General features: G+C 38.1%; 4 protein-coding genes across 11 annotated transcripts; 2 read left to right on the forward strand and 2 right to left on the reverse strand.

Annotated features, from left to right (window-relative positions):
• Positions 1-9,733: 9,733 nt before the first annotated feature.
• Positions 9,734-15,153, reverse strand: MED21 (mediator complex subunit 21). 3 transcript variants are annotated; one of them, XM_045829939.1, is made up of 4 exons: positions 15,093-15,153; positions 11,352-11,466; positions 10,748-10,848; positions 9,734-10,205 (listed from the first exon to the last, which is right to left on the reverse strand). In XM_045829939.1, the coding sequence occupies exons 1-4, from the start codon at positions 15,132-15,134 to the stop codon at positions 10,029-10,031; spliced, it is 435 nt and encodes a 144-aa protein (XP_045685895.1). In that variant the 5' UTR covers positions 15,135-15,153; the 3' UTR covers positions 9,734-10,028. The 3 variants fall into 3 exon arrangements, with proteins under 3 accessions (XP_045685895.1, XP_045685897.1, XP_045685898.1); XM_045829941.1 differs by lacking the exon at positions 15,093-15,153 and adding an exon at positions 14,501-14,986; XM_045829942.1 differs by lacking the exon at positions 9,734-10,205 and having other exon boundaries at positions 10,753-10,861.
• A 6,189-nt stretch (positions 15,154-21,342) lies between these two features.
• TM7SF3 (transmembrane 7 superfamily member 3) lies at positions 21,343-50,439 on the forward strand. 2 transcript variants are annotated; one of them, XM_045829894.1, is made up of 12 exons: positions 21,343-21,653; positions 27,419-27,573; positions 30,075-30,225; positions 32,263-32,383; positions 35,159-35,330; positions 39,040-39,217; positions 41,775-41,861; positions 43,135-43,215; positions 43,850-44,002; positions 46,621-46,718; positions 47,290-47,452; positions 49,181-50,439. In XM_045829894.1, the coding sequence occupies exons 1-12, from the start codon at positions 21,563-21,565 to the stop codon at positions 49,441-49,443; spliced, it is 1,713 nt and encodes a 570-aa protein (XP_045685850.1). In that variant the 5' UTR covers positions 21,343-21,562; the 3' UTR covers positions 49,444-50,439. The 2 variants fall into 2 exon arrangements, with proteins under 2 accessions (XP_045685850.1, XP_045685851.1); XM_045829895.1 differs by having other exon boundaries at positions 43,150-43,215.
• Positions 50,440-54,606: 4,167 nt separating this feature from the next.
• FGFR1OP2 (FGFR1 oncogene partner 2) lies at positions 54,607-81,010 on the reverse strand. 2 transcript variants are annotated; one of them, XM_045829813.1, is made up of 7 exons: positions 80,771-81,010; positions 68,719-68,867; positions 65,363-65,480; positions 63,230-63,372; positions 60,719-60,832; positions 57,888-58,001; positions 54,607-56,630 (listed from the first exon to the last, which is right to left on the reverse strand). In XM_045829813.1, exons 2-7 carry the CDS (start codon positions 68,851-68,853, stop codon positions 56,493-56,495), a joined length of 762 nt encoding a protein of 253 aa, XP_045685769.1. In that variant the 5' UTR covers positions 68,854-68,867; positions 80,771-81,010; the 3' UTR covers positions 54,607-56,492. The 2 variants fall into 2 exon arrangements, with proteins under 2 accessions (XP_045685769.1, XP_045685770.1); XM_045829814.1 differs by lacking the exon at positions 60,719-60,832.
• A 166-nt stretch (positions 81,011-81,176) lies between these two features.
• On the forward strand, positions 81,177-110,625 carry INTS13 (integrator complex subunit 13). Of its 4 annotated transcripts, none has more exons than XM_045830102.1 (17): positions 81,177-81,713; positions 82,694-82,929; positions 84,881-84,955; positions 92,375-92,577; positions 92,934-93,014; positions 94,352-94,442; positions 95,866-95,994; positions 97,535-97,619; positions 100,894-100,983; positions 101,128-101,235; positions 102,711-102,889; positions 104,197-104,367; positions 104,613-104,767; positions 105,061-105,291; positions 106,785-106,924; positions 108,757-108,892; positions 109,641-110,624. In XM_045830102.1, exons 2-17 carry the CDS (start codon positions 82,705-82,707, stop codon positions 109,675-109,677), a joined length of 2,136 nt encoding a protein of 711 aa, XP_045686058.1. In that variant the 5' UTR covers positions 81,177-81,713; positions 82,694-82,704; the 3' UTR covers positions 109,678-110,624. The 4 variants fall into 4 exon arrangements, with proteins under 4 accessions (XP_045686058.1, XP_045686060.1, XP_045686061.1 ...); XM_045830104.1 differs by having other exon boundaries at positions 101,146-101,235; positions 109,641-110,622; XM_045830103.1 differs by lacking the exon at positions 81,177-81,713 and adding an exon at positions 81,774-81,870 and having other exon boundaries at positions 109,641-110,625.
• Positions 110,626-144,179: the final 33,554 nt, after the last annotated feature.

Consider the following 144,179-nt stretch of genomic DNA (forward strand, 5'->3'; position numbering starts at 1 on the left):
TGGTTAATTTTTTTTATATGGGTACTCAATGAACTTGACACCATTTATTGAAATGACCATCTTTCCCCTGCTGAATTGCCGTGGCCTCTTGATTGTACATTGTGTGACTATAAATACATAGATCTGCTCTAAGCTCAGCGTTCTATTTGTCTATTCTTGCACTAATATTATTTACACTGTTTTATTATTATAGCTTTCAAGTTAGTCCTGATATAGGATAATTTAAATGTCTCCAGTTTTTTTCTCTTCATGATTGCCTTCTTTATTCTTGACCCTTTGCATTTCTACTTCCATATTTTTTTTCAAAGACAGGCTTCAGCCCAATGCATTGTAATTATTAAAATGCATGGGTTTAAGTGTACCATTTTCTAATTTTTTTATTTGCTCATCTGTTTTAGTTCTTTTATTTCTCCTTTTTTGTATCACAAAAAAAGAATTATTTTGCCTTGTTTTGTATCAATATTATTCCATTTTTCTTCTCTATTAGCTTTTTAAACAGCTTCATTGAGATATAATTCACAGATATGCAACTCACCCATATAAAGTATATAGTTCAATTGTTAGTATATTCACAGAGATGTGCATCTATCACCACTATTGAATTTGCAACATTTTCATTACCTCAGAAAGAAACAAACTCCACACCTCTTAGCCATCACCCACCAATCCCTCATATTTTCAGCCCTGGGCAACCACTAATCTACTTTCTATTTCTATATTTTTGCCTCCTCTGGACACTCACATCAATGTTTGGAAAAAACGTACTCAGTGAGTATGAGAGTGGTATTATCTGAGTGTGAGCGTGTGTGCATGTGTGTGTGTGTAAGCAGGAAAGGAAAGGGCCACTTGTGAATAACACAGCATGTGAGAAGAAAATGGGAAGAAACCAAAAGTGGAGATAGAGTGAGATTTCATATTTTCTTGAGCATGCACAATAGTGTGTGTTTAAAGACTGGATTTGTAAACAGGGACACTAAATTCTATTGAATAGGTGTTTGGTTTACTAAGAGAAACTAACATTTCACAGATAAACTAATGCTCTTAAGTATGAAAGTTTTAGTCCTCAAATATCTGCTACAGAAAGATTATGCATATTTTAGCACTATATGAGTCAACAAGCTGAAACCACTTTTTCCCTTCAAAGTACTTCAAAGGAGAGGTGTGCTTCAGCCACTTCTATCCTTATTTCTAGAAGGTAGTAAGTAAAGGTGACAAATGCAACTGGTGATCCAAAGCTTGTATTTTTCTTAAATGGACAAAAAACCTCATGTGGATTTTGAGTTTCATCATTCATAATGAGTGTCTTTTATTCCTATAACATGTCAACTCTGTTCCCACCTCAGAAGTTTTTTTAATCCTCACCTGAGGACATGCTTATTGATTTTAGAGAGAGGAGAAGGGATGGGGAGAGCGAGAGAAAGGGAGAGAAACATCGATATGAGAGAGAAACATTGATTGGTTGCCTCCTTCATGCCCCCACCCCTGCCCAATTGGGATTGAACCTGCAACCTAGTCATGTGCCCTGACCAAGAATCGAACCTGTGACATTTTGGTTTACAGAACAATACTCCAACTGAGCCACGCCAGGCAGAGCCACCTGGGAGTTTTTGAACTTGCTGTTTCAACTGCCTGAGCCCTGGCTCTTGGCTCAGCTGGTTCTAATGACCCAAGTCTCAGCTCAAATGCCACAGATAGGTCATCCCAGACAACTTACCTAAGATTTCTCAGCTGCCTTCCCTGTCTCTCCCCATCAGTCTGTATCCCACCACCCTGTTTTATTGTCTTCTTAGCTCTTACTTATGCTATTTAAAATTATGCTTTTTAATATATTTGTTTATTTGTCAGTTGCTCATCCCTTCCTCCAAGATGTAATCTCTATACAAGCAAAGACCTTGTCTGGCTTTTTCATTGCTGCATTCCAGGGTAATTACTGCCTACAGTGGGGGTGTAATAAGTAGTTGCTGGGCAAATAAATCAGTAAGTGAACTCCTGTAGTACACTCAGTTGTTCAGGCCACTGGGCTAGACTCTCTGCAGTGGAAAGCTGGCCTCTGCCCTCTGGAACTTTGAGAAACTACCATGTCAGGTGTGAGCCAGTGTTCCCAAGTGTAAAACTTTTGGCTCATAAATATCATATCTACTGAAGAAAAATGGATTTTAATATCCTGTCAAGGAAATAAAGCAAAATACAGTCCACAGAAAACTGGATAAACCCAATAATTAAATAACATATGCTTTGTTCACAAACGTTCAAAGTTCCAGTCTATATAGTTATCTAAACTCTATAAACCCTTAAAATTTATTAAATGAGGCCAAAGACTATGTAAGAGATCAAGCCTTTATGATTCAGATTCCTATAATTACTAAAAAAATGAGTGAAATTTATAGATTCAGAGTGGAATACTGGGAAAAGCTCTGAGATTAGAAACAGAGGGCCTCCTACAGGCAGGCTCCGGGTGGATAAACCACTAACCTCTGAGTCTCAGTTTACCCTCAGGGTCAGTGATGTCTACCCCACAGCAACCATGGGGATGCTATGAGACTCCAGACATAAAAGGAAACCAATTATAAGTAACATTTATTGGTCACTTCATGTCAGACTGAATATTTTACATTTATTATTCATATCAGTCACATTATCCTACAAGGTAGGTCATTGTTTTCATTTTATAGATCTGGCATCTGAGATTCGGAGTAGTGATGTGACTTAACCAAGGTTTTACAGGGCTTCTAAGAGGTAGAGCCGGGGTTCAAACCCAGAGCCTACGCTCTGAACTATCACATACGTCTTCCAAATAGTAAAGAGTTGTTCAAGGGTGCTGCGTCAATAACCTTTCATCCAAGAACTCCTCACAGCAATATTCAGGAGACTGCATAGTTAGTTCTGTGGCAATAATAATGAAATTGCACATATGATTCTACCTTTCCTAAGCTCAGTTTATGCCTGCTGAACCTAAAGCCAATGCATCTGGTGTTCTCAGTGGCTGCATCTCATTTCCAGCAACATCATGGGACTTAAATTCAATGCTGAGTCACCATGTAAATCCTGGATTCTGCATAGTGTGCTTTAGTTGGCAACTATTCCTTTGTTTTCATTTAGCCAAACTGAAAAAAAGGCTGACATTGAGTTTGCATCTCAGATCTGGAAAAGCCTTTCTGAATTCCTATGTAGCAACCGTTGTTAGAAAGAATAGGTACAAATTGAGGGAATTAGGTTTAATCCCTCTAATAAATAAAGAGAGCCTCAGCCAGGGCTAGGGACGAGTCTCTTCCAGCACCTCTGTGCTCGTAGGAAGGGTAGGAATGTACTGTACTGTTTTGCATTATTTGCTGAAGCCTTTAGAATAAGCTAGCATCTGACAGAACACAGCATGTCAGGATGGAACTTAACTCTTCTAAAATTAAAGTGTGTATTCAATCTTTATTGGATTTTTTCCTTTGGAAAAGACTCGTTTTTAATAAGTTCTTTCTTTACTGTGGGTTGAGAACAATAATTTCAAGATCATAGATATGACCATAGTGTCTAAGGATTTTCTTAAATGTTTAGCTCTGGCAGGAAAATATTTGTAATTTAAGAAAAATCTTACAATTTTAGGCAATCCTGGGTCAGAAAAATAAATATGATCATTGTAAACAGTCTAGATAACTGATAAGGAAATGCTTTACTTTAACTGTAGCAGGGTTACGGGACTTGTGAGGGGCATCTTTATTGTCAGAATTCTTATTGCCATAACAAAATAATTAAGATAAAATACAAAACCATAACAGACCTCAACCACAAGAGCAAAGAGTAAAGAGAAAAAAATGGAACCATTAATTGTTATATCTGCCCTGTCACTGTATGGTATCAGCATCTCCTCCTATTATTACCTAAACCCTTAAACAATCTCAGTAGGGAAAGGGATCATGCTGTCTTATCTTTCTTTTGAAATAGCAGTTCTCAAATATTTTGTCTCAAGACCCTTTATACTCTTAAAAGGTATCAAGGACACCAAAGAGCTTTTGCTCATGTGGATTATATCAATTAAAATTAAGAAATTGGCCCTAGCTCAGTGGATTGAGCACTGGCCTGCGAACTGCAAGGTCACAAGTTTGATTCCCAGTCAGGACACATGCCTGGGTCCCAGGCGGAGTTCCCTGATTGGGAGCAAGATCAATGTATCTCTCTCTCACACACTGATGTTTCTTTCCCTCCCTTCCCCTCTCTCTAAAAGTAAATAAAATCTTCTTAAAAATTAGGAAATTAAGTATTAATTTATTTAAAAATGGAAATAATAAAATCATTACATGAGTATAAATAATAGGTTTTGTAAATATTATATTTTTTCAAAACAGAAATCAGTGAGGACAGAAAGATTTTTACAAATGCTGATTGTTGTATCTGCTTCTGCATGTAATCTTTATATATTGTTTTGGTTGAAGTATGTGAAGAAAATTTGGGTGTGCAGTTTAAGCAGGGAGGAGAAAAGACCATTTAAATTTACTTGTATATGTCCACACAGTTAATAAGTGGTAGTTCTTAGGCAGGGTAATAATCACTTATGTTGCTTTTCCACACAGGGCTGCCCATCAGCTACAAAGTACCAGATTTCTGATGTGTGACCTATCCAGCGCACACACATGCATGACTGTGCACATGAAGGATAATTTACCACCCAGAGAAAGTGCTCACTTCCTCTGTGGCACATTAGTACTTAACCTCTCTATGAGGAACCCAAGCCTTACACCATGAAGTTGTGTCACTGTGTTTTTGTTTTCAGATGCAAATTAAATGTTTGGTCGTCACTTTCAAGTTACTGTCTCCAGGATGACATTAGTTCAAATCAGAATCATAATACTAACTTTAAGTGGATTCCAGGGGCATCTCAACTTGTGGCTACTGCTTTCAAGCTAGCTAATCCCCAGGACCTCTCAGAGTACGAAACTCCCTAAATAGAAACAAAATTCAGGGTCAAACTGCCCTCTAGTGGTGAAATATTGATATCTGTTTGGTGTCACAAGCTACAAGCTGCAGCATCGGTGCCTTCTTGATGAAGCTTTCCACCACTATCTGAGGACTTTCTGGGGCAACCAGAAAAAAATAAATAAAAATGACAGCCCTAAATAGGCAGGGTTGAGGATGAGGAGCAGGAACACAGTAGTAAGCAATTTATCTTTCAAAGTTGTACTTACTAACTTTTCAGAAGGAGTGCAAGGGACAGAGTGTGGGTGAGTTATGTGGAGGAATTTGAATAGCCTCTTGCAGTACTATCTACAATGGGTGGTAGCAAGCCTGTTCTGCCAAATTCAAACACAGATAAAACTATATTGTGCTACTTAAAAATGTGCCACTTTGCCACTTATCATTGAAACCACTTTAATGTAGTTTGCCTTATATATTTTTATTAAATGTATGCCTACCAGTTCAAGAAAAAGAATGTTATAATACCTTAAGGGCCCTTGGTCCCCCTCCCTAATGGCATCAGAGGTCACCGCTACCCTGACTTGTGTCTTTGGAATCTCCCTGCTTTCCTTTAAATTATATAAACATACATGTATAGGCCTGCCCTGAACATATGCAGCCCTGGTCAAGAACACATGGAAGCCGTGGACCATGTAGCCAAATGTATAAAATTTGTAAATCAAGCTAGTAATGTTTTTGAAAAAAAGTATGCTTTGTCCCCCTGCCTTGAAAAGTGAACCCTCCTAAAGATGTGGAAAGCCAGAATCAAATAGCTCTGGTTACCAACGAGTTTGAGCATTTTTGTACCTTTATTGGCAATTTCTTTACTGTGGAATGATTAAATGTTTTGTGATTTTCCTAATGGATTCTTTTTTCTTATTCTTATTGATTCATAGGAAGGTTTTACATATTCCAGATGCTAACCTCTGTCTAGTTACAAGTATTGCAAACACCTGTTCCCAGGCCGAGCTTGCATTCTCAGAGTTTTGGAGCACTTGGATGAACAGAAGGTCTAAATTGTAATGCAGTGGAGTCTGAGTCTATTAACTTTTTCTAGTTTAGTATATGTACAAGTCTGAAACTGTGTCTGACACAGTTTATTGTAACCTTTATTTTTCTTTATATGAAATTTTTTTATCCTAAAAATATCCTTTTCTACCCTCAAGTTTTATTTTCCCAATGTCTTCAAAAGTATCTTAGATATTTGTCCTTCACATATATTTTTAATTTACCTGGCATGAATTTTTTTACAATGGCATTATTGAGATACAATTCACATACTATAAAATTCACCCTTTTAGAGTACACAATTCAGTGTTTAGTATGTTCACAGTTGTTCACCCCCAAATTCCAGAATGTTTTCATCAACCCCCAAAAGAAACCCCACAGACTTTGACCTTCTTTTTAAAAAGATTTATTTATTTATTTATTTATTTATTTATTTATTTATTTATTTATTTAGAGAGGGGAAGGGAGGGAAACATCAATGTGACAGAGAATCATTGGTTGGTTGTCTCTCATACATGCCTCAACCAGGACCAAACCCGCCACCCAGGCACGTGCCCCAGTGGGGACAGAACCGGCCACCTTCTGCTTTGCAGGACGACGCCCAAACAGATGAGCCACACTGGTCAGGGCGCCCCTTCACATTTTAAAAATCCTTTTCTGCTTCTTCCTTGCTAAGAGTTTCTTCATGAACAGATGTTGAATTTTATCAAATGCTTTTCCTGCATCAACTTAGATGATTATGATTCTGATTTTAATCTATTAATGTGACAAACTACATTACTTTAAAAAATCAAATGAATAATCCAACAATTGTAATATAAACCATTCTCTTATGCTCTAAGAAGGAAGGAAAAAACAGCTGCCCACTGAATATTCTAATTTAAAATATTGTAAAGAATGCTTTGACCATAAGATCTACAAGCACCTCAAGGATGAGGTGGAAAGGAACATTTTTTTTTAAATAGTAAGAAGTAAATAAGGCTGGAAAAACCTGGGTGTGAAGGAGGTGAATGGATGACATATGAATGGATGACATAATGGAACAACTAATCAGGGAATGTCTTTTTTCTTTTTTTGTGGTCAATTTTTGGGGAGGTGTCACTGAGAAGGAAGTATTCCATATACCACTACAAGTACTCATGGAAGAGAAGCCTAAAGTTTGATCACATTAGAGGACATTTTTCCAGATGGTCTGTGGGGACATTAGTTAAATTATTTATGAAACAAAGAGTGGGAATTTGGAGAGTCTGGGTCTGTAAACAAAGGAGTAATGCACAGATCTTATTTTAGTTATATAGGGCAAGGTGGTTCTTTGCCATAAGTCATTTTCTGGAACACAGGAGGTTGGAGCGGTTTCCTAACTGAATGCTGTGTTTTCCCAGAACACGGCATTCAAGTAAATTGTCAGTGGCTAGGCACCCAACAGGCAATGGACAGGGAATGGGTTGGGGATTGTTTTACAAGTCACACTACCACCTCTCTAGATTTAGCATGTCCTGAGTGGGAATACCCTCTCTGGCATTTGTGAGGGGGGTGAATCACAAGCGTACAGGATGTCTATCCCAGTGATATATGCAAGGTAGAAGCCATGACCACAGTGCATCAGGTTGGTCTCAAGGGCCCTAGCCATATTATATCTATCTCCCTCCCTCCCAAGTTACATTGTATCTATCTTCCTCTCTCCCAGGTTACTTTGCTCAGAACTCAAGTTTAATTCAGGTGTCCCTTCTCCCCACTGGACCAAGTATGATAGTCACTTAGCTATGTATATCCAATAAAGCCATTAAGGTTTGCATCCCTGGTTTCCATGAGGTTTCCAAAATTCGAACAGGGAATAGGGTCTGAGGTCCTGTGGGAAGAGACAGGAGATGGTCCCACCTCTAAGGATTTTCCTCCTTAAAATCCTTGTGGGACATTAGGACCTGTCCAAAAGGTCACAGAGACATCTGGTCCACACCAGAAGGTCTTTGCTCGTGGATGTTTGAACAGGACAAAATATCAAGGCCCTTTTGGTGTGAACCAAATGTCTTTGTGGGCATTTTGGACAGAACCAAATGTATGCTAATTCTGAAAACAATTTAGATCTGGGTAAACGGGAAGGGAGGGATAGATCAGGGCATGAAGGCAAGAGCCTTCCATTTTCGGGGGGGTCCTCCCACATCTGTGTACTAGGCACAGGATCGTCATTGCCAGTGTATCTGTTGCAGCTTTGAGACTCCCTGACCCACCAGACATGTCCATAAAATGATGTCCAAGAGAAGCTGTTATAGATAACCTTTACAAATTTTGTTGTATAATCTTCATGAATACTTCAGAGTGCATACTGTCTTTTTCCTACAATACCTTAAACTTAAGGGGTGGGGAAGGAGAAGGCAGTATCAAATATAAAAAATCTTTCAGGTAGGAATAGTATTTTAACAGTAGTTGACCCACCAGCTTAAGGCTACAACTTTTCCAATCGGTCTCTTGGGGCTAATTGTATTGAATAGGGATCAGTACTTTGAAAGTTACTTTCTTTCGTAGGTCCTTTTATCTTTTAGAAACCTCATGCCAATGTTTAAAAATAAAATGCATTTTAAGTGATATCAGAGAGAACAAGCCAAACATTTTAAATATCCATTAGTATAATATTTAACATAACTTTAAAAGTTAATGATTCTATAAATTATAGGAGTTAAAAAGTGCCTCTAAGCCAAGAGTGTCCAACCTTTTGGCATCTGAGCCACACTGGAAGAAGAGTTGTCTTGGGCCACACATTAAATACATTGTGACACGTAATCACAAATAAATCTCATAATATTTTAAGTAAATTTACAATTTTGTGTTGGGCTGTATTCATGGCCACATGTGGCCCAAGGGCAGCAGGTTAGACATCCCTGCTTCTAAGCAGTATTTTTTAAGAATTGTGGAAAAGCTTTATTATGATGAGAATAATAGGCAATAGATCTCTGATTGCTGTTCTTGCTCCTTCTTAAACTCTGGTAAGTAACAGATTGCAGAAAATGTAGCTCAGGATATCCTGAAACACGTAGCCTTTGAAGATAGAACCAGTTACAATGTGGAACACATTTTAACTCCAGCGTTCTAGTGGAGAAAATAAGTGGAGTCAAGGAGATCCAAGAGCAGGATGAGTAATCATACTTGATAATGCTGACACAAATGCTCACAATATCAAACTAAGTGCAACAGGGAAAATCATACTGAAGTAAGTGGCGTAGTGGAAATGTGTTCTGGTTATATTACAGTGCAGCAACAAAGGCTGAAAAGTTAACAAGATTAGAAGACAGAACCTCAGATAAATAAAAAGAATGAGAAAGAGTAAGTGACTCTGGAAATGTACTTCACTACTGAAACTAAAGGGAAGAATGAAAAGCAGGTGAAAAACTGGGGAAAAAATAGTTTGGAATGAAGAAAAAAAATTCTCACAGTAGCATGGAAGTTCCACAGACAGGATTTCTTAGTAGAAAAAACTATGGAGATGAACTAAAATGGATATGAAGTCCTGGAAAAAAAGAGGGAAGTTTCCATAAAAGTAACCTAATCTTCTGTCCAACCACGTTAATTCTCTTTGTATCTTAAAAGCAACAGGGTTTCAGAAACTTTCCTTGCTCAAGCTCCAATTTCTACAGTGTGACCCTAAGGAGGCAGAAGGACACCAGCCTAAGTTGAAGTGTCCCGTATCTCTGCACTCACCACCTCTCCTCTGGCTCGAGAGATGTTTTTATTTGTAAAACAACTGTAGAAGTATGACAAAAATAAAGACCAAAGTTATGTAACAACAGAATTTTATAGTATATTTGTTTAATTATATTATAACCATTAATGCGATAGCTGCCTCAATTTCATTCAGGTAATAAAAAATGATGTTATAATGATGATTTAAAACTGGTTCAATCACAATTTTACAAGCTAATTTATCAAGAGTGAAAATAGAAGACTATTAAAAATAGCTAAAAAGATAACGTGTTATAGTACTTAATGTTTCTGTTCACTGTTGATAAGGCTTACATCTAAATTTGATGCAAAATTCTTAATGGCACTGAAATAGTTCTTTTCTCAGCCACGTGGTACGTGCAGTACTAGGAGTTTGGGAGAGACTGGCTGTGGGTACCACTTCTTGTCTTCAGCTGTGACTGTGCAATATCAGCAAGTGCACTCTGTATCTTTTCCAAAAGCATGTCCCCTCGATAAACAACATCTTCCAGACATGTAGCAGCTTCGTGGTTTTCTTCTTCTAGCTTATATAAGCTGGCAGCCTTTATAAGACACAAATTTAAAGATCTTTTGAGAAATGAAAAACCTGGAGATTAATAAGAGCTGAGAACAAACTGCAGAAGTCTTTACTTTAAATCTGGATGACTGTGCAACCATTGTGATAGATCTTTCAGTGGCAAATATTCTAAAATCAGGAAACTATGAAAAGCTTTCCCTGTCTGAAAATTTAAAACAATGAATTTTCAATTAGAGATATCTGGATGTCTATATGTGACTCCCTTTCACACTGCTTCTGGACACTACTATTCTACTCTACATCCAGAATGCCACCCTCCTCTCATTCTTTGCTAGGTAAAGAGCCAAAGTGATAAAAATAGGAAGTGTCCATTTAACTCAAAATCAGGCAGCTACATATACATGTTCAGCGCAGTCTTTAACAGACTACACTAATGCACAATGAATGAGATGCCCATTTTAAAATTTAATCTTGAACTTTAAATATTATAATGAATGGTATTAAATCTATCTCCTTTACTTCAAAATTTCCTGTTAGCAAAGTACTCAAAGGAACAGAGATATTTACCTGTAAAGCAGCTGTAGATTCCTCACTTGGCAAGGAGTCTATCAAAACATCAATGTCTTTTGCTGTTCGTGCAATGAGCGCTGCAAAAAGCTGGGCATATTCTAGAGGAAGAGACTACTATTTTAGGGCATGAGGGCTCAAGTTTTCAGAAAGAGGAATGAAGCATTAAGTTACGGAAACCAGAAAACTTTATATAACTTTTTCTATACTATACTTCTAACGATTAAAGTATAATTTTGACACGTCAATCCTATCACATGTTTGAGAATTACTCAATATTACTTGATATTAACTCAAATTGGGAATTAACTGTAATATATCACTTATTAGGTCGATATGGTGGTCACTTGAATAAAGAAATCTGTAAATGGAATGCCTTCCTTTTTAAGGTCCAAGAAGTAAAATTCAGTTAAATTCATAATTTTCCTCTAAAGGAGTAGCAATCTATTATTTGACAAAACAGAATTATGACATGTTATGTAGTAATATTCTCAAACAGCATTTTTAGAAAGCCAAAAGAAGCTGAATTTCTCATTAAATCTAATTTTAAAAATTACAAGTAACACGAGAGTCAGACTAAGAGAAGCCAAGAAAATTTCTTCACCTTCTGTAGGATTGGCTGGCTGGTCCTTGTTAATTGTCGTCTGAATGTTACTAAAGGAGGCGGGAGGACCACACTGCTGCAACACTCCAATGGCATTGCAAAACTGATCTGCAAGCTGGAGGCCAAAGAAAACATGTCAAAGTTAGAAAGGATTTATCAAATTTAAGGATTTTATTGGTAATGACAACATGTTTCTATAATAGTATTAGATCTTCTCTGAGCAAGGGAATAAATCAAAAACGTAATTTTTGTATAAAATTAGCCAGTTACTAACAGTAATCAAAGTTTTAATCATGTAAAGAAATTAGGTTTGGTAGCAATCTACTTGAAACAGTTAAAAAGAAATATAAAATAATCTTTCTTCCAAAGGTAAGAGAATGACAACAGAAATACAGGCCAATATTGCTTGCAGACACAAGTAAGGACTTTTTTGAGGTAGCAGTGGGAAAAAACAAATTTGACTGGCAAATGTCTAAGTAAGGTCCCACGATAAATAAAACCTGTGCGACTCATATACAAAGTATTGATCCCTTTTTTGAGACCAGGGTAGTAGTTACAAATCTAAAGAAATAGTGGTAAAAAGATAGCACCTTAAGTATTTAGAAATGTTTTTCTTCGTGACCCAAATTTGCAAACTCCTGGTGCTCTAAAAGTATTCCTTAAGCAATTTTGAACATTTAGAATACTAATTAAGATGGCAACAAATTCACAACTATCACCAACTGAATCTAAAAAACAAACTAAGGAAACAACAAAAGCAGGAACAGAATCATAGATATGGAGATCATTTGGAGGGTTATCAGCAGGAAGGGGAAAAGGCCAGGTTGGGGGGAAAGGTACAGGGAATAATAAGCATAATTGGTAAGTACAAAATAGACAGGGGAATGTTGAGAACAGTATAAGAAATTGAGAAGGCAAAGAACTTATACGCACAAACCATGGACATGAACTAAGGGGCGGGGAGGTATTGCTAGAGGGGACAGGGGTACCAAATGGAGGGGGGCAGGCAAAAGGGGAAAAACTGGGACAACTGTAATAGCATAATTGATAGAATGTATTTAAAAAAAAATTCTAATTCCTGCCCTGGCTGTTGTGGCTCAATGGATTGAGTGCCACTGGTTCAATTCCCAGTCAGGGCATATGCCTGGGTTACACGCTGGTCCCCAGTACTGGGTATGTGAGAGGCAGCCACACACCGATGTTTCTCTCCTTCTCTTTCTCCCTCTTTTCCTCTCTCTCTAAAAATAAATAAATAAATAAAGTCTTTATTTTTAAAAAAAGTACTAATTTCTTACCATCTCCAAATTTATACTCTCAGTCTTCCCATGAACAGAATTCTATCAATAGTCCTGTCCTTTCAAATCTCAATTCCTTATTTCCAATTAATGAATAAGCACTGCCATTAAACTTCTCTGCCACTATTTACATGACAGAACTCAAAGTCAACTGATTCCTTTAACATCTAATTTGTATTAAGATTTTCCTAATCAACCACTACAGTTTCAACTTTTTTCCTTTCATCTTCAAACCCTGCAAAACCTTTCCCTTTTTATCATCAGCGCTGCTATGCTAGTTCTACCAATTATCTCACATCAGAATTTTTACAATAGCCTCCTTATTGTTTCTAGTTCACTATGTTATTTTACCCTGCTCAAAAATTTTGAGCTCACCCAGCATGGTTTTCAAAATGTAACTCCAATTCTTCAGGCTGTTTCAAAGCTTTCAATAATCTAAGTCAACCCTACTTACTCATTTTTCCGCTCCTTGCTCCTTGGCATATATCTGACTAGTGATAAATTAATTCCCAAATACAACACTTTTGCTCACAATTTGCAAATGTAATGGAGCAGTGCTAAGTTCCAGAAGCTGTACACATGTGGATTCTAATTCTGGTTCAAGTAACTTGAGTAGGTTTTTTTAAATTTTTATTTTTAAATTGGGAACATTCTCACAGAACAGCAAAAAATATTCAACACAGTGGCTATCTGCCTGCTTTGTCCTTCAAAAGCTCTCAAGATCTATTTACTCAACAAATACTTATTGAAAATGAACTTTATGACATGCACTGTATATGTATAAACATTACAGAGATACAGTTAACTAAACAGTTTTTGCCCTTCACTAGTTCTCAGAGGGTAAAACAAATGTTATCTTGGTGGGGTTACGAATACATTTTTAAAAATAACATGCTTAACACCTTTGACAGACATATATACATACCTATATAAACCCCATTATTAAAAATAATAAATATCTTAATAACTTTACAAATAATTACAATTCAGATAAATGCTAAGATTCCCTCTATTTTGGTTCATATCACTCTATATATTCCAATGTACTTAAGCACTTACAGCTGAAAACACTTGATTCATTGGAGCTCCCTAAACACATACTGCTTTTGTATTATTTAAATGTCTCTTGAGTATATGACATCTTTCTAATCAGACTGCAAACTCCTTAAGGAGTATCTCTCTGTAAACATGCTAGTGCTTATATACACAGTGGGCACTCATACTAGTAAACATAGAGGCTTATCCTTTAAATTCAATCATCAGAATGCCTCCATAGGGTTAAGGCCATAATCGCTTTGTTTTTACTCTCCTTCTGGCTACAAGACAGGTATGAATAGGCAATCTTTCTCTAAAATAACATTTCCATCCGACAGCATCATTACAATTAGATTTTGTAAAACCGCAACAGAGTATCTTCTGAGGGAGGTTAGCTGGCAGCCCAGGAACTCACCACAAGGCAGAATTTATCTTGGTGAATTCATCAACATTTAGGGACTGGCCTTCTCAGCCTTAAAAGGTCTTATTTTATACACACAATGCGCAGATCAGTTTCCCACAAGTAGATTTTTGACACTCTACAAAACTTGATGCAATAACAAGAATGTCAACTTACTAGCATCCAATGCGAAAAAACTGGCAAGAGACCTGGTACTTAGATTTTCAGTCAACATATTCTCTCTCTCTATGCATCTTACCTGGACATCAAATTATAAGCAGAATGACGCTGAGAAGCAGAACTACCACCAGAAAACTATTTAACTCTTAATGGTAATAAGTACATGAATCCTATGGTTCATTAATCCTTTAAGAAGACTTAAATAAATGGAAATATACGAGGATTAGAAAATTCATTACCATTAAGCTGTCAGTTTTCCCCAAAGTGATGTGGGGCGTGGCCAGGAGATGGAACCAGACCCTTGGTCTGTAAGTACCAACTAAGATGAAACAAAACTTCTAATTCCACCATCACTCCCGCCCCAACAGTAAAGTTTTGGCGAAGGATTCTCTCGGCTAACATTTAGTAACAAAGACCCAAGCACCAAAAGCACAGATTCTCCTTCGCGGGTTAACACTGATAAGGGGGAAGAGAAGCTTCTGCTGCTTCTCCCCTCCTCCCAAACAAGAAAAGATCGTCTAAGCATCACTGATGAGATAATACTGTTCCCCGAGAACAGGACAGAGCCATGAAGCCTAAGAGGCCGAAGAGAGGGCGCCTCCCCTTCCCAGCGGAAAAAGGCTGCTCCCTCCCGCAGTTCTCTGCACCGCCCGGTCGCCGGCCTCAAACCACCCAAGACGCCGCGACGACTCCGCCGCCCCGACCGCTTTTTGTTGATGGCCTGTTTTCGTCCGCCCCCCACTTCCGGGTTCCGTCTGTCGAGCCCCTTTTCCTCCCTCGCTTTACGTCAGGAAAGAGAAAGAGGGAGACTAATTGAGTGAAATTGCGCACCGAGTTCACGGCGTCCTGAAGCTGCGTGAGCCGGTCCGCCATGTTTCTCCCGTAAGCGAAAGGTCCCTAAAGCAGCTGCTAGTACACGATTGGGCAGCTCTAAAACGCGTTGTGACCAATCATAGGTCTGCGTTCTTGGAAGGGGTGGAGTCAAGCACAACCACACGCCCACAAAGAGAGGATTTACCTGAGGCTTACTTTATTCATAGTAGCTCTACCTGGGAAACATCTTTGCTGGGGTTATTGAGAACAACTTGGGGACTGTCGGGTCCCCTAGCTTTTGGAACTAATGTACTATGCTGTTTTCCAGGCTTCTAGGTATTAAACACTTTACGGAGATTAAACTCTGCAGTTTTTAAACGTTAATGTCCAGTACTCATTTATGCATTCATTTTAAAGATTTTATTTATTTTTAGAGAGGGGGGAGGGAGGGAGGAAGGGAAGGAGAGAAACATCAATGTGTGAGAGAATCATCCATTGGTTGCCTCTTGTCCCCTATCCTGGGAGGAAGCCTGCAACCCAGGCATGCGCCCTGACTGGAAATTAAACTGGCGACCTTTCACTGTGCTGAAGAATGCTCAATCAACTGAGCCATACGGGCCAGGGCTATGTATTCACTTTCACACATCTATTTAAATATTTATTTTACAGTGCCTTTGCTTTCCAGGTGGACCACAAAACATACACAGCAAGCAACTCAAGAATACTTGGGAGTCAAGATACCGACTTTAACCTCAACAAATACAAACTAAAAATCACCAGACAATCAGGAAGGGCTGGGTTAAGGATGTTCCTGTTGCTTTTGGGTAGGAAGGGCTTTATCCAAGTGGAAACTGGGTGCGTGCTTTAATTGCGAGTGTGGGTGTGCTGGGGAAACTGACACAAACAAGTGCTAAACTGAGTGGCATCGCCTGTGTTGGAAGTGGACAGAAGGAAGGTCTCCATGGGCAAAGGTAAGAAGAGCATTTGGAGTCAAGAGATAAGATGTGTTAAGAGATAAGATGTGAGGTGAGCATTTGCAGTAAAGAGATAAGATGTGGAGTGTAGGCAGCTAATAACTGTCTCTTGCTTGTGTGACAGTGAGAAAAATGTGTGGGGGTTAGCAGAGAGGAGAGTGGAGGTTTAGAGTGTGTAGTTGGAAAGAGAGGTTCCTGGAAAATAAGGGACATGTATAGGAAGTGCAGCTTCAGTTCTTTAAGAGATAAGCTGTGCAGTTTAGACTTAGAGTTAGGATCTGTTGAGAGTTTGAATGTGAAGAGTGATAGTATGAACTTGGTATTAAGAAAAGTTAGCCTGGGGATAGGGAAAGAAAACTGCCTGGAAACAGCCAATGATGGGTTTGTGGACTTGAAACAGACTCAGTACTCTCTCAGTTAGATTATCCCTGAGTACCTACTGGGATAGGAGGAAGGTGAGGGAAACTACCCATGGGGAATTTATCTTGTTGGATTTACTCCAACCCTGACTGGGAAGCTCCACTTCTGCTTCTCTTCCACTCCCATTTCCAAATAATATACATACCTCTGGGGCCTAATTCAGCACCTGCCCCATAATGGGAATAATGAGAGGTAACTCTAATTTGTTTTATCTGTAATTTGGGGTAATCCGTGATGTTCTCCTCCCACCCCCGGTTGAGAGTGTACCTTATTTACTGAATGCCTGCCACGTGCCAGGAAGTATGATGAGTGCTAGGTTTGCAAAGACCAATAAGCCAGAGACTCACTAGGAAGGTTTTACAGTTATCCAAGAGTGAACTGGGCCTAGACTAGACATTGACCCTGATAAGAGAAGATGGGCTATTTTTGAAAGAAAATTAACATAGATTGGTGACTGGCTGGATACAGGAGGATGAATGGGAAGACCCACTAAAGGAGAATACCAAGTTTTGTAACCTGATTGAAGAGAGGGGTAACCTGGGGTACCTGGGCTAGAGGAGCCACTTCAAGTTATGTTACGATACAGCCTTTGTTCTGTCACTAATTACCTTCTGTACAGATTTTCAGTAGCTCCACAGAGACCTCGGGTTGATGCCTAGCCATGTCTGCCTGGTTTACCAGGTTCACTGTCATCTTGGCTGAAATACTAAAAATAAGTGCTTGCTTTCATTGTTTGCTTATTTACTTAGACTCCTCAAAATTCCCTAAACATGTTCTGCTGTTTCACACTTCTATGCACACTGTATAAAACACATATAATTCTCTCTTCCTTATATGAAATGCCCACACTTCTATTCATACCTCCGTCTTGTTCCTTTGTTAATTGGTTATTCAGCTTTCAAACTTTATTTTATGTACGTATGTATGTATGTATGTATTTTTAAAGAGGGGTAGGGAGGGAATAATCAAGGGAGAGAAACATCAGTGTATGGTTGCCTCTTGCACACCCCCTACTGTGAGGAGTTGGCCCGAAACCCAGCAACCCAGACATGTGCCCTAGACTGGGAATGGGAACTGGTGACCTTTTGATTCTCAGGCTGGCACTGAGCCACAACAGCCAGGGCTCAGACTTTACTTTAAATATCTTCTTTATAAAACTTTTCCTGAAACTCTCATTAGTTGTTCCCAATCTTTACCACAACTGTTTCTTACACATCTGTTATTGCACTTGGCATACTGAAGTGTAATTATTCATACATAACTCATATTTACTTAGCACTATGAAATGCTATAGGAGCGGGTAACATATTTTAATTGTTTCCATATTTCCAATACCTAGCACTAAGCTTTTAGACTGACACATAGAAACCTCTGGATGCATATTTTGGACTGAATGAATGAATTTCCTAGCATAATGACTTCCATATAATAGTGACTAAATAAATATTCATTGAATTTAATAAAAACAGTCAAAGTAACGTATGTTGCTGTCCACAAGAAGAACATGAGTTTAAAAATACAGAGCGAAGTTGACATGAGAGTGGAAATGCCAAGTTTCAAAGGTCTTTTAACTAAATGGGCAAGTTTCTCAAAGGTCTTTTCCTGCCTTTTCCCTGAATCCCTACCCGCATCTCCATCAAGATGTCTTGAGCCAGCCTTCCTTCCTTCCTCTCTTCCTCTGGTCCTTCCTTCCTCCCTTCTCTAAACCTTAAGCAGACTTTAAGGTTCTAGTTATCTACAGGGTCCGGCACAAATAACACCTCTTTTTTTATTACAAAATCTTTTATTACAAAATCATAAACATGTAATTCTGTAACATAACATCACACTAAAGCATACCATAAAGACATTTTAGGTGAAATGTTCAAATTAAAACTATAAATTATTACACCCATATTATTACCCTACCAACCACACTGAAGCAGGCGTTACTTCTGCGGGACCCTGCATATCTTAAGATTGGGGAATCATGTCAGTTTTTGTATTTCCTCTCAATTCACAGGAATAACAAAGTCATCTGCAAAGCTGCTGAGCCCATTTGCTCCAGTCTCCACTGGAACTCTTACATGAGCAAGGGACCTCAGCCAATCATCCTCACAAGCTGTCACAGTGTTTCAGAACCAAGATAATGAGACCCTCTTATTATTATTATTGACATATCTGTCATTAGCTGTCCTCTACAGGCATGGGGAACTACAATGCAAAGGTATGGAAGGGAGAGAATTAGGTTAGTTCAGGGAATTGAAATTAATTGAGTGTGCAGCATAGAAGAGTTTGAGTTTAGTTGCAGCAAGAAACTGGATAGATGGATTGGAACTATATCATGAATGCATTATGTATCATACTCAGGAAAATGAACCGTTATCCTTAATGTTTGTAAGAGAAAATCTTTAAAACTATACATATTTTCTCAAAAATTATATTTTCTTGTTCAAAAGCAATATTCAAAGGAAATTTTCACAAAGTGCAGACATGTGCAAATAGTCATTTTTAACCCAATCACCTTTATGATTTTAAACATGTTGATACTTTTCCAAGCTTTTTATTAATATAAACATAAATGCATATTTAAAAGAAAACAAAGCTTATACTATAAATATTTATTGCTTTATAACTTGCTTTTTTGTAAACACTTCTGAATCAATCAGTTCCCTTAAAAACACAACTTTTGAAGGGCTACACAGTATTTTTTTATATGCATGTATCTCAGGTTATTTAATTCCTTATTGTTGGGCATTTATGTTTTAGTTTCTTTTTGTATTGTAAATAACATCTTGAGCGGTTTTTTACACTAATTTCATACATCTATCTAAGTTTTGTTCAGATTACATACTTAAATCAAAAGTAGAATTATACCAAAGCTATGATGTAAATTATCCCATAAAAAATTGTTTCAAATTACACTCCCAGCTAGTGTTATCTTACACTGTCTACTACTCAACTCTTTCATCTGCACTGAATGTTCTTATTCTTTTAGAACATTTACAACTTATTTTCTTAATTTGACTTTTTGTTACTAGTGAGTTTGAACTTTTTCATGTTTTCATTAGTCACTTATGTTTCCTTTTTTGTTTGTGTGTGAAATTCCCTATTTGTGCCCTTGGCAAATTTTTATTTTTTTTTTTGTCATCAGCTTGACTTTTCATATTGTTTAGAGTTTTTAAGTTTCATGAAATTTATTTACTTATTTATCCTCACCCAAGGACATTTTTTCATTAATTGCTTTCAGAGGGAGAAAAGGAGAGAAAGAGAATCATGGATTGGAGAGAGAAGCATCGATTGGTTGCCTCCTATATTTGCCTGGACCAGGGATCAAACCTGCAACCTAGGTGTGTTTCTTTCCTGGGTATCCCACCCGCAACCCTTTGCTTACAGGATGATGTCCCAACCAACTGAACGGCACAGGCCAGGACGAAATTTAACATTTTAAGTAGCCAGACCTACCAATCTTTTCTTTCATGGTTTCCTTCTCTGCTTTTTTGTTTACAAAGTTCCTCTCCTGAGCCCTTCTAATCACTTCCAGTTTGGCACTGCCAGATTCAAATGGATTTTTGTTCTAACAAATTCTCAAAATTAAAAAAAAATTATTAGATCAGCTTTTAAAAAAGATTTTATTTATTTATTTTTAGAGAGGGAAGGGAGAGAGATAGAGAGAGAGAGAAACATCAATATGTGGTTGCTGGGAGTCATGGCCTGCAACCCAGGCATGTACCCTGACTGGGAATAGAACCTGCAACACTTTGGTTCGCAGCCCACGCTCAGTCCACTGAGCTATGCCAGCCAGGACATAGTTATTTGTTTTTTAATAAAAGAAATGAACATCTTGTAGCTGTTATGCTTTTTATTCATTACTTTGGGACTGCATTTTGACAGTGCGAGAATTTTAATCCTCTCCAACATGAGACAGGCTTTATTGAATAAGCCATCACTGATTCAAATGCTACCTTTATCATAATTGCTCCTGTTATCTTCCTGATATTTCCCCTACTGAGAGTGACAGGAATGGGGGCATATGGGAGTGTGAATAACCATCATAGGAATAGATGGTGCTACCAAAGGTGTGAACATTTGGATCAGACAGAACAGGAAGAGTTGTGCTTGTTAACATATGGTGATTGCCATAGATTTTTACCTTAATAGTAGGTTAACCGAATACTGTATGTAATTTTCAAGGTAGCTCCTCATTAAAATATATAAGTGAAAATTTTAAAGAGCAGGAAAAGGAAAGCAGAGCAATCTTCCCCACGTAACATTCGTTTAATTCCATGATCATCTCACGGGGCCACGTGTCACACGGGCTACTGTCCTTCAAACAGCAGCACTCAGGTATGAGAGCTGAGAGAGGAAGTTTAGAGTGAGGTCTTGAGTCTTCGAGGATATTTTGCTTAGAGAAAATGAAACCTTAAAAACTAAAAACTAAAAACTAAAAATAAATGTAGTGCTCACCCCAGCGCAGTGACCAGACAGAAACAGCATTACCCCCGCGTTTTCGTGCTAACATCACCACGCCTGCGCCCCGAAAGCAATTGCTGCAGGGGAAACCGTTATTCTGGCGTTTTGAGCGCCAGATTCCTCTTTGTATTTTCTTTTTGCAACGGATCGTTAAATTCGGGAACAGGGGGCCTAGAAATTTAGGCCGCAACAGCGTTCTTTTTACTTTAACGGTGGCTTTCGTAAATGGGAGAGATACAGAAGGGAGAAGTGCAGGTTACACCACAGAACTTCCTGGGTCTCCTCCGAGCTCAGCGCGGGGACCTGGGGACGCCGCCTGCCGGGAGCCCACCCGGCGCCGCGAGGGGGCGCGCGCCGCGCGGAGACGCGGCTCAGTCGGTCCCCTCCGGGCCGCGGGGCGGTGACGTAAAAGGGGCGGGGCGGCAGGCGGTAGTTGTAGGGAGAGAGAAAGCGCTGTAGGTGCTGTGGGGAGTGTGGCCCAGGTTGCTGGCCAGCCTTGCGGACCTGGCTGGTTCCCGGCGCGAGTCCTCGGCGGGCAATGGCGCAGAGCGCGAGCGCCCCGGGGTAGCGAGGGCCAGGCTGCGCTGCCCCGAGCGCGCCGCTGTCCGACCCTGGCGTCGGCTGCGCCGGGCCCGGGCTGCTATGGGGATCCTTCGGCTGATGGTGCTGGCGGCGCTGGCGGCGCTGCCCGGGGTGGCTGGTGGAGCCGAGATCGTCGGGAACTCCAGCGTGGGTAAGGTCAGGGTGGCCCAGTTTCTGCAGCCGAAGCTGCTTGTTGCATTTCTTGCAAGGTCGAAATCCACCTCAGGGTATATCCACCTAGCGGGAGAGGTTCAGAGTTCAGAGCCAGCAGGAACGGATCAGAGTCCTTTCCTGCAGAAGGCAATCCCCTTTGCTAAGGAGGCCTCCTAATTTAGGCTGTGGAAATGGGAAGAGATTCGTAACTCTCTTTCCTTGAGGGAACAGCCATGTTTGTGGATTTAATTTAACACTTGAAAGCACCTCTTTGATCCCAAGGGGTGTATTTGAGCTTTTGGACTGTAAGGCTTGGTGCAAAAGCGAGGGCTTTACGATTGATGGTCCTCCCGACTGCAGCAGGTTTTTACACTCCAAAATCTAGATGCTTTTCTAGTTGGTAAGCTCGACAGAGTTTGAGAGGAAAAGTGAGCTCAGATTGGGCTTTAGATTGTAGGTCATGTGCTTGGCGAATGATGGGTTTTAGCCGTAATGCGTGGTTTGTTAATATATAAATTGTGAAAAGCACTAATTGTGCTGGGCTGATCATCATGTGCTTTTCCCTTGAGGTTAAGAGACTAGTTACGGTTCTGAAACATAGTATTTTCTGAATAATGTGATTTTGTTCCTAAAGACGTATCTATGAAAAGCTCTTATGCAAATTGAGTTCTGGAATCTTTGCATAGGACTTAAGGCCAAAGCTGAAAAGGGAAGTTATATTTTTACAGAAAAAAAATAGCCTCTTTTATCATAGGACACTAACATTCATTGCAGTGCAGAATGTGTCAGGTGTTGTTCATGGAACTGTTACTTAAGCCTCACGTGGCAGAGGGTGAAGCCCAGGCCGAAGGTGATGATGCTCACTACCCAAGCAGACAGCTAATAGGGGCACAGGCAGCATTTGAACCTGAATAAGTTTCGCTGCCAATTTCAAGGTCCTTCCAGCAGGTTGTCAAAGCTGCCCCCAATATTTAACTTAGTATGGTGCTTTACCCTCAATTCTTCTGTGAGTTCTCATTTCTCACAATAGCTTTATGATGGAGGTAGAAGAGATGATGCTCCTCCATTTTAACAGGTGAAGAATTAGAGAGATTGAGTTTGTAGTTGATCCAGGCTAGACCCTGAGTCAGGAGGGCTGCGACCCAGAACTTTTCATCTCTAGGCCTGTGTGTTAGTATTTTTATACAAAAGTTGAGAAATGTGAGCAATTGAGAGAGTAGTATTTTTTCAGATGCTATTTCTTGCCCCTTTTCTGTGACTTCAGCCCTTATATTTCATCTACCATGTTATTCTTTTTGCCTTGCGTTAGTATTGTTGCTCTGTGCAGAAAGACATGTGGGAACTTGACTGCTGAGTGATGATAAAGCTGATGTTCTCCACATTTGTCAGATAAAAATCAGTATAGAAATTAAGAAAGACTTAGTTCAGTTCAAAACTTGTATTCTCCTGCTGGAAAGTGGCTAGATTTCTGTTTGTGGATTCTGATAACTAGGCAAGCTGAATAAATTAAGCAACTGCTGTAATTTAGGAGGACCTACCCACCTTCAGCAGGACAGGTTCACTTACACCACTTGAGTAGTGGCTTGAAAGCCAAATGCATCTTTGGAAGGGGCAGACGGAGTTCCTAGAATGAAGAGGATGCTCTCTGTGACCAGTGGGCACAAGAGGGGCGTCACACATTTCAACAGTTTACCCTTGCCTTGAAGTTCCAGTTCTATGCTGCCTTTGAAGCCTTTCGTTATTGTTTGTTTTGAATCCATGAACTCACATGAAGTTACATAGCAGTTGGAGTTGTGCAGAATGTCATTTGAACCTTCTAATACGTGTGCTATTGATAGTGCTATAAGTAAGGGAGCAGGCCATTTATGTAGTTAGTTGCTAGTGATCCTTTTCTCTTGAAAGTATGTGACAGGTGGTATGTACACTTTTGTGTTTCCTTTCAGCTTTTAGGGCTAATGAAACTTCATAAGATATAAATGAGCAGTTGGGAGGGGCAGTTGAATACCAACCAGTTCCAGCAGCTAAATGAACTGCTTCTATTTTTAATATTTCATCTGAAGAGAATTATGTAGACTTAACTTTCACAGATCTCTTCTAGAATTTGGTTGTTGCGTGAAAATACAAACAATGGAGGTACATTTTGGTAAAATGGTAAAAATGAAGAGTTGAAAATTTTAAGTTTGAAAAGTTTAGGATTTGATAGGAAAAGAAGAGGGATTGGGTAGTTCTCTGCCAAATGAAATTCTTGGGAAGAAAAATTGGGTAGCAATGAGGAAGAGTATGAAAAATAGAAGAGTCCCCCCTGTTATGGATCAGATGGTAAAAAATATTTTTAGCAAAAAAGAAAAAAACAGAGGCACTGCTTTCTAGAGTAGAGATACAGTATAAAGGCACTGTCTCCGTGGTAGCTGTCTGCTCTGTAACATCAGAGCAGTTTTCCTCCCACTCCCAAAGTCACAAGATCTAATTATGCCTCATAAAGTGTTTCTGACAGATCCCTTTCCAGATGGCTTCGAGGTGAATGAAGTTCCTCTTGACTTCTACAGGATATATTTTGGTTGTATGCCTTTATTTGCCGTGTATGCTTTTATGAGTAGAAATTAAGGGCAGATTCTGCTAGACTGAACTGTTAAAGTTACCTTGACTTTCAGTAGTTTTCCTTGTCCCTCTGAGGAAGTCTCCTTCCCAACCTGATGCTTATGATGGGTGTGCCGAGCACTTACACCTGTTAGTCCTCTTCTTCCCACTGGTTTATTTGTAGGACCTTACTGAATGTCTGACTTTTTTTGTTTAACATAAGATGAGCCTCTGAAACACTGGAAAGCTATTGGAGGTTAATACTATTTTAGTGGGTGGTATTGGACAGTTTACAGAATTTTCCCCATTTGTTTGATACTTGCAGCAGCCAAGGGATGTATGTAGCACAGTTACCTCCATTTTATTGTACCATGAGGGAACTCAGGCCCTGAGAAATTATTTCCCTGAGATCATAAAATTGAACTATCATTTACTCAATGTTTACTATGTGTCAGCTAGGTGACCAGTAGTGTACTAGGTTTTGGAATGTCAAACATGACAAAGCCCTGTATAGCCAGGAGTTAAACCATAACTGATTTTGTTAATACACAGCCTTCTATAAAAATCGTGAAATGGCCCTGGCTGGTGTGGCTCAGCAGATTGAATAACAGCCTGTGAACCAAAGGGTTGCTGGTTCGACTCCTAGTCAGAGCACAACCTGGGTTGCAGGCCAGGTCCCCAGCAGGGGGCATGTGAGAGGCAACCATACTTTGAATTCTCTCCTTTTTTTTCTCCCCCCTAAAAATAAATAAATAAAATATTTTTTTAAGGAATTGTGAAATGGCTCTCAGACTATGCAGAGGTAACACTGCCAAAGGATTTTCACACAGAAGTTAGATTAAAGATAACTGACAATAGGAAAAAAATTACTTATCGTTCCCTAACTCATCAAATGTTGAATTAGGTGTTCTCAACCCTGGCTGAACATTAGAAATCGGCTGGAGAACTTTTTAAAAAGGCATATTGGTGAAGAGATAACTAGAAATTTACAGTTAAAAGAAAAAGTAAGTTGCCTGGCCAGTGTGGCTCAGTCGGTTGGAGTATCATCCTATACACCAAAAGATTGGGGGTGTGACTTCCAGTTAAGGCACATCCCTAGGCTGTGGGTTCAATCCACTGTTGGGGAGTATACAGAAGGCAGACAATCAGTGTTCCTCTCTCACATCAATGTTTCTCTCTTTTTCTTCTTTTCTCTCTAAAATCAATAAACATATTTAAAAAATATTAAAAATAAAAGAAAAGGTAAGTTTACAATAGCATCAAGAAACATTAAATATTTAAGGCTAATAATAATGGGATATGTAGAGGCACTAAAGAGAAAACTATACAACATTCTTGAGATAAATTGAGCAATAGTATGTGGAAGGATATCTCAAATTCATAGGTTAGAAAATTCTGTTATAAAGATGTCATTTCTCCCTAAATTAATACATTTAGTGCCATCTAAGTCTGAGGCCCAGCAGCATTTTTTTTATCTCTGTGTGTGTGTGTGTGTGTGTGTGTATAAATCAAGAAGCTACTTTCTAAAATTTACATGGAAGTGAAAAAGGGCCAAAAATAGTCAAGACAGTCTTGAAGAGGAAGAACAAATTTGGGGCAGAAAACGAGACGTAACCCTAATGTTAGCTTAGACAGAGACCAATGGAACACAAGAGTGCAGGCCCAAACCCTCACGGAAGGTTGCTTGACTTATGTGAAAGATGGAATCATAGGGAAACTGTATTTTCAGGAGAGGTTTCTATGTCAACTGCATGTGCATACGGAAAAGGGCCTTCCAAGCATGAAGGTTTCAAAAAGAGCATGAATGTTTTTCAAATTGTGTAGCTTCTTTCTGATAAGAACACCTCACTATCACTATAGAAATTTTATAAACAGTGAACTGTATAAACAAAGAGAAATCACTTAAAATATATTCCCAGGGATGCCTACATTTAATACCCCTACTAATTTTAAGTTACTGGTTGTTTAATAATATATTGTAATATCCTCATCCTTTTTTTCCTTACTGTCTTTTAAAGCAGTGAACAGTTTGGTTCTACAGATATTTCTTACTTGTGATTTATCTTCACCCCGGTTTACCTGTTTAGTAGATTATTTGAGAATTAGGTTGGACAAAGAAAGAACTGATGTACAGCTGGGACTAAGACACATAGAGGCCATGGCTGGTGTGGCTCAGTGGACTGTGAACAGGAAGGTCGCCAGTTTGATTCCTAGGCAGGCCACATGCCTGGGTTGAGGGCCAGGTCCCAGCTAGGGGCATATGAGAGGCAACCAACTGACATCAATGTTTCTCTCCCTCGTTTTTTCCCTCCCTTCTCCTCTCTCAAAAAATAAGTAAATAAAATCTTAAAAAAAAAAAGACACACAGAGAACCAGGGACAGAGTGAGTGAGTGAAACACAACCAGAAATGGAGGCAAGTGGACAGATGAGAAGGGCCTAGATGAGGTGCTGGAAAACTATTGTTATAACTTCTCTTTTATGTGGACTCTGAACTTGATCTTTAAACTAACAAAAAGCTCTTTTTTCCAGAATACCTGTGGTTCATCACTATATGTGAAGTATCTGGCATGAGCATTCAAATGACATTTTTGCCAATGTTGATGGCACCTTCTTTTGCAAGCTAGGTAATATAGTCCCGTTTGACAGGTGAAGAAATTGAGGTTCAAGGGAGTTAAGAAACTTGTCTAAGATCACACAGCTAGTAAATGATGGCATAAAATTGAAGCCAACTCTTTGTCTCCAGGATAACTTCAGAATTCAATAGATCATACTGTTCTTTCATTCCAGTGCATTCACAATTAGTAGTAGCTCCCCATGGCCGTTAGTTCTTAAATTCAGGGACTCTGTTCAGAATAGAGTTGCCACCAGATGGGGAATTTTTGTCAGCTCTGGGAGCCAGGTACCTTGAACATCCTCAGCCACTTTAAGTATTGTTTGCATCTTTTGAAATACCTTTTTACCACTTTAGTTCTTAGTCCTACCACTCACTAGCCGATTCACCCTGGTGGGCTGCTTCACCTCTTTAAGATTGTCCTCACCAGTGAAATAGGGGCAGTGACAATATTGATCTTGACTGGTTTTTCTTTCTGATCATTAAATTAGTAGTGTGCGTGTTCACATATATGATCTCTACAAATGGATATTAGCTGTGCATATATTACAATGAAACATTTCTCTTGTTCTAGGTATTACTGAGTTTTCTGTGGGGAAATTTAGGTACTTCAAGCTCAGCAGGCCCTTTCCAGAAGAAGCTATTTTGCGTAATATTTCCAGCAATGTGACTTTTCTTATTTTCCAAATACATTCACAGTATCAGAATACAACGATTTCTTTTTCTAAGGTAAGTACAAAGGATTATTTCTGTGCAAACTTCTCCATGTTTGGGGGCCGTGCATTTTAGTATAAGCATTAGAATTTGATGCCTCTTTCTGTTTAACTGTATATCTTACATTTTTAAACAAATTAAGTTTGTTTTTTTTTAAGTTAATGGTTTAGACTGGCTAAGAGGTGAGTGTGCCAGGCCTTACCTGAGCATGGTGACGTGTGGCGTAAAGGGAGGTGACGGAGTGCTGTGTTCGGCGGGGGGCGGGTCGGAGAGGGACGGGTTGTGCCAAATGTTTCCTGTCTGAATGTAGTTAGAGTTTTTCTCATGATTTCCCACTTTTTCTTTTTATTACTTTACCAGGCCCTTAATGATTTTTATCTGAGGATACATTTTAATGAGTTTTCATTTTTGTTTAGCCATTCAGTGTTGAAGTTTATTAAGACCTGTACATTTAATAAGACCCTTTAGGATCAACTTTATTCTTTGGCATCTCATGGAAACAAAAGAATCCTAACACAGAGTTCATCTTATCCAGGGGTGGGCTTCTGGCAGCATGTAGAACTCGTACAGAAGTCATCACTAACCCCCTAACCTCAACCTCAGATCTGGGAAGTTTTCAGATGCCTTGGATCAACCTAAGTTGTTAAAGACCTGCCATTTATTTTAACCTTTTATGCATCTATTTCTATTTGGTCTGTATGACCCATTAGACAAATAAATTCCACTCTGTGTAATGTTGTGTTTCTTTGTATTTGTCCTAAGCCTATCTTCTAATAATTGTCTGGGATTTGCTAAACAAAGCTCTCTTAGTCCAATTCATATATATTTTATAGGCATTGGTCATATTATCTTCCAAACTAAGTATTCTGTATTTTTTTTATTCGGATGTACTGCTCCTGTCATAAAGGGTTTGAAAGTGTGTGCATCGTGTGGTAGTTTAATAGACGAGAAATGGAAGTGTTCAGTCGAGGAAATCAGGAAAGAATACATTGTTAATTGAAAGAGATAACAGTGTCTATGACCCATACAGAAATCAAAACATGTTAAATTTCTTAACTTTCTTAGAGGAAAACCATGCCAATTACTTGGGAGAAGCCAGGTGTTTTCCTAGGACTATATTCAAAAGGAATCTTCCTATTCAGGCCCTTACATAGGAGACATAATAAAATGGCACTTACATAATTTCCTTCTTAACAACATGACGGCACAGACAACATTTGAAGGAAGAGAAAGGGTAGAGAAAAAAAGCATTCATATTTATTGCATACCTACATGTGCTAGGCTGGTGGTTCTTAGTTCCTGGGGCCATAGACTTTGAACCCGCTGCAATCTGTGGACTCTTTCTGGCAAAATGTGTAGATATATCTGTATGATTGATTTCACGGGGACCTCTGGAAACTCTCTGGGCCTCTGGGGCTTCTAGTTAGAAACCCCAGTGTCTGGTTTGCCATATAATTAGTTTAATTCTCATCACGGCTCAACAAAGTAGTTACAATGCCTATTTTTACCTCTGAGGAAACAGAGCTTGGATAAAGAGATGTCAACATAACTAATGTGACAAAAGGCTTGGATGAACAACACCTCGGGCCTCAATTTTCATGCAGAAGGAATCTTAGTTGTCTTTAATTATAATAATGTTTCTTCATTGTGCTGCGTTCCTTTAGTTCTCACTGAGTCTGTACTACTGAGATGATAAGCAGGACTGCAGTAGCTCTAGCAGTGAGTGGTCTGTGTGAAGAGAACTGTTTCTGTTTCCTGTGCCCTTCCTGATGAACTGTGGCCCTTTGGATTTTTTGGGTCATTGTGGTTGGATTGTTGAAACTGTTTGATCCATAATTTGTCAATTAGTATTTGGGTCATTCTCCCTTACGCTTGTCCAATTGAAACACACCTTTCACTTATGGAAAACGCAGTCTGCCAGTCAGTCTGCACTTACAGGAAAACTTGTCATGGAAACGTAACATATGCCAGTCACAATCCTCCAGCTCAGTTTTAGCTAAAAATAGGACTGTTAGTGTTCTAAGAACTTCCTGACCTCCTAGCCCATTATTCCCTGTTTCTGCATTGCTGTTTTTAATGTTCTGTGAAGCTCACTCTTGCCCTGAATCCCTCAGGAACAATATTCCACAGCTTATGAGACATTGCACTCCCCTAGTCCATGGGGTGTTTTCCCCTGAATAAAGGACATCAGACTCATTATGGAGTTCTTTTCATTTCATCATTCAATAGTAGTCTTAGTACCTGACATAGTAAGTCTTAATTTGGGGAACTGAAAAGCTTGGAAATTTTATTGCATCTGATCAAACAGCATGTATTTTCAATAGTTCTTTCATATGTCTGTGTAGGCACATTCACATAGAGGTGAAAAAAATTATTTAATTATCTAAAGAAGGCCTGTTTTTATTCCTTTTGCTTTGAGAAGGTTTGGAATAGGACATGCATACTAGATCAGCTCTGGAATTTACATACTTTGCTCAACTCCCTATTCATAAAGACTCTTTTCTCCCTTACTGCAGACTTTCCTTCCCAGTACCTCAGCAACAGGCATTGACAAAGGACTGGTTTTCATTCTTAGACCAGAACAGAGTATGTGCTTTTGGTATATGGAGGCTTTAGATGCTGAACCTGTCCAAAATATGGCCATCCCACTCTCCTACTCAGAAACAGGTAACCTTTCTGTCTTTGACTCCCATTGCTGTCCAGAATATGGGGCTTGTTCATTCATGAAAATTTAGGGAGAACTGTAATCTTATTAAAAGTATTTATTGCAAACACAGTATATTTCATCAGGAAGGTTTTAATAGCAAGGGAGCCAGAGAATTGGCATGATGATTGAAAACCTAGGCAGGGACTAGAGTACATTTATTCATTCAAAAAACATTTAAGGAGTTCTTGGAGAAGCAGTAACAAAAAGACAAGACATAGTCCTGAACATTTGAGATAGTTATTCTAGGCAGAGGAAGGTGCTAAAGAAAAATGGAGTACTTGGAGAATGGCAAATACTGGGTGTTTCATAGTGTCTCCTGCATGCCAGGCACTGTTTCTGGGGGATGCGAACTGCCCCGGAATAAGCATAAGGCCAGGGAGTAGTCAGGAAAGTAAGAGAAGAGCCAGGAGGTTTTGCCTGAAATAAGGAGTGGTAAATAGTACATTGCAGAGAGGTCAGAAGAAATGACTGACAGTGTCCATTTCAAAGTGCAGTCAGTGGTGGCCTTTAAGGAGAGTCATTTTAGTGCCTCATTGGGGATGAAAACTAGATTACAGTGACTGAAGAGTAAAGATGAGGTGAGGAAATTTAGACTACCCTGAAAGTTTGATGGTAACAAGGAGAGAGAGCAGTAGGTAGTAAAGGAAGAAGAATCCCCAAAGTGACCAGAATCAAAGAAAGACAATATTATCTGTAACAAAAGTGTAACCTGATCAAAAACCATGGACTTCAAGCCTCCATGAAGGACAGTGTACAAAGAAAAATGATGAACAATGGAACTTGTTCCACAATTAAAATACATATCCTTTTCTCCCATATGGTAAATACTCATAAATGTAGTGAAAGGAAATTATGAAAGATCACAGAATTTTGAGAAAAAACCCACACCATGTTAAAACACGTGCACGGGGTATCTCCATTTCAAATCTTGCAGAGTCGACCACCAGAATTCCTTAGTTTGAGGAACGTAGGACCTAACTGTGGGAATGAGCGGATGAGTGTATGCAGTTGAGATCTTATCCATCCTTAACTTGGTTCACCTTGTGTTCTGTCTTACCTCAGGCTCTCCACTTGAGCCCACTATATACAGTTCTTTGTATGGAGTTGAGCTCATCTCAAATGACTGACTGAAGTTTTGCCTTGCTTAAAGGTCATGAATAGGATTTCTAGTAAGAACAGCTGTTTGAGCCATATTATTAATAAAATGAAATACTCAAAATTTATTTTGTGTTTAATTAAGCATTCAAATAATGTACAAGTACACTGGTTTTGGAGGTCTTTTGAGATCTTTTACTCTTTCATGTACACACAAAGACTTTTCTGGAACTGAGGATGACACTGTCTTTCTCCCTGTTGAAAGAAGCATGTAAAAAGTGGACACCCCCTTCTCCATTTCTCAGGAGTCCCTTTTTCTTTGGTAGTGTTTTTTTTCCCCCTCTCCATCCCTGGATTCTTACGCTCTCTTTTGTGGGGTCATAGACCCCAAAATCTAATAAAAACCTATCTCCCTAGGAAATGCGCACATTCAACATGCCATTTCAGGTATTCATGGAAGCCCTGAAACCCATTCTTGGATCTCAGCTTAATAATCTTGTCCCTTCTGACCATTTCAACTCCAGAATTTGGCAAACCACAGACTGAGCCAGATCCTGCCCACTGACCATTAGTATGTAAAGTCTTGTTGGAGCGCAGCCATGCCTATTTGCTTATGTGTTGTCGTCTATGGCCATTCTTGTGCCCTGAGGGTAGGGTCAAGTGGTTGCCACAGAGACCATCGGGCCCTTGAAGCTTAAAATAGGCACTCTTTTTAGGGAGAAAAGATTTACTGACTCCTGTTCTAGAACCCTTAACCTCAGTTTATTAGGTCATACAAAACTAGAAGCTGTGTAATTAACTTCTATACGTAAAGTTCTTGTAAAAGTAGAGTTCAGTTTTTCTCAGTATAATTTGAATATATGAAAATTCTGTGTCGAGTGACTTTCTTATTTTTCATCCAGATCCTATCCCTGGAGGCTGTAATTTGGAGTTTGATTTAGATGTTGATCCCAACATTTACTTGGAGTATGATTTCTTTGAAACAACTATCAAATTTGCCCCAGCAAACCTAGGCTATGCAAGGTATGTCTGTCTCTTAAAATTACTTTTAGAACATTCATGACTAGCTGTTCTATAGATTCCGTGAACTCTTTCAAAATTCATTATTCTATTTAGTAAAATTGAGTTGTTTAATTTTTTGAATGAAAGTAATTCATATGTTATAACTAATGCTGGAGCTGTCATGTATAGTTAATATTGCCTTCTCCAATTGTATGAAGAGCCAGATGTTGAGTCTCTATTATGAACTTACAAGTACATCTTAGTTTCTGTAAAGAGTTTAATTATTTTTAAGTATATTTTATTGATTATGCTGCTACAGTTGTACCAATTTTTTCCCCTTTGCTCCCCTCCACCTAGTACCCCCCTTACCTCCAGCAATTCCCTCCCCCTTAGTTCATGTCCATGGGTCATACATACAAGTTCTTTGGCTTCTCCATTTACTATACTATTCTAACATCCTCTTGTCTATTTTTTACTTACCAACTATGCTTCTTAATCCCTGTACCCTTTTCACCATGCCTCCTCCCCTATGCTCCCCCTCCCCCTCCCAACCAATAACCCTCCAAATGATTCCATATCTATGATTCTGTTCCTGTTCTGGTTGTTTGCTTAGGGGTTTTTTGGTTTGGTTTGGTTTGGTTTGGTTTTTATTCAGTTGTTGATACTTGTGAGTTTGTTGTCATTTTAATGTTCAGAGTTTTGATCATCTTTTTTCTAAGTAAGTCTTATTAACATTTCTTGTAATAATGGTCTCGTGATGGCTTTACCTTGTCTGGGGAGGACTTTATCTTCCCTTCCATTTGAAATGATAGCTTTGCTGGATAGAGTAATGTAGGTTGTAGGTCCTTGCGTTTCATCACTTTGAATACATCTTGCCAGTCCCTTCTTGCCTGCAAAGTTTCTTTTGAGAAATCAGTTGATAGTCTTATGGGAACTCCCCTGTAGGTAACTAACTTCTTTTCTCATGCTGCTTTTAAAATTCTTTCTGTCTTTAACCTTTGGCATTTTAATTATGATGTCTTAGTGTGTGCCTCTTTGGGTCTAACTTGTTTGGTACTCTCTGTGCTTCCAGGACTTGTGATTTGCCAAATTAGGGAAGTTTTCTTTCACTGTTTTTTGAAATAAGTTTTCAATTTCTTGCTCTTCTTCTTCTCTTTCTGGCAGCCCTATGATTTGGATGTGGGCCCCTTTGGAGATGTCCCCAGATGCTTCTTATACCATCTTTTGTTTTTTTGAATTCTTGTTTCTTTTTTCTGTTCTGGTTGAATGCTTATTTCTTCCTTATGTTCCAAAGCATTGATTTGAACCTTGGTTTCCTTCCCCTCACTATTGGTTCCCTGTGGATTTTTCTTTATTTCACTTAGTGTAACCTTCATTTCTACCTGGGCCTTTTTTATGCTGTTGCCATGCTCAATGAGTTCTCTGAGCATCCTGATCACCAGTGTTTTGAACTCTGCATCTGATAGGTTGGCTATTTCCACTTCATTTAGTTCTTTTGGGGGGTTTTGTTCAGTTCTTTCATTTGGGCCATATTTCTTTGTCTCCTCAATTTGGCAGCCCCCCTGAGTTTTGCTTCTGTGTATTAGGTAGAGCTGCTTTGATTTCCTGTCTTATCACACCTGTTAAGTTGTATGAGGCAGAGCTTTAGGTATTTACCATCGTTGGACAACCCGCTTCACACTTGCGTGGCTCTGTGTGGGGGGAGGGCTCGGAGAGAGGACAGTGCCACTGCCTGGCTTCTGGAGGTTTGCCCGGCACTTGCCCCATTTCGTCACTTCACCCACTTCCCGTATGTGACTGGTGCCCTTCCTGCTGTTGCTCTGGTGGTGAGGCCCACTGCGGGTGGGTTTGCCTATGTTAAGTCCATGTGGGCCCTTTAAATGGACTCTGCTGAAAAACTGGCACTTTCTTCTGTCACCCCCACTGGTTTTTACAGCCAGAAGTTATGGGGCTTTATCTTACAGGCACTGGAACCCTGGGCTGTGCAGTCTGGCTTGGGGCTGGGATCACTTGCTCCCAAGGCATCCCTCCCAGTTTTCATCCACCACACGTGACTGTGGGTGTGCCCATTCCACCGCTTCTGCTGCCCCTCTGCCCTGACTTCACATCCCCACCCCTCTTCCTCATCGGGATCAGTGTGGCTTCTTTAAATCCTTGGTTGTTGAACTTCCATACAGTCCGATTTTATGGTGGTTCTGGGTGTTGCTTGTTTTGGGGTTTAGTTGTAATTCTCCTTGTGGTTGCACAGGGAGGGAAGGCATGTCTGCCTGTGCCTCCATCTTGACCAGAAGTCCTGTGAAGAGTTTTAAATACAGAAAGCATTTTGGAGCTGTGAAGCCTACTTTTTTTTTGTAAGGATTTTATTATTTTAATGAAAACTCTGCTTTAGTTTCTACTTTAATAATAGTGATAGCTAACATTTGAGTAATATTTGAATGTTCTCTGTGCATCATCCACAGTGCTGAGTGCTCTATGTTGTCATTTAATTCTAAAAATTTTATTAAGAAGTGGCAATTGTTCTTATCTTACAGAGAGGTTCCCTAAGGGTCATTAAGATTAAGTGCCTTGCCTACTTACAGTTAACAAATGGCAAAGCTGGCACTTGACTCCAGACCTGACTGCTGACATTAACATCTGGCTCTTTAACCGTACTGCTTGTCAGTGTATCATCATTCTTCAGAATGCCAGCACTGGAACCGTTGTTTCAGAAGTTTGAAATTTGATCTTTTGGCTCGTTTTTATAGATGGATCCTCCCCCACAAGGGATTGATGTTCAGTTTTGTTGCTTGACTTTAGAGGCACAGAATCTCCGCCATGTGACGTCAGCACGGGACAGGACACTAGGTGGAGATTGCAGTATGACGTATATCAGTATTTTCTGCCTGAGAACGACCTCACCGAAGAGGCGCTGCTGAAGCATCTGCAGAGGATGGCGGAAGTGCCTCATGTGACCGCGAATGCTATTAAGGTAAACAGTCCGACTCTCTTGATTTGAGGGGCTGGATTGCAACACCTTTGTATGAGTTTGAGTAGAGGAGAAGTTACCAGGAGCTTATTATTTTACTCTTCACTTGGTCTTTCTAGGATTCTCACTTTATTCTCTTTTATTTTGTTACCATCTTAGGAGGCTTTGCAAGTGATACCTCAAAGTAATGTTGGCCTTTTAAGGAGATGCATGTAAATTATGTTACATTTTAGTTGCAACCACATACATGACCTGGTAATCTTGATATATGGATGGGAGTGGTGGTAATTTTTTATGTACTCCTACACCTATTAGATTAAAACTTTTGGCAAATATAAAGGTTATAGCATTTTGAGAGAAAAAAAAGAGAAACTATTTAAGGGTGTACTCATTGGCATGGCATTATTATTTAAGCCCAAGCTCCAAGTCTCTACCTTGGAGAAAAAATTTCCCCGAGCTTTTGAACCTCCATTCTCGTTACTCCGCACGTGAGGCATGGACCAGAAGGAATGGCATCGCCTGGGAGTTCCTTAGAGTCGCAGACTCTTGGGCTTCACTCCAGACTTCCACAATCATAACTGGCATTTTATGAGATCCCCCTGTGATTCCTGTGCACATTAAAATTTCAGATTCAGGGCAGGATTTTATGTCTTAAAAGGTGCTTGATAGCCATCTAATATACAAGGTCATCCTTAGTCTCATGGTTGATGGGTAGTGTTTTTCTAGACTACTCTGATTCTCCCCAGAAGGTTGGGAGAGTGCCAGATTCTATAGAAAGAAGTCATTGGCACAGAGCTTGTGTGGTTAGCCCAGGAGGTCAGTCTGCTGTAGAGCGAGATCTCATTTTGTTACTGTGTCACCTAGGATGTCTTCACCCCGTGCTAAGAGGGAGCCTTGGACAAGAAAACTGATTGTGCTTGTTTATAAATTGGGGAAAGTGTGTAGTTTATCCTTTTAAAATAAGAAATTTTGAAGACCATGTTTATTCTTACAAAGAGTATAAGAACTCACAGAACAGGGCCTTTTAAGGTTACTTTTTAACATTTAGTTAAGAGAATATTGTGTGCCAGAATTCAAGGAAGCTCTTGGTGATTAGTGAGGACATGGCAAAAAGGCCCTGGAGCCTATTTGAGGAGGCTCACACTTGCCAACTTTGGGACAACTCAGTGAACAAAAAGCAAATGATTAATTATAGTCTTGAATTAAGAAAAACAAGTTTGTACTGATAAAAAAAGAAAAAGAAAAAGCTTGCTTCCTTTGGAAGAGACTCTTAGACCAAATAATTCTTAAAATTTATACAGGGAAGGAGGAACTATAAATCATTCTCAGTTTATGAGAGAAAGCTCTTTACAGAATAATGCCAACTAGTAAGTGTAGAAGGAATAGAAAATCAGTCTTTTGTGACCCTCAATGAAATAATTGAGGCAAGGATCATTAGGTGAAAGATTGTTGAGGGACAGGTTATTACCAGAATGCCTAACTGGCACCTGCAGAGTGCCCTGGCCAGTGTGGCTGGGTTGGGTGTTGTCTCGCAAAATGAAAGGTTATCAGTTCCATTCCTGGTCAGGGCACATGCCTGGGTTGTAGGTTTGGTCCCAGTCAGAGCCTGTACAAGAGGCAGCTGATTGATGCTTCTTTCCCTTTCTTTCACCCTCCCTTCCCCTCTCTCTAAATATAAATAAAATCTTTAAAAAAAATAGCACCCCCAGTTTAATCCTATTTGTAAAGAGAAAACGGTTTTTAGAATGGAGTGATCTGATTGTTTTCTCCTTATCCATGTGGTCAACATAGCTTCACTGACAGTGGGTCCACCTGCATTATGTGCTCATATAAATGCAGGTTGACATTTCACCATTACCATCACCTGTGGAATGTTCTAACAGTGTTTAACCCGAATTTAGTCCTGGGAGTTCCTGTTTATAGGAACCAGTGGGGGATAAAAGTACAAGTGGGACACCATGAGCACAATCTGAAAAATGCAGATTGTGGACTACTCTATGAAGTGACTGCCCTTAATCTCTGCAAAAGGCATTGGGTGAGTGGGAGTAGGGGAGTGGGAAGGACTTCTGGATTACTGAGATGAGCACTGTGCATGGAACTTGGCTGCATCTTGGTTAAAGGGGAGAAAAGCTATAAAAATGTTTAGAAAAAATCTGAATATGGACCTTGTATCACATAAGAAATTATTGATTTTCTTAGGAGAGCTAAAGTATTGTGGGCATGTAGGAGACTATGCTTCATATATCATATTGTGCTACTGAAGTGGTGGTAGAGGAATTGGTGGCATAGCATTGGCGTCACCAGAGAAATTGATGGAAAAGCAGAAAGTCAGGTGCCTCCTCTGACCAACAGATTCAGAATCTTAATTTTAACAGACTGTCCAATTCATAGGCACATTAAGTTTGAGAAACACTGCTTTACGACGTGCATGCTGAGGTATAATATTTAGAAGTGGAAGGCCATGATATCTGTAACTTACTTTGAAATGGTTCAGCAGGAAAAAATAGAGGGGAGGAGGAGAAGGAGGGAGGGATAGAAAAGCAAATATGGGAAAATATTAACAGTGGTTAAATCTAAGTGGTGGTGTGTTTATTCATTGTCTTATTATTTCGCTATTTCTGTAAGGAAAGTTGCATAATAAAAACTTGAGTGAATACGAGGTACATTTTGTTGAACTTGACCAAATTCTTTGCCCAGGAAACATTTATGCAGACTAAACAAGATTTTTAAACAGTGAAAGTCCTCTAAGAGTCTCACAATTACTTATTCCAGAAAATATAATATATAATTTTCTCACTTATTAGGAACATAACTTTGTATTATGATTACATGGGGTTTTTGTTTCTTCTGTTATATGTATTACCTATTTAAGAATGACCTTTAAAAAGGAATTTTTTTTTAAACAAACCCATCATTTTTTTAAAGATTTTATTTATTTTTAGAGAGGGAAGGGAGGGAGGGGGAGAGAGAGAGAAACATCAATGTGGGGTTGCTGGGGCCCGTGGCCTGCAACCCAGGTATGTGGCCTGACTGGGAATCGAACCTGCGACACTTTGGTTCACAGCCCACACTCAATCCACTGAGCTACGCCAGCCAGGGCTTAAAAAGGAATTTTTGAAGTTAAGGAATATTGCATAACACAACTACATGCAATGTTTTCTAATTTCAGAGCCTGTTAAACAGAAATAAGTGGGTGCTGTCTGGGAGGTGTTAACAGACTCTGTCAGCTCTGTGACTAGTCGTCATAGCTAACATTTGCTGAGCACTTCCCCTGTGCTGGGCATTGTGCTAAGTACGGAGGGAAGGCTAGTGAGCAAGATACATGTGGTTCCTGCCTCTCTGCTGTTCATAATCTAGCAAATGAAAAAAAATTATTTTTTGCTTTGTTCTAACTAGCCTTTACATGTTATGTAGATCTTATTTTACTTAATTGCTAACATTAACACTATACAAAGCTTTGAAAACATTTGGGTAAGAGCTTGTTTATAGTAGTTTATAGTAAAAAAGTATTAAATATTCCCTGTATATTGTTTATAGTATAGTAGTGCCTACAAACTGTGTAGGACAATTTTTTGACAATGCTAAATAGGTTGGTGTATATTTTAAACAAGAATTATATTTAAATTTTAAAATTATCACATGTAAGTAGATTATAACAGAACAGCCTTTTAAAAAAAATCTAAGCATTAATCATGCATTATCTTGGCTTCAGGTGGTTACTCTGACAGCTAACGATAAGACCAGTGTCTCCTTCTCCTCCCTCCGGGGACAAGGTGTCATTTATAATGTCATTGTTTGGGACCCGGTTCTCAATACGTCTGCTGCATATGTTCCTGCTCACACATATGCTTGCAGGTTTGAGGCGATGGGAGGCAACTGTTCTTCTCTTGGTGAGTATTGTATTTAAACTTGGCAAGTTCTTCGTTGGCTTTGCAGATCTCTTATCAGCTAATATGGAACTTAAGAATACTAAAAAGTGCTTTTGTACAGTATTCATTTCCTCATTCATTCATTCGTTCATTCTACAAATGCCTTCTAAGCCCTTATACTACTTCACTCTCTACTCTCAGCACTGGGACATAGCAATTAATAAAATAGCCAAATACTTGCCACCCTGGAGCTTATATTTTAGTGGGGGAGATGAGACAGACAAGAGAAATTTGTGACATATATAATACAAAAGAAAGTGATGACTGCTAAGAAGCACCGCTGAAGTAGGAAAGGGACAACATGTGGCTGTGAGAGAAGAATTTGAGATTGCGTGGCCAAGGGAGTCCTTGCTGGGAAAGTAGTATTTGAGTACAGACCCAGAGTGAGGCAGGAAGCCTCATGTCTGGGGGTACCTGCCAGGTAGAGGGAACCGCAGGTGCCAGGTCCCTCAGCTGGGAGCTCATGGTGTGTCGAAGAGCTGTAGAGAGAGCAGTGACTGGAGGAAACTGGGAGTTTCCCGGGCAGGCAGGCAGCTCCTGTCCTAATGCGTAGCTTTTATTTGACGTGAAATCGAAAGGCATTGGAGGGTTTGAGCAAATAGTGCTGTGATTGGACTCATATTTTAATGGGACTACTCTGGCTGCTTTTTTGAGAAAAGTTGGGGCAAGAGCAACAACAGATTGATTAGCAGGCCATTGTAATAATCCAGATGAGAGATGCCAGTGGTTGTTTAGTTACAATGGTGGCAGCAGAGGTGTGACAAGATCATTCTCTGTGTGTGTCCTTAACATTTTATTTTGAAATACATAGTTTCATGGAAAAGTTGCAAAAATAGTTGCACAAATTTCTGCATAATCTTCAACCAGATTCTTCAAATGCTAGTTAACATATGCTGTTTGCTTTTTATTCCATTTATAGTTCTATATAGTATTTTTCTATAAAGAAGAGCTTTCTCTCATCAGCTGGGGATGAATTCCAGTTCCTGTTTAAAAAGAGGCAGGCTAAATTCCTTCCCTTCAGCAATTCCCAACCACAGGACTTAAAATAAGCAGGCTGTGGCATTATCTTTCATTTCATCTTTCTTTTGGGTTCTTCATTCTCAGAAAAGCTGGCATGTAGGTATCTGTTATGCCCTACAAATTCTGGTCTGCTATCTTGTATTTCTTATTTAAATGTAGGTCTTTATGATAATCTCCATCTGAGCACTCTTAAATAGCTTATGTGTTTTGAATGGTGCTGGGTTTGTAACGTTTTTTACATGAGTTTTATATAGGTGTTTTGTTTTGGTTTCATTATTTATTTATTTATTTAGAGAGAGGGGAAGGGAGGGAGAAAGAGAAGGAGAGGAACATCAATGTGTGGTTGCCTCTTGGGCACCCCCAGCTGGGGACTGGTCCTGCAACCCAGGCATGCGCCCTGACTGGGAATCAAACCGGCAACTCTTTGGTTCCCAGTCTGGCACTCAGTCCACTGAGTCACACCAGCCAGGGTGGGAATTGTATCCTTTGGCATCATGAAGCATGTTGTGATTTACTGTTGATGCACTTTTCTCTTTTCTCAATGCTACATTTTTGTCCCAAAGCAATAAGTATAATTTATAAGATCGGTAGTAATTTTTTCATGTGTGAATTATAGTGTAATACATGCTCTTTTATATTAATGTGAGTTTTGGTTAAAGTTTTTATTATGGAAAACTATAACTTCCATATACCATTATTCAGCCTAAACAGTATTGATTTGTAGACATTATCTTGTTTTAGCTACACACTCACCTGTGTCTCTGCCTTCCTAGCTCCTTTATCACTGGATTCTTTGAGAGCAAATCACTGAATCATCATTTTGCTTACAGAGTTTTAGTATGCAAATTCTAAGATAAATACTCTGTTTAAAAAATATAGCCACCATATCATTAACACAAGTTTCAATTAAAAATAGTGAAGATAATTTCTTAATGGTTTTAAATTAACAGCCAAATGTTGACATTTCCCTAGTCATCCCAGTTGCTTTTCATAGTTTTTTGTTTGCAAACAAATCAGGTTTCAGATGAGGGCTGAACAGGATTTAGTTAATGTGTCTCTTTTAGTTAATGTGTATCATTTAGTTAACATGATTTGATTTAGTTAATGTGTCTCTTAAATCTGTTTTAATCTAGTTGTTCCACCTTCCTCCCACCTTTTTTTCTTGTAGTTTATTTGTGAGGAAATGGAATTGTTTGTTTTAGGTACACTTTCTCTTCTTCTTCTTCCCCACTTCCTCCCCACCTCCTCCACCAAGAATATGTTACATGATTCTCTCAGGAAGTGTATGTTTCTTATTTCTCCTTTTGTCATACTAGCAACCACTGCCTGCATACAATAGTTCATTGACAGGCGGGAAGGGTACTTTTAAAATAAATCACACATGTACAAAATGCATTATTGCCAGGAGACTTTGCTTTTTTCATGAAACTTTGTTCTATTAACTAAATACAAAGTATCAAATTACATATGTTATCCGCTAATTTTTTTTAATTTTTAGGAAGAGCATCTACCAAAGTGTTTTTCACTCTTTTTGCCCTGCTTGGTTTCTTCATTTGTTTCTTCGGACACAGATTCTGGAAAACAGGTATTATGTCTGATGTAGTTGCTACTTATATGCTACTTGTGGCCTTTTTTCTTAAATACTATGGGGAATTTATGACCTGTAATTTATCTCCACTGTCATCATTGATTTGTGGCTTTGTTGTTTTAGTAAAGATTCTGAGTTGCTCTGCACTTTTCTCTTTTCTGAATAATGAGTGTAACCTTCTCTTGTTAAGAGGGGAGTGATATTTGATTTTGCAGCAGACTTCTCCCATTGCTAGCTTGGCTAGTTGGCTAAAGATAACAGGTTAGAACTCAGGACGTCAGTGTGAGAAAAAGGAGATGTGGATTTTGGTGATGGTGATTGACATGCTTTCATATAAGTCAGGCTGGGGGCCTCCATGTACAGTGATATTGAAATACCTGCTCAGTCCTGGGCAGTGCAGACAGCAGATGGGAACCCCGCCGTCTGCTCAGGGACACACAGTGCAGGGAGTAGAGTGTAAATTATGCTCACTGGATTGATTTGACTTCTTTGGGTTGCCTTTTATGTAACTAGTGTTTGCAGTTATTAAAAAAAAATCCTTATTCATTAACAGGGAGTGTAAATGCAGCGCCACGGGGAGAGTGAACATAGTCCTGATCTCATAAAACTCTTCAGACTTGCCTAACTAACCTGTTCAAAGGGGCAGTTCCTTTCCCTCCATCACTGTATCTTTTTTCTTGATTGAGGGAGACTATTGTGAAGAATATACAGTTCCTCAAAGTGTAGAATGCTTCTGTACCAAAGAATTTAATTGCTAATTGTATGCAAGGTGCCAAAGATATTACTAGATATTTTCATGGATGAAGACAAGAGTTGGTTCTTCATCTTAAACAGGAAAAGATGAGTTTAAAGAAGATAGAAAAGCTACATTTTGCTTTGGAATATGTGGGGGTTTTTTACCTTTTAAATTTTAGTTTTGTTAATCTAACAAGTTGAAATTTGGTATGCAATTTCAGATTAGACACAATGAGAAAAATAATATTCTTTAAGAAGGAAGTATAACTATATTAAAATGAGCTCAGAAGTTAACAACTGAGCAATTGAAATTGACCTATATACAAGAAGGTATATTCTATGGTTAATATTTTAATGTTATACCCATTTAATAGTAATATTTACTACCAATGATTTTTCCTCTTTTAAATAATAATTTTTCTCTGAATGCCTAAAGTATGAGCATGAACTTGTATATTAGATATTTAACTTGCATTGGAAAAGGTATGCCTAACCATAAATGTGTTTTTTTCCTTTACTGGTGATTTGCTACTAGAATTATTCTTCATAGGCTTTATCTTCGTGGGATTCTTCTTTTATATACTGATTACAAGACTGACACCTATTAAGTATGATGGTAAGTAAAAAATGCAGTTTAGTTGGGTGTGCAAAAAGAAAGATGCTATGTTTATACTCCACCTTTGCTTCTACGGTTTGGCTGGTGTTGTGTGTGACATGCTACTATATTATAAATAATATAAAGCATATGTTCTAAATAACTTTTCTAGACTGCTCATTTAGACCTTCTCTCTAAAGTTTTTGGTAATTGGTAAAGTAGTTCTTAGGGAAATGAAAGGCCATGTGGATGATAAATCTGTGTTCCAGCTATGTGGTATTCAATGTATTGAAATGTGAGATTTATAACAGTCAAAATGTTAAGATTTTCTTTACCTCAAAACAAAGACAAATCTCCTTCCTTGTCAATTTAACAGAATGCTTGTCACCTCTTTTTCTTCAGCCCCAAATTATAGGTGGTGCCAGGCCATGCCTGCCCCTAGATCTGGAAGGTTTAGCCCCCCCTGCTAGTGTTGGCCTCTCAGACCAGCCCCTCCCTAGGCAGAGCCGGTGCCAGTTGCATAGCACCGCTGAAGAGTCTACCAGCCTTCTGTTGGTGTTTGACCAGCAGAAAAGCCAAGGGTGGCTCTGGTAATGGTTATCGTGTCTAAAGCACACAGCAGGAGAAACTAAACAGTTCATCTCTCTGTGTTCAGTTCGTCTGATTCTGACAGCCGTCGCTGGAAGCATCAGTGGGATTTTCTTGGTCGCTGTGTGGTGGCGATTTGGGATCCTCATGCTCTGCATGCTGTGTGTTGGACTAGTGCTGGGCTTCCTCATCTCCTCAGTGACTTTCTTCACTCCGCTGGGTAAGAGATGCGCAACTAATGTTGTAGGTGTTCAGTTCCTCGTGTGTAAGGTCTTACTCGGGCTCTCTAGTTCAAATCCTACCTCATTGGGGGTTCGGAAATTTGTGCTTAATGACGTGGCACATTAGGGAGCCAGCACAAATAAGATCCCTCTTTCCTCAAAGGCACCTGTACTACGTGACTTGTGGGATGTCTTTCGAGGATGCTGTGTACCTCTTTGTTGTGGTAAGGCATGTGGCTATGTGTGTTTCTGTCAGAGTTAATGGAGGTAAAGGTCATTCTTTTAAAAAAAAAAGATTTATTTTTTATGTTTTTAGAGAGGGAAGGAAGGAAGAAAGAGAGAGAGAGAAACATCAATGTGCAGTTGCTGGGGGCTGTATCCCTGCAACCCAGGCATGTACCCTGGCTGGGAATCAAACCTGCGATACTTTGGTTCGCAGCCCGCGCTCAGTCCACTGAGCTACACCAGCCAGGGCTGTAAAGGTCATTCTTAATATATGACAGAACAGTGGTTTTTGTGTTTCATTTTTTTTCAACCCTTGAACTCTTTATTCAAATGACTCCTAAGCAGAAGTCCAATATATCCCACAGATAAATTTGGTGCTGCTTTGATGGCAGCCTAGTTGGGGAACTTGGTGCTTTGTTCTCGGTCTCCTCTTTTCCAACTGTAACCTCCACTCCCACCCTTCGCCAAACCTTGTGTTCCTAAGGTACGCACTTGTAGACATCCTGGGGCAGGAGCACAGAGGTTTGTTTTTGTTTGTTTGTTTTTAAGTAATTCAATTTCTATCAAAGAAAAAAAGTTAACTTGTAAGTTAGCTTTCTTTGCAGTTGTGCAGTAACTTAGATTTCCTGATTGTTGTCAAAAATAAAAAAGAGAATCCATCCTCTAAATTACTCTATTAGGCTATTTCCTTCTTGTGGCGATGGTTAGTTCTTATATTACAATATCAGATTCAAGTTGATGGGAATGTTAGATGTAAGTATAGTTGTCTGTTGAGCTATCAACTCCCGAGAACACAGGGTATAGCAGAGTTCAGTTGGCTCTCCAAAGCTTTTTTTTTTTACAACCAAAGAGAATTGACAGCTTTTTTGCTTATTGACCAATAAGAGGCCCTTTCATTCCAATTTTAGCAAACCTATAGCCAGGTTCGTTCCCACAGCCCACCCTGCAGGGAGCTCTTTTTAAAAATTTTTACTCTTGAATTTGTGTGAATGGGAGTGTGAATTGGTGCAGCCATGATGGAAAATAGTGTGGAGGTTCCCCTCAAAATTAAAAATGGGCCTGTCTTACAACCGAGCAATTCTGCTTCTGGGTATATATCTGAAGAAACCCAAAACACCGATTCAAGAGAATATATGCACCGCTATGCTCACTGCAGCATCATTTACAATAGCCGAGATACGGAAGCAACCCCAGTGCCCAACAATAGATGGGTGGAGAAGAAGCTGTGGTTATATTTATATATAAATAATGGAATATTACTTGGCCATTAAAAAGAATGAAATCTTACCATTTGCAAAGGCATGAAGGGACCTAGAAGGTATTGTGCTGAGTGAAATGAGTCAGCCAGACGAAGACAAACCCCACATGATTTCACTCGGATATGGAATCTGTGGAGCCCCCACTCTGCAGGATACCTGGGTCTCAAGGTACAGGACCACCTGCAGGTGGACTGAGTGATGGTGCCAGTGTCTGTATTACATCATTGTCAGGCTTATATTCTTGCTATTTAAACTTGACTTATAAATAGGAGTTCTGATATGTTCGTCCTGTGTCACTCAGAGTGTGCCACATTTTGGAGAAAGTTTAGTAGGAGCGGATAAGTGGTTAGCTCCTGTCTTTCCTGATGCATTAGGAGATCACATCTTCCAGGATGCAGTGGCTGAGCAGGAAATGCATTGATTGTAAAAATCTACTAAATGAACTTTGCTGCTTATATTAGGTGGGAGTTCATGTACTTAACTCTGAATGCCATTTACCTGTATTTTTTACTTTGCAACACAAAATCATGGAATCCAAGAAATTTAGAGCTAGACTGGATGATTTGGAGTTTGGAGATGAAGTGGTTTAATCTTCTCATGTTGCCCTGGCTGTCGTAGCTCAGTGGATTGAGCGCGGGCTGGGAACCAGAGTGTCCCATGTTCGATTCCCAGCCAGGGTACATTCCTGGGTTGCAGGCCATAACCCCCAGCAACCGCACATTGATGTCTCTCTCTCTCTCTCTCTCTCTCTCTCTCTCTCTCTCTCTCTCTCTCTCTCTCCCCCTTCCCTCCCTAAAAATGGATGAATAAAATCTTTAAAAAAAAAATCTTCTCATGTTATGGGTTAGGAAACTGAGGCCCAGAAACAGCTAGTGAATGGAAGAACGTGGACTAGTCAGGCCTCTTCTAAATTATCCTGGTAATGAATGCAGAGCATTTACATGCTTGATTTTTACTCCTACCTTTGTACCTGCTAGGACACACCCTTCAGAGATCATTGCCTAGATAGTCAAATAAATAACATCAGAATTCATTTCTGATTGCCAACACATTCCCTGGTTGTTACATTAAACCTTCTAATATGTCCATGTACAGATGTTGAGAAAATAAAATTTTTCTTTTTGCTTTTACAGGAAACCTAACCATATTTAGTAATGATGAGGTGTTCTGGGTGACCTTCTCTGGTATAGCTGTTCTCATTCCAGTCGTTTTCATGAGCTGCCTGAGAATGGTAAGTGCTTCACCAAAAGTTGGATTTATTTATTATATTGTCCCGGGCCTTCAGTTGTTCACTTATTGCATCAGTTTGCATGTTTTATTCACTGGGGAGAGCTTTTGGGGGTTAATTTTAGATAGCCTTGTTACTATGAAAGCAAGAAAGTTCTAATCATGATTACCATACAGTGTTTTTGTAATCAAGCAGGACAGGTTATCACTGTTAATATGCTTTTAACTGTGGGAGCAGAGAAGGTGGGACCCTCTGTAATGCAACAGCCTGATGGACGATTAGTTGTCTCTCCAAAAGAAAGGTTCTTCATCTAATTAAACTTCATTGTTGAAGTTCTTCCACAGGGAAGATATTTTTATGGAAGGTAAACTGTGTTTTAAGGACTCACTGTGGGTGTTAAAGATTATTTCCAGTTTATCCTTCCAGGTAACCTTTGTTTGGCTCTAAGGCGCGGCCCTTTTCCTGTGCCACGTGGGAGCAGAAGTGATTCCCTGTGACTGAGGCCAGTGGTAGGAGTTAGGAGCTGTTCTTGTTCTACCAGAGGTGAAGCCTAAACTTTCCTGCTCTCCTGCAGCTGAACATACTGGCTTGTGGACTCGTTGGCTCCTACTCGGTGGTCTTGGCCGTTGACAGTTACATGTATACGAGCCTTTCTTACATCACTTTGAATGTACTCAAGAGAGCACTCAGCACGCACTTCCGCGGCGCTTTCACAAATGTGCCTTTTCAGACGAATGGTAAGACTCTAAGTCCATGAATCGGTGGCAGTCAACTAGGACATTGGCCCACCTGTGCTATCAAAAGCACTGGTAATTAGATTAAATGAAGGTTAACGGGGTGGAGAGAAAATTGACTGGACACAAGAAAGAAACAAACACTATACAAATGCTTAAAGCCCTCTGTTAATAACTTATGATCATAGAAGTGAGACTTTAAATTTAGCAGTTCCTAACTTCTAAAAATCTACTAAGTGAACTTAGTTAAGAAATTTCTAAATCAGGATTGATCGGGTTTACCTGGTCAATCCCAGATGTGCGGAAAGCGATGAGACTAAAGATGGCGCCTGGTGGGTGGGGTGAGGTCTGGAGTGAGAATGACACACCGTTTTCTAAGTTGTTCCCCGCTTCCCTCCTTTAAAAAGCATTGTAAAATTGCTAATTGAAAGAGAGTGATTTGTAGTCATTAAGTGTATTATTCCCTTTGTTGTAAGATTTCTATCCATTAAAGATTTTCCATTAATTTTTTTAAAAGATTTATTTATTTATTTATTTATTTATTTATTTATTTATTTATTTATTTTAGAGAGGGGAAGAAAGGAAGAGAGAGAGAGGAACATTAATGTGTGGTCGCCTCTCATGTGGCCCGCAACCCAGGCATGTGCCCTGACTGGGAATCGAACCTGCGACATTTTGGTTCGCAGCCCAAGCTCAATCCACTAAGCTATGCCAGCCAGGGCTCAATTAATTTTTTGAAGGAAAAAAGACCATTAAATTAAATGTTCATAAAGATTGTAAGATATGTTGGTTTCAGAAATGTTAAAACTTGGAGAATGGAAAAGCATGTCTTACAATCGAAAATGTATAAGCACAATCATGATTATTACGAATATTTAAGGACAAATCTTTCCCTGTACTATTCTCAGCCTGCCCTTGTTGGATAAGAGGTTGGTGGTACATCCCTGACTGGTGTGGCTCAGTGGGTTGGGTGTCATCCTGTGAACTGAAAGGTCACCAGTTCGATTGCCAGTCTGGGCTCGCACCTGGGTTTCAGGCCAGGTCCCCAGATGGGGGCATGTGAGAGGTAGCCAGTTTATCGTGCACATTGATGTTTCTCTCCTGCTCTTTCTCCTCCCTCCCTTCCCCTCTCTCTAAAAATAAATTAATAAAATCTTTTTTTAGAAAAGGATGTTGATAGTATAAACCTTGAAATCCATGTGTCTTTTAAGTTTTGCGTACAAGATAATATTTTGCCAAGCCTTTTACTAGAAGCTCAGTGCAATTTGCCAAACCTCTCCACGCGTTTCTGTACCCGTGTATGAGTGGGGTGAGGACTGGGGAAAAGAGAGCAAGGGCGCCCGGTGCTCCCTGACGTGCCTTTGGGAGGCAGACCTGGGTTGCTGCCTTCCTCCTCTGCCCTGCTGCGAAAAAACTCAGACAGCTGTGCCTGTAGGCACTGCTCATCAGATATTGGATGTCAACGATCCAAACAGCTGGTCTCTTTACACCCTGTCCGGACTTTCAAATGCCTGTAATAGAAAATTCCTGTTTTCACATGTAACACTATAGCTTCCTCATTCGTTCCTTGGTTTGTAAGTAAGGAAATAACTTATGTTTGGACAAACTCACCACAAAGTCTAGTGTTACTAAGAAAGGCTGGCATGGATTTAGTCTATGAAAGGTGACATGTTAGATCTGCTGGGTTTTAAATCACAAAACTTCGAACTGTGTTTTTTACTGTTTTTTTAGACTTTATTATCCTGGCAGTGTGGGGTATGCTGGCTGTAAGTGGAATTACGTTGCAGATTCGGAGAGAAAGAGGACGACCACGTTTCCCTCCCCACCCATACAAGTTATGGAAACGAGAGAGGGAACGCAGGGTGACCAACATCCTGGATCCCAGCTACCACATCCCTCCATTGAGAGACAGGCTGTATGGCCGATTAACCCAGATCAGAGAGCTCTTCCGGAAGGAACAGCCAGCCGGAGAGAGAACACCCCTGCTTCTGTAAATGCCACAGGGCTTGGCCAGTGGATCTTACAGTACAACCCAGGCACCGCGTGTCAGCTTTGGAGCTTGCGCCAGCCTGCTTCAGCCGTCTGCAGTCAAGTCTAATGAGAAAATAAGCTTCTGTCCTGTGTGTGGTGTCCTTACTGATGTGTGGTAGGACTATGCAAGGAGATTATGATAATTCTGAGTGAAGAAGATGACCAAAAATTTGGTGGTAGGCAGGCTTTTCCTTATTCTGAAATACTTAAGAAATTACTTTTTGGCTTACATGATCAATTTGTAACTTCTTGAACAATTCTCTCACCAGAGTCTGTCTAAACCTGGGGACAGAGGCACAGAGGGTGATTTGATTTAAGTGTTAGACTGAATTTTTTTGCCACTGTTCAGAGGTTTAAGGATTTAATACTGGGGTCTTTGAACTTCAGAGTACAAAAGAAGGAGAACTACCTTAAAAACAGTCTGATTACTTAGTTGCATCTTTCATAGTATCATATATTATCAAAAGTACTGTTCTTTTGCTTATTTTTGTGATAAAAAAACATTTACCACATCAATCATTTTAAGTATACAGTTCAGTACTTTTTGTTTTTTCCTTTTATTGCTTACAATGGTAATTTAAAAAGCTAAATTATTTCAGTTATTTGAAAATAGGTCAAATTTATATAAATAACAGAACATATATGGATGATTTATTTATATTCTAAATAATAGCCTTTTTTTCTTTCAAGACCCTTTAAAATAGTGTTGACAGCTGTCTCTGATTTAAACCATATTAGGTGACATAAGAATTGTTTTCTTTTTAGGAACAAATGACTCCTAACTTAATCTGTAGTCCCATTCATAAGGAAATCTTTAAAAAAATTGTATTTTGTAATTCTTTCTGCTAATTAGTTATTGTATTGATGTAAAATATAATTTCAAAAAATATCTCTTCTGTATGAAGCCTTTGTACCATCTGTTTTAAAGTGATGAGGAAATAAAAAAATATTCAGGTGTTTAATAGAGCTGTTTTTTGAGTTAGGACCTGGGCATTTTAAGGAGAATCCCTTCAGTTTTGACCCCTTTTCATCCACTCTAAGCAAGTACCTGGATGCCCTGGACTGCTCCTTTTCCCTTACCCGTCAGAGCCTCTGCCGCCCGCTCTGCTTTGGACTTGAAGCCGGCGACTGGCATGCCTGATGGTGGGGCGGTCGTGGTCATATGGGCATTTGTAAGTTAACCACTATATGAAACAATGCTGCTTTTCAGAGTTTTTTCAAAGCACAATAGATTTTTGAAGATTCAGGTAACTGAAAAATTTTCAACATTTGCTTTTAAAAGTGTTTTGGAAAGGCTGAAACAAAATGAAAAATATAAAACTAATCATTTTGCTTTGAAAAATTATACACAGGTGTTCGTTTACTGTTTGTAATCCACAGTTTATATAATTACAGTTATAACACTTAAACTTGAAGGAAAAAAATCTTTGTTATAATTTATCTGAAGGATTCTGGCTTCTGCCATATCTTTGTACATTCCAACAAAGTTATGTGGAATGTTTGTGAGTTAATTTCTAAACCTTCAAAATGTACTGCCAATGAAGACTGTTAAGACAAAACACACTTTTTTGGAGGGGGATACAAATTGTTAAGAAAGTTTTCTGGTAATTTGTGAGTAATGAAAAGCAAGTTTGTACAATTTTTTAATAATAAATTCCTATTTTGAAAAAATGCTAAAGTCTCATTATTATAAAATTCTTATAAAAATTTTTACCAGCTATATTTGTACCATAGTAACAAGACATATGATAGTTTCCTAGCTATAAAGACAAAATTATTTAATTAGAAAAATAATTATTTGAAAAATCAAATAATTAATAGTTTAAGCATAAATGATAGGAAATGGAGGAAATCTAGGCAGGCTGCTGTCTTTAATGGATTAATTTGTGGTAATGTCATTAGAACTTCAGGTGTGTCAAACTGAAGAAAAGTAGGTAATACTACTGGAAACTTATACTGCTCTTTATATGTCTTGTTTCTGATAACCTGTTACAGGTTAACTGCCAGGTTGCCAAACCACAGCAGCTAACCAATGCTACAGACCAGGTGAGTTCTGCAGAAGATGGGGCAGTAAACTGATTCTGACAAAGCAGTGGCTAGAATATTAGACCAGGAATGGACTTTAGAAATCATATCTCACCCCTTTACTTTATACATGAGAAAATATTTTTTAAAGATTTTATTTATTTTTAGAGAGATGGGAAGAGTGGGAAAAAGAGAAGGAGGGAAACACTGATGTGTGAGAGAGATTGATTGGTTGCCTCCCGCACACCCTCACTGGGGACCTGGCCAATTCAGGCAGGGGGCCTGACTGGGAATCGAACCAGCGACTTTTATTTTGAAGGCCAGCACTCAGTCCATTGACCCACAACAGCCACAGCTATACCAGAGGAAATTCATGATGGAGTCAATTGTATGAAGAAGTCACAGTTATAAAAGAGTGCCCAGACCAAAATTTGGGATGCCTGACTCCCTTTGCAAATGTGCTTTATACTTTATTGTACTGAAAATGTAAGTCACTGATTATTTTCAATTTTTGTCTGGCAAATTGGTAGGAAGTATCTAATGTTAATATTGCCATGGTCTCTTCTTTGGAGGAGTTACAATTTTACACAGTGAAGACAAGTTTTTCCAAGTTTATTCTCTGAGGCCACAGACCATTTCAAAGAATATAATACTTAAAAATTCTCACTATCCATACATATTTATCTCTATAGCAGCATTTGCATAGAAGGTATTGGTATAAAGTTTACTCCTTGATGGTGTATTTGATACTTGTTACTGAATTTCATTAAAACCCCACAATTCTGGGCTCTGATCTTAGATCTGAGCTTTCCCCAAGAGCTTTTGCTGTGGACTGAATTGTGTCCTCCTGTTGGGAACCGCCCTGACTGGTATCAGAAGCTGAAACCCCCGCCTAGGCTAAGGCTAAGGGAATGCCCTTGGAACCCTAAGCCAGCAAGGAGACAAAAGCTTATCTTCCTGGCAGGAATGTTGCTTCTGCTGCTTTATTCATAACTGAACCCCAAAAAGCTTGGTCGGTTAGCCAAAGACGGGTAAGATTCCCCACGGGGAGAACGACCTAAGACAGGCACGATCACTTTGGGAGGCCCCCCAAAAGAAGGACTTGGGGGGCTGCAGCAAAAGGGGGTGATGGACCCTCACTCCTCGGCTTTGACATAGCCTGAGTTCTCAGCATCTGGGAAAAAAAAACCTCCTTGTCTCCCAGTTGCCTTAGTTCCCTTGCTCCACCTAAGCCTGAAACAATGACAGGGTGGTGCAGCTCGGTACTGAGAAGTGCGGATTCCCCAGGGTGATCAGGCCTAAGAAAGAACATGTAAATTACTGTGAAACCTTCTTTGTTTAGAATGCTCTCAGTTGAATGAGAAGGGTCTCAGGAGGAAGTTATTTTGTTCCTCAGTCTTACAGCTCTTTGACCCCCAACTCAATAGACTGTCAGAGTTCTTTGTTTTCTATAGTTCCTTACTTCTCCCTAATGAGTACTGTACTTTACCTGAATTATTATGCAGAATGAGCCCTAATAAAAGCAGGTATGGACGGTAAATCGGCGCGCTCCCCACTAGGGGGGGTGGCCATTCTGTCCCTACTTCCCCACAGAAACTAGTTTGTCTCTGTGCATGTGTGTTTTTTCTCGCGTGTTTATCGTCGAGCCATCCACAGTGTTCCGTGGTCACTGCTGGCCGGTGACCCACACGCAACATCCTCCTCCAAATTCATGTTGAAACCCTAACCCCCCTAGTACCTCAGAATGGACCATATGTGAGACAGGGCTTTAAAGAGGAAATGAAGTTAAAATGAGGGCATTGGGGTCTAATCTGACTACTGTCTTGGTAAGAAGAGATGAGAATGTGCGGTCACCAGGAGAAAGTCCTTGTGAGGACACAGCGGGGAGGCCACGTGCAAGCAGAGGACACAGAGGAAACCAACCTTGACCTTGGACCTCTAGCTTCCGGTGAGAAAAGTCAGTTTCTGTTTAAGCCATGGAGTCTCTGTTGTTTTGTGATGGCAGCCCTACCAAATGAATACGCTTTACAAATCCTTTTCCCTGACTGTTGATTGCAAGATCTCTGGACAGTTTGCCCATTGTGTCCTCAAGGACCACTCTTTATTGAATGGAGGTGGAAGGGGTTCTATCTCACCAAGGGAGTATGGATACATAATGGGAGTAAGAACTGAGCCCTGGGGCTCTCTAATGTTAAGTTGGAGAAAAAAAGGAACAAAAGAATTTGAGGTGCAGCCAGTGAGGTACAAAGAGAATGTCCCTTCAAATTTCAATTAGAAATTATTATTCTCTGACAAAGATAGTGGTCACCAAAAATTAAGTTCTGGATTTATACTACATCATCCTTGAGGCTATTTAGAAATACAGAATTTGGGAAGTCACCTTGATAATAAACATCAAAGAATGTTGCTTTGAGCAGAAAGCATTTCATCTTTGAGGTTGTATATAACCGATTTTTTAGAATTGCATTCCCTACATTAAGGTGAAAACTAAAGTGGGTAGATGACACATGAAAGATGTGTTTGTTTCCTAGGGCTGCTATATATTCTCACTGGCTGGGCAGCTTACAGAAATTTATTCTCTCAGTTCTGAAAGGCGAGAAGACCAGGAGTCTGAAATCAATCAGGGTTGGTTCCTTCTGGGGAGTCTGAGGAAGACTTCATTCCATGCCGCTCTCCTAGCCTCTGGCGGCGCCTCATAATCCTTGGGGTTCCCTGACTTGCCCAACTCTCTGCATCTCTTCATGGCTTTTACCTTGTGTCCCTCCATTTCAAATCTCTTACAAAAACGTGAGTCATTGGGTTTAGGGCCTATCCCAAGGTCCTCCCAACTCTGCAAAGACTTTATTTGCAAATAGGGTCACGTTAGTAGAGAAGGTTAGAACCTGAATATGGTTTTTTTTTGGGGGGGGGGGCGGGCGGTACACACTCTTAAACCCACCACAGAAAATAAAGGGGCTTTCAGGATCAATAACAAGTTGATGACCAATTCCTCAAATAGATATACAAGCTGTGGCTAAGTACCAGCTTTGTGGTAAGCAGAGAGTACAGTCCTAAGAATAAATGTAAGTAAACATTGTTTTCAAATTAATCTGGAGAGCACACAAATTTTAACCACTCATCTTTATTGATAAAATAGGCTCCTATGCACTACATACCTCCAGACATAAATTTAAAAAAAGTACGGGATGGAAAACTTTCTATATAACAAAGTAAATGTCTTTAAATGCCAAGATCTTAAAATTATGTCCAAGTAAGAAGACTAAGAATAAATTAACTCAACTTATTTGTTTACAAAAATAATTATTTATCAAGTAATATTTCATAATAGAGCTGCCTCAATGAACTGCCTCAGACTTAATCTCAATTGTGTAGCATATTTTCTTTCATTCTAACTTGGGATAAAAACTATATGAATGAATGTGCCATCAAATTAAGGGGTACTTTCCCAAAAACAAATAGAAAATTTAAAAAATAAAAACTGTCATTTATTTATAAAACATTAAGGCCTCTGAATGAGAACAGAAGTCAATTTAACGTTTGGGTCCACAGCCCTTTTCTATTCAGTCAGCCCCATCAGCCCCACTTACCCCAAACTTAAGATAGAAAAATTCTGAAAAGTAGTTTTAAATTTTACCAATCTATGAAATTATACATAAAAATTGCCACGTAAATATTTAACAAATTTATACTCAAAAGTAAATTTTCTATTGTGCTAATTTTCATAGGTACTTAATATAAATGAGCATAATATATTTGGTCATATCTGACACTCTTATCCTTTTATTTTGTAATCACCACAAAAGAATAAAAATTTAGATTTCAACTGATGTTAAAGCACACTTCTATTTTTGGTGGCTTTAAAGTTTACATATACTGGATATACATTTTATAGAAAAAATAAAACAAATACTTCTAACTCCATTGATTTTTTGGTCCCTCTTTAGCTGAAAGGTTGTAAGAAAAATCTTATCGGTTGTGAGGACCAGGTGGTGCTTAAGAACAGATCCAGAAACATTTAAAAAAATTTTAATGTACCTTTTCTTCTCTTAATAGTTACTTTTTTAAAAGGGCTTTATGAGGCAGAGGATTCCCCAATATACTTTGAAATAACCATACCTAGCTAGCTTTATCAGACATTTCAACTCTGGTAGCCAAATGAGCTCCATAATATCCTTAAAGATCAACCAGAGAAGAGAAAAATCTCATCTTTGTTACTGGTTTAGAACCAAAACTTATTCTTTCAAAGGAGTAGTTTAACCTACTCATTACATCTCTTATAAGATCTTTCTTAGAAAGTAGTATTCCTTGTCTTTCATTCCTGAAAAGCTATTTCATATGCTTAGCAATTATGGACAATTGTTTGCTGAGTATTAACTATGGTAAATTAGTTAAAATTAAATTACCTCTTTTGTTTATGGTGCATATAAAACATTCCCACAGCTTTTCAAACTGAATTTTCTTTGACAAAAATTTAAATTAATGGGAAGTTAGGCAATCAATGCTGAAGTTTCATGGTACATAAGCTATTTGTTAACTTTGACACCAAACAGGGAGGAAAAAATTTAGTATGACTATCTTCCATTCACCAAACTGTGAAAAAATCTGTATGTTAAAATTGGAATAATTTCATGAGTTCCAAAATATTTATTGGGAATATTCCTGTTTATCCAAGTACCATCCAGAAAGCCAACAGCACTACTGAAAGCTCTTGATATGTTCAGCAGTCATTGTGAAAATCTTCAATATGTTCAGCAATTAACAAAATCTTAGTTTCTACTTTTCAATTGTATTTTGGAATAAAGTCTATGACCATGAACTATGCATTTTGTGTTGCTATCTCTTAAAAATGTCATTGCCAGGGCACTGTACACTGTACATATTATAGAAAATAAAAGGGTAGCTTGAGGTCGATTTTTCCGTAATTCATTCACTTTAGCAGGCCAGTCCCGGGGATTGTGTGGAGCCTTGTAAGAAGCTCACAGCCTCTTCAGCTCTTCCTTAGACTCAGGTCACTAGTGGTCACTAATGCTGACAAAGACGTACTTTCTGATACATCATCTTTCCTTAGGTTCAAAAATGATTCTCGAGTTATTTGAAGGATCTCTCTCAAGCCTTTGTTTTCTTGCTATAAGAAGACAAAAACAAAGATGCAGTCACCAAGGTAGCTACAAGAGTACCAACGTATCTTAAGAAAAGCCAAACATATGACAAATAGAAAGCAAGTTCTGTAAGTGACAGGCACTAAATGATATATGCAGTTGTAGTTGACAACTTGAATCCAGAGAACACATTTTTAAAGAGGTAGGATCCTGTGTTCAAGAAGTCTTCCACCCATGCAAAGTCTTCTTTATGCAGCTGTAATTGTAGATGGAACCTCAGCAATTGCCTTATTTTACAATCACAGTATAGATGAAGAAAATAACATCTAGATTTATATTGTCATAAACTCAGAAAGTTTGTAAATAATACCCTGGGACTATAACCTATTAGTACTTTAATTACTTTCCATGATGCAAGAAACGTAACCCGAGCCATCTGGTTTGCTTTCCTTACTGGGATTCAGCAGCAGCAGGGCTGGTTGAGTACATTGTAATGTTTTTAAAGAAGGAAAATAAGTAACCAAATCTAGCACTGGAAAACAACTTTACCTTTTTTTTTTTTTTCTAGTTACTGGAAGAAATTTGCAGACATTTAAAAATTGCCCTGGCTAGTGTGGCTTAGTAGATGGAATGTCAGCCTGCAAACCAAAAGGTCGCAGGTTTGATTCCCAGTCAGGGCACATGTCTGGGTTGAGGCACCAGGTCCCCAGTAGGGGCACATGGGAGGCCACCACACACTGATATTTCTCTCCCTCTCTTTCACTCTCCCTTCTCCTCTCTCTAAAAATCAGTGAAATCTTTAAAAAAGTAACTTCAACAATTTATTCTCTACCACTGTCTTTGGTTTTTCTTTCTAAGTTTCAATGGTATGAGGCAGGGATGTTCAAACTACAGCCTGGCTTGAGGTCTGCTATTGTAAATTAAGTTTTACCATAAATTTTGCATTACAATGGCCTAGTTGAGTCTACAGTAGAGACTGTCTGGTTTCTGAAACCTAAAGACTCACTATCTGGCACTTAAAAAGTTTGCTTAATCCTGTTACAAAGAATGAGAAAACCTTGCATGGCTTAGAGAGAGAAATAATTTTTGGCCCTCTGACCATTTTCTCCACTATGATTTCAAAATGTAGCTTTTAAAGCATAAAAGCCTATTCTACTGATTTGGATTACTCGACAATGATTTATGCTTTACTACACAAAATAAAGGACCATACTGTACAGGATATATTTTCTGGCATAAATCTCTGTATGAGTTTTCACCCATATTTACAATTTAAAACTTACTTCCAACTGAAATATTCGTTCCTGTTCCTTACAACCCTGTTGCTCATCAATTTCAATGGCTTTCCTCATCACTGCTGCCATTTCAGTTATCTGGTCAACATGTGCTTGCAATTCCTGGAACAAAGAGTTGGGAGTTACAGATTAGTGAAATGCTGTATTATTTTTATTTTGGGATCCTCTTCTTTTCATCAAATCTGCATTGCCGCTTAATATGGCTATAATACTCATATGTTGCCATTTAATATGACTTACTTTATCAAGCAGATATTACAAAAAGCTGACCGACCACAATTGTGCTTTTGAAATTAGACTGCTGTCGGGACTAGAATTAAGGATAAGCAGAACAATTTAACTCATCTACTGGTTAACAAGAGTACTCATATTTCACATTCTCACTACAAATGATCAGCAACTTTTTCTTTTTTTTTTGCAACTACCTATACTATTGATCAAAGTAATGGGAAAGATAAAAGTTTATGGCATTCATTCTCTTTCCCCCAAAGATTTCATGATTTATAAATATTTTCTGTATTACCCATGCCTAAAAATTTATCTCAATCCAATATAGAACCTTCTAAATTATTAATCCTCTTTGACAGCAGAAACTGTACCTTATTTATATTTGCTTATTAGTGTTCAGTACATAATGCATAATAAATATCGATAAAATGATATTTATCGATAAAAAGCAGAGTTCTGCTTTTAAGTATTAAAATAATAAATAGCCTCTTTGCAAACTGTTCAAAATATAATTTCAGTATAAAATAGACATCCACAATTTTTTTGGTGCAACAGTAACAAATTTCTTCAATTGCACTCACTGTTTTTGCACACCTACAGTGTGTCAGGCACTGTGCTAGGTAACAGGAATATGAATGCTGTGGAGCCACGTTCCCTGATTTCAAGGAGCTTACAGTCAAGTGAAAGATACAGACAAAACATTTAAAATCAACGTAAGCTTGAGAGTAATAATTTTTTAAACGAAATGCTTCTATAGACTTATTCACTGTCAATTGAGGGTTATTTTACTATATTAATAAGTACAGAAGTTAAAAACAAAAGTTAACAGTTCCCCAAGTAAACATGAAGTCTCTTAAATAGTTGTGCATTTTCTATTTGTAGAAAGGGTTTGAACAGGACCCCCTAAAACCTAGAAAACTAGTAAGCCATGGAAGAAAGGAGATGGAGAACAAATAGGAGTATCTTTTGCAAATACACATTTAATACCTTCTTAAGCAACAAAAATGCAGGTCCTTATAGTATTTTAATGGGGAAACCTGTACAATGCTAGTACACAGAAAAGGCAAAATAAAGGACTAATCGACACTGTCCAATATGGCACTATTTAAATTTACATTAATTAAAATCAAATACAGTCTAAAGAAATGAGTGGTTCAGCCCCTTAGTTGCACTGGTGACAATGCAAGCACTCGACACTGCAGGTGGTGGTTGTCTGCACACTGGGCGGCACAGATAAGAGCACCTCTGCTGCCCCAGAGAGCACTGCTCCAAGGCCCCGGATCGGATGATGGCAGCGAGAGTGGTATCAAGACTAACATCTGCCATACTCTGCAAAATTATTAAAATCCCTCCCCGTATAAAGGGAGCATATAATGTTTAAAAGTCAGTTAAAGACAGATAACTACAGACACAAACTGAGAAACAATAATGAGTAAACATTTGGAATACAAACAGCTTTCTCAGTTTATGAGTTTTTGTATCCTATGGGACTGACCTAGGTAAAAAACTACGCAGGAAGTAAATAATTCTTTGCCTTTAAAATGGAAGAAAACAAGATACCAACACTTTTTTCAGAACTGAGTCTATTCTAATAAAATCATTGAGGGAAAAAATAAAACAAAACAATTTTTTGAACAGAACAGCACTTTTACAGGCCCAGTTCATGGATGGTCCACTTATTACAATAAACTCTTTGGAGAAATATCATAGATCTTTTAATGGGCACAAAAGGTCAAGACCTGTGCTTTCAAGACTCTTAAAGGCAAGGAGTGTCAGCAAAATAATCCTCGAACTGTCTTGACATGCCTTTTTCACTTGTCACCTTTGTTTAGGTTTATTTCAACTTAGGTCAATAAAGGCCAGCCACAAGTAAGTTTGGGGAAAAAAAAGTTAAGACACAATGGAGAGTATACAGCTACACTTAATAACACTTAAACAAAGACATTTCAATTTTTGGTAAACTCAAACGAAAGGACCGAAAACTATCAAAATCTGAATTAAAACAGTTCATTTAATAATTTGATTGAACAGCCCTGGCCAGGAAGCTCAGCTGGTTAGAGTGTCGGCCCAATACACCAAGGTTGCAGGTTTGATGCCCGGTCAGGGCACGTACAAGAAGCGACCAATGAATCCATGAATAAGTGGAATGGCAAATCGATGTTTTTTTTCCTCTCTCCCCCTTCCTCTCTCTCTCTAAAATCATTAATTAAAAATTAAAAAAATAATTTGATTGAACAAAATTTTTATGAAATCAGATTGAAATTACTACAGAGACCATGTCTTTGATGTCCAGAAAGAGAGTAACTGTTTCAAGTTTACTAAATTTGCAGCAGTAACTGGTAAGAGGACCCAGGGGAAAAGCCGGCCGGAACAGCCTCTAGAGCCTGCCCCTACCTAACAGGGCATGTGCGACACAACACGTGCAGGATTAATGACGGCCTTAAGTTTTCTGTATTTTTGCGTGGCTATCGAAAGCACAGCATTTTAAAGCAATTTCATTTGTTTGTTGATTTACTCTGGCATAAAAGAACTTTTTAAATGAACCCCCCTTCCATCCACACCCCCAAATGTGACTGTTTTATTTAGTGTACATTCTGATTTGCTTCCAAGTGTCTCCTCTCCAGTCCAGGCTGAGGTGCTTCAAGGATGTGTCGAGATGCATCAAGGAGGAATCCCTCGGAGTTGTTACGATGTACCATGTCAATCTGTAGTACAGAGTCATTATAATGTTAATACGGACATTATCCGTAATTTAAAAACTGAATGAGTGTTAGTTCATGCGTGTTAGCCAACTGTTTGAAATGTTTGCTTTTTTAAGATTTCCAAAAAGGCATCTGTTCAAAAATAATGGAAAAAAATGAGTATTTGGATGAAAATGAGTTCTCAGTTTGACTTTTAATTGTGTGCTCAAAAACTTTTGGGTAAGGGTAAAAGTCTGTATTACAGTAGTCTCAAAAGGGTCTCTTATTCCACACATGCTGTTATTTGTAACTCTGTTACCTGTAAATGTGTTATAAAACTGTTTAGTGTTTAGGCAGGTCAGTGCACTAGTACCCAAACACGCTGTAGCATCTCTTATTTCTGCACCTTCGTCACACCAGTTTCTCTGCTCACCTACTTCTACTTGTTCACACCCAGCCCCCACTAATTAATACCTGACTGGATTTAGATGGATTTCTTCCTTCTCTTACACTTTCCCAAATTCTCCTTAAGAGAACAAATCTTGCTTCCTCTAATATTCCAGTAATAATCCCTTTTACTATTTTCCGATTCATCACATCCTATCTTGTATCAGTTATATTTTTATCTGTATCTCCCATTATACTGTAAGCTCCTATGATAGAATGATGGAAGTTATTCATTCATTCATCTTATTACTAACAATATCTATGCCAGTGCAAGTGTTAACAGATGTCTGTTTAATTGAGTCAAAGTGTTTCCTTTTTGGGAAAAATCAAAATCACAAACATTAATATGTATTAGTTGGAATTAATAACAAGTAATTGAATAGCCATTTTATGGAAGGCAAGGATCAGCACTTATGATGAATTTAATTTATATAATGAGAAAAGATGGTTTACAGCTATCTTCAAAATGTTTCATTCACACTGCTAAGTTAATAAAACATTTCTGATGAATGGTAAAATCTAATGTGTTTTAGAAAACATTTACTTTCGTCACAGCTACTACCAGATGGAACCAGCAAGCTACAGTATCTTATTTTATGCACTTTTTGGTCACAGTATTCTCTTTAGATCTTAAAAAAATTACTTCTCAGGGTATTAAACATAAGGACTTACAGAATTTCTTGAGATCACATATTTTCTTAATAATTTAAAGTCAATTCATCTTCATACCTTTAAAAACCTCTTAAGTTACACATTTAAATATATTTTAATAATCTCTAACAATAAATACATTTTATATTCAAAAGACTGCTACATAAACATTCAATGTTTTCCTTTTAGTTAGGAGATGAATATAGCATAATTAGTTAACATTAAACCCATATTTATTTATTTAATTTACTACTTTACTATTTGACACAAGAGGTATCTGTTACTAACTTCCTCAATATATAAAGTTGTCATACAAAGGCCTACCTACTAGGCATTTAATTTTAATAGAATTAATAATTAAATAATTTAAAAATACTTATAAGCACTATGGTGGAATAAAGAATCCAAAATGTGTTTCAATAATTGAGAAAGATAAAAATATGCCTTAAAACAACATTTCTTAAATAATATTTGTTATAACAATTAATAGCTCTTCATTTTCCACTACAGGTAATGGCCTAGTAGCCTAGCAATCTAAACATTTGCTCATGATACTTGCTCATTATAAGTTCACAATCCAGTCTAATATTTTTACTTCATACAGCAATTAAAATCCAGTTTAAAATGAAAGGTAAATGGTAAGACTGTTCTCCTTGTCTTCACAGCAGCCGTCAGCAAACACAGGCTCACACGCAAAGGGAACAGGCACAGGGACAACAAGGAGTAAGATGAACAGAAGGAGAAACACTAATTTTTAGCCAGCTCAGCTATTTCTGAAAACGATGTTCCTGATATGTGATTTGTGGGGAGGGGAGAAAATTTTAATATGGTGCTTCTTTTCTTCTCCCTGACACTGTGTTTTTTCCATTAGAGTCAAGATTATAATTTGAATCAATTAGCCTTATTCAGAAAATAGTAGTAAGAAAAAGAAATCTGCCTTTATCTGTGTTCAAATTTTCTAAGTTTTCCACATTTCAATTTTTGTGCAACAGATGTCAATACACAAATCTACTAAAAAAATATTTCTTAAAAGCAGATAACCTTATAAAAGTAAATCTGAATTGAATACTTACCTTTATCTGCCAAAAAAGTTTACTTTTAATATATATTAAAACTACTAGAAGCAAAGGAATTAGAAGAGTAAATCTAACAAAAATGATATATAACAAGAAACAAAAAATTAAGGAGAAACAGAAAATGTCAAAAAGATGAAGTATTCAATATCATGTTAAATATTTATCACGTGATTTAAAAAAATTCTGAACGCAAGTTAACCAATTGTCATTCTTTCCCATTTCAAATTGTATTCATAGAATGGATTACCTTGGAGTGTTGCTCTTTTAACTTCACTGTGAGACCCGGCTCATCTTTTTTGCTAGCCATTAGCAATCTAAACATTTGCTCACGATACTTGCTCATTATAAGTTCCAAGGCAGACTGATGTTCTTCAAGGGATGTACGTAATTCTATCAAGAGGAACAGTATATTTTATTCAAACTTTTCTTTTTCATATTATACTTATAAAAGCAACTTATAAAAGAGGGTATTTTAAAAAGAAAACATGATGGCTAGGAATCTAGCTGTATAGCTGTATAGAAATAAAGATACCAAAGGGAGTCCTTTATTCGTTTTTTAAATGACCATTTAAAACTCATTTTTTGAGACACATTTCAACAAACACTTACTGAACAACAATTAGGTATCAGATGATGCTCTGTATTAGGAATACCAAAAGGCCTTGGAGCTCAGGGTATAGTGAGGAAAACAAATATATAAATAATTATACTACGTGATAAGTGCAGAGAGGAGCTCTACTCAAATCTATATTAGAAGTATGTGAGGAGAAACTGGGGAAAGCTTCAGAAAAGCTTGAGATGAACTTGCATTCTATGAGCCAAAAAATAAAGGAAAGGACATTCTAGGCAGGCAGGCATGAAAGCGAATGGTATGTTCAGAAACTAGTTGGGGATGGCAAAAGCAAAGGGGAAGAGAGGTATGGGAAGAAGACAGAAAAGGCCTGGGTTGACTTTGAAGGCCACTGGAAAAGGAATGTCACTTACAGGTTCTGTGACTTTAAGCAAAATGATGCACGAGTATAACAAAATCAATTTTACGAAAGTGTAACTGATATACACAACAGTTGAGTTCCTATGGCATCTCATCAATGTTATAACAAAACAACATTGAACAAACTGATGTTATTTGAGGATCTGCTGTATAAATGAGGGTTCTTAAGCAAAATAATAATATGATCAGATTTTTTAAAAAAGATTTTTAATTTATTTTTTAGAGAGAGAGGAAGGAAGGGAGAGAAATATCGATCGGCCACCTCTTGCATGCCTCTTTCAAGTCCCCAACCCAGGTATGTGTCCTGACCAGGAATCTAACTGGCAACCTTTTGGTCCACAGAGCGATGCCCAACCCACTGAACCACACCAGTCAGGGTTGATCAGATGTAGTTTTGAAAAATCAGTCTGATGCCTGTGTTGAAGATGGACTGCAGGGGAAAAGAGAATGGAATCAGGAGATCAGTTAGGACAGTTCAGGAAGAGACTGCAAACACCCAAGCCGGGGAACAAAGCAGTGGGATCACAGAGAACGAAAATGAGTTATTTCATAGGTGACAACAATGGCACAAACTGGATATTTACAGTGAGGATCTAAGATGACTCCAAGCAAGGTAGACATTCAAATGTAGAACAGGATAACAGGCAATAAATGTGATTTAGAAATACTGGGTTGGCCAAAAAGTTCATTTGGTTTTTCCTGTAAGATGGCTCTAAGTAGCACATTAGTTGTCTTTAACTCCATTTGAAACAATTTTGTTAGATTGTATGGTGACAGCTGTCCTATCAGTGTACGTTAAAAAAAACTTATCAAAATTGGCGAATTTTTTGTAGCCATTTTATATTGAAGATAGAAGAAAATATGCGACATTTTTGGCATATTATGCTTTTTGGGGGGCATATTATGCTTTTACTATTACAACAAAGGTAAAATTGCAACTGAAATGCAAAAAAAAAGATTTGTGTAGTGGATGGAGAGGGTACTGTGACTGATCAAACACATCAGAAGTGCTTTGCAAAGTTTCGTGCTGTAGATTTCTCACTGGATGATGCTCCATGGTCAGGCAGACCAGTCGATGTTGATAGCGATCAAATCAAGACATTAGTTGAGAAAATCAACATTATACCATGTGGGAGAAAGCCAACAAACTCAAAATATCCAAATCAACAAAGTTATTGATGAAAATGAGAAATTTGTCTTTTATTTTACAGAAGTAAATGAACTTTTTTGCCAACCCAGCATGAACTATAGAAGAGATGAGATTAATATCAAAAAGTAAATTTAGTCAATTACTTCCCCATTTTTGACAACATTGATTTTAAGTTGATAGTACAATTGCAGATTAAAGTTCTCTTTTAATTTGCTATACATAATAATAACATATCTTGCCTTTGTTCTCTTGTTGCAATTCCCTGATTTGTCTGTTTTCTTGCTGGATTCCCATAACTAATGTGGACCGTGGCCGATGTCTTGCAACTTCATTAAGTTCTTGAATTTCTTCCTGATACTAATGAAAATATTAAGTAAGAACATGTGGGAAGAAAATATTTGGAAATATAAATCTGAGGCATATATCTGATAAGGGCCTACTATCCATAACAGAGAAAAAACTCTCACAACTGAATGATAGGAAACCACCCCATTAAAACCTGGACAAATAAGTTCAGGGATATAATGTACAGCACACTGAGTTAACAGTATTATATTATGTACTTGAAAGTTGCTAAGAGAGTAGATGGTAAATGTTCTCACCACACACTTGCAAAAGGTAATTAATTATGTGAGGTGAGGGAAATATTAACTAACCTTATATGGAATCACTTCATAATATCCAATTAGCAAATCATCACATTGTTTGCCTTAAACTCACACAATGTTTTATGTCAATTATATGTCAACAGAGATGGAGAAAAACCTGGCAAAGGATTTAAAGAGACATTGCTCTAAAGAAAATATACAAATGGCCATAGCACATGAAAACATGCTTCACATCATTAATCATTAGGGAAATGCAATTCAATACAAGATACTACTTCACAACTTCTAGAATGATTTTAATCAAAGAGACAAGTAATAACAGATGTTGGAGAGAATGTGGAGAAACTGTAACCCTCACATGTTGTTGATGGGAATGTAAAATGTAACTGCTCTGGAAAACAGTCTGGCAGATCCTCAAAAAGTTAAACCAGAGCTATTGTATGACTCATCCATTCCACTCTGAGTTATATACCCAAGATAACTGAGAACACGTCCACACAGAAACTCGTAAATAAGTATTTGCAGCAGCACTGTTTATAATAGTGAAAATACAGAAACAGTCCAAATGTCCATCAGCTGATGACAGGTAGACACAATGTGACAGACCCTCACAATGGAATATCATTTGATAATAAAAAGGGATGAGATGTTGATTTCTGCTATAATATGGATGAACCTTGAAAACACAATGGGTCACAAAAAGCCCCATATTGCATGAAATGTTCAAAATATGCAAATCCATCAAGATAGAAAGATTAGTGATTGCCAGGGGCTGAGGAAAGTAAGATAGAGGCTTTGGGGTGAGAATATTCTGGAATTACGTGATTATGGTTGTACACCTTGTGAATATTCTAAAATAATATTAATATTCCAATAAACTGCATCTTTCAAATAGTAAATTTTATGATATGTAAATTATATCTCAACTTGTGCAAAAGAAATGCAATATTCTTTCTTTTTTTTGTTGTTTTATCCTCACCCAAGGAGCTGCTTATCAATTTTAGAAAGGGGAAAGGAGGGAGAAAGAGAGGGAGAAAAACATTGATGGGAGGGAGAAACATTGATCAGGTGCCTTTTCTGTATGCCCCAACAGCAGGCCGAACCCACAACCCAGGCTTGTGCCCTGACAGGGAATCAAACCTGTGATGTTTTAGTTTGAAGGATGACACCTGACCAACTGAACAATACTGGCCATGGCTGTTTCTTTCTTTTTTTTTTTTTTAATATGTGGGAATCTAACTTTAAAACTGTATGCCTTCATTTTAAGGCATTTGATGAGTCACTTAGTAACAGTCATTATAACATTCATGGTTCTAAATTTGGTTGTCAAACTCCTTTTTTTTTTTTACAACTTAATACCAGATACATGAGGTCTGTCTAGAAATAATCCAGCCACTGGTAATATAATGAGAATGGTTGTGTGACATTGATATAACTTGACAGCCCAGGAAAGTTTACTGTGCTATGATGACTTCACTGTACCAGTTAGTGAGGGCAGTAGACACCATTGAATGAGCATGTGTACTATGTGGCCATTGCAATTCAAAATGATTAAGGGAGTAGGGCAATGAATCTGCATCAAATTTTGCACTAAGTTTGGACATTCCTCCATGGAAATTATTCAGATGATTCAGAAGGCCACAGCTATGGGAAATTGGTGATTGGCAACTTCATCACGACAACATGGCCACTCATGCATCACGTCTCATGTCATTTTTTGGTGAAACATCATATCACCCTAGTGACTCAGCTGCCGTACAGCCCAGATTTGGCACCCTGAAACTTCTGGCTTTTCCCAAAACTAGATTCACCTTTGAAAGGGAAGAGATTTCAGACCATTGATAATATTCAGGAAAATACAACAGGGCAGCTGATAGTGATTGGGAGAACTGTGTGAGGTCCCAAGGTGCCTACTTTGAAGGAGACGGAGGCATCATTATCCTGTGTACAGTGTTTCTTTTCTTTTTATTTTTAAAAGAAATTTTATTGTTCAAATACAGTTTTCTGTTTCTTGTATCTTTTTTATTTGTTTGTTTGTTTATTGTATCTTGTATCTTCTTCAGTAAATGTCTGTTTTTCATATTACATGGCCGGATAGGATCTGGATAGACCTCATCTCTTCACTGGTATGCATGCGACAGCTGCAGAGTTAGGGAGGTATGTAATCTGTTTACGGCAACAGAGTTGCAAAACAAACTAAGTAAACTTGTTCCATTATTTTCAGTAGCTTTGACAGAAGTATTATCCCAGGTTGCTTCCTTTGACAAAATGAATGGTTTCATAAGAATGAGCTATGAATATACATTCCCCTTGACTGATTTCCATGGTAGTATCAGAGACTTTACAATTCTCTTAGAGTTGAAAATTTTCTATCAGAAGAGGGCTTAAATTTTAGCTAAATGCCATAACCCACTGGAAAGTCCTTATGTACAACACCAAGGATAACAAGGAATGAAGCCCTTTTCATATTTTTTAACTGGCAGCATTAAATGTAAAATAAGGCAGCAAGTATAAATGCAGTAACTGCATGAGCTGTAAACTAGTTATTGCCCTGCATTATTTAAAAAAATTTATTGTTAAATAACTTTACCTAAGTACTTTTACAAAGAAAAATATAAACATTTTTATATTATAAAAATATGAGAGGAAAATATGTATCTATATTAGTAAATGACATTATGTTGTCTTTCCCAAATGTATCTAGACTGAATAAATTCATGTATTTTCTAAATGCAAATGTGTGTGTCAGAAAGAAAGTGATCAGGTCTACAGGTTTTACAATATCTATAATATATGTGTGACACGACAAAATTACATTCTATCCTAGAGTAAAGCTGACACATATAAGTCAAACTACTTTTAAATTTTATAGGGTACGTTAAACAAATAAATACTAATTACATAGAAGTTAGTGATTCAAGAAATACATAAATGTCAATGACTGCTTTTTTAAAAACTAGAATCAACAAGAAAGAAAAAACCCAAACCTGCTTCATCGCTTCTACTCGCTTGTTGAGAGCCGTGGTCTGCTCAATCAGAGATTCCGCGGCATCATCGTGATCTCTCAGTCTTTCAACAAGAGCTTTAGCGTCAGCAAGTGCCTTTTCAATTGTGCAACTCATTTCTCAAGGAATACCTATAATTAAAATTAAAATTAAGACTCAAAGCTAGCATGCCATCTTATTTTAGTTTCATATTAACACACACTTCTGGAGCTACATTTGTTACAGGATTGTTCATTCTCTGGGGAGGAAAATCATTTAAGAACACTGGTGGTGTTGCTTCTGTTAGGATGGCAGAAGCTTGAAAGTGAATTTATATTTGAAAATATTAGACAATATACAAGCAATTTGCAGACATAATCAGAATATATGTAAAATACCCTGAATTTATAATAGGGGAAAAGTACACATACAATGAATACACTTTATATTATGCAGAAATTGTGCTCTTCATAAGGGCACTGCCTGTCTTCTCATTTGTGAAAAATGTCACTTTGTTAGTCTGTATTCTGTAGTCAACCTGACTATAAGATCCTTCCTAGCTTCTGCTTAGTCAGGTGACCCAAGACAGTGTTCATAAACACACACTACTGACCAGCTGAAACCGTGTCTATGTGTCATGATAAATCAAGGTGTCAACCTTCTTCTGGTGGAACTTGTTTCTTATATAAAGTTGCATTAATTCTACCCCCGCCACCCACCCACCCACCGGGAAATCACCAGCTTTTTCTCTATATCTATGGGTCTGTTTCTGTTATTTATTCATTTGTTTAGGGGATTTTTTTTTTTAGATTCCACATACAAGTGAAATCATATGATATTTGTTTTCCTCTGTCTGACTCATTTAGAATAATACCCTATAGGTCCATCCATGTTACCTCAAATGGCAAGATTTCACTTTTTATTGTTGAGTAATATTCCATTATATATAAAGGAGTGATACATGTACATCACTTCTTTATATATTTATCTATTGATAGACATCTAGATTGCTTCCATATCTTATTACTAGTAATGCTGCAATGAGCATATAAATTCATATATCTTTCCCAGTTAGTGTTTTGGGGTTTTTTTGTTTGTTTATTTTGATAAATACTCAGATAGAATTGCTGGATTGTATGGCAGCTCTATTTTAATTTTCTAAGGAATCTCCAGACTGTTTTTCCCAGTGGCTGCACTAATTTACAACCCCAGCACAGTGTATAATGGCTCCTTTTTCTCCACATCCTCACCAGCACTTATTGTCTGTCATTTATTGATAGCCATTCTGACAGATGTGATATTTCATTGTGGTTTTTAATTTGCATTTCCCTGATGATTAGTAATGCTAAGTATCTTTTCATGTTTATTGGCCATCTGTATGTCCTCTTCAGAGAAATATCTATTCAGGTCCTTTGCCAATATTTTAGTTGGATTGCTTGTTTTTGTGTGTTAAGTTGTATAAGTTCCTTATGTATTCTGGATACTAACCCCTTATTGGATGTATCATCTGCAAACATCTTCTCCACTCAGTAAGTTGTCTTTTGTTTTGATTGTTTCCTTTGCTGTGCAAAAACTCTAGTTTGCTGTAGCCCCGTGTGTTTAATTTTCTTTTTGCTCTTGCCCAAGGAGACATAGTCAAAAAGATATTGCCAAGAGCAGTATCGAAGAGTTTACTGTCCATGTTATCTTCTAGGAGTTTTATGGTTTCAGGCCTTACTTTAAGTCTTTCATCTAGTTTGAGTTTATTTTTGTGTATGGTGTAAGAAAACGTTCCAATTTTACTTTTTTCATGTGTCTGTCAAGTTTCCCCAACACCACTTACAGAAGAGACCGAGGGATTTGTCTTCTAAAATTGGAGAGGTTTAGATAAGGGTACTTGGAAATAGGATTATCGGAAAAAAAACATTAAAGGAATCAATGTCCCAAACTAAAACACAAAAGGACAACTATCCAAAATTTGTCCAAGATGCTGCTATAAGGGAGACATTAGCCTCCAACAATGCCCTGTCCTTCTCTAAACTTCAAAGGGGAATTAGCTAAAAAAAAAAAAAAGGAGGGGGACAGTGGGTGGAGCAAACTGGCTTGCAATAAGTAAAAAATAAAGTAAAAACAGAAAATATATTTGTTTTACAATCAAAATAACTGGTCGTAACAGATGCTGTAAGAAAATGATTTAAGAAACTTAATTTGAAAGTCTAGAGAAAATTGTAAAAGACTTGAGATAGATACAGTTTATCTTGGTTTAATAGAACAACTCAAGTACCAAAAATCTCTAACAATCCCAGGTCTTAATCTGTAAATGATATTATTGGGGCCACTATCAGAAGAATACTTATTTATGCTCGGTAACACAACATCTACAAGTTTAATAAAAGGATCTGTTTTCAAATAAAATTCACTAAGGCTGCTATATATGGTCAGATGTTAAGTGATTTAGACATGACCTATGGTGTATAAAATTCAGTAAGCTACAAAAACAAACAAAAAAACTATGCTTCCAGAATCTTCTGGGCAAAAGAATCCATAGGCATAGATTAACTGGAACTGAGCCCTGAATCAAGATGAAGCCTTCCTAGATAATCATACATCTTTCTCGTTTTTGAAGTATGAAGAGGCTATGCTGTGTTCTGGGGATATTAGTTGAACGACATTGCACCTAAGACCCACTGTCTATTAAATCCTAAGCCTTAATTCAGTAGCTAAGGATTAGCCTCCTTCTCTCAGTAATGGACCTCCACTAAATCATCTTAGAACTTATACAAGGTCTTTTAGCCTAATGTTACCACATGCAGCAAATCCCTATTGCTAAAGGAAACCACTCTAAAATTTCTCCTAGCTGAATAATTATGAACTATTGTTCCTTTCTCCTTTCATATTACCACCCACTGGAGTAACACTGTTACTCCAAAAATCCTACCTATTAAAAGAAAACCTTATGATTGTGTTTCCATAGATCGGGAGGTGCCCAAGGCCAAATTTTGAATTTTCTAGTACCAAATCATGACTTTATTGTCTGTTAGTGAATTTTATTTTTTAAATTTATTTACTGACAAGAGAGAGCAAAAATGAGTGAGCAAGCGATAGAAAGAGAGAGAGAGAGAGAGAGATCAATTTGTTGTTCCACTTATCTATGCAATCATTGGTTGTTTCTTGTGCGTGCCCTGACCAGGGATCAAACAAGCAACCTCAGTGTATCTACCCAACTGAGCTACCTGGCCAGGGCATGTTAATGACTTTTATACTAAACACAAAAGGTGACAACAGATACTTCAGTCACTCTGATAAAATTAAATTTCTTATGAGAGGCCAAATTGATCAAATGACTTAACTGTGGCCTTCTTAGAGCAACTTGCTAAAATAAGAGAAAATTTATGCACTAATAGTTGGATCATTTTGGGAACAAATCACTTCTTTGAAATGTTGCGAAGAAAAAACATTCCTCAGATATCCCTTAAAAACAACAAATACATTACTTGATGGCCGGATGCTACCTAAAACAATAAAGGCAGAGACACAGAATAAAAAAGATACTATACAAGATAATTTACTATACTATAGATACCATGAAGCTATTTTAAAATACTCTATAAAAAGATTGCTTTGACTAAAAGTCTTTATGCAAGGGCCTCATATAATACAAGAAAATCATAAAAAATCCATGGAGAAGTTAAAAAATTCCATCAGATACACAAAATCTGGCCTGACAAATTCCATAAAGAAACATGGGGTGACCAAGTTGTAAAATCCATGAGATAAGAGCTGCCACTATCAGAATGGCTACCTGATAGCACCAGATAAAACCTCAAATGGACACAAGAAATTCCATGAAACCTCTCGTATCAGCTGGAAAAAAATTAGCCACAATATTAAATACTGATTGGAGAATGTGATGGATAGCAAAGGTTGTGACCCAGTGTATACCTTATTATTTGTGAATAAATAAATCTGAAAAATTGTGAAGCTGAAGCAAGGGCTAAAACCATTCTTAAAAGATTTTTCTAACATCTTCCACTGGATTTAATAGAGTACCCGCTCTCTATGGTTTAAGAATATGCAATGTTCCTAAATATACTGATAATATACTAGTATGTTTCTCTTATGGATGGCTTGAAAAAGTCCTCTGTTAAAAAGCCATAATAAAATGGGGACAACTATAACTAAACAATAAAAAAATAAAAGTTTAAAAAAAGAAAGAAAAGAAAAGCCATAATACTTACAATGGTTAAAATACTATTATACTTTGTGTCTCCTACCAAGGACATTCTAAATTATTGATCAAGTAATACAAAAATATATTTAACTAGAACAATTATTATTTTTTCTTTGTCTTTTTCATTTTTTTAATCCTCATCTGAAGATATGGTTATGGATTTTAGAAAGAGAGGAAGGGAGAAAGAGAAACACTGATGTGAGAAAGAAACATTGATTGATCTTTGGCGCCAGACTAGGGATCTAACCCACAACCTCGGTGTGTGCCCTGACTAGAAATCAGACCTGCAAACTTTTTGTGTAGGGGATGATGCTCTAACCAACTAAGCCACCAGCCAGAGCTGGAACAATTCTTTTATGAATTTAAAGTATGCAACATTTTGCCTCTTTCTTGGGAATTTGCCTGTTTTTATTATTCCCAGACCTCAGCAAATCCCAAAAGGGATAAATCCAAGAAGGTGCAATTCAGACACATCATAACCAAATTTCTGAAAACTGGAGACAAATAAAAACCTAGAAAGGCCGGTAGAGAGTAGAACTTAAAGAGCTGAAAAAACAACTGTCGACCTGGAATCCTGTATCCAACAAAAATTGCCTTTACATAAGAAGGTGAAATAAGAATCAGTCTCAGATGAAGAAAAAAATCAATTCATTTCTAGATTTGTTTTAAAAGAAATTCTCCAGAGACAGGCGAAATGATATCAGAAGGAAACTTAGAACATTCAAAATCAAGGAAGAATAACGAAAATTGTAAATATCTAGGCAAATATAGTAAACTATTTTCTTCATGAGTACTTTAAAACACCAGATGTTTGAAAAAAGGAACTATAAATTTTGTCTGATAAAATTTCCAATTTATGTAAATATAACTACAACATAAAGGCAGGAGGTTAGGTGGACCTATATAGTAATAAAGTTTCAACATTTCACTTGAAATTATAAAATGTCAGTTATAAGTAGTACGTGAAAGTTATACATACATAGTAATTCCTAGAAAAATGCCTAAAAAACTGTATAGAGATAATACCTTATTTATCAACAAATGAGGAAGAGGACAATATGGTTATTGGTACAGGACATATCATGTTATTCAACTGAATTTCCTACACCCAGGAAAAGTAAAAAATCACAACAGATGAATTAAAATGAATTAAAAATGCCCAGTAACCCAAAGAGAATGAAAAAGGGGAACAAAATATTAAAGGAACAGGCAGAAAACAAATGATACCACAGTGAACCTAAATCTAAATGTATTAATAATTACACTAAATATAAATGCTCTAAACACACTAATTAAAAGATAGATTATCAGAATGAATTTTAAAAACAGGACCCTACTATATACTGTCTATACAAAACTCACTTCAAATATGATGTAGGGAGGTTGAAAGTGAAAAGGTGGAAGAAGATACATAAACACTAATCAAAAGAAAGCCCAAGTGCCAATGAGCACACAAAAAGATGCTCAATGTGATCAGCTATCAAGGAAATGCAAACCAAAACAGCAGTGAGATGCTTCACACCTACTGGGATGGCTATAGTAAAAATGACAGATAGTAAGGGTTGGGTAGGATACAGAGAATTTGGAACTTCATAAACTGCTGGATGGAAAATGGAGGCATTTTGGAAAACAGTCAGGTAGCTCCTCAGAGGGTTCAACATACAATCCAGCAATTGTACTCCTAGATATACACCAAAAATGTCAATGTGCCCACGTCTGAAACTGTGCATAAATGTTCACAGCCAAAAAGTAGAACCCCAATATCTACCAACTCATTAATGAATGAATAAAATGTGATAAAATCTGTAAAGCTGAAATTTTTTTTGGCAGAGGAATGATGTACTGGTACACACTATAACATGGATAACTGAAAAAATTATGCTAAGTGAAAGCAGCCAGTTGCAAAAAAAACACACATTTTATGATTATGTTTATATGAAGTCTAGAAGAAGCAAATCCATAGAGGCAAAAAACAGATTAGTGGTGTCTAACCCGGAGGAGGGGGGGCGGGGGGAGGGAGAGGGGTGACTGGGAGAAGTAGGGAGAATAGGGAGTAAGCGTTAAAGGGCACAGTATTTCTTTATGGAGGAATAAAAATACTCTTAAAATTGTAGTGATGGGTCACACAACCCTGTAAACATATATAACCCACCAACTGTATACTTTAAATGGGATTTTACATACATACCATTTAAATGGTATGTGAATTATAGCTCAATAAAAGTGTATGATGTGTAAATTATATCCCAATAAAGGTATTAAAAAAGGATAGCTGAAGCAGCTATATTAATATTTAGATGAAGTAACTTTAGAGAAAAGATACATGGATGGCAAATAATTATAAGAAAATGTTTATCACCATTCTCTATTAAAGAAATGCAATGAAAACTACAATGAGAGCCACTACAGTTCTATTAAAGTGATTAAAAGTACTGACATACCAAGCGCTGGCAAGGATGTAGAGCAATTGGAGCTGTTATACAATACTGGTGAGAATGCAAAGTAATATGGCTATTTTGGAAAATGGTTTGGCTGTTTCTTACAAAGTTAAACATATAGCTACCATGTAACCCAGCAATGCCACTTCTGGGCATTTACTGCAGAGAAATGAGTGGATAAACAAAATGGATTACTACTCAGTAATAACACAGAATGGAGTACTGATACAGGCAACAATTTACGTGAATCTCAAAGGTATTAGGCTGAATGAAAGAAAATAGTCTCAAAAAGTTACATCCTGTTTCCAGTTACCTGGCACTGCCAAAATGACAAAACTATAGTGAGGATAAAAAGATCAGCAGCTGCCAGGAGTGAGGGGTGGGAAGAGGGTGTGGCACCAGGGATGTTCTGGGGTGGAGAGTTCTGCATCTCCACTGCAGCGGTGGTTACATAACCCTGCGTACATGTTAAACTGAATAGAGCTGTTATCCAAAAAAGGACTATTTTTTATGTTGATTTTTTAATTTAAAAAACGCTTTGTCCCCAAGATTTTGTCCTTGTCTTTAATCCATCTGTTGTTTATCAGCATGTACGGTATAAGGCAAGCATCTATTACATTTCCTTTCTTTTTATGGGGGCAACTAGTTGCTCCAGTCCCATTTATTGGAGAGTATATTCTTCCCCCACTGAATTTTTTAAAAAGTGAAATATATTTGACATATAGCAGTATGTAAGTTTAAGGTGTACAACATGTTGATTTGATACATTTATATATCATAATATGACTGCCACTGTAGCAATAATTTGCACCTCTATCACGTCACATAATTACCAGTTTTGTGTGTGTGTATGGGTAGAACACCCCTACTAAATATTAATGCCACACCTGTTATATTTTTTTTTTTTAAATAAATGGTATGGGTATGTTTCTGAGCTCTCTATTCTGTTCCTGGATCTATTTCTCTATCGAGTTCTGTATCAATACCATGCTGCCCCAACTATTACAGTTGTAAAATAAACTCATTATCTGATATGGCAAGCCATCTTTTTCTTCTTCAAAATTGTCTTACCAATTCTTAGCTTCTTTCCAATCTAATTCAATCCACATTGACCCCTAGAGCACTCCTGAATAAAATCAAACTGCTAGATCATTATTTTAATTAATTCAAACAGTTGGTAACTTTCCAAACCTGACTGAGAACTACTACCTAATAATGTCTTTTGGTCAACAGGACAAATGTTCCCATTTCATCTATGAGGATATAGACTCAGGGATTCCAAATATAAGATGAGAATGATAGCACAGGCAACAAGGAAGGAGCTAGGCTAGTACTGTAACAGGGTGCAGCCAAGAGGGGAGGCCCCAAACAGGGATTTGGAATGGGGTCCAGGAAATATTAGGATGTCCTAACCCCGCCCCCCCCACAGGTGTGGGTTGGGGGAAGTAACACCTGGAGCAGGGCCATCAGAGCTGTTTTGCATAGCAACAGCTTTGCAGCTAACCTCTGGTGTGGTCATTTAACATATCTATAACCTTTAACTGGTTACATAGATATGTTAAATAGCTGTGGCCATGCTCTGAGCCAGGGGAATGGAAGTAACTTCCCCACCAAGACATAACTGGGGGGGAGGTCCCCCGAGTTACAGCGCCTGTGTGGGAGTTTGGATAAGACTGGCTCCATGACATGGGGCCACACCTGCCTAGATTCACAATGGCAGCCCAGTAAAGCTGGAAGGATATGAGAGTCCTGGCAAGTGTAGCCAATTGTGGGAGGAGTCGGAAATGGAGCTACAGAGGAAGATTGGCGTGGGAATTTAAACCCAGACAAGGCAGCCCTGGGAGAGAGAACCACGCGGGTTTGCCAGAGTGGGGACTCCCGAAGCTTTAGAAGGGGGAACAACCACCCAACTTTAGCAGAGATCCTGGAGACACAGCTGATGGTGCCGGGAACTGAGGGAGGCCTACCAGCCGAGATGGATTACTGGGAAGAACTGGGGGCGTGCCTGAGCCACGGACTTCTATTTCTTTTCCTGAAATACGGTACCCCAGACTGGGCAAAGGGGAAGGAAGGACTGTGTGTGTTTGTGGTGTTTTAAGGGACTTTGGGATTTTGATGAAGACATTAGGGCACTACTTTAAGTCTGTACAGCATTAAATAAACATTTCCTTTCCTTTTAACAAATCTCTGGCATTGAGAGATGTCTTTCCTATAAGGCAGTGGACATAACGAACCTGGGGGGTTCCTTTCGGTAAGAGTACATTGCCCTTGGGCCCCCCCCCCCTTGGCCCCTGTTGTTCTGTAACAGTACTATACCAGAAGTAGAATTGCTGATCCCCAGTCTAGTGCTCTACTCAGAAGCCAAGGTGGATGCCCAGGACCCTGTTTGCTTTTACCTGTGTATTGTAAAAACCATCTCAGTCTCCTTGGCTGGAAAAATAAAGCAAATTCCCTGACCTTACTTCACCAAGTTGACTTCCAAAATATTTTAAAACATTTCAAGCCAGCAATAGAAAATAAATAGGAGTGTAAATGAAGAAAGGATGAAAAATAACAAAATTTCAAATATTTTTTCCTTATAACTAAGAAAAACCTAGCATCCATTTTAATTAGGCATTATAGTTAATTATAAGACCAACAACAAAAGTTTATGGATAGGTTTTTTGAAATTACAATGAACATTCCCATTAAACAACATTCCCTAGATTGCATAAAAAGACTACTATAAAAATAAACTATGTTTAAATTTTGTTTTGTAATTATAAAAACAATGCTATTCAGAGAAGTGAATTTTAAACATCAGGTAATTCAAAGCATAATTTTATCAGCATTTCAGAAAAACAGTGACACAGTTTCTAAGAATCTGTCTGTTCATTTCCTGTATGTGAAACCACAGAAAAGTTTAAAATATTTTATAATGTGCATTTACTTTGCCACCCTTCTTGAAAAACATTGTTTTTTCCCTCTTTTTTGGTTGGTAAGTGGGAGGAAGACTATTTCCAAATTCTCTAACAAGTTTTAAAAATAGACTCCAGTAAAAAAAAAAAGTATTCTCAATTTATCTGCCTATTTTTATACTGTTTATTGTAATTAACACTTACATTATCTTTAACAGGTAGGCCTAAATTACAGGTGAAATTTTTCTAGAGCAGGTTTCCACCTGCATTAGCCATTCTGCCACCCAAAAACATTCACAGTCAGGCTCTTGGCAGAGAGTTTAGAACATTCTGCTGCTAATAAAAGAGAAACCACCACCCACCCATGACAGCAACTGACAGCTGTTTAGTTTTAGATTTTGGTTAACAAAATTTTAAAGGAACTCAAGTCACTCTTCTTTCTTTTAATCCACAAACTGAGTATGCCATGTAGCTGGACCTACAGAAATATCGTGACTACTGATAGGACATTCACTGAAATGTCTTCAAATATCAACAATCTAGTTTAGCTAAAAACTTTTATTAGTTTGTTCAGGTAGGAACCTAGTGGCAGTTAAAAGATAATATTAACAGACACATACAGAAACAGGCATAGTATGGCTTTCTTTTAAATTTATAATTTAAAAAGATCAAGAAAGAATGCATGTAAGTTACTTGTAAAAATGATCACCTTATACAGACACATCAGTGTATTTGAAAGCACAGAAAATTTTCAGTCCTTGAAAATGATGCAATGAACATGTCCAAAGCTTTATGAAGCAGATGAATTTTTAAAATTGGAAGAAACAGAATTTTTTTCTGGGAGAATTTTTAAAAATCACGTATGTTACCTTAGAATTGTGGCTAAATATAAATTGCATTTATGTGCGTGTGTGTGTATGTGTGAGAATATATATATATATATTCATACAGATATGATAATTCAAAAAGGAAATAACCTAATCTAGATCAGTTATTTCTAACCAATGGGCCAAGGAGTCATTGAAGAGGTGCATGGATGTACATACACCAAGCATGGTATTTCTCTCACACATATAGCCCACTATTTTTCAAATACAGACACAGATTCATATAATAAAAAAACCCAAAATCAATTAAAAGCAGGGCAGTTTTTAGCCATTATACATAATGTCAATCAACAAATACTAAAAGTACAACCACTTCTGTGTTAGGGGTCCACAGTTCCTTATATTCAAAACAGGTCAGCGGCCATTTAGCTAATATTCAAGGTTCCTTCTGGCTCTAAAAATTCTGATTTTAAGGGCATTTAGGTCTCCTATGGTGAATCTTTACTATTACATTATAAATATTTACACATATATACACATATATATATTGCCCGTATGTGCCAAGCATTAGACTAGCACTTGCTACAAAGATGACTTAGACATGATTTCAGACACAAGCTCAAACTGGCACAAGAGACAGATATATGAGCAAATAATACAATCTTATAAATACTGTTAGTATTTAGAAACATGCAGAACTGCCTCAAGTGCTTTGGGAGCACAGCAGTATTATCAATGTCACCTAGGGGATCTGAGGGGACAATGATCTATGAATTGGGTTTTGATAGGTTGTAAAAACAAAAATAAAAAAAGCATTCTAGACAGATGGTGCAGCATGGAACAAAGGCACAGGGCTTTGAATGTGCATGGCATTTTGGGGGAAACAGCCAGTTGTCTGGTATGGCTGGATAGTAAGACAGTATTTGGAGAAGCAAGATGAGACTAAAAAGGTAAAATGGATTGGGAAAGACAGTAAAAGGTCCTAACGATACTGCTTACCCATTGGGCAACAATTCTGTCAGCAATATGGTTATTGGTAAAGTTTAAGGAGTGATATAAACAGATTTGAATTTCAGGTGATAACTCACTGGAAAGGGTGATGGTGGGGAGGCTGAGCTGAGGGAGGGACAGTGCAACAATTCTGGTGAGAGAAGAAATAATACAGTGCAGTGCGGGTGGAATTGCGGAATCAAGGACGAAAGTTTCTAGTTTGGACAGCAGGATGGATACTGGTACAATGATAAAAAAATGGGATGCAGAAAGGAGGAAGACAACCAGAAAAAAAAGTAGTATTCCTTGGGGGGCAGTTACAAGAAAAAGGGAATAGCTGCCCATGTCCTATGCTGCAAAGAGGTAACTGAAAACCGAAAGGGTCCGTTCTTCCTCCCCACAAGGGTGAGCTCCCAGGTGGGTTAGGCAGGAAGAAAACCGATCAGGAAGGTGTGTCCAGAGGGCCAGGGTCAAAGCTTTTCATTAAACTTGCCGCACTTCAGTCCCGGAAAGAGGAGCTCAGAGAGGATGCCGTGGAGGAAGTACCGCTCCCAGGAGGCGGTAACCGGCGGGTGGACAGGACTAGGGCCGGGCGGCCAGTAGTTCAAGAGGGGCAAAGCACCACAGCCGCCTAGGGAAAGGAAGCTTGCGGCTCCCTACGCCTGCTCCTGTCCCTGGATTTATTCCACTTACTCTGGTCTCAGTCCCTCGCAGCCGTCAGCTGTGGCGATAACGACTCAAAGCCTCTGCCAAAGGGGACCTATGCACCCGAGGTAAGCGAGTCCTCTTGTTTGTTCAGCTTTTTCAGCAAGCAGACGCAGAAGCCCGCACAGGTAGTCGAGGAGCAGCTGAAGGGTCAGCAGGGATCGGCCCCATCACTGGCTGGGGAGCCGCGTCCTACTAGAGCTCCCACAACGACTCAGCCTCGCGAGATTTTCTTCTTTGCGTCACCATGGGGGCAGAGCGAAGAGATTTATTTGCAACTTCTCACTGACATGCGCGAGAGATGGGGGCAGGTCCCTTATAAATCCCTCCCCATTCATCTACTCAGGTTTTTTGCTTGGTTTCTCACAAAGTCTCGCGAGTTTTGCCAGGGAAACCGGCCTAGGTGAAGAGACCAAGAAGGGGAGACCGGGTGGGAGGGCCTTGCGCTTAAGGGCCTGTGTCTGGTTTAACTGGTGCTGTGGCTGGTACTTCGCTGATGGGGAAGCTTTCAGGCCGCCCGGAACAAACCGCCCAATGGGTGATTGGGAAAATTAGTGGGTAGAAAGTCTTGAGGGTCGAAGGCATTTTTTTTTCTTTTGGCTCCGCCCTCTTCCTGTTCGGCGACCTGGGCGTCTGGCCCACCGAGGGGGAAGGGCAGGTTGGCGGGGGCCTTCGTAGAGTGCTTGGCGCACGCGCGAATCCCAGTGTGTGAGTGTTTGTGTTCACGCGCACGCGCGCGCGCGCTCCCGCACTTAGGAAGCTTGGGAAGAACCGGTGTGCTAAGAGATGAGCGGAGAAAGCATAGTCCCCTGTCTTTGGTACCAGACACTCCTGACTGTGCGCTGACCCTCCCCACCCAACCAGCAGCCTTTGCCAGAGAGGCTGTGGTCCGTAGCCTCTGTTCGTTTTCACTTCAGGACCAGGCACGAAAGTAAGCTAAACCTCAATCCTGAGGTCTTCCTTATCCGCTCACCTTGTACTTTCCACCCCGCACCCTACAGCAGAGTGTGTCTAAATTTCTCAAAGAAGAGTTTTGCATGAAGGGGAAATGCGTTTGAAAGCAGAAGAAAATAGCTGGATCGTTAAAAGTCAGTTCGTTTTGATGAACACTTTTGCTTCTGCTTACCATGTGCTTTTTGAATGTCGCTTGTCTCTATTCAGTATAAGATTTTATTAACGAAGCAAGGGAGTTTTTATAAAAAAAAAAGTTTCAAAAGTTTCTCCTCCCCACCAGTGTGATGGTAGCAACTAAGTTTGTCTGTTCTATGTGATTAATTACTCTGGAGTTTCAAAAGCTAAGGGGAACAGGGTGCATTTGGGATCTTTATCCTAATGCAAAGACCAGATATACAGTGTATGTTAGATGTATATTATGTTTTGGTCTTTTCTGTTGCTGTCAGTTTTATTTCCTGTTAATTGCCCCACCCCTCCCCTTTTCAGGAGTCATGAGACTTTTTGGAGGGAAGCTCAAAACTATTGACTTAGGTTAGTTTGGGGGTTTACATGTGATTGCTGTCAATTAGCAAGGATCATCAAAAGAGTAGTTAAAAAAATATGTCACTTATTATGTTTGGTATTACGTAAGAAAATCAAGTGCTATTATTTGTAAAGATATTTTTTTTTGACCATTTTAATTTCATGCGAAAAGCACAAAAAAAATGTGTGAAGTGTAATTTTGCCTGTGACTGATAGAGTGCAGCTTAATATGGTGTAGCTCATACCTTGAATTGATAGCTACTTTCTGGTCTGACCTCATTAAATCTTGTCCTTTTTTGGATAAATTTCTTTGGCTACTGATTATTCATGTTCCCTACAAAATCCTCTTGAAGAAAAGACGCATTATTTAGAAATAATTTAAGATACTAAATGTTAACTGTGAGACATTTGACTAATATATTTTATCCTTAACAGGTTAAATCAAAATGAAGATTTTTTCTGAATCTCACAAAACAGTATTTGTTGTGGATCACTGCCCTTACATGGCGGAATCATGCAGACAGCATGTTGAGTTTGATATGCTGGTGAAGAATAGGACCCAAGGAATCATCCCATTAGCCCCCATATCTAAATCATTGTGGACCTGCTCCGTAGAATCTTCCATGGAGTATTGTAGAATAATGTATGATATATTTCCTTTCAAAAAACTGGTGAGTGTGAAGTACAAGCAAAATAATGATTTGAGGGATGTACTCAATTACCTATTAAATTTTTTTATGTATGAATTTGCTGTAGATTTTATTTAAAAACGGTTTACAACTTTAAAAATGTGGTATATAGGATCCCCCTTTGTGATTAAATGTCGTGTTTATTAATTGGGAACCAACAGTAACAGCTAACAGTTATGCAGCACTTACGGGTGCCACATATATTCCAAAGTGCTTCATTTATATTAACTCTTCTAATTCTCACAACAGTCTAAGAAGGTAATTACTGTAATTACTAGGATAATATTCAAAGTGTGTAATAACCAAAATGGAACAGGCACTGACCATTCATTGTTGCTAGCTAAGCAGTAGGGGTGTTGGCTGTAAGCAGTTTGTCAGACCGTGTTGGTATGTGCCATCTGAATATCAGCCTTGTGTATTACTGCCACGATGGAGGTGCAGAAACTGAGGTAAAGAGAAGAAACTTACCTGAGTCGTGTAACTAGTTAGAGGCAGAACCAGAATTCAGACCTAAGCGGGCTGGCTGCTTACATAGGTTTAGTGAATGTGTACTAAATCACTGCAGGATTTGGCCATATTAGAAAGAAATGCTCTTTAAGGATGCTAAGCAGAAATTGTGTTTACCAATAAGAAACGAAATTGCATATCGATAGACATTTTCAAGTATAAAAATTTTCTTTAGTGTTCAGGGTCTCAACTATTTTATTTTGAGAAAAGTCATTTGGTCATCCATAAGTGGATAATTTACTTTCTGTCTCATTCTGGAGCAGCCTAGGCTGGCACCTAGCCAAAATAGAGAGTCAAATGTTATACATTCGGATATATTCTAAATTAAAATATAAGTTTTAATCCCACTGCAAATTATGCATTACACAAAGAGAAAAAAAACATGAGGAGAAGGATAATTTAGTGATTTAGAGCACAGACTTTGGCTTAAATTCTGTCATTATTCATTACCAGCAGCGTGACCTTGATCATGCTGCTTAATTTTTCCAAACCTGTTTACCCCCCACATAAGCATAACACCTACTGCTTACAATTATTGTAAGATTTCAAGGAGATAATATAAGTGGCTAGTAAAACATATCCCTGTCTGATAAGGCTTAGGAGGGAAAGGTACTTATCAAACTTATGGGGGAAGCAAAACTAGTATTTCATGGATATTAGGGGAAAAGATCATGAATTAGATCATATAGTTCAAGGGAAAGAAATGATTTTACCCTTTTCCCAAAAGGGAACATAGTCATCATTTAATATACTTTCTAATATATCTTTACTGTCATTGTTTTACTTGATAATATTTTTTGGTTTGCATTTTACTTTAAAATTTAGAATAAAGTCCAAATCCATTATTTTGGATTTCAGTGCCCTCTGTGATATGGCTCCTGCTTATTTTTCTGAGCTGAACTCCTGCCCTCTCTCTGCTCTGACCTTCACCCTTTTGAGAGTGCTCAGAAGCTTTTGCATTTGCTGTTTACTATACCTGGAATTCTCTATCCCCAGCTTTTTCTGAGGCTGATTCTTTTGGGCATTTCAGATTCCTCCAGTTGCCACTTTTGTGGAGAGCCCTTCTCTGTCCAACAAACCTAAAATAGTTAATTACCTTTTTCTTCACATTTATCACTCTGAAATTATCTTGTTTGTTTGTTCCTTGTACTACACTCTTAAGCCATACCTGCCAAATCCCCATCTTTCCCCACATTGTGAGAGAACTGTTTCATTCCTTGCTATATTCCCATATACCCTGTACTGAGAATAGCATGTGACATGTACTAAGTATTCTATACCTATATGACTCAGTCAACAAATCAGTGCTAGAGGCTTTGTATTTTATTGTTTTTACTGTTAACTAGTAGCAAGCTGTACATTTTAAATATGATGTGATCAAATGGAATTGGAGTTGAATACTAATTATTTCTTTGAAATCTATTAGGTGAATTTCATTGTGAGTGACTCTGGAGCGCATGTTTTAAATTCTTGGACTCAAGAAGACCAAAATTTGCAAGAGGTATGGTTAGGTTTTGAACTGTGGCCTTTTTGGAAATTATCTGAATGTGGTGCTACTTTATTAAAAATGATTTAAAATTTTTTGTCAATATAGTATTTGCACATAGTTTTAAAACACCAACTCATATTAAAAGAAAAACAGCTATCTCCATTCCAGTCTTTCCCCACTTTCTAGAAGCAAACTTTCAACTCTAGCTTATTTAGTATTCATTGTACTTCCTATTTCTAAATAACATTTTTTACTGCCATTTATATAGCTCGAGGTTAAACTTTATTTACCATTGTTGTCAGTGAGGATTTACCTTTTATATTCCCTCTCACCCATGCCAGAATGCATGACCCCTTCCCTTTCTTCATTTTCACAGTATTGTTATATCAGAATTTTTGGTTAATTCATGATTGATACTTGCTTTAAAATGTTTATGTGAAGTGTTATTAACTGCTAAGCCAAGTAATGTGTATGATTATTTATTTTTTAAGATCTATTGAGCTATCGTGGACATGCAATATATATAATGACATGCACTCACTCTCAGGGGTGTCCAGCCTCTTGGTATGTCTGGGCTACACTGGAAGAAGAGGAGTTGTCTTGGGCCACACATTAAATATATTGTGACACATATACAAAAAAAAAATCTTCTAATGTTTTAAGTAAATGTACAATTTTGTATTGGGCCACATTCGTAGCCATCCTGAGCCACAGGCGGCCCAGTGGCTACAGGTTGGACACCCCTGAGTCATACAGCATTGTATAAGTTTGAGGAGTACAGCATAATGAGTACACTTATGTATTATTTCCCTTCTTGTACAACTTCCTGGAATTTATAATTCCCTTTTTTTTCTAAGTTTGCTTAGTTTTCTGTGTATCTGTTGTTCCTTTTCCTTTTCATTTTTTAAAAAATGAAAAGTTTTAAAACTTTTAAAACTTTGAACTGTGGCCTTAAGTTTTAAAACTTAAAACTTTTCATTTTTTAAAAAATCATAAATGCATTAGAAATTTAGCGGTTTGATTTTTTTCCCTTGCAAAACTTCTCAGAGCGCAGTCCTCTGCTTCTGTTGGAATTGACTACGTTCTTGGCCTGGTGTACTGTGGTCATCCTTCTCTCTCCCTGCTTTTCAGATCCCAATTTTTTTCTTCTTTTTCTTTGTGTGATCTCTTGTTTTGGCAGCGAATAACCTCCAGAATTTCTGTAACTTGCCATATTTTACCATGTATAATGCGCTTCCATGTATAATGAGCACCCCCATTTTTGGCCCAAACTTTCAGAAAAAAAATCTTTTGTTTTAATTTTCTAATCCAATTATTTATATTTAGATACTTGTTTTTTATATTATAAAGGAATTTAGCATTTATTTTTGAACATATTATGGTATAAGAAATTTTATATAACATTATTGCAAAACACAAGAACAGATAACAAGATATTTCAGGTACTAACCATGTATAATGTGCATGCTTATTTTTCCCTCAAAAATTTGGACAAAAAAGTGTGCATTATACATGGCAAAATATGGTTCCTTAGACTTATTGATATTTGTAGTATAGACATTTCAGGTTGGAAATAACTTTTTCCTCAAAATTCTGAGCACATTACTCCATTATTCGTAGTTTCTAGTGTTGGTAAGAAGTTCAATGTCACTTTTCTTCATAATTTCTCTTTGAAATCTTTTAGAATCTTTTCTTTCTACCTTTATGTTCTGAAATTTCTCAGTGCTGTGCCTTGGTGGTTAGTCTTTTCTCATTTATGTGTTAGGGAGAGAAACATCAATGTGTGGTTGCCTCTCATGTGCCGCCCACCAGGGACCCAGCCCCTAACCCAGGCATGTGCCCTGACCAGGAATCAACCAGTGACCCCTCAGCTGGCAGGCCAGTACTCAGTCCACGGAGCCACATCAGCCAGGGCTCCCTGTATTTCTTCGATAATGTTCTTGTCTCCGTGTTCTATGTCTTTCTAGAATCCCTATTGGTGGGATGTTGGACCTGCTAAATTAAATTCCTTATTGTTTTTCTCACTGGTCCTCTTATTGTTGTTCTACTTTCTAAGCCTTTCACCTACTTCCTTTTAATCCTTATATGAAACTTTTTATTAGATTGTATTTTTAACTCCTAAGAACTTTTACTTAGGCTTTAATTATGTCTATTTTTGTCATACCCTTGTTTTATGGGTATAATTTTTAAATCTGAGGGTATTAGTAATAGTTCATTTAAAGTGTTTTTTTTTTCTTTTCTCTGTGTTCTCAGAGTTCTTTCCATATTGGGGCTTTTTTAAATGCCTTGAGACATTTAGCTATGCAACCTTATTCAAAGGTGAGTGAGTCACTAAACAGCAGCTTAGAAGATCTGCATGTTGTGAAGTAGCTATTGCTGACTGAGCTTCACTCTAGGTTAATCTAATTGTTTTCATTGGGGAACCACCAGATGTCAGGATCAACGGATCTTCTCTCGGGGACTGTTGAGAGTCTTCAGGAAGATCTTCCACGGTTCTACCTGTAGGCTATTAGACTTGGTTGTCAGCTTCCTGGGCGCTATGGAGAGGGTAGATTCTACCATCCCATAGGCAGACTTTCACACAATTTTTCTGGTTTTGGTCTAGTACTATACTCTCCAATATAGGTGCTACTAGCCATACGTAGCTACTATTCACTAATTAATAGCTACTATTTAAATTCACATTAATTAATATTAAATACAATACAAATTCAGTTTCTCTGTAGCACAGGCCATGCTTCAACTGCTCAGTGGGCCATGTGGATGGTGACTACTGTGTTGAACATCACAGGTGTAGAACATTCCCATCATCACAGAAAGTTCTGTTGGGCAGTACTTGTATCTTACCCTTATACTCTGCTGTGATTTGTGGTATTCATGCTGGTACCTTTCTGGTTCAGTTCCTCCAAGGAACCTGATTCTGTATCTAGGGGGATGAGGGAGAGGTAGTCACTTACATGGATAGGGTATGATGTGGGAGTGAAGTTGCTTCTTACACTCTAAGTCATTCATTGTTTCAGATATCTTGCCTAACCCTTTCCTTATGTTCCTGAACTTCTCCTGAGTTCTGAAGGGCCTATCATCTTTCCTGTAGGCACTTAGATTTCAGATTATTCAGTCCTCTGAAGTGCATCCCATTCTTCCATCCATTTTGATATTCTTACTGACATCTATTTGCTTGTCTCCTTCATTCTCTTTATCTTTGTGGGTTCCTCCCCCTCCTTTGGTTTATGATTTTGAAAATTAAATTACTACAGTTTCAGTGCAGTGTTAGGAGGGAGCAGAACTAAACCCATGCTTAATCTGTCAAGTTTATGCTTTTTAAACATTATTTGTCTAAAGATGTTGAGTTTGTCATAGCTTATGTTCTATGCTATTGTTTAGTTGGATAGAAGACTTTAAGTTAACTAGGTTCACTGACGGGTATGAACATGAGAGACAGGCAGTGGTGAAGTATTTGAACACATTGTTTGAATTATTTCATGTTGAAATTTTTCTCTTAATGGATGTTCCTCAGTGGCAATAACCCCATCCAAATGTGTTTTAGATGGAACACTTTTAAAGAAAGTGTTTTGCACAGGTTTGGCCTTCAAATGTAGTGATTAATATTTATTATATATGTATACATGTCGAACCTTTCTCTTTCTTGAGATGACTCACTCCTGGGGAGTCTTTTATTTTCTTGGCTTTGCATTCCAGAATGTGCTTTATTCTTTCATTACTTGAAAAAATATTAAGGATTCTATACATTCTCCTGTACTGTCTTTTTGCAATGGCTTATATTCTGCTTTACTTCTTTGAAGAGATACTGTGAAAAGCTTGAGGCTTCTCTAGTTGTGTATGAATAAAAATAAGTTCAAATGTATACAGCTTTTTCTTAGTTTACCTCTGCAGTGCAGTAAAGGGTATGCCTTTGATAATGGTAGTATACTGATGTTAAGAGAATTACTACTTCCCTCCATTTCCTGCAGGTGAAGGCACCTTATATCACACTCATTGCTTTAACATTTTTAAAAAATTTATTGATTTTTAGAGAGAGAGAGGAAGGAGAAGAGAGAAAGAGAAACATTGATTTGTTGTTCCACTCATTTATGCATTCATTGGTTGATTCTTGTATTTGCTCTGACCAGGGATCAGGCCCACAACCCTGGTGTATCAGGAACTACCCAGCAAGGGCCCATGCTCATTGCTTTTAAATTGTATGACCTGAAATGGAAACTCCAATTGTGAAGGCAACTATATTATATAGCAAATCTCTGGTGTCTCGACGATGATATAAAATAATTGACATTTTATATAAATTATGAATAATCTGTATGTTAACACATTTAATTCTCAGCTGTGGTTACCCATGTTATACCTTCCCTAGTTGTGAGTAATCGTGATAACAAGTGGAAGAGGCTGATTAAAGAAGGTTTGGCCTGGAAGGATTGTAGACATCTTTTGTCGACTCCTTCATTGTGCAGGCGAAGGCCTCGAGGCCCACAGGGGCCAGAGTTTATTTAACCTTCATGCCTGGCTCCAGGGCTCTTTCTGTTGTAGCTCATAACTCTATCCCACACATCTTAAATTTTATTACAAAAAAATTGTCAGGCTTCAGGAGTTTTGGTCTTGCTTTTGTTGTTTGAATTAAAATTTGAAAGTGTCACATTATGTGAGACAGGTTCTATTGTTACTTTCACTTTCAGGTTAGGAAAAGGACTAGGAGAGATTGACTGGGTTCACGTAGTAGTAAAAGGCAGAACCAGAATTTCACATACCTTTATCTGAGCATAAAAAATAAGCTTTCTTCAGCTATGTTCTCCAGCACCCTACCACCCTTCCCCTAAAATAGTACTTTTTACTGAGCTTCTTTTGTATACCAGCGACTTGATATAGTTGTTTATACACACTATTTTTTCTTTCTTTTTTGATTACTTTTTATGAATAGGTGATACATATGCAGCTCTAAAATAAAATAAATGAGGTCTGTCCAGAAGGTGTCTAGCCAAGTAATATGAAAAATAGAGACACTTACTGAAGAAGATACAAGAAACATTGTACATAGGACAATGACACCTCAGCTCCTTTCAAACTAGACACCTTGAGACCTCACACAATTCTCCCAATCACCATCAGCTGCCCCTTTTTATTTTCCTGAATCTCATTAACAGTCTGAAATCTCTTCCCTTTCAAGGGTGATTTTAGTTTTGAGAAAAGCCAGAAGTTGCAGGGAGCCAAATCTAGGCTATAGGGTGGCTGAGTCACCTGGATGATTTGATGTTTCACCAAAAACCTCTGCATGAGATGTGATGCCTGAGCATGTGTGTTGTCCTAATAAAGCCTCCAATCACCAGTTGCCCATAGGTGTGGCCTTCTGAATCATCTGAATAGTTTCTGTGGAGAAATGTTCAAGCTTAACACAACATCTGATACAGATTCGTTGCTCTACTCACTCAGTCATTTTGAATGCAATGGCCACACAGTACACATGCTCACTCAATGGGGTTTACCTAGTGAAGTCACCATTGTTCACACATGCGCGTTCCAGTCCACTCTCCTGGGCTGTCAGGTTACATTGATGTCACACAAACTCTTCTTATATTAACAATGGTTGGACTTTTTCCAGATAGACATTGTACATATGTACACATGTATGTGTGTGTGAATGTAAGTAAAAGGTAAACCTCCACAAGTTTCCCACTCATCCCCTCTCCCAGTTGGTGGTGTGCTGAGCCTGCTCATACCAACTTGGGAGAGCCGACTGTGTACATCTCCCACCAACTTCATATTCAGTGAAACTTAAAATCAGCTCTCGTGGGAATATTTAACCATAGATATTGATAAACACTACAAATTAGAGTTCCCCCACCTTTGGAGAACTGGTTCATCAGCACATCACTGTTTATCCTTACCACTATGAGGTTTTTATGGCTCTTTCCAGAGACCCATATATGGGTATACAAAGCAAAGTCCTCTTACTTTGTTCTTTTCAATATTATTTTGGCTATTCTGGGTCCCTTGCAATTCACATAAATTTTAGAATCTACTTGTCAGTTTCTATAAAGAAGTGTATAGGTCTCTGACCAGTGTGGCTCAGTTAGTTGGGCATCTTCCTGCGAAGTGGAAGGTGGCCAGTTTGATTTCTGGTCAGGGCACATGGCTAGGTTACGGGTTTCATCCCCGATCGGGGTGAGTACGAGAGGCAACAGATCAATGTTTTTCTCATTGATGTTTCTCTCCCTCTCCCTCCCTGCGTTTCTCCCTCTCTCTTAAAAAAGGAAAAAGCCCTGGTGTCTCAGTGGATTGAGTGTCAGCCTATGAACCAGAGGGTCACTGGTTTGATTCCCAGTCAGGTCACATGGCTAGGTTGTGGGCCAGGACCCCAGTAGGGGGTGTGTGAGAGGCAAACACACATTGACGTTTCTCTTCCTTCCTTTCTCCCTCCCTTGTCTTCTCTCTAGAAATAAAATAAATAAAATCTATTAAAAAGAGGGAGAGAAAGAGAGAAGAAGAAGAGGAAATCTACTGGGATTCTGACAGAGATTGTATTTAATTTGTAGTTCAGTTTGGGTAATACTGACATTTTAACAACATTAAGTTGCCAATCCATCGTCATGGGATGTTTTGCACTCATTTAGATTTTTAATTTTTTGAAACAGTGTTTTGTAGTTCTCAGAGTAAGGTTTGCATTTCTTTTGTTAAATGTATTCTTAACTATTTTATTCTTTTTGTTGCTATTATGGATGGAATTGTTTTCTTAATTTCATTTTTAGATGGTTCATTGCAAGTGTGTGGCAATACAATTGATTTGTGTATTAATTGTGTATCCTGCCACCTTGCTGAACTTACTATTTCTAGTAATTTTTTAGAAGATTCCTTAGGACTTCCTACATGCAAGATTATACCATCTGCAACAAAGAGGTATTTATTAGTTCTTCCTTTGCAATCTGAATTCCTTTTATTTCTTTTTTTCCTCTTATTGCCCTGTGGTGATACTGGACATTATCCTTCTGTTTCTGATCTTAGAGGAAACTCATCCAGTTTTCATCATTAATATGATGTTATCTGTAGGTTTTTCGTAGATATTGCAGTACTATTTATCTGCTTAAGGATGTTTCCTTCTGTTTCTAGTTTGTTACGTGTTTTTATCATGAAAGGTCTTAGATTTTGTCATGTATTTTTGGAGATCGTGTGTTTTTAAAATTTCTATTGATAGGATACTCATATAAATTGATTTTTGAATTTTAAATAAACTTTGCATTCTTGGGATAGTCCCCCTCCGTCATGATGTATAATTCTTTTTATGTGTTGCTCAATTCGATTTGCTAGTAATTTGTTGAGGATTGTATCTATGTTTACAAGGTATGCTGGTTTATAGTTTACTTTTCTTGTGTCTTTGCCTGACTTGTGCATGCTCTTGTCAACATAATTGTCTTCCCTTTTATTTAGCTAATGGCAGCATTAGCTGCTGTTGGGCCCCCTAACCCACGGGCAGACCCAGAATGCTGCAGTATCCTACATGGTCTCGTTGCAGCAGTGGAAACCCTTTGTAAAATTACAGAGTACCAACACGAGGCCCGAACTCTACTAATGGAGAATGCAGAGCGTGTTGGAAATAGAGGGCGAATAATTTGCATTACTAATGCCAAAAGGTGAGACATTAATCACTGTAATTCCTTCACGCAGGGAATTTTAATGTCCTATTAGAACTTTTATTTTAAAAACCAGGGACAACATGTTAGCACTGAAATATATCACAAATGGCCTTTCTAATATTGAAGCTTTGTTTATTCAATTTAAAATAAAGACTCAGTGAAAACTTTAGATTGTCATGTAGATTAATTTGACTTCTCTCACTGGTTTTTTCACTGGTTATTTAGTGTTGTGAATGAGCATGCTAAAGACAATCCTTAGTGAAGTAATTTTTAAATGCCTGTAGCTGAATAGTGTTTAATTTTCTCTCACTGTTTATTCTTCTAAGTTTGTTACCTCTTTTTTATGCCACCAGTGATAGTCATGTGCGAATGCTTGAGGACTGTGTACAGGAAACAATTCATGAACATAATAAGCTTGCTGCAAATTCAGATCAGTGAGTATAACCATAAATGAAATAAATATTTCATGTTATAGTCCTATATATTTCATTCTAATTATTTCAGCAGTTTTAATAGGAATTGGTAAAATTGTCTTCAGCCTCTACAAATTAGTCAAAAGATGTATTAGATCAGAAACTTTTCCCACCCATTTTTCCTTTTACTTTAAAATTTTACTTTTTACTTGACTGGATATATAATGTAATATATAAATTCATAATGCATATTTGGTTTGATGGCTTGCTCTCATATTTTTTCAGATTTTAAAATGAGTAAATTGTTGGTGGCATTATTCACCATGTACCACTCAAAACACAATGAATTGCATTATATGATTTTTTTTAAAGAAAAAAGCTATTAAAGATATGTTTTGTGGACAGTGGCAATGTGGCATCTAAATTAGATTAAGCTATTAATTTCCTTATATGGACTACTGGTATTATTGTTAATGAGTAGGGTTATTCTCACTAGGAGAATCATGCTGAGGTATTTAGGAATGAAGTATGATTCCTCTACAACTTACTGCCTAATATCTTAATTTTAAAAAAAGAGTGTATATATCTGTTTAGGTAGTTGTAGAGAACAAATACAACTATCACTTAATGAATCTAGTTTAAGGATATATCAGCATACATTGAATAGTACTTTTCTTTCAACCTTTTTTTTTAATAATTTTTTAGGAGTTTATTTATTTATTTTTAGAGACGGTAGGGAGGGAGAGAGAGAGAGAGAAACATCAATGTGAAGTTGCTGGGGGCCATGGCCTGCAACCCAGGCATGTGCCCTGACTGGGAATCAAACCTGCAATGCTTTGGTTCGCAGCCTGTGCTCAATCCACTGAGCTACGCCAGCCAGGGCATTCTTTCAACCTTTCTGTAGGTTTGGGAATTTTCAAATAAAAAGTTGGGGGAAACTTTTTAGCATTACAAGTCCTGCATTCTTGGAATAACCAGTTATAGATCATGGTTAACATTGACTGATAATTTGTCCTTAAAAAACATTAGTAAAAAGGAAACTGATATACAATATATTTATTTTCTCTGTGGCAGTTATCTACTGAAAATTATACCTGATTATAAGAATTTTCCTTTTATCCTTTAAACATACAGAAAAGTATTTTTGCGTTGAATTTAATTAATATTAAAAAATTATTTAATGTTCATACAAGTACAACATTTATACAGTTTTTCTAAATATTTAGCTTTTGTGTTAACGGTAATAGCTGATTGTAAAGATACACTGTTTTGGTATATTAAACTTTCAATAGTTTACCTGCCTATATTCTTTGCATAGTATGTATTCTTATATTCTAAGTGAAAAGTTTCTCTTTAAGTCTCATGCAGATACAGAAGTGTGAGCTTGTCTTGATCCATACCTACCCAGTTGGTGAAGACAGCCTTGTATCTGATCGTCCTAAAAAAGAGGTAAATGCAGAACTAATGGAAAGAAGGATCATTGTTAGTTGTTAATAATAAATACTAAGAAGAGTTAGCAGTAGAATGATCACAGTTGCAAACATTTTCTTTCAACAAAATACAAGGTGAGGCAAAAGTAGGTTTATAGCTATGAGTGTTCAAAACAGTTTGTTCTTGTATTGTTATTTATTAATTAATTGTATTCTTTTCCATATGAACAGTGTAAACTTACTTTTGTTCCCTTTTTTCCACCCTGTATATAGTTTTCAGAGCAACCTGCATAGCAAAACACCTCAGTTGGTTCTTTATGTTATAATTATACATTTTAAAGTGTTTTGTTTGGCTTGCCTGTTGATGTTTAAGTTAAGTGTGTTGTAAAATCATATATAGTTTGTATTGTTCCTTCTGCTTTAGAAAAGCAATATATTCTTTAACAAAAATACAGTCCAGTAACAGAAATTCATTTTACCCATTCAGGTGGAGGAAAAAAACTAATTTCCAACCTTGGTTTTACTTTTTAAAAAAATTTGAACATTTTTAAAAGAAAAGATAAGTCTGTTGATTATTAAAAAGAATTTGCCTCACATAATATTCTCCGTTAGTGGTCTACATTTAGAGATACAGATATATGCATTTATATAATTATATTAAATGTGTATGTTGTCATGTTCAAGTTTTTCATTTAGCCTTATTTCATATAAACATGTGAAATATTACCTTAGTCTGTGAATGTTTTATAGTTAAGTGGTATTTTTAGGTCATGAGCTTTATCACTGTGTTTTTAGGTGGTTTCCAGTGTAAGCCCCCTTTTCTGCGTCTTTTGATAATGTGGCAGTATGTTGGCTTCACTTTGTGATAGCTAAAAAACTTATTTACAATAAATATTGTTACTGTGGAACGAGTAAACTTTGTGTTACCTTGTTATAAGTAACTTTTGGCTGCTTTATCACTTTCATTGGTGATAAAATATGATGTTTGTAGTGATGCCACATTCTTTATAAGCAGTTTTATGTTCAGAGGTTTGTTTTCTCCACAGAATGAATTTTTTTTTCTACTGTATTTCTGTGGGCCACTTCAAATCCATTTTGCCTGTAGAGAAATAGAAGTAAAATTACAAATGAAAAGATACATTTAAGTCAAAGACTGATTTGCTCTAAGTTTCAATAGGACAGGGAATTTTCCTGTTCTTGGCTGCATCCTCCAACAGCTCATTCAGTCTCTGGCATATAATGTAGTAAGTTCTGCTTGGTACCTATTTTTGAATGATGGAACATTTACCACTGAAATAATGATCATGATTAATTTATGGACCTTTTTACTTTTCCAGATTCTAAAAAGTGAAAGCACCTAATATGGGTTGAAGTAAAATGTTTAGCATTCAGTTACAATGTATTAATGTTTCACAGAGTATTTTTTTCATGCTTTTCTGTAGTTGTCCCCTGTTTTAACCAGCGAAGTTCATAGTGTTCGTGCGGGACGGCATCTTGCTACCAAATTAAATATTTTAGTACAGCAGCATTTTGACTTGGCTTCAACTACTATTACAAATATTCCAATGAAGGTAAGCACTTCTTTATCCTGCTATTTTGAAAGCGCTGTTTTGCTTTTTAAACATTTGTTTGACATGTATTTATTTTAATTGAACCTTACTTTTTTCTCCCCATATCATGTTTTCTGTTTTGCTAGCCTACATTCAGTGTCTTTGACCAGGTCAGTAAATACTGAAAAGCAACAAGAAAGGATCACAGACAAAATGCTGTATTTTTCTAATAAGAACATTCTATATCGACTTTCTGGTTTTCAATTATATTCTTGTTATTTTCATCAAAATATAATCTCTATCTTAAGTGATTACTTTTTCTGTGATTCTTTTTCTGACAGTTGTGCTGTTAGTTGTGATATTTACTTACATTGTGTATTCTAGCGGGCCTTTTATTTTCTCTCTTTGTTTTTGCCCACCAAGTATAAAGGTGTTTGTAACTAATACATATGCCTAGGGAAAAATAGCTCATAGTTTTAAATAAGTTTATTACCCTACCTGAAAAATCAAGGGTGTGAGTCTTATGATTTTATTAATGTATATTCTTAAGAATCTGTTGCTACCTGTTTTTTTTCATCATATTACCATTAAATTGTCTAGAACTAGCACAATGGCTAGCCCATAGTAAGCTTTAAATGATTTTTTACCAAGTGGAATTGATTTTAATTTTATTAGTTACGTTTACAAATAGAGTAATCATCATATATAAAAATGCAAATAGAACAATGAAATTGAGAGTTATAAGAAAGTCTTCCACCATGTGATGAACACTAAATTGTTTGAGAAGTACCTTTAATTATTAATTTCCTCCTTATACCACTAGCTGGCTTTTAAATAGAAGTGCTTTACCTCATAGAATGGTTTGGATGCAGAAGCTATTAACAAGTAAAGTAGCATAATAGGTGTGCTTTATATAATGTTATGAGTTATAAGAAAAATACTCGAGTGTGACAGGTACCTTGCTCTTAGCATTTGATTACATTTGTGTGCTACTGGTGTGATTCTTTATTCAGTCTCTTTTTTTCTTGTAAATAGATAATATAGAAGTTCTTATTTACTATTAAGTGAAAACAAGTTACCAAAGTGGTTTATTAATCAGTGTTTTCTTATTTTATATAATTGATGTTTGCTACTTTACTGTAGGTATTTAAAGATGCTATTTCCTCCTTTAAACAACTATTTCACTTTGAATTTATATAAACTGTCTCAATTACATTATACTTATTTACAGACAATTTGTGTATATTTGTAAGACAATGCATTCAGAGTAAAAAGTTTCTAAAATTTCTGCATTAGTTATGTGTTAATTCTGATATAACATAAGAAAAATAATTAAATACTATATTACTTATATATAGCCAGTAGTTTTTTAATGGAGTTTATATTTCAGTGGAAAACTATTGCATCTTTAAATAGATTCATTACAGAGCAAACTATACCATTATTATAGCTAAGTTTTGTTGGGTGAATTTGATCTTACTTTAAGCAAAAAGCAAAATTAATAGTTAATAACTTCTTTATTTAAAAAACACAATCAAGTTATTTTAAATTTTGCTTTAAGGAAGAACAGCATGCTAATACATCTGCCAATTATGATGTGGAGCTGCTTCATCACAAAGATGCACATGTAGATTTCATGAAAAGTGGTGAGTAAGAAACATTGCCAAGTCCTTAATGTGTAAGATTAACATATGAAAGCATAGGAACAGCTTTGAGATATTCTGTAGTAAACAGACCTGATTGTCTTTTAGTTCATTTGCTTCCAAACTTATCTGGCATGGAACTAGTGTTCTTTCTGTAGAATTTACTTTGGGAAAGACTAAAGTGTTGCAAAGGAGAGCCAGTAATGTTAGAGTTTTTCTTTTGTAGGCAAACCACCTTGGGAAAAGGAGAAGAAGGGGAGCTGACTTAAAAGAGTGATAGACTTACAGCTTACCTGGATAAAAATCAGTTGTCTTGAAATTTGTGTTATTTTTTTCCTCTAAAAAGTATTTGAATCAGTGGGTCCTTTCTCTAAAACTGTAATTTTTGCTACGGTATCAGCATGGTTTAGGGGAAAAGACTCTGGAGTTAGGCGATAAGAGTTTTAGCTAAAGCTTTCCCACCAGCTAACAGGTCCCATGTGTTTGTCGATTTCTGTTTATGTGCTTGTAAATTAAAGATGCTAGATTAGGTAAGCTGTAATATCTCATCCATTCCCCAAATTCAGTGTAATTGCCTTTAAAATTGGACACTCTGTTAAATCTTCTAGAATGTTTTCTATGTAAATTGATGCTACCAGAGAATTAAATGGTTGATTTGGATTATGTTGTATACATCTTTTCTGAATTAAATAGCATGAGCCAGTCATAACATATGTTACACATATAAGGAATCTTAAAATGAATATAACATGAATTTTTAACAGTAGAAAAACTATTAAGGTAAATGGATATGTTAATGTTTAACTAAGGAATGTAAAGAACTTGTTTCAGAAATTACACTATGTGGAAACTAAGAGCCTGTGAGGTACCAGCAATTTTTAAAACTTAAAAAAAATGATAAAAATATTCTTTGTTTGTAACACAACTTCTCAAAAATAATTGTTGATCGACCTGTAGTTTTCTATTACACATGGACACCTTGCACAAAATGCTATGGCAGCAATAGGAAGAGAGTGCTGCGGGAACACAAGAGGTGGCATGTGACTATGGCTCTGAGTTGGGCAGGCTTTACAGAGGAGGTGCAGTAGAGCTGGATGTTGATGAGTAGGCCTATACGTTAGCCCAGATACCTTCTCTAAGCTCCATATCTATACAGACAGTCCCCAACTGACTTGTAGTGGTTTGACTAAGGATTTTTTAACTTTATGATGGTGAGAAAGTGATACGCATTCAGTAGAAACCACACTTAGAATTTTGAATGTTGATCTGTTCCCGGGCTGGAGATGTATACACTGCAACCCTCTCTCCTGGTGCTGGGCAGCAGCAGCAAGTCCCAGCTCCCTGTCAGCCTCATGATTACGTGGGTACACAACTGATACTCTACAGGCACTGTGTCGCCAGCATTTTTTGGATGTTGTGTTTGAGCACACTTAGGTAGGCTAGGCTAAGCTATGATGTTCAGTAGGTTAGGAGTATTAAATGAATTTTCGACTTACAATAGGTTTATCAGGACATAACCCTATCATAAATCAAGGAGCGTCTGTATTTTCTACTGCCTAATTACAGTAAGTTCTTACTTAATGTCAACAGGCTCTGCAGTTTTAAATGAAATAACATACAATAAAAGAAGTTTTACCTTAGGCTAATTGATATAAATAAGAGTTAAATTCCTATGGCATCTTATCAACATTAAAATGAAATGATGTTGAATCAAACAGTGTTATTTGAGGGCCTGCTGTATATCTATTTAATATCTCCTAGGCACCTAAAACTCAATATACACAAAACAACTTCTGAGTTGTGCCCTCTAAACTGGTTTTCTAATGTTCTCTGTCTCAGGCCATAATCCTATTGTCTACCTGGTTATAGAAGGCAGAAACCTCAGAGTCATGTTTAAGATATTGCTCTGTCATTCTTCATGTCTAATCTATCATCACATTTTCTTTTACTTTTTTTTTTGTCTTAAACAACAGAAATTTTATTTTCTGTTCTTAAGGCTAGAAATTCAAGATCAAAATGACTATACAGTTAATTTCTTTTGAGGCCTCTCTCCTTGGCTTGTCGATGGCTATTTTTATATTCACATGGTCCTCTGTATTAGCATATCATCACATTTTCTTGATTTCATCTACCAAGTATCTCTCAAATACATCTGCATCTGCAGCTCCACTACTATTACCATCTCCCTATTATTAATCCAGCCTATTATTTTCTTACACTATATCCCGCAGTAGCCTTCTAAATGGTGTTTCTCTTTATTCTTGACCTGCTAACTAGAATAACTCTTACAGTGCTAATCATGACATACTCCCTTATCTTAAAACCCCCCCAGCGCTTTTCTGTTGCCCTAAGGATCAAGGCAAATTGTTTAAATGTCTTACAAGGCTTTGAAACTCTTCATGCTTTCACTTGCCATAGTATCTTGGCATATGCTGTTTTCCAAGCTCCAGTACTCTTTTCTTCCTTTCTTTAGTTAATTTCTGTTCATCCTTTTAGAACCCAAACTAGTTTTCACTTCCCCAAGAAGCCTTCCATGATGTCTTAGCATAGGTCAAATCTCTTGATAAAGACCCTCATAGCACTGAACGTATCTCCTTCAGAGCTTTGTCAACTTTATAGTTTTGCATTTGTTTTTTATTATTTTATTAATACCTGTTTACTGTAGACTGCATTCAGGCCAAAAATGCTTACTGTTAAATGCTATATATTTACTTTCCCTGTCATTTGATGTTTCTCTTCATAAAATCATTAAGATTCAGTATAAATAATTATGCATTTTAGATTCCTAAAGCTTTCTTTAAATACTTAACCATGTTATATTATTGCTTAATGGTATCAAAGGGGAGCAGTTGTAGATTGTAGATATTTTAAAAAATTTTGCTGTTGAATTTCAGTGCTGTGGTAGATGATTAAATTAATTAATGAGAAATTTGGAGAGAAATTAAACACTTACTTTAATCATAGCTAATATCCAAACTCTATTTGGTATTTTTCTTTTCTTTTTTTTTTTTTTTGATTAAAAAATGTCACTGATGTTTATTAGAGCAAAGGTGTTTTTTTAATTTTATTTATTTTTTTAATTTTAATCACTGTTCAAGTACAGTTTTCTCCTTTTTACTCCCAATCCAGCCCGCCCACCCAACCTTCCCCATATTTGGTATTTTTCTAGGAGACTTCATAAAAAAGATGTTCTCCGAGAGGTATATTATAAAATTTAAACTCAGAAATCTTGGGTAAACAATTTGAAATGTACCGTTTCTCTGACTTATTTTTACAGGCGACACCCACTTGGGTGGCAGCAGTAGAGAAGGCTCATTTAAAGAAACGATAACATTAAAGTGGTGCACTCCAAGGACAAATAACATTGGTAGGTATTTTAAAAGAATTTTAAAGTGTTTTAAAGGGCTCATTAATTTGCTGGTTTTTGAATTTTTGTTTTACATTGTTACAGCATTCAAAAAACAAGTTTTTTTCTCTTATGGAAATATTTCCTTATATTCTTTCAAATCAGTGTTCTCTTCTATTTCAGAATTACACTATTGCACTGGCGCTTATCGAATTTCACCTGTAGATGTAAATAGTAGACCTTCCTCCTGCCTTACTAATTTTCTTCTAAATGGTAACTTTCATCATTTAATTGTTTTGACTGAGATTGTTACAAGTGAAATCATCAGTGAGAATATGTGAAAATGAGAAATCTGGAAAAGCCATTTTTACAACATAGTTTAACCATTTTATTTTGCAAACTATTTTAAAGTTATATAATTGTAAATACCCTTTACTAGTTTTACTAATGTTTAAAATTAAGATGACTTTATGTGTTTTGGACTATTATATCTGTTTTAGTTAATATATTTTTTAGTAATTTAATTTAAAAAGACCATTAGAGTCTACTTGTCCATTTTTTGAGGATAGAACAATACAGACATTTATCTTGGCCTATTGAATTTTTTAAAATTTGATTTTGGAGAGGGAGAAGTAATATTGATTTGTTTTTGTTTTTTAGATTTTGTTTATTTCTTAGAGAGGGGAAGAGAGAGAGAAAGAGAGGGAAACATCAATGTGTGGTTGGCTCTTGCATGCCCCACACTGAGGACCTGGCCCACAACCCAGGCATGTGCCCTGACTGGGAATCAAACTGAGGACCTTTTACTTTGCAGTCCTGTGCTCAGCCCACTGAGCCACACCAGCCAGAGTCATGATTTGTTGTTCCACTCTTTATGCATTCTTGGTTGCTTCTTGTATGTGCCCTGATCGGAGGAGATGGAATCCATGACCTTGGCGTATCAGGAAGATGCTCTATCCAGCTGAGCTACCTGGCCAGGGCCTTGGCCTATTGAACTTTAAATTACAAAATATACGTGAACTTATTTCTCTTTGAACACTCTATCTTTACCATAAACATTTTAATGGTATGCTATATTATTCTTACACATGTGGTCTTAAATTTGTGTTCTCCTTGTTTGAAGAAAATTAAAAAAAACTAATTTTTGGATTTCACTTACTAAATCTAAATTCTAATACCTTTTGTGGTGATTCTCATCATCAGCTAGGGTTTTGAACCACTGAAATGATGAGTTAGCCAGCCTTCATTATAAGATTAATTTCATAGTTATATTAAGCACAGTTTGATTATCAGGCTATGTAAAATCCACATTAAATAACATTTGGTAATGTAAAATAGAAAGTAGTTATGATAATAGTGCTGATAAGTAGGTATTGTGAAAGTGAATTGAGACTTTGCTTTCTCCCCTAAATACTTCATAGCTGTGATAATGTTGAGGGTTATCCAACAGTTGTTTCACTTTTCTTCTTGATGTTCAATGGAAAAATTTTACATGAACTTGTAGTTGAATGAAGAGTATAACCAAACACTATACTTGAGACCACTATATTTTGTAAAACCATCTCTATAACTGTGTAAGCTTGGAGTGACCAAGAGAAAACTAAGGCTAGAATTCAGACTTTATGGACTTGAAATGCAGTTGTAGTAACTTAGCAATGCTGGTTAAAATATAGGATAAATGAAAAATTTCGACATAAATGTTAAGGGAAAAAAATAAGAGCCCATTTGAATGTCATTACTTTTGACAGGTCGTTCTGTTCTATTGGAACAACCACGAAAATCAGGTTCAAAAGTCATCAGTCATATGCTTAGCAGCCATGGAGGAGAGATATTTTTGCACGTCCTTAGCAGTTCTCGATCCATTCTAGAAGATCCGCCTTCAATTAGTGAAGGATGTGGAGGAAGAGTTACAGACTATCGGATTACAGTAAGACTAGTATCTATACAATTTTTTTAAAGATTATTTATTTATTTATTCAGAAAGGGGAAGGGAGGGGGAAATATCAATGTGCAAGAGGTACACCAATCAGTTGCCTCTCAGAGGCCCCCAAATGGGGACCTGGCCTGCAACCCAGACATGTTCCCTGACTTGAGAATTGAACCAGCAACCTTTCAGTTTGCAGGCTGGCACTCAGTCCACTGAGCCATACCAGCCAGGGCCAATATATATAAATTTTATAATTTGAGTCTATCATTATTCAGCAAGTGGTTATTGAGGGCCTATTATATGCAAAGATCTGTGACAAAGGGGTTTTGGAAGTTGATTATTTGTTTTATTTAGGTGAATCATCCTTTAATACTTGCTCAGAAGAGTTATTTACCATTACATAGTCATCCTTGTATATTAAGTGTGTGCTGAGAAGTATCTGAATAGCGTTGACATACTGGAATTATAGGAAGGAATAGAAATTGATTTGAACTAATATTTTAGGTGGAACTTTATTTCTAGTAACTTAAATGGCAAACAGAAACATTTTAATAGATTGCTGCAACTTTGAAATAATGCTAAATTTTCCATTTAAAGGTTCATAAAAGAAAATTGTGTTTATTTTTGGTAGAAACTCTATTGTTCTGATTTTAATTTTTCACTCCTCCTTCCCTCATTTATATTTGGTATTTCATGGCTGTCTCCTTTTTGAGGTGGTTATGAGAATTAAATGTGATTGATGTATATGAGTGTACTTTGTAAACCGAAGTGTTATATACTGTAAGTAATTGTTTTTGATTAGGCTTTTCTTTATTGTTTTTATATTTTTTAACAAGGAGAAAACTAATATTGTAGAAGATTTAGATACAGATATCTGTAAAAAAAGGACTATAAATTACCTATAATTTCATTATTCAAAGATTAATTGTTGATATTCTGATGTTATATCAAAGTAGCTTTTTGGTAAGCAAATTGGTACTGATGTGATTCACTAATTCTTCTTTCTGTATATGATATAAAAGAGTTAAAGTATAGAAGCTGAAAAATAAGTGTTCCTTATTTTTAAATGTGCAAACAGTAGTGAATGTTTGAGGCTTTTTTTTATCTCCATTGTATAATAATAAAGGCTGATAGGTTTCATGTTCAAAAAGAAAAAAATAAGGGAGAGGGGAAGGGGGAGCTATTAGAGAAAATGCTTTGTTGGGTATCACAGGACGGAAGACGTCAGGGAAACAGACTGTTACATGTAATCCATACTGAGACATTAGAAAATAGTTTCTAATTTTATCTTATTTGGTTATCATTAGGATTTTGGTGAATTTATGAGGGAAAACAGATTAACTCCTTTTCTAGACCCCAGATATAAAATCGATGGAACTCTTGAGATCCCTTTGGAACGAGCTAAAGATCAGTTAGAAAAACATACCCGTTACTGGCCTATGATTATTTCACAGACCACCATTTTTAACATGCAAGCGGTAAGTGTTAAATAGTTTCATCTTTTCTTCTAGATTAGTAGTCTATGCTTTCCAGATACCATTTCTCAATCAAAGAATGAAATATATGATTTTGCTACAGTTAAATAATTATAATAAAACTGAACTGAAAGTTACAGATTATCTGGCCAAGATGATGTTTAAGATCAATTGAAATTCTGCCTAGATGCTTTGACATTTATTTTTCAAGACAGATTTTTTTTCTTTTTCTTTTTTTAATGTTACAGGTAGTTCCATTAGCCAGTGTTATTGTGAAAGAATCTTTGACAGAAGAAGATGTGTTAAACTGTCAAAAAACAATATACAATTTAGTTGATATGGAAAGAAAAAATGATCCTCTACCAATTTCCACAGTAGGCACAAGAGGAAAAGGCCCTAAAAGGTAGTTTTTTTCCCCTTCTACATATCACATTTACTTGATACATACTGTTTTTTACCCTAGCTTATTCTGTATATAAATAATATATTTGGGGGTATTTATATATACATACATATGATCAAAATCAAATTATACAGAATAAAAGAATTGGTTACATTATAACATAGAATTGTACCATTAGCTATGTAGGTAAAGAAGTCTGTGTTTAATTATTTTCTTTTACTTTACCATAAGTGACACTTGAATATTATGCTACAGGGTATTTCTAAGATTGTTATTTTAAATCTTTCTTTCAGAGATGAACAATACCGTATCATGTGGAATGAATTAGAAACCCTTGTCAGAGCTCATATCAGTAACTCGGAGAAACATCAGAGGGTCTTGGAATGTCTGATGGCCTGTAGGAGCAAACCCCCAGAAGAAGAGGAACGAAAGAAACGAGGAAGAAAGAGGGAGGACAAAGAGGACAAGTCAGAGAAAACAGTGAAAGATTATGAACAGGAGAAGTCTTGGCAAGATTCAGAGAGGTGGCTTGTTGATACTAAAATAGCATCATTGTTCCTTTTGGCATATCAATTCTGCATCTAGAACATTCAAACTTCATTTAATAGATGTTCTTTTAGTGTATATTTATTTTATTTATAACTTAGATTTTCATTCTTAGTATCTAAAAGATTTTAGACTTAAGGAGTTATGATTTACTATTAGTGAAAAGATAGTTTTTACTTTTTATCCTAATTAACTTCTGAAAATTATAATTCAGGATGTTCGGTATCAGTATTTCCTTGATGTGTTATTAATGTCAGAGACATAGTTTTATTTCTTTGTTTGGTAAATAATGATTGAATACCTGTGGTGTGCCAGACAGTTAGCATAAGGTTCCTGCCTTGGAAGAACGTACAGTGTTGTAAAAATAGGCAAGTAAGTCACTGATGACAGCAAAATGTGGAAGGTGTTGTCATAAAAATAGGCACAGATGTCCTTAGGAGCACAGAGAAAGAACAGAGTCCTGATTCTGAAAACCGTCCTCGATAGTACATCTTCCTAAGTTCATGATTTATAAATAAAAGTATCTTAACATATTAGCTGTCTTTCATCTTCTACCTTCTTGCCAGAAATCAGGCAAAGAACCAGGGAAATGTTATAATGGCTGTGTAGTAAGTCCCACTCAGAACTTATGATGAAAAATTTCAAACATTTATTCTACTGTAATTAAATATTTACCCATCACCTACTTTGACCAAGTATCAATTCATGGTAGATTTTATTTCATATGTATTCACATCCACTCCCCTCACCACCAGCATCATCTGTGTCCCGTATGGGAATATTTGGAAGCTAATTCCAGAAATCATATCACTTCACCCCAAAAGAAGTAGAATGTAGAACATTTCTCTTTGACTTTAGGAGTACACTTCTTCCTTAGTGCCACCAAGCTTTTGAAACAGAATTGGCTAACTGCGAGTAGGGGACAGAGAGTACTCTCATTTAGAGCACACTGTTACTCAAGTATTTGTGTATTTTACAAGTGTTTTTGTTTCCTTGGAAAACTCAAAGAAAGCTTGGAGTATTAAGCTTTTAACTTGTGGAATGTAAATAGATGCCCACAGTACATAAACTAGGGAACAAATGATAATTAATTACTTAATTTTTTTTTGTAATTTGAAATAGTATTTTTGTCCATATCTTTAAAAATTGAAATTGTGAACTTTCTTCCAAAGGTCATTAGCTTACTATTATTTTCTTACAGTTTTCTCCATTATTTTAATATTTATAGCTAACTAGATTACTAAATTATTACATTATAATGATGAAGGAAATGGGGAAAAGTTGTGTTTAATTCATTAAGTTCTCTTACCTGATTTTGGATTGACATTTAGCTTATGATTAGTTTCGAGATTTACTTTGTGAGAGTAGCTATCTTTTATGAAGACCGACATTCAAATTCTAGTTTAATTATTGAACCATTTAGATTTCTCAACATTTTAACTTTAAATTTTATTATTTGTACCTCGAAAAGATTAAAAGGCATGTTAGAACGTGGGAAAGAAGAGTTGGCTGAAGCTGAAATTATAAAAGATTCACCTGACTCTCCAGAACCTCCAAACAAAAAGCCCCTTGTTGAGATGGATGAAACTCCACCAGTAGAAAAATCAAAAGGTAGGGTAGAACTTAGGAACTGTGATTGTAAAAAGTTGTCCACCTTAGTTCTGTTTTGTATAGTTTTATTTAATATTGTTGTGTATATCAGGAAGAGCTAATAACTGTTCTGTTGTTTAGATTTTTTTTTTTACAGCCTTGGAAAATAGAGACAGTAAATATATTTGCCAGTATTAAAGAAAAAGTACCATGTCTTCATTAGTGAAGACTTTGGAAAATAAGGACTTGTACTTAAGTCTGTGTTTTAGGAAATTTTAATTATGTAAACTTGAATCTGTTTATGTTCCTGACACTATAGTAAGTGGTAGGTTATTGAAGACAAATGCTTTTCCTTCAGCCCTTACTGGATTTAGGAAAAGATCCAATATCACCCATCTATTGATAAATTAAAATGTGGTGTGCATCAGCATCAATAAAGATATTATAAATAATATTTTTATTAAAAAGCCTTTACTTTTTCCTGTTCCAATTTAATCTTTATTGTATTTTTCTCCTCATTACCATTTAGTCCCCTTACACCTCCCTCGCTTCAGTAACCACTACTCTGTTGTCCATTTCCATGAGTCCTTTTTCCTTTTTTTCTCAATCCCTCCACCTCTAAGGTCTTTCATCTCTTATGTATAAGCTGATATGCTTCATTTCCTCTTGAAGGAATTCTAGGCATTAAAGATATGATTTGGGTTTGGGAGCTCCTGTAATCATTGAAGGCCTTAGTTATCTTAAGGGAAACTGGATTTAGTCCTTTTAGGATAAATGGGAAATGGTATGACAAAGGACTGATATCTTGCCATAAGATTTTTTTTTAATGTAGTTTTTGAGTAGTTTTATAATTTTAGAATTTACATTTAAGCTAGGATCCATTTTGAATTTTATAAAAATAAATTGCAAAATATGGGTCAATATTTATATTTTTGCACTTATGTCCTAATTGTTCCAGCAGCATTTGTTGAAGACTGTCCCCTCTTCATTGAATTGCCTTTGTACCTTTGATCAGAAATCAATTGATTTTATATGTAGGAATGTATTTGTTGGTCTGTGTGTTTATCGTTTGCCTTATGTTTATCGTAATACTACCATGATAACTACCAGTAGAGTCTTAATATCAGGTAGTGAATCTTCTAACTTTTTCCTACTTTTCAAAGTAGTTTTGGCTATTCTAGTCCTTTTGCCGTTTCATATTGTGCAAAAAAAAGTTAACATAGCAAGCTTGAGGCTATTAACATTAGAAGAGCCTGCTTGTAAATTTGGCCCTTGGCTGGCATCTGGGAACTTGGCTTTTAAAACATTCCCTAAATGATGAAGTTATTTTGCCTTTCATCTAAGCTGAACACCTGCTTTCCTTCTGGGAGTCTGGAATTTTGGTAGCTGTGGTTTGGCAGAGAATGCCCTTGTGACCAGAGGCAATAAAAACCTTCAACTCTGAGTCTCAGTGGGCTTTCCTGACAGAAATATCGTACACACGGCTGCACTTTTGCTGCCAGCAGGAGGTGGCACTGTGTGAACCCTCACGGCAGGGAGAGAGCATGGGAAGACTGCAAATAGATTCCTCTAGTTTTTGCCTTACTGATTGGGCCATGTACCCTTACTGTGTGGCTGTAATGATTCTTAGCTGTGAGTGTAACTTTATGTTTAGTCATTTGAGTCCTTCCAGCAAATCACCAAACTAGTAGGTGGTCTTGGAGACCCCTAAACATTTAAATGTTTGAATAAGGGGAAGATGGTGTTGCTTTAATTGTATAAAACAATAGAATTCAAGGTAAGTTTTTAAAATTTGTAAATTTTGAAGTAATGAATTATTCTACCTTTTTCTCTTCTTTCATATATAACACCAGGGCCAGTATCCTTATTATCCTTGTGGAGTAATAGAATCAATACTGCCAATTCCAGAAAACATCAGGAATTTGCTGGACGTTTGAACTCTGTTAATAACAGAGCTGAGTTATATCAACATCTTAAAGAAGAAAATGGGTTTGTATTATTTATTGTAGAAATTGATATTATAAGTTAAAATGTAATGAATACTCCTTTATGTTCAGCATTTATTACTAATATTATGAATTGATACATGTTACCTATAAAGAGAAATAAAATTAACTTTTTTGATTCTTAGTGCCTGAAAAAGACATGATTCTGTTGATTGTAACCCTGAAAGTATTTACTTCTTAGAGCATTTTTACTTTGTTCAATAAACATCATGGAGGGAAAAATCATAGAGAAAACTTAGTATGTAACACCGAAGCTGTAAAATAATGTGGGGAAAATATTTTCTAATTAAGTAACACAGTATTAGGAATATTTATTTTAATTGAATAAGTCTCAGGTTTGATTATTTTAATCTCTTTTTTAGAAGACATTTTGATAATGTGTTGGTAAAGGAACTTCTTTAGTGGAAAAGGAAATAAATCTTTGACTAAATGCCAGAAGTTTTTTTTCCTTGGTTTCACTTGCAGAAGTATATTGAAAAAAGTGGACTTTGACAGGAGACTCTGGGAAAGTCACGTAATCTCTCTGGGTCTCAGTGTTTTCTCATCTGCAAAATGAGGAAGTTAAACTGACCAGAGGAATGCTAACCTTGGTTCTTTTCCAAAGTGCTAATATTATTCTGCTTGTTGAATATTTTAGAGTTTAATTTCATATGAAAGCTATACAAGGAGAAAAAATATGGATAGTTAATGCTTTATTTTACCTACTCATTTTTTTTCTTCCTATTTTTCAGAATGGAGACAACAGAAAATGGAAAAGCCAGCCGGTGACTTGGGGAACTAAATCTACTATATTGCATAAATATTTTGGGTGGAATTTGATATAAGTACTTTTACAGCAAGATTGTATAGTTATGCAGCCTGGACTGGTTTTTACATTTTTAAAATATTTCAACTATCTTTTTGTATTAATTATAAGATTGGCACATATGTCAAAAAATACATTTGAGATTTGTCCTCCCAAATCACACAAATTTATTTTATGGTAAAAAGTTTTCCCCCTAGAAATGTTTTTTAAAAAATTCTTAGGCTTCTCTTTGCCAAATAAAACTATTAAAATATTTGAAATGCAAAATATTGGAGTATTCCTTTAGTAAAATATATTTATTTAATGACTGACAACTTTTAGAAATTAAAAAAAATTTTATCAGAATTTAGGAGAGATTTACAATATTTGGTATAAAATCTTCAAGGTTAGTCTGCAGCATATGTAGTGCTTTTCCCAAAAAATGTTCTTTCTGTTTGCTTATTTTGTATTTTAAATTTTGTTTGTTTATGTGTTGCGCATTTAAAAGCAGAATTTTCAGGTAATTGGTATAAATTTATATTTACCCATATTAGATAATGCTACTTTTTATTTTCTGCTAAAAATTTATTGTCCATTGACTTTTCATACTGAAAGAGAAGAATAAAGGAGATTACTTTATAGACTTAGAAGAAAGGAAAGTTGCTAGGTTATTTATTTTCATCCTTGAATAGAATCTTGGTCTCCTCATCACTGAGAAATGTTGTGGTTATTTGGTATACCTCGGTGACTTGTCTTACTGTGCTGCTTCATCTGGAAGCTCATAACATGTTGCAAGAAACATGTTATGTAGATGTTGAATACTAATTCTAAGCTTGTCATTTTTCCTTGAGTGTTTAGTAGAGGAAGGAAAAAGGTCGTTCTTTCATCAATATTTTCTATTAAAAGAACTACTGGTGTTTATTTATTTACTTTTTTAGTTACCCATCTCTGTGGGGGTTTTTTTTAATAATTTATTTTTATTGTATTTTATTACCATTTATCCCCATTATAGCCTTTCTACCTCTACCTGTTGCCCTCCTCTGCTGTTTTTTTAAATTTTTAAAAAATGTATGGGGAGTGACATTGTTTAATAAAATTATATAGGTTTCAAGCGTACAATTCTATGGTACTTCATCTGTGTATTGTGTGTTTACCACAAAGTCAAGTCTTTTTCTGTCACCATTTATCCTCCTTTTAACCTCTTCTCCCTCCCCCAACCCCCATTTCTCTTTGGTAATCACCCTCCTATTGTCTGTCCCTCATTTTTTTTCCTTAATCCCCTTACTTTTGTCTTACAGCCTCCCAATCCCTCTCCTCTCTGACTCTGTCATTCTATTGTCTGTATCTGTGAGTCCATTTCTATTTTGTTTGTTATTTTATTTTGTTTATTAGATTCCACATATAAGTGAAATCATATGGTATTTGTCTTTCTCTTACTGGCTTATTTCATGTAGCATAATACTCTCCATGTCTATTCGTGCTGCCACAAAAGGTAAGAGTTCTTTTTATGGCCAAGTAATATTCCATCATGTAAATGTACTGCAGCTTTTTTTATCTACTCATTTACTGATGGGCACTTCCAAATCTTGGCAATTGTAAATAACACTGAAGTGAACATAAGGGTGTGTATATTCTTTTGAATTAGTGTTTCTTGGGATATATTCCCAGAAGTAGAATCAATGGGTCATAGGTTGTTTTTATTTTTAATTTTTTTGAGGAAACCCCATATTGTTTTCAACACTGGCTGCACCACTCTGCGTTCTGACCAACAGTGGACAAGGGTTCCCTTTTCTCTACACTTTTGCCAGCACTTGTTGTTTGTTGGTTTATTGATGACAGCCATTCTGTCAGGTGTGAGGTGGTATCTCTTTGTGGTTTAAATTTGCATCTCTCTGATGATTAGTAACATTGAGCATCTTTTCATCTCTGTTTGCCACCTGTATTATGTGGCCACTTCTCTTTGGAGAAGTGTCTATTCAGATTCTTTGCCCATTGGTTAATTGAATTGTATGTCTTTTTGGTGTTGAGTTGTATAAGTTCTTTATAAATTTTGAATATTAATCCTTTATTAGATGTATCATCTGTGAACATGTTCTCCCATTAAGTAGGTTGTTTTTTTATTTTGTTGGTTTCCTTTGCTATGCAAAAACTTAGTTTGATGTAGTCCTACTTGTTTATTTTTTCTTTCGTTTCCCTTGCCCAAGGAGATATATCAGAAAAAAAAAATATTTCTACAAATTATGTCTGAGATTTGACTGCCTATGCTTTCTTCTAGGATTTTTATGGTTTCAGGTCTTTCAGTCTTTAATCCATTTTAAGTTTATTAATGTGTACGGTGTAAGAAGGTGGTCTATTTTCATTTTTTGCATGTCCAATTTTCCAGCCACCATTTATTGAATAGACTGTATTTACTCTGGCTGAGGCAGCTGACTGCTCAGTAGGGTGACAGGGCATCCAGAGGGGGCATCTTCTGCATTCCCCCAGGTTGATGCCTATGGAGGGGAGCACTCCACCCAAGAAAGATGGCATCTTTGGTGTGGGAGAGGGACTCGGCACTGAGACCTTGGCAGCTGTCCTTTCAGCTCTCTCCCAGAGCTCTAAACCACAGTCTCTCCTCACATGACTCTAGTCTGCCCCTCCCTCCCTCTGCGGCATTCCAGGGTGAGTGGCTGCTAGTGGGATGTTGTGTGCTGTCCCTGTTAGAGGGCACCTGGTGAACAGAATCCCCACTGCTTTTCATGCCAGATGTATGAATGCCTCTTCCCAGCTCTGATGCTCTGAGCTGGGGAGCCTGGCTTGGGGTTGAGACTCCATGCAGAGGAAGCCTTTGCAGGTGAGGCATCCCTCTAGAATCTCAGCTGCTGCCCATGGGAGGGGGACCAGCCCTTTTCACATCTCCGCCCTTCCTGTAAGTCTCTTTATGGCTTCTGTAAATCATTGGTTATAAGACTTGATCAGCTAGTCTTCAGTTGGTTATTCAGGTCAATTGTACGTCCAGTTTGGTCCGAGGAGGAGCGAGTGTACCTCCCACTGACTCCACTGCCATCTCTGATGTCTTCAACAACTGATGTTTAAACAGGAGTTCAGCAGGCTTTTCTTCAATCCAGGGAAACTTAACATGACTCTATTTTTTTAAGTACTCCTCAGCCTCTGGATTCTTCCTCTCCTTAAGCTAGAGCCATTTTTATCCTTACCACTGTGTTTATATATAAACCTATACAAATCATGTACAACCATGACCAAGCCTAATTAGCACTTTAGACTTTGCAAGATTTAAGAGCTATAATCCAATACTGAGAAATTGCATCATATTTACTTCTGTTTGGGTTCTGATCTTTTATATATATTTTTTCTTATTTTCAGTTACATTGACATACAATATTAGTTTCAGGTGTACAGCATAGTGATTAGACATACAACTTCTGTCTAGTACCCATCTAACACCATGCATAGTTACTACAGTATTTTTTTAAAGATTTTATTTTTAGAGAGGGAGGAAAGGAGGGAGAAAAAGAGGGAGAGAAACATCAATGTGTGGTTGCCTCAAGCGCCCCCTACTGGGGATGTGGCCCACAACCCAGGCATGTGCACTGACTGGAAATCCAACCAGCGAACCTTTGTTTTGCAGGCCTGCACTCAATCCACTGAGCCACACCAGCCATGGTTATTATTACAATGTTAATGACTGTATTCCCTCTCTGTATTTTATATCCCTGTGACAACTTTTATCACTGGCAATTTGTACTTAATCCCTTCACCTTTTTGTGTCTTACTCTTCATACCCATTTTTCAACTTGTGCCCAGTTGGGGTCCCTTGTTTATTTTTATTCACTTATTTATTTGTTATTTATTTTTTTAAGACTTAATTGGCGTTATTAAACATTATGAATTAGGCTGTATCCCACTGAGCAAGTAGAAGCTCCTCTGGTTTATATCTTTGTTTTATTTAAAATGTTTTCTTAAGATTTATTTTTAGAGAGAGGGGAAGAGGGAGAAGGGGAGAGAAACATCAGTCAGTTGCCTCTTGAACTTGCCCTGACCAGGGGCCAAATCCTCAACCCAGGCATGTACCCTGACCAGGAATCGAACCAGAGACCTTTCTGGGATGATGCCCAACCAACTGAGCCACACTGGTCAAGGCGACCCCTGATTTACCAGTATTTCTTGATCCAAAAATCTTTCTTTCACAGCCCATCTTCAAACACTGGGATCCTTTTGTGCTCTCAGTTTGTGTTTCTCCTTTTCTAATATGCTAAGGCCATGCTACTTGTTGACACAGTCTTATCTACATTTCAGTCTCCATTTTTAGATATTATTTATGAACTGCTGTTACTGTGCTCTTGTAACTGGGAGACTATTTATATGCTGCATTTTGAACTATTGTGCCACAAATACACATACACAATAACAATACACATACACAATAATATACACAATAGTGTATATTATTTCCTATATATTATTTTATGTTGTTTGCTGTCAAGACAATTCAGCTGGCTCATGCTATCTGCTTACCTAGATGTCTTTAAGCATCTCTCACTGCCATAACCCTTCCCCTCACCCCCTCACCACCTTCCCATGATGCTTGGCCTTATCTTGAAGTACATATTCCAGGTTTTTGGTGCAAGTGACCATTTTAGGACAAAAATAGAAGAATGACAGTTGTTGGGTTTTGTTTTTTTTTTAAACAGTATCTATATTGAGGATTTACTAGTCAAGATAATGGACAAAATTTAATTAAAAAAATTCACTACCCATCCAATAGTGGAATGTCTGCTTAGGTCCAGACTTAATGATTGTGAGAATCAAAGTTACTTTAGGAGAGAGAACAGCTATACTTTCAATTATATTAGAAGACTCTAATATCAGCATCATTGTAGCACAAAAGACACCCCTCATTCTGCCCTTTTGACCAGGGCAGAAAGTTTATTTAAAGAATTAATGGCTGAGTCCTGGCTGGTGTGGCTCAGTGGATTGAGGGGCCAGCCTTTGAACCAAAGGGTTGCCTGTTGAATTTCCAGCCTAGTGCACATGGTTGTGGACCAGGTCCCCAGTAGGGGGTGTTCAAGAGGCAACCACACATTGATGTTTCTCTTCCTTTCTTTCCCCCTCCTTTCCCTCTCAAAAAATAAATAAATAAAATATATATTTTTTAAAACTTAATGGCTGAGAATTTCCTATGGGAGAGATTTGGATGTCCAAGTTCATGAAGCTTATAGGCCACCAAATAAAATTAAAGAGATCCTCTCCAAGACACATTATAATAAAACACAAAAATCAAAGACAGAGAATCATAGAAAGAGCAAGAGGGGGGAAAAAACCCCTTGTAACTTACAAGCTATCCCCTGTAATGCTATTAGCAGATTTCTCAGCAGAAATCTTACGGGCTGGGAGAGAGTGGGATGTAAAAGAATAAAACTGCCAAACAAGAATACTTTACATGGCAAAGCTGTTCTTCAGAAATAGAAGAGACAAACAAAAGCTGAGGGAATGCATCATCACTATACCTGCCTTATGAAAAACGCTAAAACAAGTTCAAGTTGAAGTGAAAGGAGAATAATTAGTAACATAAAAACCTGGCAGTATACAACCCATGGTAAATGTAAGTAGTCACCTTCAGAATACTCTAATACTATAATATGGTAGTGTTAAGTACTTTAGTATAAAGGTTAAAGGACAAGGGTATTAAAAACTATAACTACATTAATTTTTAATTATATTTTATTGATTACACTATTACAATTGTACTGATTTTTCTCCCTATGCCCCCCTCCACCCAGCACCCCCCACTCCCTCATGCTATCCCCCTGCAGTTGTTCATACCCATGGGTCATGTGTATAAGTTCTTCGGCTTCTCCATTTCCTATACTGTACTTTACAACCCATGGCTACTCTGTAACTACCTATTGTACTTCTTAATCATCTCACATCGTCACCCATTCCCCCACAACCCACCCCCAACTATCAAAAGGTGGTTTGTATCTGTGATTCTTTCTTCTTGTTTCCTTTGGTTTTTTAGATTCAACTGTTGGTACATACATGTTTTTGCCATTTTATTGTTCACTGTTTTGATCTTTTTCTTAAATAAGTCCCTTTAACACTTCATGTAATAATGGTTTGGTGATGATGAACTCCTTTAGTTTTTTTTTTTTTTTTTCCTCTGGGGAGCTCTATTTCTGCCCTTCAATTCTAAATGATAGCTTTGCTAGTAGAACAATCTTAGCTGTAGGTCCCTGCTTTTCATGACTTTGAAAATTTCTTGCGAGTCCCTTCTAGCCTGCAAAATTTCTTAAGAGAAGTCAGCTGATATGGGAACTCCCCTGTAGGTAATAACTTATTTTCTCTTGCTGCTTTTAAATTTTAAGATTCTCTTGTTATCTTTAAACCTCAGCATTTAATTATGATGTGTCTTGGGGTGGGCCTCTTTGCATCCATCTTGTTTTGAACTGTTTGCTTCCTAGGCTTGCATGTCTGTTTCCTTCACCAAAGTAGGGAGGTTTTCTTTTATTGTTTTTTCAAATAGATTTCCAGTTTCTTGCTCTTTCTCTTCTCCTTTGGCACTCCTATGATGTGAATGTCGGAATGCTTGAAGTTGTCCCAGCGGCTGCTTAACCTATCCGGTTTTTATTTTTTTATTCTTTTTTCTTCTTGTTCTGATTGGTCGCTTTTTGTTTCTTTATGTTCCAAATCATTGCTTTGATTCTTGGTTTCATCCACTCTACTGTTGTTTCCATATAAATTGTTCTTTATTTCAGTTAGTGTATCTTTTGTTTCTGACTCGATCTTTTTTATGGTATTGAGGTCCTCACTAAGATCCTTGAGTATCCTTATAACCACTGTTTCGAACTCTGCATCTGATAGATTGCTTTATCTTTGTTTCATTTGGCTCTTTTTCTGGAGTTTTCATCTATTCTTTCATTTGGGCCATGTTTCTTTGTCTCCTCATTTTGGCAGCTTCCCTGTGTTTGTTTCTATGCATTAGGAAGAGCTGCCTTGACTCTGTGTCTTGGTAGCATGGCTTAGTATAGTAGGTGTCCTGTAGGGTCCAGTGGCACAGCCTTCCCTATCACTCAAGATGGGTACTCAAGGTGTGCCCTTTGGTGGGCCGAATACACCCTTTTGCAGCTGAGCTGTGGTTGCTGTTGGCAGATCAATGGGATTGATTTACCCAAGCCGGTCAGTTTCGAGGACTGGCTATGACTACTTAGTACCAACCTCCACCCTCTGTGGAGGATCAGCTATGCAGGGGCAGGGTGGTGGTGCTCTGATGTGGTCTGTAGCTGTGTACTGGGTGCACAGGCCCTGGGGTTTCTCAGGTGGAGCAGGCCAAGGTCAGGCCCCACCTGTATTTTGCCCAGATCCACCCTGCTTGAATTATAAAGCGATCTGAGATGGCTGAGACTTTTGCTGGGCTTGGAGATTCCCAGGTGAAGTTAAGCTGTGAATCTAGGCTGGCTGCCGCTAGTGCTGGGCCTGGGGCTCACTGAGGCCAGCTGTTGCTTGTTAGAGGATTTAGGAAGCTGTGAAGCATGAACGAAGACAGCCATTCATGTGGAAAAGCAGCTTGGGTGGGCCCGTAAGTTGGGTGGGAAGGAGTCTCTGGGGATCTCCAAGGCAGGTCAAATAGTGTTAGCCAGGTTGATGGAGTCTCAGATATGGCACCAGCTGGCTAGCTCAGTGGCTCTGTGGTTGGGGGTGGGGGAGCTCAAAAAAGGGACAATGGCCTCTGCTCGCCTTGATGTGAGACACCCCAGTTTCTCCCTGTATGCCACTGGTGCCTTTCAAGCTGCTACCCAGGTGCTGGAGCTCAGAGGGAGTGAATCTGAGTAGGTGAGTCTGTGTGTGGGTTCTTTAAGAGGAACTGCTTGGGACTCCTGAAGTTTCCTCTACCAACTCAATCCCCACTGGTTTTTGCAGCCAGAATTTATGGGGACTTACCTTCCTGGCACTGAAACCATGGGCTAGAGGACCTGGTGTGGGGCTTGGATTCCTCACTCCCAAAATATCCCTCCCAAATTTTTATTTACCACATATGGGTGTGGGACCAGCCAGTCCCCTCATCTGCACCTCTCCTACCAGTCTGGGTATAGTGGTCTCTTCAATTCTGTAGTTGTCAGCCTTCCATTCACCTCGATTTCTGATGGTTCCCAGTGATGGTTCTATATTCTAGTTGTAATATTGTTGTGGTTGTGTGAAGAGGCAAACCATGTCTACCTACACCACCATCTTACAATAATTTTTGTAACATAATAGAAGTGATTTGTGACATGAAAACTGTAAAGGGGAAATAAAAGCCTAGAGTTTTTTATGTGGCTAATTTGTTATCAGCATAAAATGGACTAATACAGCTGTAAGATGTTTTATGTAAGCCTCATGCTAACCAGAGCTGACCTAGAAAGTGGGCAGTGGTGGGGGGGGGAGAGGGAGGGGTAAGGAAGATGGCAGATGTTGGTCGAAGGGTACAAACTTCTAGTTGTGAGCCAAAAAGCCCCAGGGATGTAATGCAGAGCATTGTGATGATAGTTGATAAGACTGTGTCATAATTTGGAAAGTTGATAAGAGTAGATTTTAATTATTTTGCTCACAAAAAAGAAATGATGATTATGTGAAGTGATGGAGGTGATAGCTAATGCTATGGTGGTAATCAGTTTGCAGTGTAGAAGTACATCTCAGTTTGCAATGTAGAAGTTATATGTCAATTATATTTCAGTGAAGTTGGGGAAAAAGATTCTACTGGCTAAAATCTTTACTTGTCTCATAGTATAAGAATTTTCACAATGCTCTTACCACATGATATGTTTAGGAAAAAATTAGAGTCATAAATACTCAGAGATTTTAATCCAAAAAGTTCCAGTTTATTTGAATATTGTTTAAAATCACTGTATGGGCGAGCATATGCAAATGTCATTACAACTTACATATAGACTTAATATATGGATTGATTGACATTAATGCTTCATGAAAGTATTAGAATCAACCTGAACTATTGAATGCTGTACTTGAATTCCTGAATTTACAGTTCACTTAGGTGCCCTTAGTTGAGGGCAAAACAGTCTACAGTACTTTGTTCAAGATTGTTTAGTGAAGTACTGAGTTATTTGGCTTATTATTTCTGGCACATTTTAATGAAAGTCACCAGTGAAGTTACACACACGTAGAAAAACTAAAGTGTCTAGATGCTAATTTTGCCATGGAGGTGCTGCTAATGTGACTAATCTAGAAATTTCCATATTATTGTAAAGATATGAAGCATTAGACTTAGTTTAGGAAACCCCAGGAACTGAATATATAGTTTTCAAGTTTGATTTCATTGAGATCTCTAGTTCCATGATTAAAATGAATGTATTTGATTGAAGCATATGAAATTGCCATTTTTATTTGCAAAAAATAAAAATGGAATATTGGCAATTTCATAGGGTCCAATCTATATATAATTTTCATATCCTGTCTGAATATTCAATATAAAATGTAAATTTAGCAGGTCATATGTGTTGAAACAAGTTGCTCCTGGTGAAAGGTGCAAATGTAGCACAGTGTCTGATTAGAACCGTTCCTGTTTGTAACATTTTAAATTAATTCCGTGGTTGCTTTGAATCAGTTAAAAATGAAAAATTCGTAAAGAGAAAGCATGATATTGAATTAAAATGCCACGTTAATTTCTTTCTAGTAAGGAGTGTGGTAATAGACTATTTAGATTAAAATATTAAAAGGAGAGATAACTTGTTGGCCTGTTTAAAAACAAACATCACAATATATTTATGTACTTACCAAGTTACCTCACAAGGGTTCTGTTTAAAGAGGTGGAAGAGAAGGCTATTAAAGGCCAGAGAGGCCGGAAGGCATGAAGAAGTGTCCCAGGACCTCAGAGCCACACAAAACACAGAAGACTGCGATGAGGCCATCAGAGGACATGCCAGCCGAGATGCTGGTAGTTACAAGCAAAAACCCATTTCTGTGACATGTTGGGAGTGAAAACTAAAGTGCAGCAGTTAAAATGTTAGTTGAATGAAGTTAGATTAGAGGATGTGAGTGTAAACAGCTGTTTCAGAAATGTGGTAAAAAAGAAGTGTCCTTGCCTGGTATGGTAGCTTGTTAGAACAGAAACAAGGCAAGATTTGTTGTTATTTCTTTTGTAGTATTAAAATCAGTATGATGAGTCTATTTATAATATAAGATAAAAATACAATGGAGAGGTAATGATTCGATAATTCTTTACTCATGCATAGTAGAACTTGAACCTATTGCGGAATTTTATTATTTATTGTTAAATTATTTGGGTCTTTATGTAAAAGGTTGTATGAGTAAACTTAAACTGGCAGTTTTAAATTTATAGCATTTTTCACATTTATGTGTATTCTTTGCAGTACAGCAATTACTTTTCATAATGGAATAGCCAGTACTTGAGTTGTGTGTGGTAGTGGTGACCTGGGTGACATAAATTTATAATTGATCATTTCCTCCTGGCCCTACAGGGGAACAAGGTGATTAGAATTCATTGGTCTTGCGTTGATACAATTAACATAGAGGATGAATTATTTATTTATCTTTTGACAATTTGATTCAACAATGGTTTGTTTTACCTCATTTCTGTATCAGTTTGCCCTGTTTCTCATGCTGATGTTGATGCACTGGGACTTCTGGTAGCATTACTTCTCTGGCTAAGGTAAAGTGATGGCTAATGAGATCACCAGGCTAATGAAATCCATTCACAATGGAGTAGGGGGTGATGTTCTGGAGGTTCTGAGAATGGCAGCTGTTGTTCTGTGGTGGGGGTCACACTTCTTTCTGCAAGGCTGATGTTGCGAAGACAGCGGAGGTACGCTTCTCCGTAACTGAGATGAGAGGGGAACTTCACAGTCCAGGAGAGGCCGCTTTCGGGGCCTTTGCACGTACATTTCTTGGTTAGTATTACTTATTCAGGTTCTCCCTTGAAACCCTGGGCACTGAGCAATAAGAAAAGCCCTGCAGTTCTTACAGAAATGGTAAGCAGCCCTTGCTGCTGCCGCCGTAGTCAGTAGTTGTCTACCTACCAACGAAGCCAGAAATTCCAGGTCCAGGGGCTATTTTCTATGCTGGATGAGGCAACAATGCTGTTTTCAATTAAAGAGCCATCACCTGGCTCCAGAATAAGGCATATTCCTCTGTGTGTGATGTTCTCAATCAAACGTGTGCCAAGTTTGTATTCTGGTAACATAGCATACGCACAGTTTGGCTTGACTTTTCCATGAGATCTCCTTAGGTTAAAATCACTTCCTGAGTTTTCCTGTTGGGACACCATTTCCGAGAACTGCCGTTGACAAAACATAGAGCCCTGTTATACTGGGTGTAACAGTAGGTCCTGGTGTCAGGGTAGCTAATACAGTTTGTTTAGGGCTAGTGAAGTTTATATATAGTCTGATTTTAGCAAAAAATCCAGTCCTCTCTCTTCTCTGTGAGTGTGTGGAAACTTTTGTGCGCAGAGAGTAAGTGTGGCAGGGAGTACTTCTGGGCAGCTTTAGTTCAAGGGCCAAAAGCATCTGTGTAGCCAGGCCCCCAGAATCAGTGGCACAATGAATAAATTCCTGAGGGGAATATTGAAAATCCAGTTCTAGGGGCTATCCATATAGTATTTGATGAGTCGAGTTAAATTGCAGCCAGCTTCCCAGGCCTGAAGGACATTCGTTCCCTGATTTTATTGCAAGCCTCCAGTGAGTTGAGTTGCCATCTTCCTGATCATAAAATCTATCCGGAGGAATTGGGAAGTGAAGTCTGTGTCCAGTAGTTGCTATTATCAATCGGATTGGATGAACAGCTATTGGAAACCTGTTCAATTGACCTGGAAGGAGCAAACAAGAACTAGTTTCAGCGAACACCACTCTTTAAGTGTTTAAAGCTACCTTGATTGTTGCCTTACTTTCCCTATCTTCACTTTTTGATTTACACAGCAAAGTGGGAAAGCAGCTATTGGTATTCAATAGATCTATGTAGTTGGCCATCCCGTGTTTGTGTACCACATGGGTAGCTCCAGAGAAGAGTGAAAAGGACGGACTTCTTTCATTTCCGTTTTTAACCTTTGATTTGGGGACCCTACCTCCATCTACCCAAGGGTCAGGTTCATCCATCTCAAGCCCTGTCTGCTCTTCCTTTTCTGTTTTTTTCTCCCACTTCCCTTTCTTACTCCTCCTCCCTACTTCATCTTCCCTGTTATCATCAACTTGTAGGTTTAGCGTTATAGCCTTGATGCTGCTTCTACAGACCCATGGAGTTTGTTAGTTTCCAAATATCCTAATCCTTTCTGTCTTAAGTTATAATATGGAAGAAGATCCTGAAATTAGCACTGTAGTACAATAGTGTCAAGTAACCAAGTCTGTGTTAGGGGGCTTCAGAAAAACCATGTTTTGGCAGTGAGCCCAGATTCCTAAGCCGACTGTGTTTTAAAAGCTCATTGGGGAATATTTTTGAAGTTCAGCACATTAAAGTTGTATAATTGAATAGAGACATAGTAATGAACTAGTGCTCTAATTTTAATTAACACATGTAAATCTCAAAGAAGCTAGAAAACAATTCAAGTTCTGTGTGGATATGGTTCATGTTTGAGAAGGAAGATGAGGTGACTATCACAGAAGCAGGGATACGCTGCAATATGACAAAGGCAGGTGGCTTTAGATATTGTGGGTAGCTCTAAGTTGGAAAAAAGAGGAGTGTCATTCTACTGGGCAGAACTGAATCTGGAAGACAGAAGGGGGAAGTCAGTGATGAACAGAAAGACTATTTTTAAAGTGAGCTCAGCCCTGTTCCATATTTCATGGGATTAGTTAACAGTGTGTGTTCTGACTATTAGGGAGATAAGTTTCAAACAAGCTCAGTTTCGTCAGCTTTACGGTTCCTTGGTGACAGAACTGCTTACCGGGGTGTGACATGTCCTCAGGTCTCTGAGATTCAGAATGAAAAGCATAGGTTGTCAGAATCTTGGTTGCTTGAAGCAATTCATATTTAGTGAAAGACAAATTGGTTATATCTTGGCTAAATAATGTTTCTGGAAACTCATGAATCCAGATAAGATAGCAAGCATCTATTTAACTTAGATGTTTAATTTGAACATAGAAGTCCCCCAGCATTGAAATTATTTATGAAAATTTCCATAGAAGTTACCATATAAGTATGCTTCAATATGAAACAAGTTCTAAGAGAATCACTAATACAGGTTATCAAGTTCAGAGAAGATGAGCAGAGATAATAACATGGCATTTAACGGACACAATACACAAACATTGTGCATAATTTCATTTTATCTTCACAGCAAATATATTGGGATAATTATTATCCTCGATTTACAAATGATAAAAGTGAAACAATAAATTTAAGTAGCTACCCAAGGACTAGCAAATAGTATATTATAGGGCTATATTTTGAACCCCTGTCTGACTTGATACTGAGTTTTAATTACGATACTGCCTGTGTTTGCAGTATATTGTGAGAGATAAGCTAAAGGGAAGAAGATGGTCTTAACTCTACCAATAGAGATTGAGCTTGTTATCAAGCATTTTTCTAATTACAGTGGACCATGAAGTTGCCATAGATGATTAGTTCCTTTCTGGAATTAATATAATTTAGGAATATAATAACTAGACAGAGCATGGTCTATGTGATGGCTTGAAGGTCCTTGTGGGTTTGTGAGTGTCTGACAAATCTGAATATTTATTGTATATACGGCGTAAGATGGGTACTGTATTTTGCTGTTGACTTTTTTTACAGAATATAGTCTTAAAATTTTTTCCTCCTGAAAAATCGCTATTTTCCTTATAGAATTACTGGAAAACATACAGAGAAGAAAATGTAACACTCATAATTTTACCACAGTTAACATTAGGCACTCTGTTTTAATCTTAACATTTTAATCTTAGCACTCTGTTGTAATCTTAATATTTTAACCAACATTAGTCAATTACTGCTTGTTAGAATAAAGAGTCATTGAAAATATAACACAAAGAAAACAAAGCAACTATCACAGTCTTACCTTGTGTATTGTTGTTAATGACAGAAGTAGGCCCATGTCTTGTTGTCAGTCAGTTTTTGGAGGTACATGCGTGACTTATCACCATTTCAGTAGAATCCCGGCTAAATATTGTGTCGCTTGGCAAAGTTTTGCTAGTTCTTGAGAATTTACTGAAAGCTGAATGTTCTATGCCTGACTACCAGTCACTAAGAAAATGTGTTATATAGTCTTTGAGCCCATACTTTCAGGTAACCCAAATGCATTTGCAAATTAGGGTAGCTCAGAAAGAGACAATCAGATAAATCATGTGACTGAGTAAATGATGAGATCCCCTTAAAATAAGATTGAAATTTTTTAAGTTTTTTTTTTAAGATTTTATTTATTTATTTTTAGAGAGGGAAGGGAGGGAGATAGAGAAACATCAATGTGTGGTTGCTGGGGTCATGGCTTGCAACCCAGGCATGTACCCTGACTGGGAATCAAACCTGCGACACTTTGGTTCGCAGCCCACGCTCAATCCACTGAGCTACGCCAGCCAGGGCTAGATTGAATTTTTATAGTCATCACAGGATGAGTCTTCCTCTAAGAGGCCATTGATAAAACAAGCCTTTTCCAGGGCAGAAGAGTCAAGTTGGATGTACTACCCAATACGAATTTGGTTCTTATGCTCATACCAAGAGAGAACATTGTTTCTGTAGAAATGAGGAATGAGTGGATCTGTTGAGTAACTTTAATAAGAGTCTCAGAAATATGATTGTGCCTTTGCTTTAGTTGGCTTGATGGGGCAGTCGGCTGAACTCAAGGGGAAATGGAGGCTGCCAGTGGTACCACTGCTGATGCTGAAGGTGTCCAGAGACTGTAGATGACTGTACAGATCTTTCCAGACAGACTGGAACAGAGCTACTCCATTTGCTGAAAAATGTTGTCATTGGACATAGTCCTTCTGAAGGTGTGGCTGTCGTCCTGTATGACTTCCTCAGGGATTGAGGACCCAGGAAAAGGAGGGTACTTGGGCAAGGCAAGGAGGGCTTGTGAATACCAAGCTTGACTAACTGATTCTAAGATAAGGTCAGTTTAACAGGAGGCTTTTCTGTTTTTGTTCTGTGGATTAGGGTGTGCCTCTTTATCTCCCACTCTGTAGAATCCGATTTTTCTAGTAACATTAATACAGTAGAAGTTGTCAGTCAGAATCTGCCAGTGAAGTAGCGGTTAGTACATATAGAAGGAATGACCTCAGGGAAAGCAAAGGAGTATTCAAGGTTTGTTGTCAAGGGCATTTGCTTTAATGAATTCTGTGATAGTACTGTATGCAGTGGCCTTCTAATCTCATGCACCTGGTATATTTGGAATAAACTCGGGATTAGGAATGGGGGTGATTTGTTTTAAGGTAGCAAATAAGCTGGGGATTGATGATGCCTCATCCTTAGGGATCCAGTGAGTCACTAAGGTGGGCAATGAAACGGAATGGCTGGCTTAATTTTGTTGTTATTTCAGTTGACTCCATTGTTGTGACTGGAATTAGCCCTCAACTGTCTGAGTCTTCTTTGAGATTTTTAAAGTAATCTCCAGCCTTCAATCTGATATCCTCAAATTTGAGCAAGATACTTAGATGAAGCATGCTGTTGAAAAACTTGAGTTAGCTCTAGCAACAATATAGAAACCTCATATTCCATAGGCCAGTGGAATTCTACAGTGACCTTGTGAAGCAATGACATACTTAGGATCTTGGGCTGTCACTAGAAAATTCTACAGTTGCTTGTTTATCTTGCTTCTGAATGGGCTCACAGTCACTAAAGAAGGTTCCTGGTGAGAATAGCATGCTCGGGTCTATAGCAAAAAGAGATACTCTTGAACACCAAGAGCTTCAGCAGCTGCTTTAAGAGTGATTACAGGAAGGAAACTTGACTTGGGGTGGCGAACACATAATGCAATACATAGATGATGCATTATAGAATTGTACACCTGAAACCTATATAATTTTTGTAACCAATATCACCCCAATAAATTCCATTTTTTAAAAAAGTAACTTCAACTATAATGGTGGAAAACTTTTTTGAGCCTCCTTGAGTGCTAAAAATGAAGATTTAAAAGAATAACACAGCATGGATTGTTGCTTTATTAGCAATCCCATAGTTTTATGTAGTCCTTTGGAGTGTATATAGTATTCTCATATACATCATCCCACTGCCACCTGCAATAACTAGGAGGGCAAGGAGGACAGGTATTCCAGTCACTAATTTATAGTTGCCGAAACAGATTCAAAGTGGCTGAGTACGATGCACAAAGGCACCGTGTGTCTGATCCAAACCCAGGTGTTCAGACTTCAGATCGGAGGGTAGAGGTTTCTGTGGAAAAGTTGTGGGTTTTGGAGTTAGAAAGTTTAAATCCAGTTTGTCACTTAGACTAGTTACACAATTTTGAATTATTTAGCTGATCTGAGGCTCCGTTTCTTAAAATAGAAAAAAGAGTAACACCCTGCACAGAGATTCTGAATAGTAATCGATGTGAGGCACTTTGGGCGTTACCTGGCACACACGTAAATGGTTCGCTCTACTACTACACCTTTTCCTGTTTCTTTTTTCCTCCTCGTGACGTTTCTTATCCTTCTTTTTCCTGACTCCTTCCATGTGTTTTTCTCTTCGTCTTGTCCTTTGTCTTTTCTTTCATCCTTCCCTTTGTTCTGCCTTGTTACACTTCTCTATTTCATACCTTTCGCAACTAGACCAACAGTGGATCTCCTGGGCAGTGGCCCCTGGAGTTACTAAACATGCTCGTTTAAGTAACAGCCCATAGTTGGGCTTCTGTCCAGAGTTGGAGTCACTCGGCCAGTGTCTGGAAGAGGCACTGAATGGACACTCAAGTAAGAGCCCTCACAGATCCAGAAAGACTCTGAGGGTGGGGCAGCTCTAGTTCACTGTTGAAATGAGCAGGCATGCTATACCCAACAATTATGTGTAAAAAAATTCTAGTTCTTTCAAGAAAAGGAAAATGGGATTTATTTTTAGGGTTAAATAGATTCTGTTTTTAATGCATCCATAAGGCTTCCATTTCTTCCCTTCATCCCCAGGACTTTCCAGTATAGGAACTGCCATGGAGTCCACAAGGCTTTTCAGGATCCCGGCTCTGCTGAACTCTGCAGCCTCGTTTCCTGCTACTCCCCAGCTTGCACTGTGTTGCAGCAATACCAGCTTTCATGTGGCTTCCCAAACACACTGCTGTTGAATGTTTTTGTACCACTAAACGGGTCCTTCTTTAATCCTATGGGGCTCTTCTCCTTTTCTGGCTGGCCAACTTCTTCAGCTTTAAAAATCCAGTATGACATGACCTTATCCAAAAAATTTTTGCCAACATCCTCCCAAAATTAAGTTACTGATTTGTCTCTATGTCTTATGTATGGGTTGGTTATTGCATTTATTTCACTATATTATCATTTTTTTATTCACACCTGAAGACATATTTATTGATTTTTAGAGAGAGGGGAAGGGGGTGAGAGGGAGAGAAACATCAATGTGACAGTGATCTGATCTGTTGCCTCTCACATGCACCCTTACCAGGGATCGAACCTGCAACCTAGGCATGTGCCCTGACCAGGAATTGAACCCTCTACCCTTCAGTTTACTGGACAATGCTCCAACCGAGTCAAACAGGCCAGGGTTATTTCACTATATTAGTTTTTTATTTTTATCTTTTAAATTCCTGCATACACTACTGGGCTATTAGACTGAGTTCCTTGGCAGCAATGTATTCATACGATTTCCTACTTCTAGCTCAGGAATCTGGAAAACAGGAGGCACTCACCAAATTCTTAGTGAATGAATACATGAATAAATGAATGAAAGAATGAAAAATTCACATGCAATAATATATGTGAAAATATTTTATAAATTGTGAACCACTGTGTAGGAGCTAGTTATTGACTTTACTATAACTCATAATTTTTTTGAAAGTTAAATAACTTTCTAGAGAAAAACTTAAAAATTTTAGATTAAGAAGCATAGTAAACAACATGGTTATGCCTATCATGGAAAATTATTTGGGGAAAGCAAAAAATACTCAAAATGTGAATTATTAAATCATGTAGAATTCTATCTTTAATAGATAATGCAGGGATACAATATAAAGTTCATAAGGTACAAAAGGAACATACTATAAAATACACAAAATTCATTTTTCACTCCCTCATCCTGGTTGCCAATCTCCCAGTGTCTCTCATTGTTACCATAACATCCAGATGTATTCTATGCTTATAGGGCATATATGTATGAGGATGCTGTGTTTTAAAAGAGAAAAGGACTGTTTTCAATTAGAGCATGGTAAAATAAAATGGTACGAGAGGTAAAAACTTAGTTCCCAGGATTTAATTTATTTTGGGAGGTTGTTTCCAAATTTGAGGAACTTCATACTAAGCTTTGTTTTAAGATCCTGTTGATTAACAGCATCGTGAAGTGTATGATCTCCCCTCTGATTTGGTCTTCTAGCCCTCACTCGGTCTCCAATACGAAGTTTCATTCTCCAGATCCTGCCCTTGCTCCACACACAGCTGCCCTGGCCCTTTTGAATGAGGACACTGAACCACTCGGAGAAGGAACCAGGCTCGCTCCCCTCACTTCATTCCTAGCCAGCACCTGAAGGGTAAAGAGAATGGAGGCTGTTTGTGTTTGCGGGGAAACAGAGATCCCTGGGTGCTAACACCGTGATTGGTGACCTCTTCCCTCCTCCGTCCGATAAGGGCAGTCCTGCGAAGTCTTCGTAGGAGAATTATCTTCCAGGCATCCTGGCAGTTTGACCTTCCGAACTGGTGAAACCTGTTCAATGACACGTGAGATAAAGTCTGAACTTGCCTTTAGAAAGACGTTTTAGATTTGTTTACTCTGTCCCTGTGGCAGAGCATTGATACCAAGAGTTCAAGATCTCTATTAATTTTAATCAGAAACCAGTTTTTTAAAACCTAAAAACACGTTCTTTCTCAGGCTCATAAAGTCCTTATGGAAAACACAGACTTCAAGTAGATATTACAGAGTCACCATTAAAGTCGTTAAAATACTTGGCTAAGTAGTTCTAAAAAAAAAATGTTTACCTAAACCTAGCAACTACTTAATATGACTGACACTCTAGCTTGTATCTGATTAAATTCAAATATTGTTTTTCTTCTGAGACTGCATTCCTCCGGGTCGATTGTTATTTTCAAGCCTGTGTTAGTGCTCTGAGACTCCTACATTTGAGTTACTACAGGGAGCAACTTGGGAAAAATGAGCCCTATTTATTTTTAACATCTGTAAGAACACAACACTGAACCGATAGGTTAGAGATACTTAGAGGCTTACCTGAAACTGACTTATTTTCCTTGGAAGGCATATGGTAAAACTGGATGAGAGAATCATTTTCCAATAACAGCAACATGAGTCTGGGAGTAGTCCCAGTGAGCATATCCATGGAGACAGAGGAGAGCGCCAGCAGAGATCTGGTGTGGCTGAAACGCTTCTGATCCAGTTCAGCCACAGATGGCTGCTGGCAATGCTTGTTTCCCTGTGTTCCTCACTGGTTTCCACGGCCCCAGAATACACTTAATTCTACACAGGTAACTGGGTATCACTTTACTGAACCGCAAATGGCTTAAAACAAAAGCAACAACATGTGAGCTCAACCCATTAATACTTGTTGGGAACGGGGAAATAGATTTTGTCTATCTTGAGAGTGATGTGTTAGGTTTAGACTCCTTTTTTTCATATATTATTCACATTAAATAATGGAGAGTTAAAATAAAAATAGGAATTTTCCATTAACTGTGTATCTCAAAACATCACTGCTCTGTAGTCACAATGAATTGAGAGAGGGAAACTACTCATAGATAACATTTTTTAGAAGATTTTATTTATTTATGTTTTATAGAAAAGAGAAGGAAAGGAGAAAGAGATGGAGAGAAACATCAGTGGGTGGTTGCCTCTCACATGTCCCCCATTCAGGATCTGGCCTGCAACCCAGGCATGTGCCCTGACTGGGAACTGAACCAGCAATCCTTTAGTTTGCAGCCTGCGCTCAATCCACTGTGCTACACCAGCCAGGCTCATAGATAACATTTTGACAGCATCTGCCTGGCATTGCTCCCTACTCCATCCAGCTGCACCTGGAGATTAATAGGGGACTCCAAAAAGAATGAATCAGTGCAGTAAAAACAAACACAAAACAACAATGAAAAGCCTTCCCTGGAGACAGCCTTGTTCCCAGTTTCCTCGGTGTCCTTGGATTAGACCTCAAGGCTCCCACCTTCTCAGCATCTGTGTTCCTCTTTTGGTCGTAGCAATCTCCCTTTGGGGAAATGTCCCTCTTACTTCGTGATGATCTGCCAATCACAGTCACCTGTCTCTCTGGCCAAAGGGGTGAGCAAATGACTCAGGCTTGGTCTCATTATCCTCAGTGTCTTGGGGAAAGACCAGGTTTGGGTAGGAGATCCAGGCTCAGCTTACCAGAGCCTTTCTCTGTTTTCTGGGATTTTTACATGGAAATGCTGGGACATAAATCCCTCACTTTCCTCTCGGAGTGCTGTGTTAACCTGCCGCTGCCTGCCACCACTCCTGCTCCCCACTCCACCGCAGTGCTCTCCCAGCACGTCCAGTCCGCCTCCACCTGGCTTCTGTGACTTGTTAGGGAACAGCATCAGACACAGGCACTCTTGAACGTGCGGATTAACCCACCCATTGTGTTACCAGCCTATTCCTTTTCAGCTCCTGTATCTGCTCTGTGCCAGTGGGTTGGTCTTCACAGCATTTCTCAATTGTGGTGAGCATGAAGTCAGAAGAGGCCCAGGAGAGACTCAGCAGGAGGAAGGCTTCTCCTGGTTTCAGTGAGCGGTGATGACGCTTGCCTGCTGCTACTGTAGGGCTCACCAATGTTGTATGTAGAGAGGGACATCCAGTGGCACGTCACAACAACTGCACGCTGTCCCTCGGTGACCTCACAGCCTGGCCCAGGCCCCGCTGCCCAGAGCACTGTGACCCTTCTGACGTGGACACCGGCATGTGTTCTCCACCTAATGTCAGCAGGAGCACCCGGCCTCCCCGTGTGCACCCACCCACCTGCCGGGGCTTGTCTGCGTCCGGAGGGCTTTTTCCTGCTGCCTGGTGATGTGGGCCCGCTTTGGCTCAGGCAGCCCCGCCAACTCCCCTGCCATAGTAGGGGTGGCAGCGCACCCTCTGATGAGATCTGAGCCCCACCTTTGGGGAGTGGAGCCACCTCAGAGTTCTCCCTTCCTCGGGCATATCCACGGAGATTCCTTGGGCATCCTCTAGAGTTCTCTTTACATCATTGGGGAGGTTTTTTTTAGTTACTGTTCTATTCTAGTTTAATAATTCTTTTTATACAACCTCCCCTGCTCAAATTACTGTATGTTTTCTATTTTCTGATTGGACCCAGACTAATTCACCCTTTATTCTTAATGTTACTTTCAGTTCCTGTGATTGACTCGGCTCTTTTCTTACCTCTGTGTTGTTAATGTTTTTATTATTTCATCTCTGAAGTCTAAGTAAAATGGGAGAAGCAATCACTATTTTACCTTTTTTCATGCATATGTGAAAGACTTGGTACATTGTAAAGTGACATTTCCTGTTGTATTTATCATCTAACAACATTTCTTTATATCTTGGCTGGACTTTTTCAGCCTCTTCCTCTCTCTGAGCATTTCCAGGAGGTTGGGTCTTGACGCTTGCCTTCTCTCTGTACCTTCGCATCCCACATCTTGAACTGCATCCTGAATTCTGTTGGAACTCTGGGCTCACGCCTCCATTGTTATCTTCAGTCATTCTCCACCATCCAGGTGCTGGAAGGTAATGCCCTACGTTTTTCACTGGACAGTCAAGCCTGCATTAATTCAACATACACGAGGGCCCATAACATGCAAGGTGCTGTTCTATGTGCTGGCCTTGTGGAAGTGAACAACTTAGGCAAAATCTTTGCTTCTATGGGGTTTATATTCCACAGTTAACCCTAATCCAGACTCATCTGCCTGCATTAACTTGTGCTCTGGGGGAAAAGGAACTTCTCATTGTTGTTTTCCTGGCTCTCCCCCAATTATACCTGAAATGATCTTTATCCTCTCCATCTAAACTCCAAACCCATCTGTGAACCCTCAGCAGACAAGTCCCAAAACATTTCTTATAACAGCGGTTCACATTTTTCCATAGTTATCTGAGAGATCAGATATGCCCTTTGGTAATAGTGGCTCAATGTGCATCTGTTTTCCTGAGTAATGGGCAAGTTTTTACCCGAATCTCAACATGTAGGTGTGAAGACATGGAAAATATTAAAATCTCCCGTGATTCTGATACATCTCCTTAGAAGGGTATGGCTCCTTCCCTGTTGAGTATCGCTGGTCTATACTTTGTGTTTCTTTATTAAATGCTGCTTTTAAAATATTTTCTATTCTTCAGCTCTCGTGTCACACCTCTTTAAATAAATGGGAATGTATTAGAAAGAAGTCAGTGGAGCTAACACTTCTTGAGAGTCTTCCGGGCCTGCAACTTCTGGTCGTGTATGTAGCACACAGAGTGTTAATATATATATGTACATATATATTTTTTCCAGCTGTTACTGAATGCTTTCTTTTTTTTTTTGCCAAAGAATTCCTTAGTCTTTTACTTCACACTTAATTTCAGATAGAAAAATCAAAGTTATACCTAAATATGAGTTAAAGCTACAAAACTTCTAGAATAAAACTTGGGGGAAACATTTATGACCTTGGAGTAGGCAAAGGATTCTTAGATATAAAAAGTATGTGATTACAACAATGACTTATTTATTTAAGTGGACGATACCGAGTGCTGGCAAGGCTGGGGGACAGGGGACTCTCCTGCATTGCTAATGGAGCTGCAAAGGGGCACAGCCACTTTGAAAAATATGTTGACAGTTTTTTACAAAGCTAATCACATACTTATAGAATTTATGAAATGCATAGTTTATTATTATTTTTAGTGGTGATATGATATGACAGGACCCAAAATTTGAAGCTACTTTAATTATTTTTAATGTTTCAAATAAAGTCAACATAAAATATTATATTAGTTTTAGGTGTGCAATGCAGTGGTTAGATAGTATATAACTTACTAAATGATCATCTCGATAAGTCTAGTGCCTCCTGACACCCTACATTCTCATTGCAATGTTATTGACTGTGTTCCCTATGCTGTGCTTTATACTCCCATGACTATTCTGTAACTAGCACAAAATTTGAACCTACATTAAACATTAGCAGTTTCCTTTTCAATGAGTCAATCCCTCCTTAGAATATCTCTTAATGTATTTTTTCTGCTCTTAAATCAGCAGTTGGCTGGCTGTTCGTTAGATCAACATCCCCACCTCATTAGGCTCCAATACAGAAACTGCTTCCCTACTTTAGACTTTTTAGTTGCTTATCTATATCCTTTTTAATTTTTGCAACATTGTTTCACATGAGGAGAGTAGCAGTAGATAGACACTAAGACAGGATTTCATCTTGTCTAAGCATAAAAAGACCATTTCATTAAAATGATAACTGGGGGGAAATGTAACAAAGCACTGGCAACATGTTTGAAGCTGCCTTGGGGAAACTGGTGTTTTTGTATCGGAATGAGTGCCACCCTGAAGGTGTCCCATATGCACAGAGGTTCAGTCTTTGAACTCCCTGTGAGTAGAGTGATGGTGCCAGGAAGAAATGCATGTCTGTCTGTGAACCAGAGTGTGGGTCTGTACAAATTGCCATTTCTTTCACTATAGCATCTTGGAGTTAACAACCCAAGAAAGTTAGAATCTGTCATTCTGATGAGTTCTGAAATAGGAAGCACCCTCCAGTCGACAGTGTGAGCTCTTATTAGGCATCTAAGGCTTTAATAGAATAGTGAGTGCAAAGTGGTAGAATGAGTAAGAAGATCTCTTTAAATGGAGGGAGTTACGAGTCCTGGCTTCTTGTTCATTTTTGCAATTAACTAGCTGGGGCATATTGGGAAAATTGCTTCCTTTCTCTGGGTCTCAGACTGTGCAGTGGTTAAATCAGAGAGGGTGAGTTTAGAAGCTCCCTATGGTCTTTTTAATCCTGCATTTTATGATTTTGTAGTTATAGGTGTCAGGAAGATTATGAATGTGAAGCATTTTCCCTTGTGGCAATCAAGACAGCTAACAGAAGCAACTGCCCTTGTTACTTGGCTCTCAAGAGGGAAGCACTTCGGTGACTCCAGAGGGCTGAAGAGACTGGACCTGTCCAATTCCATCCCATACTGCACACTGTTGAAGAAATCCTAAAACAGATTTACTGGATAGATTGGGAATATGTGATTTAGTCAGTTAGAAAGCTACTGTCCATTTAAATATGTGGGAACTTACGGGGTTTTTTTTTTCCTATTACCTGAAGCAAATGATAGCAATTAGAATTTAATTAAGGCAGGCTTTGCCAGAGTATCAGATTCTGTGTTTCTTTCAACAAACAGGGTGATAGTAGAAGTAAACAATAAAGGATGATCCCATGGTTTCAAAATCTTGATTTTAGGGTACTTGTCCAAAAGAAAAAACATTTCATATACAAGATCTAAAAGCCATGCCAATAAAAAACAATCTAGGGCTAGGAAATTAATTCGAGTTGTGAGTTCAGAAGGATTAGAGATTGCTTCTCTTATTCCCTCAGAACCCCCACAGCACATAGACAGGTACGCTGCCTGCAGTGGTTGCCTAGTAACTGCTTGTTTACGATGACTGTGGAGGCCACCTCTCTTCAGCCAAATTCCCTAACTAGAAAAATCAGGGGAAACGTAGACACTAAATAATTTATTTTATTGATTATCAGGTTGGTTTTTGTTAATTTCCCATATTTCTGTCTTCTTACGTTTTAGGAGAACTAGCTTTAAACAGCTGAATTAAAAAAAACAACAACCCGGTCTGACATTTGCTTTTTTATGGGATAATTTAATACATTTCCATTTACTGTGGTTATTGACACAATAAGACTTTAGAAATAAATTGTATCATGTCTTTTCTGTTTGCGCTACCTTTTCCACATCCTTTCTTCACTTTTGCTGTCTTTCAAATGTATTGAGTTTTCCCTTTCTCTTCTTATTTGGTGTTTTCACATGCATTAACTTGGAAGTAGTATGTGTTAGGTCTTTTATTTTGGTGGTTATTCAGATTATTTTAATAGGAATACTTGTCAGAGTTTATAGTTATTCAATATTTTCACCTTCCAACAAATGCAAAGACCTTAGTATGTTTTAACCCTGACTACCCCTTCATTATGTGTAAGCTACTATAACCATGTTGTAGGCCAATTATTACCATTGATTTCTATTACATTGTAATCAGTGTACTCCATTATTACAAACAATCAGTGTTGTTTCATTTTACCCACATGTAATCAGTGTCTGCTGCAACATTTCTTCTGCAGCTGAGTCCTTCCTTGTAAGATTCCTTCAGTGGTCGGTTTAGGTAGTAAAGTCTCTCCGTTGTTATTTGTCTGTAAATTATTTAATTTATTAATTTAAATTATTACTTATTACTTCTTAAAGTATAGACTAATAGACTGATAGCTGTTTTATCTCAGCCTATTGAAGACATCATTTCACTACCTTCTGGCTTCCATTATTGCTGTTATAAAGTCAGTTCTCTGATTGTTTTTGTGTTATGAATAATATGTCTTCTCTCTACATGCTGTTGTCTTTTTGTCTTTGGTGATTTGCCATTGTGACTAGGTATGGGTGTGTGTGTGTGTGTGTGTGTGTTCACTTTGCTTGTTTTGTTTGGTTTGGTTTCCTTGGATCTGTGTCTTTTAACACTGCTGAAAAGTCCCCAGCCATTATCTTGGCAAATATTATTTTTTTTCCCTAGTCTGTTGGATCATTCTGGAATGATAATTAGACCTCACTCTGCATTTCATGCCTTTAACTTCTATTTCATATTTTTGTCTCTCCCTAGGATATATTCTGAATTTTTTGTATCTTTCAGTTCTCAGGTTCTATCGTCAGGTGTAGTTAACATGCTATTGATTCAAATTTTGACTTATAGAAATTATATTTGGTTCTCTTTAAAATCTGTTTATTCATCTTTAGAGTCTCTTGTTTTTACTCATATTTGAGTTTTCACTTTCATTTCTTTAAACATATTAAACAGTAATTTTATATTCTATATCTAATAACTCCAACTCAGAAGCCCTCAGGGGTCTTTCTGCTGTGTTGTTTCTACTTCTTATGCGTGGGGCTTGTTTCCCTGTGTGTTCTGTGGTGTTTGGTTGGGAGTTACTCCTTTTCCTTGGATCTTTTGGGGAACTTTTGAGGTCTGGGTTTTCTTCTGTCAAACATGTAGGAGACAATATCATCACTTTGGGGAAAATGTCCAGCCTAAGTTTTTTGGATCACGGTGACAGTGTGAATTCAGGCGGCATGTCCCTGTTAAAAGTCGTGCTGTAAATTTCTGTCAGAGAATGCTTTTACTTCATCTGAAGATCTGATTTTTTTTTAACATTTTTGCCATTTTTATCCAACATTGTATTTGTTCCTATTGGGAGGGTCACTTAGGGCGTCTTAGCGGCTGTGCTGGGGGGAGTGAAGTAGTCTTACAGAGTTCCAAGTTGAATGCAATTTGTTTTTGACACAGAGTGCAGTGCCACATAATTTGGATTAAGTTCAGCAGAAAGAGTGAGACTTTGCCCTGCTGGTGTGGCTCAGTGGGTTGAGCACCGGGCTGCAAACTCTGCTGAACTGAAGGCTCCCGGGTTTGATTCCTGGTCAGGGCACATGCCTGAGTTGCCCGCAAGGGTCCCACTGGGGGGCATGCGAAGGGCAGCCGATTGATGTTTCTCTCCCTCTTTCTGACACTGGCCAGCTTTCAGGATTTACTCTACTTAAATGAAGATCTGCATCTTGCCTTTGAAATGTGAAATTTGAGTTTTAAAAGAGACTTGGATGACATCCCTCCTAGTAAGTTAACGTCAGCGAACGACCAGGTTGTACTGTTTTAAGAGGGACCATTCTGGGGCTGGTTCACACTTGGTACTTGATGGGAAGGTGTGCTCGCCTGCTGAGGAGACAGCCACCTGTGCCCTGCGGTCCCCCGGAGACAGCATTCCTCCTTCCCTTCCCTTTTTTCTTTTGATTTGCCCAGTTGCCCTGGGGCCAGAAACAGGTATTGTGTCCTAAGAACATTTCTGAAAAATACTTTGCTTTGGAAATTCATGTGAACAAGTAAGATGGTGTTCCTAGAAAAGGCACATAACACTGTCTCCCTGTGTCTCCCTCTGTGGGACCCAACCAAACCGGCTGAAACAGACTTGTCAATCACGCCAGCTCCAAAAAGAGGGAAACTCCTCTCAGCTGCTTGCTGCTGCTTGTGGCCCACACAGCCTCCTGATGTCTTCCAGCTTCCCTTTCTTCGATTTGCTTCAGGCTGCTGGCGGAACCTTCCATTATCCCTGGGGAAGCGGCCGCTGAGTGTGGTTCCTCATTGTAGAGGGGCAGCAACTCATGGCCAACGATGAGACCATCCCCTTGCTCCTGAGTGGTGGCCAAGCAGGCAACCTAAGAATGGTGGTCAGAAAGATGGTTACAGAGTTTGGGATGTCTCAATAAAAGTTCTCTCAAACAACAGCTTATTTGATAATAATAATAAAAAAAACATTTTGAGTGTCCACTGTGGCCTGGCATTGTTCTAAGTGCTTGGGATATAACAGCAAGCAAAGCAATCCCATCCCTGGAGTGCACAGACCTCCATGGAGGACAGACAAGAACACAGACGATTCCACTACAGGCACTCCTTCTTCCATTGCTCTCAGCTGTATTGCCTGTCACAGAGGTTGCATTTTTTTTTTTTACAAACTGAACACAAGATCCCTCCACCAGCAAAAAGACTGTGACTCACTGGGTTGTGATACTCATTTTGTTGAAGTGGTCTGGAACGGAACCTGAGTTATCGCCGAGGTAACGCTGTGGTTCTGTAACGGAGTTTAATGAGGTCGTGGATGAGGAATGATAGAAGCTATGACCCAAGTGGATAGAAGTCTCTGTCCACTTTACTGGTTCCACATTGAGCTTTTAGTCAAAATTGTAATATTGCAACACATATAACCACAAAACATATAAAACAGTATGCTAGTAAAGCTCTCTCTAGCATAAAGGAGATACGAAGGGTAGAGGAGAGTGGGGTGAGAAAAAGTGCAAGGAATGATAATGAAAGTATTATAATTATTTGACCCTTTTGGACCTTTCAGAGGAGTTTTAAATGTATCAGAAAGGCTGTTTAATAAGCATGCATTCGTACACTCCCCTGGCATACGTAACTCTGAGAAGAGTGGGAAAAGGAAGTGAAGAACATTTTAGTTTGAAACTAAGAAATCCAACTTTAGTATTTTTCCTTGTTTACAAAAGCAGTCTTATTTTTTAAACGAAATCCTTATATAAAGAATATTTTTTAGGGCTGTGTGCTATGACAATGATGGACACATGTCATAGTATATTTTTTGTCCAAACACACAGAAGGTACAGCACCAAGACTGAACCTTGATGTAAGCCATGGAGGCTGGGTAATAACAATGTGTCAATATAGGTTCAACAATTGTACCAAATATGCCACTCTGGCGGCGGATGTTGACAAGGGAGGAGGCTCTGCCTGTATAGGGCAGGGAGTGTAGGGGAAATTTCCACAAATTCGACTCAATTTTTCTGTGAACCTAAAACTTCCCTACAAAAGTAAAGTTTTGATTAAAAAAGAGAGAGAGAGAGTAGACCAATGAGTTACATTTTGGGTGTGGGCTCTGGGCATACCCCCCTGCCCAAGTACATAAATCAGATGTTATAGCCTGAAGAGCCCATCGATACACAGGCTCTTAAATGAACAGGAAAGGCTCTAGCACCACAATGTGTTGGGGTTTTCTCAGGAATAATAGTTAAACGTAGCTTGATACTCTCGCTGGAGCATTAAGACTGTTCTGTCCACTCCTCAGCCGCCACGCCTGAGTGCGGGCTCACTCAGCAGCGTCCCCTCTCTCCATGCCACAGGCTGCTTGTCTGCACCTGGCCACCTCTGCATCCTCTCAGCTGGAGTCTGGGCACAAAGGCAGAGCTTGATAGTTCAGTTTTTAGTGGCCGTCTCCATGGTGATTCTGACAGGAAATAATCTTTGACCCTTCTGCTATTGTTTGTAGAAGCCGGACTCCAGGCCTGGGAGCTTTCTTCTGCACCCAGCCCGCAGAAGCCGAGGCTGCCCTGTTTCCCTGGTGTCCTGGCCATCTGGCCGTGCTGTCCCTAGATCAGGAGGTCGGGCAACCACCATCTCCCCTGCGGGGAAGCAGGTGGAGAGGGTGTGCGAGTGGGAAAGCCTAGTTTTAAACAGGGCAGACTGTGGGCACAACGCTTACCAGGATAGCCTGGCATGATTAGAAATCTGTCTTTTTTGTATCATCAACAACACTCTTTTGCTTGGTATGCCCTTCTCCTCATTAGCCCTGCCTGAAAATTTCACTCATTCTCTGTTACTGAGAAAGAACATTACATTATTTACAGAGCTAAGTTTTAAGTATCTGATCATTTGCCACATATTTTCAGGTTACAAAGAGAGGTCGTCTTAGCAAGTGGAACATATAAGACTGTTTCATGAATCCCAGAAAAACGAAATGCCATTTCTTGGGATATAGACTGTAGGCAGACTGCTGTGTGGGAGCCCTGGGTACCAGTCAGTCTTGGTGGAAGTGAGTTAGGCCTCAAAAGAAAGGAGGGATAGTACATGGAAGAGGATAACTTGGCCTACCTCATTCATTTTCCTTAGGGCAGAATTAGTGCATTCTGCACTTTAGCCGTCATCCACCCAGAGGTAATTTTTCTAATCACCAGCAGGGGGACCTAGCTGACCGTAGTCAGGTGATTGCATTTGGAAGAGAAAAACCTACTGGCTTTCAGTTAATTTGGAAACTTCTGTTTTGCATGTTGCCTTTAAATCAGATGTAACTTTGTGTTTTATGTGGATTTTTATTGGCAGGTTAAATACCTTCATTAAAATGAGGTTTTGGTTGTCATTCTTGATTCCATGACAGGTTCAAGTTTTAAAAATTAAGACTTTTTGTTGTTGTTGTTTGGTTTCTAGTTAGCCAATGTGAGTTTTTAAATGCACCATTAGGGACATTTTATCCATTCATGTGAAATTTCAGATAACTGGCTTGCACAGGAACCAAACCTTACCCTTTTCTTTATTTCATACTTTATATCCAAATCCTCTTGGTTCTGCTTTCAAAATAGAAAGGCTTATGGTGGGGTTTCATGCTAGCATTTCTGGGTTCATGGATTTATGTTATCACTTTTGATCCATTTTAAGGAACTGGAAATATTCATAGTCACCTAAACTGCTTAACTGATTTAAAACGCATACTTTCATAGAGACATTATAGTATATTCCTAAATCAAGCATGTCTCAACATTGCTATCTTGTCCACGACACCATTATTTATTCCCTGGAATAGCCTTGTAGCTTGTTCCTTTGTTCTCACCTTCCCTTTCCACCCACCCGGTGGCCCAGTTTGGGCCACCAAATCTCCAAAGGTCCAAATGTTTAAATTTTTTCAAAGAAATTTGCTTGGTGGTCGCCTCCCATTTCCCTAGTTTGTCTTCACCTTATCCGGCTGACCATGCGGACGTCAGCCCCTGACGGGTGATGCAGGGGAAACTGAAGATGACAGGAGGAGGAAGGAGGAGCTGCTGTGAGGGCTGAGGTGAGCCATGGGAGGGAGACTCTAGTTCACGCTGGACAGGAGGCATTGCAAAGGATTCCACCACTTAGTGACTCACCTTAAATTTTTTTGCTTCAAGATAAACAAGTCTCAGGGCAAATGTTTAATATGACCACAGACTCCAAAAGGTACAAGCTAAAGGTCACATAACTCAAGATGAATAAGGCCCAGGAATTTTCAAGCAGAGATAAATGTAGAGCAAAACAAACAGGATGACCTCAATGAGTATAATAGCATTAAATGCAAGGACCAAGTTCAAAGGGATTTTTGTCTTTAAGGAATTTCTTTTTTTCTGCCACATTTCTGTTTGTAAGCTTCAAACACTATTCCATTCTTGATTCTATCTGAAGTATGACTAGGTAGGACAGATAAAACGGTAGCAAATTGAATGCCAGTCGACAGACTTACTGTGTAAGAAATTTCTGTTTATCTGTAACCTAATTTCTGTTTTGAGCTCCCATTCTTCCACTTCAACAGAAATTAGTCTCTGTCCCCTTGGGGATTTCCTCCCACGCTTCCAAATGTTGCATCTGATTTCTGGGGCATGGGGTGTGTGGTCTGCGCCTGACCGCTGGTCATCGTTTGTCCACACTGCCATCCACTGCGATGACTGACACTGGGGGTGTAAGAACCCCCGCCACCCCAGCTCCCACTGGGACCACTCAGTCCCCAGCCACAGCTCACAGCCACTTCTCTTCTTTCTACATCTCTTGATCTGGGAATCTGCCGATCTTTCTGGAGCTTCAGTAACCCGTTCTTTCCATCTGACATTTGAGTGGTTGAAAGAGAAGGGGAGGGGCAGGCCCCCTTTCAGGGGCTACGTTAGCATCTACATTCCGACTTCTTTTCTAACATGTCTCCTCCTCCACACCTGGGGAATCTTTGTGTAGTCTTGGGTGGGAGCTCTTTCTCTAAGTTACTAAGTGGAAATCTAAATCTTACTTATGGTCTACATATTTCCCATTCCTGTTGGAGCCTGGATTTTGGAGACTCAAATGCCAAAAAATAAAAAATTTTTAAAAACCCTAATTTTTTCCCTTTGCTTTCTATTAACCTGTTCTGTCTTGGAGTAATAGAGCTCAAAATAACCTACCTGCTATTTGAAAGATGGTGAGAATGAAAAAGGGAAAATATTAGAGAAAAGCATTGCCTAACACCTCAAAAGTGGACCCCAACTCATGTCTCTCTATTGATTAATTCCCTGGCAGAGGCAGCCAGAGTGACATCTGAAACAAAGACTGACCCTTTTAAAGCATGCTAAATCATGCATATGAGCTCTAATGAAATGAATAGGAGCCTTTTAAGAAAAAATACTGTTGTAACAAGGGAAATTATTTAGGATAATTACATTTAGGGTATAATCAGATTATATGGAGTCCATCTCTGCTATGATCTGGCTATAGAACCCTGAGCCAATCACTTCACCTTCTAGGCACAGACTTTCTCACTTTTAAAGTGGGGTTGGTAATGTCTACTTCACAAGCTTTTTGAAATAATTAAATTGCATTAAGTAATCAGGCTGATGTGTAATAATCATTCAGTAAAAGCTTGTGTGTTCGTTACTCATCCATCCATTCACGTGCTCATCATTTCTCCCATCAGGCATTCACTCCTTACTCCTATATAGCAAGACCATAGCCACTGTTAATAAACCCTTTGCAATCCGTACAAACCGGTCTTCTGGGTGTGACTGCCCTAGCCATATCACAGGTGTAAGGCCTAAATGCCATTAGTGAAGATGAACCCTAGATTCACTACTCCCATGGATCTGAGGAGCTCATGGCGGGGGCCTCCCCTTGGCCCTCGCTGGTTTCTAGTCAGCGAGTTTTTGAGCAGAAATAAAACCTTTAATGACAGAGAGCCTGTGGTTGTGCACAATACAGACAATGCACCCCCTCCCTTCTTCTCTAAATGAATGTTATCAGCAATATTTTCCAGGCTTTGGGTAGAGAGAGTTGAATGGGCTAAAATCTTTGATCCAGAGCAGAATTCATAACTATTTGTTTTCTTTTAATTGAAGTATAGTTTTCATACAATAAAATGAACAGATCTTGAGTGTTTGATTCAATGAGTTTTGGCAGATCTATACACCTATTTACCCACCCCAAACAAGAATTTAATATTTTTATTACCCCCATCCACCCAAACTATGCATATGCCTATCTTAGTCACCCTTCTCCCATTAGGGCAGAATTTTTTTATTGTGAAAATGATCAAATATTCCTAGGGATGTTTTGTATTTTATTTAACTTTTGAACTCTCGCCACTTTCTCTTGTTGGAAGTAAACTAATGAGAGCCAATGTCTGCTGAGAGGTCGGCATGCATTATCTCAACGTTCATAACTGTGAAATGGAATGACTTATTCCATCTTACAGATGAGAATAATGAAGCTAAAAAGGGACTAAAGTGCATCCTCCAAACGTCAAACAGCTCTCAAGTGGCAGAGCTGGGTTTTGAATTCAGACTCATCTGATTCTAGAATCTGACTTTTACCTCACTGTGCTAAAGAGCAGACACCCCCGGAGGTTTATCTAATGATTGCAGCTTTCCTGGGTCTGGAGTTCCGTGCATCTGCCATTGTGATGAAAGGAGAAAGAATACGTTGGTTGATTTAATGCCATCTCATCCTTTCATTCCCTTGCGCCTGCCAGATTTGTACACGTTGGCCGTGAGGACCGAGTGTGGATCGTAACAATGAGGACAATCGTGAGAGCAAACACTCTGAGCACTTGCTGTGTGTCAGGTGCTCTATGAAGCACTGCACCTGAACTTCCTTGTTGAGTTCTCATAGCCGCTGTCACAGGGGGATTTGTTATGGACGTTTTTACGGACTGAAACTCCGAGGCTGAGAGAGAGAGTGCCTGACTGACTTGCCGCAGTTAGAAAGCCGGGGGGCTGACTCTGAGCCTTGTCAGGCCGTCCTGACTGCCTGTTCCACTCCCCGCTGCAGACGACCTCTGATCCTCTGTTTATGTCCTCAGTCCTGTTAGTACAGAAGGGCGCTGGTTCCTGCCTAGACTAGACCTCACCTGTGTAGATATGCGAGTGTGAACCCTGCCAGCTGGCTCTCCTTTAGATAAGCTCCTGTTAGACCCAAACACTGAAGTCCACCTGGTTCCCAGAAACTTGGAAAAGGGCCGGCTGGTCCCTGGCCATGCGGTGAGGTAGATGAAGTTTGTCGTGGGCATTTTCCCTCCTCTGCGCTCTGCTGCACGCTCCAAGTATCGTGTCAACCAAAGACTTCTCTAACTCGAAATTCCTGGAGTCCAAAACTTGCCAGGGAGACTGAGTCTTTCAACCTATGCCTGTGTACTTGTTGAGATCCCCCTGATGCTCCCCCTCTGCCCCAGCCTGTGGGCTTGCCCATCCGTGTCTGAGTCAGTTTCCCGCTGGCTTCCCCAGCAAAGCCTGGGCTACTATGCTCATGGTGGAGGCTGGTGGAAGCACTCTAGACACCCGAGGCTTTGTAGAGATAGGAACCCTACCTATTTTGGCAACATCAGTGGTGTGTCTCCCAGGACTGATAGGAAAGGAGCAGGGCAGCCTTAGCGATTACAGCAATTAACCATGTGGCATTGAATCTGTACCCTCTACTGCCCTACGTACTTTATATGTATAAATTCATTTAATCCTTACAACAGGCCTGTGAGGTGTCCAGGCCTCATAGACACCTCATGTGTTTATGGTCAAGGCTCCAGCAAGAATTAGGAGGTGTACACAGATGGAATTCTGAAGAGATTTTTAAAGAAGGGACTATTTGCAGATGTGTAGCAGATTTCAGGGACTCAAT

The sequence above is a fragment of the Phyllostomus hastatus genome, unplaced genomic scaffold (assembly GCF_019186645.2).
Source record: "Phyllostomus hastatus isolate PE091 unplaced genomic scaffold, TTU_PhHast_1.1 phas_scaffold_93, whole genome shotgun sequence".
Taxonomy (NCBI): domain Eukaryota; kingdom Metazoa; phylum Chordata; class Mammalia; order Chiroptera; family Phyllostomidae; genus Phyllostomus; species Phyllostomus hastatus.

Excerpts from the sequence above, each read along its gene's own strand:
- MED21 (XM_045829939.1), bottom strand. The coding sequence starts at position 15,134 with ATGGCGGACCGGCTCACGCAGCTTCAGGACGCCGTGAACTCG. Across the intron at positions 10,849-11,351 it reads GCCAGCCAATCCTACAGAAG|AATATGCCCAGCTTTTTGCA; the intron begins GTGAAGAAATTT and ends CTCTTCCTCTAG. Across the intron at positions 10,206-10,747 it reads AATCTACAGCTGCTTTACAG|GCTGCCAGCTTATATAAGCT; the intron begins GTAAATATCTCT and ends TGTCTTATAAAG.
- TM7SF3 (XM_045829894.1), top strand. The coding sequence starts at position 21,563 with ATGGGGATCCTTCGGCTGATGGTGCTGGCGGCGCTGGCGGCGCTGCCC. Across the intron at positions 43,216-43,849 it reads GACACCTATTAAGTATGATG|TTCGTCTGATTCTGACAGCC; the intron begins GTAAGTAAAAAA and ends CTCTGTGTTCAG. Across the intron at positions 47,453-49,180 it reads TGTGCCTTTTCAGACGAATG|ACTTTATTATCCTGGCAGTG; the intron begins GTAAGACTCTAA and ends CTGTTTTTTTAG.
- FGFR1OP2 (XM_045829813.1), bottom strand. The coding sequence starts at position 68,853 with ATGAGTTGCACAATTGAAAAGGCACTTGCTGACGCTAAAGCTCTTGTT. Across the intron at positions 65,481-68,718 it reads GAGTAGAAGCGATGAAGCAG|TATCAGGAAGAAATTCAAGA; the intron begins GTTTGGGTTTTT and ends TATTTTCATTAG. Across the intron at positions 63,373-65,362 it reads ATTGCAACAAGAGAACAAAG|AATTACGTACATCCCTTGAA; the intron begins GCAAGATATGTT and ends TCCTCTTGATAG.
- INTS13 (XM_045830102.1), top strand. The coding sequence starts at position 82,705 with ATGAAGATTTTTTCTGAATCTCACAAAACAGTATTTGTTGTGGATCAC. Across the intron at positions 101,236-102,710 it reads TACTAATTTTCTTCTAAATG|GTCGTTCTGTTCTATTGGAA; the intron begins GTAACTTTCATC and ends TACTTTTGACAG. Across the intron at positions 105,292-106,784 it reads TCTTGGCAAGATTCAGAGAG|ATTAAAAGGCATGTTAGAAC; the intron begins GTGGCTTGTTGA and ends TACCTCGAAAAG.